Raw genomic sequence first — 104,404 nt, forward strand, 5'->3', positions numbered from 1 at the left:
GCAAGAAACCTGCTTCTCCCTCTGCCTGTGTCTCTGCCTCTCTCTCTCTGTGTCTCTCATGAATAAATCAGTAAAATATTTTTTTATGCTCTTTTGGAACTCAGTTCATCATTAGGTGAGCAAATGTGGTGCAAGTCAATGTGAGCACACATGCATACACAATGCCTCACGGCCACTCACCTTCACTGACACCTCCCCAGGCCTCAATGTCCTTCTGTATCGTGGGCTATAAGGGGTTGGCAGGAGGGCCAGCCAAATTTCCCGGTGATTTCGAATGGAGCACAAGGCCAAGGTAGGAGATATGTTTCCCCCAAAGCTGAAAGCCAACACCTGAGCCTGGGATCACAGAGACCTCCCCACCAGGCATACTTCCACTTGCAAGAAAATGCAGGCAGCTGAATCTGCATGGGATAAACTACTTAATGCAAACCTCTGGGACTTGAGAGTCCCAGGCCCTGCAGAAGTGAACTACCCCAGAGGCAGAAAAAGGCACGGGCAGGAACATGGAGAGACCGGCAGGAGAAAGAGAGACACGCACACAAAGAGACACAGAATGAGAGATAGAAAGAAGGAAACTCCATCTATTTATTTGCCCCCCTCAGGTATGTATTCTGGATCAAGTCAATATGGGTGTTGGGGATGCAGAGGGGTCAAGACATAGCACCATCCCCTCAGGAGCTGATGGTTGTGAAATAAATTCTAGACATCCAGAAGGAGTGGGGCCAGGGTTTAAGGCAGGTCTGCCTCCTCTTCCCAAAGGAGCTGGTGTTTCATCCCCCCCTCTCTCCCCACCTGCCTCAAGAATCCAGAGATGAGATTGTCCAGCCTGCGGAGAGCACGGACAGGGCAGGCACAGTGCCCCACAGTGCAAAGGGCCAGCTCCAGGAGATGTGTGCTGGCCCCCCTCTCAAACCCCACTCTTCCTCCTCACTCCCTCCCCAGGCCCTGTCCAAGGGCCTGGGGAATGAGGTTCAAACCCCATCTGCCATGACTAGTTGTGGGACCTTGTGCAGGTCGTTCAATCTTTCTGGGCCTCAGTTCGCTCTTTGAAAATGGAAAGAGGATGTTTCACAATACAGGTCAGGTATGGTGAGGCCAACAGATCAGGAGAGGACCACCATTCCAAAGATCCAGGTTACTCCTGGATCCCAGGAGAAAGGGGCACCCCACGCAGGGCCACACAGGGAAGCACCAGGGCTAGTCAGGAGGCAGCAGGGAAGGAGCCTCTACTGTGGTTGCCGTGGGCTGGAACAGGTGAGGCAGGAAAAGCAAGCTCAGCATTGGCCTCTTTGAATAACTTAAGTGGGCTTTTGGGTATAAAGAGCATCCCTAATTGTCTGATGCCTGGCCATGGGGTGATTAGGGCAGGCGGGTAGTGGCCTGGAACAGAAGAGCCCCAGAAAGCTGGTGGTTGAGGTGCGGGCTCTGGATTGGCTGGTTTATACATGAAAAGTGTGTCGCCAGATAAGTTGCTTGCTATTTGTAAAAATTAGCTAGCCCGGGGTGGGGGGTGTCTCTCCAGAGTCAACATTTTAATGCCTCCCCAAGATATCATGGCATCAAAATACAGAATACAAAGATATGATTAATACAAGGGAAAATAACACCTCCCCATCTGTCTGGACTATAAACCAGTTAGGGTCATGGAAGCTCCCAGTGAGGTGCCTGACAGGTGGCAGGAGCTCCATACAGCTAGAATCTGAAGCCATATGTCATCTCTTCTGGGAAGCCTTCCTGGATTGGCTCCACCCCGTGCCCCCAGCCAGGCTTCCTCTGAACACTCTCAGATGCCTTCTTTCCACATCAGTGAGCTCTCACAGACATATTTCTGGGGAGCCAGAGGTCTCCCCAGTCTGGGCTGATGGGAGAGGAGTGGGTAACCAGTCTGAATCAAAGATTTTTTTTTTCCATTTTATATATTTGAGAGAGAGAGAGACAGCACAAGTGGGGAGGGGGCAGAGGGAGAGATAGAGAGTCAAGCAGACTCCCCACTGAGCAGGGAGCCCGATGTGGGGGATCATGACCTGAGCCGAAGGCAGACACTTAGCCAACTGAGCCACACAGGCGCCCCCAAAGAAGATTTTTAAACAAATGAATGAAAAAGTCATATACCCCTCCTGGATCCTCAGCCCATCTGGTGGCACCACGTGACTGGGGGAGTGAGAACAGGTGAGGGGTGTTCTGTCCTTATAGGACATCTTAAATATTGTTTCAAGAAAGGCACACATCTCCTCAGACCCACCGCTTAAGCCCAGGCAAGAATCAGAACCAGAGGGTCTGCTTTCAGGAGAGGGTGCAATGAGCATGCTGGCAATCAGAGCGTCTGGAGGGGTTAGTTCCAGAATGTTCCCTCACTGCACTTGGGGCCTGGAAAGAAGGAGACTAGAGTCTTTACAGAGGCAATTAAGTCAAAATGAAGTCGTTGGGCAGCCTGGGTGGCCCAGCGGTTTAGCGCCACCTTCAGCCCAGGGCGTGATCCTGGAGACCCAGGATTGAGTCCGGAGTCGGGCTCCCCACATGGAGCCTGCTTCTCCCTCTGCCTCTCTCTCTCTCTCTCTCTCTGTTTCTCATGAACAAATAAATAAAATCTTTAAAAAAAAAGTGGAGATTAGGACCCAGACATACACAGAGGGATGAACATGTGGGGACGCAGGGAGAAAGCGGCTGTCCCACCTGCAGGCCAAGGAGAGGGGACTCTGGAGAAACCAACCATTTAAGACACAAAGATGGGGTCATGCGAGTATGACACTGAAGCTATTCACCTCAGACTGCCAGCCTCCAGAACAAGGAGACAATAAATTCCTATGGTCTGAGCCCCACCCCCACCCCCTGGTCTGTGGTCCTTTGCTGTGGCTGTCCCAGCTGACTAGTACATCCCCTGGAAACCTTTCCAGAAACAGAAGCTGTGGTTAGAAGACACAGGTGACCCTCACACAGAGGGACCTGATGGTCGGGGTGAGGTCAGTGGTTCCCCCGCTTGAAGACGCTTACATATCACCTGGCGGACTCATTATAGCCCAAATGGCTGGTCCCACCCCAGAGTCTGAGTCAGCCAATTTGGGGCAGGGCCTGGGAATCTGCATTGCTAGTGCATCTGTTCCCCTCCAGTGCTCATGCTGCTGATCCAGGGACCACACTTTGAGAACCAATGTTTTTCATGCTCGTTAAACCCAGAACCACTGGCCTGATAGCCAGAGTCCCCCGTGGGAGAGTCACTTGTGGAGATGGGCCATCTGGGTCAGTGTTTCTTAAGGTCTGCTGTACATCAGAAGCTCCTGGGAAGACCCCAACCCTTGGGCCCGACACCAGAGATTCTGGTCTGGGGTATAATCTGGGCAGATTGATTCAGAAACCCCCATAAGTTCTAATGCACAGCTAGAATTGAGAACAGCTGCTCCAGGCTGCAGCCCCTTGGTTCAGACGGGACTCCTGGCCCAGAGAGGGGAGATGTCACCCAGGGTCACCCAGCGATCAGGACAGGTCAGGGAAGGATCGCTCCATCTCCTGGGACCCTGCCTTCCCACCAGAGTGGCAATTGTCATGATTTTCAATCCCCAGAAGCCCTTTTTTCAAATGCAATGTTACTCAGAGCCCCAATATATAAACCACATAAAACCACATCTGCCTTCGTACCAACTACATGGGGCTGGGAGCCATGCCCATCTAGCAACCTCACCTCTGCCTTTGGGTTTCTGAAAAATGTGCCCTGAAAGTCATGCTCTCCCTCATGATGTCCTTCCAGGGGGCCCCCAGGGGGTCTGGATGGCTCTAGGTCCAGGAGCAAGCACAGCCCACATCCCAAAAACAAATAGTGACCCAAACTCATGCACCAAGATCCCATTTCTTGTCAGTCTGGCAAGAGCTCGACATGTGGCCAAGCCAAGGGGGTCCACATGGTGTCCCCCAAAGGGGGCAAAGGGGGATCTCCTCCCCCCCATTCATTCACTCGCACATTCACTCAGCCACACTGTGGGTGCCTCCCCACGCTAACACAGGATGAACAGCTTGTACACGGTGATTGCAACAGTGTCTTGCAGACTTTCTGACAGCAACATGCAGGATGAGAAATCACAATCCAGCACACATGTGCAAACACAGGTAACTCAGACAAAAGATTTAAGACACAAGACCGATCAGGTCGCAAATGTGACACTTTCATCTATTCTTTTCTATACTAGTCACTCAGTTTTCAAATGCTGCTCCTGCCCTATTAAATTGATTTCATGCCCATCGATGGGTCACAGCCTGTAATTTGAAAACTGCTGGGAGACCGTGCAAGGCTGAGCAGGAAGGGCCAGCATCCTCCCAGGGTCAGTTACTGGCGGGCTTCATACAGGGCTGGACAGCTGGGATTGTGTTTCCAGAAGCTCTCCGGCAGGCAGGCAGGCAGCCTGTGGGTGGGCTGAAGGGCAAAGGCCAGGGCCTTCAGCCTTCCTGCTTTTGCATACACCACCCGGAACACATCTCCCATTGAGAAAAGGGAACAGGTTCAACTCTGGCATTCTCCTCCAGGAAGCCTTCTTGATTACATCCCCTTTCCCAGGACTGTAGGTGCTGGTGTCTTACCCGTCCTCCCTCCCAAGGCCAGTGCCCAACCAAAGCTGGCAACTCAGGAATGTGGAGACCAGAAGGAACGAGGGAGTAGATAACCCAGGCCCAGCGGGAGCCCCTGGCCCGGCCTCACTTGCCTCCCACCCTGCATCCTGGCAGCTGCCCTGCCCGCCCCGTGGGACCCGCCTGGCGCCACAGGGATCAGGCCAGCTGAGGGTTCCGGGCATGGGTGGAGGGGTCTGCCCAAGGCAGGGAGTGGCCAAACGTGGTGTAGGGATGGAGACGGGCAAAACCCAGGAGGAAGACAGCTCCTCGCCCAGCAGTGTTCTCAGCTCAGGCTCTTGGAAGAGCTCCTGGGCACGATGGGCTGGAGGAGGTAGGCCGATAAGGTTGTGCGGGAGGAAGCACTGCCGTGAGCCAGGCACAGGGAGCATGGGCCGGGCAGGGGGAGCATGGATAGCTCTGCCTACCAGCTCCCAGAGCCAGCACTGAAACAACCGGGGTGCCCAGCCCTGTAAAGAGAGGGTCTTGCTCTCCAAATGTTGGGTGTACCCCACAGCTAGGTTTGTCACCCCATCAAAGAGTGGTGTGGCTGGCAGGGTGAAATGCCCCAGAGGCCTCAGCTCCAGGCCATAATGCGGTGGGTGACCTCGCACACCTCAAAAAGACTCAGTTTGCTCACCTGGGTAGCAGGATAGTTTATGGAGTCGTGAATACTCGTGTGAGTCCATCCTGTATCCTGCCTCTCCTGCAACTCACCAGGCTGCAAGCCTTCTCTTTGAGTGTGTATCAGAGGGGCAGGAGGTCTGGAGGGAAGATTTTCCTACTGGGGATGGGAGTTCCCCGTGGGTCCAGGAGCAGATTACCGCTGGCAGGCATCCCCAGAGAGCGCGGAGGTCCTGGACTCCCCAGCCTCATCACAGCCCTGGGGTACACGAAGGCACAGAGGCCCCAGTAAGGTCAGTGAGGCCAGGTGACACCTAGATTTTGGTTGGGGATGGAGGGTGGGGACAGAGAGAGCCAGTTACTAAGATGGGATTTACTGCTGCCTGCCCATGTGACAGGGGCTCAGCGTTACAATTACATAGATCTGGAGGAGATACAAAGAGTGCTCTCTGGCTATCCGAGTTTGTAGACAGGGCTCCTAACCCCTGTGTTTATATTTGGGATAATAATATCCCAAATTGCAAATGGAGATGTGCTTTATAAACTGTCAAGTGTCAAACAAATGAAAGGCGTGTTCTGGATTCATCCGTCCTGGGTCCCTGGGGCCAGGGGGGTGGGGGGTGGTTGTGTAGAGTCTGCCCAGCTAGCAATGTACCCCCCGCCCCAGACAGCAGCAGACAGTTCAGGAGGCGATGTGGGAACAGCACGGGGCAGAACAGCACGGCCTGTCCTGGACACCCACCCCCCTGCTCGCACCGGCCAAGGCCCCAGACTGACAAATGACTCAGACACACAAACACCCAGGCCCGGGCAGAGGCGAGGCGTTGCACAGAGGTTGCTGGATCAGAAATGAGGAGCTCAAGAACTGGGGCATGGGGGTGGGGGTGGGGGTGTGCTTGTGGGAAGGGGGCTTCCCCTGGCTCTCCCCTCTCTCCCTCCAGCCTCATCATCTGCTTTGGTCACCTAAATGGTGTCACAGACCCCATCCTGCATCTGAGCACGGGCTGTGTACCTGATGCTTACAGACATGAGTTTTCCATCTTAAAGGCTTGTGGAAACCCTTGTCTCCATAAGAGAAAATAGGACTTTCTGGGGGTTAATTACCTTTGATGTCACCATTATTGAGTATTACTAGGTGATCTGCCCAAGCTCATGATGACTACTGGCCCCCTCTGCACCCCCAACCTCCTCCTCGCACCTTAGCCTGGAAGATGCAGAAACACCCCATGCTGGAATCCCAGCCCCTTCCCCAACTCCCAAACTGCCTCAAAGGACCGCCCGTTCCTCCTTCAGGCCAGTCCCACATGATGAAGTGGCCCAGATCCACAGCTTCCCATCAATCAGCTTTTAACTGCAGACTCTCTACCTCCAGCAAAGCCTGACATCTCTGCCTTTGGCAGGTTCCTTTCCTTTCCTGGCCCATGGTCAGAGAGGTCCCCAGCTGCCTCTGGGCAGGAATGAGCCACAGAAGGCCTTTCTCATTTTCCAGCCAAACTGTTGGCTCTGGGTGCTGGCTGATACCCCTCCTCCTCCCCACCCCGGGGCAGCCACCTGCTCTGGTTGGGTCCCCAGCACAAAGTAGGGCCTCTCCCCTGGGGCGGCCTGTCCTGATGGGCCCTCCGGTCCTCAAGGACGTCCCTTCTTCCCTGCCCTGTATAGCTCTAATCTTTGTGTAGTGAGAGCCACCTTCGGGGCTCATCCTTACCAGTCCCCTCATGACCTTCACCTGCACTGTCCACTCTGGTGGCTATTGGCCACATGTAGCTACTGAGCACTTGAAATGCAACTTGTCTAGGGTTGTCTGGGTGGCTCAGTCAGTTAAACATCTGCCTTCAGCTCAGGTCATGATCCCAGGGTTCTGGGATTGAGCCCCACATTGGGCTTCCTGCTTGGGGAGTCTGCTTCTCTCTCTACCTCTGCCATTCCCTCTGCTTGTGCATTTGCACTCGCTCTCTCTCTGTGTCAAATGAATAAATAAAATCTTTTAAAAAGAAAAAATAAAGAAATGCAACTAGCCTAAATTGATATGTGCTCTAAATATAACTTCCACATCATTTTTTAAAATTGAGCATAATTGACATATAACATTGTATTCGTTTCAGGGGCACAACATGATAACTTGATATTTGTATATACTGCGATCACCACAATAAGTCTGGTTAACATCCGTCACCAGATAGTTACAACCTGTTGTGGTAAGAACTTTTAAGATCTGCTCTCTTAGCAACTTCTAAATATATAACATGGCATTGTTAAGTGTGGTCACCAAGCTGTATGTGACATCACCAGGGCTTATGTATCTTATAACTGGAAATTTGTACCTTTTGACTCCCTTCCCCCATTTCACCCCGCCTCTGGCAACTACCAATCCGTCCTCTGTTATCGGTGAACTTGGGTTTATTTATGTTTTAGATTTCACATATAAGTAGAGGTCATACGGTATTTGTCTTTGACTTATTTCACTCAGCATAACATCCTCAAGGTCCATCCATGTTTTTGCAAATAGCAGGAATTCCTTTCTTTTTTATGGCTGAGTAACATTCCATTGTGTATGTGTGTGTGTGTGTGTGTGTGTGTGTGTGTGTGTGTACATATATTTTTTTCTTTGCCTGTTCATCAAGAACTACCACTTAGGTTGCTTCCCTGTTGTAGCAATTGTAAATAATGCTGCAATGAACACTGAGTGCAGATATCTTTTCAAAATAGCATTTTTGTTTCCTTCAGATCAATACCAGAAGTGGCATTGCTGGACCCTATGGTATTTGTTGCCCACGCCAGTTTTAAGACTTAGTACACAAAAGGAATGTACAGGAGCACCTGGGTGGAGTGGTTGAGTGTCTGCCTTTGGCTCAGGTCATGATCCCGGGGTCCTGGTATCGAATCCTGCATCAGTTCCCCACAGAAAGCCTGCCTCCTCTCCCTCTGCCTATGTCTCTGCCTCTCTCTGTGTGTCTCTTATGAATAAATAAATAAAATATTTTTTAAAAAGGAATGTAGACCATCTCAATAATTTTATGTCAATTATACATTCAAATGATAATATTTTAGATATAGTGAGTTAAATACAGTGCATTATTAAAATTAATTTTACTTACATTTTCTTGATTTTATGGAACTATTGGAAAAGTTTAAATCAGAGAAGGGGCAGGTGCTGTCTTTAATGTCTGCAGCTGGGTCTCTCCGATGAGCAAAGATGGGTCAGGTTGGGGTTGGGGGAAGGGGTCCTTCATTTGGCTTTGCTGCTAATTCCCTCCAGAAGTGTCTACACTCGGACCCATGCTCCCAACCAGCATTCTGTTCCTTCTCAAATCTCACTTGGGTCGATATGAGAAATTCATGCTCTCCCTGACAGTAAAACCTTGACTTTATTGCCTAGGGGACTGGCTGAAAAGACTGCTACATGGAGGAGGAGATGACTGACAGCAGAGGACCCCTTGCTGAGAGGGAGCATAGCATGGGTCCCGGGTCCCATGGACACCAAGCTCTTCCCAGGCTAGTCCTAGAGCAAACGCTTATGTCTCTCTCTCTCTGGTTCCAGGTCCCACACAGACAGAGCATCCTGTTATCAACAGATAAAAGGACCATGTGTAGACAGGGAGAAAACAGAAACCACAGCCAGACTCTGGGGTCCGTTCTCATCAGCAATCTCTGCCCCCCATCTCCCGGAGGGCACTGTGCTATCATCCAGTCTTCTTGGATGACCCAGGAGACAGAAATGGGTCCATCTTCAGTGATGGCCAGGCCCGAGGGGCATGAGATGAAGCTTCAAGTCCAACCACGAAGGCTCCCACCAACGACCCTCGGAGGGGCTGGGGGCAGGAATACCGAGGGCACTGACCTGCAGGGACAGAAGCTGAGACTAGGGAGCCTTGCCAACATCCGGCCCTTCGGACAACATCCGGACAAGCCTGGGAGCTAGAGAGCAGCTCCACCAGCCGGAAGGGAGGCCGGCCTAGAGGAAGGAGAGCATCAGAGCAGTTGCACCAGGTCATACAGAGCCTTGAAGGTCGTACTCAGAAGTCTAGACTTTATCTGGAAGGCAATTGAAGGCTTCCGGGTCAAGCAATAAGATGCTCAGGGCAGGTGTGGCACACCCCTTTCTAAACAGGTGCACCTGGAGGATTTGGAAGACAGAGATGTCCTGTCAGTAACAAACCTGGATGTCTAGCAGTGAGTGGGCAGGTGAGGCTTGTCAGTGATAACTGGGAAGCCAGGCTCACCCAGCCCCGTGATGCACCATGCAGCCCTCCATGGGCGGTTCTACCTGAATGACCTGATTTAACCCACGCAGCTATGCAGGGAGGTGAACACAGAGTAGTTGAGGACTGTTGGGTTTCTAGGATGTATGAGCAAATGAATGAATGCATGTCAGCTAATAACTGTGACCTCCAGTCCTTACAGTATGTATTGAATACCCTGGGCTAAATTGTACTGAAGAATCACTTCAATTGATGGGTTCTGAATTGAAGCCCTTTCTGGTGTGTGAAGCCTCAGATGCAAGTTATTGGAGCTGTTCCAACGAGCACAGGGTGCTAAGAAAAAGGGGGTCCCAGATCAGGGTGGAACACAGGGCCCTGATTCTGTGGGGAGAGGTCTGGCCCAGCAGCCCCGAGTCTCTCCCTGCAAGCGCCCCTCCACACCTCTCCTGGATCCCCCAGCAGCAAGAACGCTCCTTCTGGCTCCAGCCTCTCTCCTGGTCCTGGAATTAATAAAGACTCTGAGCAGACTGCGGTTTGCAAGTCTGAAAGCCGGTTCCTGCCCACGTCACTGCCCCGAGAGGAGTGGGGCCCAGCTCCTCCCCAGCGCCCCCTCCCTTCCCCCTTCCCAGGAGGGGGCAGGCACACAGATGCACCTCCTGGCCTCGCTCTCCACATGTAGGCTCACCCTAGGTACTGAGCCTCCAGACCCCAACCCTAAGCAGCCCCTACCCCCAGCAACAAAGACAAGTTCGGGCTCATAACCTCTATCAGCTACCCCACAGTACCCCAAATAGAACACACTGGAAGCAGGAGCTGTACACTTACTGTGCAAAATAGCTTCAAGTTTGTTCTCCTTGTGTGTCCACCCTTTTCCAAACTCCTGAAGCAGACGCTGCCTAAGACCAGGGGGAGAGGATGGAATGGCCTGGGGTCCTAAGGTGGCCCCACAGAGAGCCAAACCTGATAGTTAATCCTAAACACAGGAGTGGTCCATGCAGGATGAGGGGTAGCAATAGTAGCCTAGTACTAGTACTAGCACCAAATGAGCCTGGAGCATTTTGGATCTGGCAGGCACGGTACAGAAATGTATGATCACATTTTATTTATCTTTGCAATAACCCTCCTAGGCAGGGATATTTATCACCATCTAACACGAGATGAAACCGAAGCTCTGTGAAGAGCTTACCCCAGTAGAAAGCCCTAGAGCTAGAATTTAGTGCTAGGTTCACCTGAGTTCAACACGTGGCCTTGTTAGTCCTCCAGAAGGCCACACAGCTCCAGGCTGGAGGGCGCGGGGGTCCTTTAGCTCCCTTGCTCAGAGCTGTGGTTGTGTCTCCCCCATCATTCTCCATCTGGGGGCAGGAAAAAGCTCACAGAACTTGTGACCTCGACTTTCCCCCTCCCCCACCCTAGAGGCTCTGATGATAGCAAGTATCTGTTCCCCTCCCGTATCCTCTGGCTCTTGAATTTCTTCCCCAATTTCGGGGGGCTGGGGAGGCATGACCCTCCGCTACTCTACCCAACCCCAGGAAAGTCCCCAAGGTCCTCATCCTGTGCAGGCAGGCTGGGACTACGGGAGTCTTGGAAATGCTGGTCTCAGCTGTTTCAGCACAGGGCCGCCCCCTCCTGGCCACCAGCGGAATGTCAGCGCCCCAGGCGTCCTCCTGTGGCTGGGAGGGAACTTGCCGTCTGGGGACTCTGGAGTCTGGTCTGGGTGCTAGTGAGGCTCAGCATTGAGATAGATGGGGGCTGGGTGATAAAGAGGGGCCAGGACACTCAATCCGGGTGAGGTCCCCAACCCCTCGGTCCCCCAAAGAGTACCTGGGGATCCTGTCTGAACATCCCCAGACACTGTGGTCTACACAGGCCTGTGTGTGGGACTGTGACCTTGATCCACGAGGAATGGAATCCCTGTGGTGTGTCAGGGTCTCCCACATGTCCCCCAGATGCCCCAGGGCACTATGCCAATGTGGTCTTAATTCCCAGGCTGTTCTAATGCAGCCTCTGTGCCTTTGCAGAGACAGATCCTAGACCTGCCCCCAAACCCTCCCCAGCATCAGCCGGGAGACAGTGACCTTAGTCCATAAAGGATGGACCTATAGTGTGTCAGAGTCCCCCCCCCTTCTTTTCCCCTGATGCCCCACAGGGCAGCGCCAGCATGATCTCACCTTCCAGGCCGTTCTGCTCACAGCCCCTCAGCCTCTGCAGACATTGGCCCCAGGCCTTGGACCCCAGACCTGCCCAACACCCCAACCCCCAGCTTCGGGCAGGGACAGTCTCTGGCCAGACCTGGGGGTGTCGGGGGAGTCTGGAGGGCCGGGGTGGGGGCAGAGGCACAGGACAGCTGGCCTGCGTCCCCACGCTGGGCCCCGGGCCCAGCCGGAGGGGCGGGGGCCTGGCCACTCGGGCCTTGGCTGGGGCTGGAGTTTTGGCCGGGCTGCGGGCCCTCCCCCCGCTTCCTCTCCCGAGGGCTGTCCTGGCAGAGGCCCCCCTCGCACTTTCTGGCGGGAACGCGGCCAGCGCGGAGGGAACAGCTACAGAGGGAAGCCGAGGGATGGGGAAACTGTGCGTGTGCGTGTGCGTGTGTGTGTGCGCGCGGGTGAGTGTGTTTTAAGGAAAAAAGCCCACATCCAGTCCAGTCAGACTCAGCCTGGGAGGCTTGGGAGCGGGGCCTTTCGTAATTGCCCCCTCCCCGCGGCCCCCTCCCCCAGCTCCCCCCTCCCCCGCCGCCCGCCGCCCGCCCTCCTTCCCTCTCAGCGACGAGGCCGCAATTACGCTTTGGGGATAAAACGAGGCGCAGAGAGCGGCCCGGGGCACTTCTCCCCGAGATGGCGGGTCTGAGAGCTGCAGCCCTGCGGCCCGGAGTCCTGCTGCTCCTGCTGTCCGTCGCCCGCCCCTCGCAGCCCGGAGGTAGGCCTCTCCCTGCCCCGGGATGCCGCGGCCCCCCCTGACAGACCAGAGGGCGCCCTCCACCCTGCCCTCCGGGGACCCTGGGCGGGAGCCTCCCGGCCGCGGGATCCCCGCAACCGCGCCTCCCGGGAGCCAGCCCTGCCGAGGAGGAACCTGTCACCAGACACCCCAAGGTGCAGGGTGGTCCCGACCGGCCCAGGTCCTGCCGCCCGGCTCGGCTCGGCTGAGGCCCCCCACCTCTGTCCCGGGCGCTGTCTGCGGAGGGGGGGGCGCGCAAGCATGCTGCGGGAGGGCCCTCGGGGTCCCCTGGCAGGGCACAGGCAGTTTGCACACGTGTGGATCCAGTAGGGACAGGGGACTGGGGCCGGAGGCCAGCTCAGCGACGACGGTGAGCTGTGTGACCTCGACAGGTTCCTTGTTCCTCCCCCCACCCCGGGGAAGTCAGGACCCCCCTCAGAGGAAGGTCAGATTCCGTTGATTCCGGGCTGCGGGTTGGAAAGCTGCTGCTGTGGTCTGTCCCTGGTGAGGGGGGCCGGGCCATCGGAGCGTGTGTATGTGTGTGCAGGGCATGCACACAGGAACAAGTGTGTTGTGTGCTACGGCGCAGGTGGGCATGTGTGTATATGTCCAAATGTGTCATCAAACCATAGAGGAGGAATGTGTGTTCACAGGTTCACCCCTGAGCAGGTGTGTGTGATGGGAGAGGGCGTAGGGTTTGTGAAAGTGCCTGTTAGCGTGTGCGAAAGTCTGCCACCCGACAGGAATGGACACAGGGGAAATATGCTATCCAGGTGTGGACTGTCACCGAGCATGTGACTCTGTGAGTGTGTGTGTGTGTGTGTGTGTGTGTGTGTGGTATAGGACACAAACAAGGATCAGAGAAGCTGGGGAAGGTATTCATCTCCTGGCAGAGGGAGGGCAGCCAGTGACAGAGGCTAAAGTGGACCTCGGGGCAGTTCTGGACCATCTGGCATGCTCTCTGCCATAGGCCACAAGGATGCCCCCCCCCCCCCCCGGGAGGAGGCTACACACCTCAAGGGCTCCTAGGAGTGGCCCCCTGGGGAGCCCTCCAGAAGGTGCTCTTGGCCATGGGAAGAGAGGAGTGCAGAGACTTGAGCCATTTGGTGGGGTAGCCTGGGTGGGGTCAGCTTCCCATGGGCGTCCCCCTTTGCCATTAGAACCAGATCTTCAGTGGGGGGCCAGTGTCGGGGGCGCGGGATGGAGCAGGGCCAGGCCGGAGGGCTGGAATGAGGGGCGGGGCAGCAGCAACCCTCTCCCCCGAGCCACTGACTAGCTGAACAGGACTGCTGAGAGCAGAGGCTTCTTGCGGAGGTCAGCTCCTGGACCTGGACCTGGATGGGGGTGCGGCGGGGGGCATACTAGGGGGGCAAGACAAACCCCAGACGACCGGCCACCCCAGCACCCCCAAGAGCAGCAGCTCTGGACCCTCTCAAACCTCCTCCCCACTCCCTCAGGTGTGGCCCCTGAGCACCTGCCTCCCCAGACAGTGCTTCCACATAGAGCGTGGCAATTAACCCCTCAAAACCCCCGAAGAGTTGAGAATATGATCTTCTTTTACCCATAGGTAAATGGAGGCTCAGACAAGCTAAGGCAGCCCCAGGGGGTTAGCACTGGCCAGGTTCTCTGCCAAAGGATGGGGGCAGGGGCCGGGTATCGGGCTACATCTGGGGGGGGGGGGTCCATCTTCAGGAGATGAAGCCTCCTGAGTGGGCACACCCTAGGGCAGAATACACCCTCTCCTTGTGGCTCCAGTCACACTGCCAATGCTCAACTACTCTTCATCTTATTTTACAAATATAAATCTCAGCTCTGACCCAGGTGGTAAAGCAACTGGGTCCCAGTCAGGGGTGTGTGAATCCATGGTATCTATTGCAGTTTTTGCCCAGAGCCTACTAAAGAGGTCGGGGGGAGTGAGAGAGCCATGCCCCTACATACACAGAGCTACCCGCCTGGCTTTCCTGGGGAGCCCAGCATTTGCCCCCCTCAACAAGAGGATATCACCCCCATGAGCTTCCTAGTTCCAAAGAACTGCATCGTAAGTGGAGGAAACCCCCCAGGAAAACTGTAATGGAAAGGGTTGTCTGGACCCCTTTAGGAAGTTCCAAGTGGGTCTGAAGACCAGCCGCTCCAAACCCCCATGCCATTTAAAAAGATAGAGAAAACAGTTAAATTCGGTAGAATTCCATCCCCATGCCCCAGAAATGTATCAGCCTTTTCTTTTCCTGATTCCGGGACTAAGGATGATTTGGAACATCCCTAGCTGCATATTGGAGTTAACTGGAGAACTTTAAACAACTCTGATACCAGGGTCCCACCCAAGGATTCCTGCTTTACTTGGCCAGAGGAAGGAACTGGATGTGGAGGAGGTTTTATAAAAAGCTGCCCAGGTAACTCTGATGAGCCTCCAGGGCAGAGGGTCTGTGGGTGAGGAGTTAATCCCACTCTCTGCATTTGCTGGAGCCACGGCGGGAGGGCAGACATGCCCAGGGGAGGGAGGGGACAGAGTCACCCACTAGAGGACAGATTGTTTTTGAAAAGCCCTTGGCAGCCTTTCTCCAGGCAAACAATAAACAGCTTCGTGAGGTCTTATCTGCTCCCTTGCCAGCCCCCTGGACTTGGGCTTGGCAAAGCCCCTTGCCAAGGCCTGCTGGCCCGATGCTCATTCCCCAACTGCCTTCTCCACATCTTTGAACCTAAAGCCCGGGGGCCCAGTCAGAAAGCCCTGCGTGTGACTGGGGTCAGCGGTGGGTCCCAGGCCAGGCGCCTCATCTCACTGGCTCTTGGTTTCCCTGGCCATAAAATGAGGAGAAACATCCCTGCCCTACTTATCTCCTTGGGCCAGTGGGAGGCTCCAGCCGTGTAACATCTGCAAAAATCACATCAAGTGAGGGGACTGTGGGAATGGGAATTTCTAAAACAATACATCTTCTTATTCAGAATTTGTTTATTTGGACCGATTGACTCTTATAATTAGGGCACATTTTTTAAGGTTTAACTTTCCCTCTTGCTGCTCACGCCATGTTTTGTCTACTGGGTGGAGTGTGCATGAGTGATGGAGGAAGCAGATAGGACCAGGAGACTGGGTGGCCCAGGAGAGTCCCAGGAAATCCAGGAAGGCTTCATAGCAGAAGTTACATTTGAGTCAGACCTAAAAGAACGGGCAATGCTTGAGAGGCTGTCTGTGGGTGAGAGATGAGCCTGGGGCTCTGGGGCTCTGGGGCTCTGGGAGACAGCAGTGGAGAGATGGAGGGCAGATTCTGTCTCAGCAGAAAGAAAGCCTTTCTGCAGGTAGGGCCAACAGCATCGGGAGGGGGTGATCTTCCTGTCACCAGAGGCGTGCAAGCAGGAGTACAAGGGGATGTTTGCAGGAGTTTCTGCCCAGGCCAGAAGACTGTTATGATCTCTGAGAGTCTAAGACCAGGATTCTAAGAGGCAAGAGACAAGTTCCACCCTGGGCTAGCCCGTGAAACAAGCCAAACCCACATAAAACAAGACAAGCATGCTCCAAGCCAACTGCTTTGGGCCAGCTGAGCGGTGAGAACCACAGGCTCAGAGAAGGCAGGAGGGGAAGAATTTGAGCTCAGTCTAGGAGGAAGTGCAGGACTTGGGTAGCGGAGAGCACTCTTGGCAGGAGGAACTGTTCCAGCCAAGGAGGTGAGGAGAAGGAGAACCGGCTAGAGCTCGAAAGCTGCCTTTTTGAAGGCCCTTGACTGACTACTGTCTTAATCTGTTCTCACCTCTCCTGAACGTGGTGAGAGGGGGCAGGGCAGGGATCCTTTGCGCACCCCTAATCCTTCTCCATTAGCTCAGTGCAAAGTGGGGGTTGAACTCTCTCGCTCCCCAGGCCATCATGGTTCAGGCACGGAGTTTGGCAATCAGTATTGGGATCTGAATCATGGGGGGCCGGGGTGTGGGGAGAGCTGGGGCAGGCCAGGAGGGCTACAGAGAGCCGGGCAGGCGCTGGGGAGAGGGCAGGCAGAGGAGGAAATGCAGATGGGGTGCAGGGGAGCAGAACCTCGGCAGAGGAAGGAAGGGTTCAGCCAGGCCCGAGGTGGGGAGCCCCCCAGGCTGGCTGGGGATGGAAGAGTTTGGACCCAGACCCATCCTTGCCTCCTCTCAACCTAATTCACTAGTGGTTTATTGAATGTCTGTTGTATACCTGGCCCCACACCATGCACTGTGCAGCAAAGTGGACACAAAAGGTCACCTTTTTTTTTTTTTTTTTTGAGCAATTATTGTATGCCAAGTCCAGAGCAGGATGGTCTCTTATTTGAACCCTTTGGCAATTTGCAAACAGCCTTGAAAGGCAGAGGTGATCAGTCCCACATTGCTTACAAGGAAACTGGGACTCAAAAGGGTTACATGACTTGCACAAGGTCACACAGATGGTAAGAAGTGGCACAGCCAGGATTAGAGACAGATGGGTCTGCTCCTGCAGCCTGCCCTGGAGCCAGAGAGCAGAGAGGTGGGGACAAGGCACTGTCAAGAGGAAGAGAAAGGGGAGCAGGGTGAGAATGGAGGCAGAGAAAGGCCTGGACTACCACAAGAAAAGACATTGTAGGAGACAGTGCTCAGATCTGGAGGCTGGAGACAAGGGAGGCATCCAAGGCCCAAGACAGGCTATGTGCGTGCTTGGCAGCCGATGACAGAGCAGAAACGCTCATTCCCAGCAGGCCCAGCCTCCTGGGGCCACCACTCCGTGTCCCTGAGCCTCTGACGAGATAGCTTGCACACCCCAGGTCTGGATCACAGGCCCTGGGGGAGCTGCAGGCCCTGGGAGGTGTGCACTGGGGCTCTGGCACGGGGTGACCATGACAGCCTGGCATTCCCCACCCTGCCGGGCTGTCGCTGAGGCTAACGGGGCCATGGGGCCATCAGACCCAGCTGTGCAGCATCGCCAGGCCACAGAGGCCAGACATCTGGTGTGAGGCCTCCGGACACACTGCAGAGCTGCCCGACTCTGTGCACCCTTCGGTGGGGTGGTGCCGGAGCCCTGGCTGGAGCATTGGCAAGGCAGCTCACTGAGGCCGGGGCCACTCTGTGGTGGCGGAGTCAGGGCCTGCTCTGCACCAGGATTGTCTGTTGCCATGACCACACTTGGGCCTGGTTTGGGGCCCAGCACCACGGCGTCCCCCAGCGAGAGCTTCGCGGGTCCGTGGGGAACGAACTCGTGATCTTGGCCGGGCAGACCGCCCCTGGCCTGGCCAGTGAATTAGCTTTTCCTTAGGAAACTATTCACTTTGCTCATTCATGGTGTCCCCCTCCAGGCCCCGGCACCTCCTAAGACAGCCCTGTGTCAGACAGCCAGAACCCCACCCAACCACTGCTGCCCAGTGGCTGAGGACGCTGACCTCACGCCATCCTATCAGTGTGGGAATGGCTGCATTTGTGCTGGCAGCAGCCGCATGTCCTTACCGCTTGCCGTCACAGCCCGGCCTGCCCTCCCACAGCTCTGGCCCCCGCTCACGCCGCCTGCCCGGCAGACGGCACCCGCTCCCAGCCCCGTGCCAGCCCCCTCCAGGGCGAGAGAAGCAGGTAACGCCGTGCAAGCCGTCATGTTCAGAGGAGGGGGGACGCGGCGGGGCTTAAATCCAGCTGTGTTTCCCTGGCCACTCCTAACCTCTCTGAGCCCGACTTCACATCTGTTAAAATGAAGAGAGTAATCTCTGCCCTTCCAACCTCGTGGGGCTATTTTGAGAAGGATGAATGAGAAAATGCTTTATAAACATCAGTCTCTTGGCCAACATGCATCACTCTAGACGTGCAATGTCGTCATTGCCATCTGCCTCGTTATTGTCACTGTGCCTTCATTAGTTCTGGCTGATGGAGGATTCTCCGTACTTACTTCCAGGGGTCCCGGGGGCTGTTCCTGGTGGAGTTCCTGGAGGCGTCTATTACCCAGGTAACGTACGCGAAATTCCACGTTTCAGGTAAGGCAGATTGTGATCAGTTGGTAGGAGAGGCGCCGCGTGCCAGCGCAGCCGGGAAGAGCACTGGCACGACTAGCACAGCAGACCCACGAGCCACTCCTTCTGACTTAAAAGACACTTTTACAAGCACTCAGAGCATACATTTTCTGAAAGATGAAAGACAATATTCACAAGGCCATACGAAAGTGGGCACCTTCGCGCGCTCCTGCCTTTCATTAACCTCCCTCTTGGGAATTCATTCAAAGAAAATAATTGAAAAGTAGAGGAAAAGAGAGATCCCAAGCAAGGTTTATCGGAAGGTTATTTGCAAAGACTTTAAACAAGAAGCCCACCTGACAGAGGGTGTGATTAGGTAAACTCTGACATAATACACATCTACTAAAAAATATGAGTGTGTTACCTGCCCAGCTGTGGGGCGAGGCGTTTTTCAGGTGCTAACGATATGAAAGCAGCAGCCACGTGCCGGTGGAGACTAGGAACACCCCCGAAAGACCACCAGCAGAATGTTGCTGCTCTGGTATGGGAGGCTGGGAGGGGGGCACGTTTTGTGTTGATTTGGAAAAAAGCACCATGCCTTAAAGCAGATTGAAAAATCAAAAGTAATACTTTCAATACTTAAAAAGTATTGGAGAGGCCCTGCCAGGGAGGTGGACCCCTGTACATGCAGGAAGAGAGGTGCCCAGACAGGGCGTGGAAGCCCTGCGCCCTTTCCCCAAACTTTGCCCCCTATGCCTCTTTCATCCGGCTGCTCCACGGTCACATCCTTTTATAATAAACTGGTGATCTAGTAAAAGAGAAAAGAAAGAAAAGAAAAAAGAAAAGAGAAGAGAAAAGAAAAGAAAAGAAAGAAAAGAAAAGAAAAGAAGAAAAGAAAAGAAAAGAAAAGAAAAGAAAAGAAAAGAAAAGAAAAGAAAAGAAAAGAAAAGAAAAACGAAGCATTTGAGTGTTCAGCACTGATATGAAATTGAGGTGAACTGCTGGCACACACCCAGATGCAAACAGGCATCGAGCTGTTGGCCCAATGGGGAAACTGAGGCTCACAGAGGTTAAGGCTTGCCCAAGGTCATGCAGCTACGCAGTGAAGGATTTGATCATGGGTCAGTGGGCAGCTTTCTGGCAGAGACACTGATGGTTCCCTCTCTCTCTCTCTCCCTCTCTCTCTCAACACAGGTGCTGGTATTGGAGGTCTGGGAGGAGGAGGTGAGCTAAGAAACCAAACTTGGGTCCTCACTGATGGGGTCTGGCTGTCACTCTGGTCCATCCAGGTGCCCCAGCCTCAGAACCCCAGAAAGCCTGGCATCAGGGACTCCCTCGGTTTACAGAGGGAACATCCATTGGGGAGAGCTGGAGCCCACTGGCCTTCCAAGCCCCTCCCCTGACCACTTCCTCTGGGGGCCCCTGCCTTCTTTTCCATTTCTTTTGATCCTCTATGACACCCCTGCAAGACCTGCTGAATGGGTATTGTCTTTCCCTTCTGGGGCTGAGAAACTGAGTCTGAGGCAGTAGAAGTCATAAATTAGGGCCAGAGCCGGGCTTCCCACCCACATGTCCAGACACTGCACTCCCAGCAGCTCCCTGTCAAAAGGGGAAGACCATCCCTGTCGGCCCTTCCAGGACCTGGGGGAGTGAGATCCCCCACACTGTCCCAGCAAGATATATAGGAGATAAATAGTGGCCTGGGCTAGCTCTCCATTCACCACCATCTCTTCCCTCTGCAGCTCTGGGGCCCGGAGGCAAACCTCCCAAGCCAGGTAAGACTTGAGGCAAGGGAGCCAACAGGCAGGAGGAGGGAGGGAGGTGGTGAGCAGCAGGTACAAGCAGGCTGGTACCAGACCCCAGGACCTCCAGAAACAGGAGACAGGAGTCAGCTTGATGTCTTCTCTGTGTGAGGGGTATCTGGGGTCTACCCTGCAAATGCCCATGTGCCCAGCTGCCTGGAGAGTCCCCTTGGCAAAAAAGCCCTGGTGCTGAGGCAAATGTAGGGACTCATGTCCCAGTCCCCAAGACTGTGAATGTCACTCTGGTGCTCAGACACAGGTGGTGGGCCTCATACTCCACCTGGATGGTCCCCTGATCCCAGACCAAGCTTCCTCTAACCTGTAGGCCAAGACCCTAGATATCTCTGACCTCAATGACAATTGACCTCAGGCTGAACCCTGACCCAAGACCAAAGCCTGGATTTAACCTTGACCCTGGCCCCAGATGAGCTCCCCTCCTGACCAGGCCCCTTCCAGCTCTGTCTAGACCTTGGAGGTTTCCAGTAAGAAGATCTGCCTAGATCTGTCTGAGCCTTGCCCATGGGGCCTGGATCTGCCACTGAAGTCCATCACCAATTCCAAAAAACATACCCCAGGAAAGGGGGAGGGTGGGTCCCTCCAGGAAGCACTGGTGGATAAGGAACAGGTGGAGGAAATGGTGTCTCCGTCCAGATTTATAGCCCCATCGACGTGAGATGCTCCACATGTGGCACCCGCCCCACCCCCACCCCCTGCTCCACGTCTCCCTGGCTCTGAAGCCAGAGGCTCCAGGACAGTTTGCATGTCCAACGGCTCTTACGAAATCCCAGTGTTCAATGATCCAAGTGCAAATGAATCTACAAGACCCAGATCCCCCTTCCCTGCAAGCCCATCTGGGTTGTGAAACTCCAGAGCTGGGTCAGGCAAGAGAGAGAAAGAACAGGAGTCCTGAGCAAGGGGTTTTCTGGGGTCTGTAGGGGGGGTCTGTGAGGCCAGGAGCCTTTGAACTTCATTGCTTATCCTGCCAGAACCTGCATCCTGTCTCCCTGGAGGGGCCAGCCGATCTCACATGGTAGAGAGAAGGTGAAGGCATGGAAGTAGGACTTTGCTCAGCTGGGAAAGCCCAAGTTAGTGGGGGTTGTGACTGCAAAGCTAGAGGGGGAATGAATGGGTCCCACTGGCAACAGGGAACCTGTGGCAAGTTGTGATAAAATACTAGAGGGAAGATTGGGACAGCTGCACACAGAGTCCCCTAAGGGATGGGTGCTAAAGTGAGGCGATCATGAGTGAAAGACTTAGAGTAGACATCTGGAAGAACTTTCAGCTCAAGGTAAAGGAGTAGACCAAAAGGGAAGTCAGGACATCTCCTTCCAATGGGAAGGGGCTGGGTTCCATGACTTCCCTGAGGTCATCCCCTTTCAGCATCAGCACCCAGGCCACGGGGACATCCGGGCCTGCCCAGGCAGGATGGAACAGGGCGCAGGCGGCGCGTGTCGTGCTTGGGAACAATTAATCCCTTGACAAGTAGAGGGTGGGTGGCCTGGCAGCTGCTCCACGTGGGCCTCAGCGGGCCGGCCCTGCCTAGACTCTCAGTGGGAGCCCAGGCAGCTGGGAGCCAATGCCACCCACACCCCCAGCACCAGCTGGAGGCCAGCTGCCTGCTGGGGAGGACAGGAAAGAGCAGAGACACCCACTGGGTGCCCTGGCAGGTTGTGCACACTAGGTGCTTTCTGTTCCCCAGTCCACTGGTCCCAAAAGGGCAGGGACACCGTGGTAGATGGGGGTACTGAGTCTCTGAGAGGTGAAGTAACTTGCTCCCCCACATGCATTGCAGGTAGCGGCAGCAGGGTTTGAATCCAGGGCTCTTTGACTCTGGGAAGACAGGGGGCTGGGTTGGCCAGGCTGCTGGGCTCCTGGCTACAGTCATCTCCTCACCCCTCTCCTCCTTTCCAGGGGCTGGACTCCTGGGGGCGTTTGGGCCAGGTGAGTCCCCAGGAAGGAGGGCAAGCAGGGGTGGGGTCAGTCTTGCTGGAGGTGACCCTGGGATCAGACAGCTGGAGGGGGAGCATGGGAAGAGGTTTGGCTGCTCACCCCACCGGCCCTAGCTTCTTCTCACTTCCTGCTGGGTCCCCATCTTCTCTTCCCAGCCTTTCTGTGGTCAGGAAAGGCCTGAGCGTGTTCCCTGCCCTCTTGGAGTTCAGGAAATGGGCTTGGCTTGAGAGAAAGCCCTGACACAACTGGGGAGGGGCAGGGCCTGCGGTGCTCAGGAAGTGAGCCCAGCACATCCCAGGCCTGGCCTGACGTGCACCACATCTGCCTGGACGGGAGAGGGACCGGAGTTAGAGACGCACCTTACAGAGAGGATGGCTGAGTTTCAGACATGGTCAACTCAGACAAATTAGGCGATGGGCGTGGGACAGGGGACCACATCCAGTGAAAGCCAGAGAGACCTCCCTGCCCCTAGGGTTCAGCAGTACCCCCACGTCTGGCATCTATCCCCAGAGAGGGCTGCCCCGGGGATTAGGACACTGGTAGCCAGGACTGGAGCTTGCAGGAAAGATTCTCACAGAATTGGAAACAAACCTGGCTCGGTTGTGAACTCCAACCTGATTGCCCATCAGTCCTGGCCCAAGCCCTGGAATGTCTCCTGGAGGGGGAGAAAGAGCAATTGGGCCCAGATGTGGGAAGGAGAGAGCCAAAGGGACCCATTTGGCTTCTCATAAACATTTTAGCATCCGTCTGCAAGCAAGAAGGCTTCTGGACTGCAGGGCAGGCTGGATGGACAGACAGACAAATGGTGGGAGGCAGAAGGGGTTCCAGATATAGGGGAAAAGAAGTGGGCTGAGCCAGGGGACCCCTGCAAGGAAGCAGTCCAGGGGGGTGGGTGCCGAGGGTAAGAACAGAGAAGCAGGGCTTTCTGGCACAGAAAGCCCTGATGGGACCCCCATTACCTGACAGGCCTAGGGGAAGCAAGGTCTAGCCTAGGAGTGTTATGGGGGAAGGGGGGTCAAGGCTATCACACCTGCACGGTACATAGTAGCTGCTCACTATTTTATCAGGATTGATCCCTAAGTACCAACTGCTTAAGTCCAGCTTAAGGGCTGAGCGCCACTCAATGACCACAGAACTGCCTGGTTCCTGGTCACCCTCCACAAGACCCCTCCCACTCTGGGCCCCAGAATGATGCCCACATGCCAGCCTCTCCTCTCCTCACCTGGCTCTGTCCCCTTCTCCCCACAGGTGCTGCTGGGCTGGCAGGCGGTGGCCCTGGAGCAGGTTAGTGCTGATACCCAGGCAACGTGCCCATCTGGGGGCCAGAGCCAAGCCCAGGGCATCTGTTCAGTGTGAAGGGCAGTTGGGGTATCAGGGATGGCACGCCAGGCTGGTCCTGGATGCTAGCATGGGAGGTGATGTGGAGACCACCTGCCCTGAGCAGCTGCCCAGGGCACACATAGGTCATAGCTGGGTCTTGGGGAGAGCTGGAGAGAAGTCCCAGGGGCCAATGGAGCCCAGAGCGGTTCAACTCAGCAGGGCCTTGGAAAAGCTTTCTGGAGGAGGGGAGTAGGATCCCAAAAGATCCCAGCAATTTTGTGAGGCTGAGCAGAGCAGCCTGGCATATTTTGCCCTCCAGCACTAAACCTAGTCCTGGGAGCAGGGGTCGTTGTTTGGCATGGAAGTCCTACAGAGAGCAGAGAAGCCACCTCAAATGCACCTCCCAGGAGGGAGAGGGCCCGGCGGGCTGGGGCTCAGAGCCTCACCCAGTCCTCCCCTCGGCAGGGCTCGGGGCCTTTCCTGCAGGAGCCTTCCCTGGGGGTCTGGTGCCCGGAGGAGTGGCGGGTGCTGCTGCAGCCTATAAAGCTGCCAAGGCTGGTGAGTGTTACCCCTGGGGACATGCCGTAAGCCCTCTGCCCTCTGTGAACTCCCAACTTTGCAAAAGCACCTTTCTGGGGAGGCACGGACCGCAGAATTCTTATCTCCAATCCGCCGGGGCTGGGGAGGCAACCAGCTGTGCCCAAGTGTCAAAGTGAGGCGGTGGCCCAGCCAGACTTAATGCAGGACCTTCAACTGGCAGCCCAGGGCCCTCCTGCCTCCCAGCACTCCCGGTGTGACCCCTTCCCTCTCCCGCTCCTGGCTCTGTAGGTGCTGGGCTTGGTGGCGTTGGCGGCATTGGTGGTGTTGGCGGCATTGGTGGTGTTGGCGGCTTAGGAGTGTCTACAGGTATGAGGGTTAGACCTGAGTTGCCCAGGTGAGGGCCGCAGGCATGGGAGGCACACACTCTGATGCGGCCCATCCCGTGCCAGGTGCGGTGGTGCCTCAGCCCGGAGCCGGAGTCGGAGTCGGAGTCGGAGCGGGAGGGAAGCCCGGGAAAGTGCCCGGTCAGTGTGCAGTCCCCGGGGCTGGAGGGTGGAGGGCGGGGAGGGTAGAGCACCCCCCACCCCGCACAGGAAGCGGGGGGGCCCCAGGCATAGCTGGCAGGGCAGCCAGCCAGGCCCCACGCATGGTGTAACACAGAAACACGGGAGAGGTGCCCCGGCCTACCTTCCGGGCCCTTCTTCCACATCTTGGGGTAGAAAGAGACCTCAGAGACACCATCTATGGCAGGCAGTCAAGTGACAGATGGGGCGCGGGGCGGGGGGTTGGGGGGAGTGCTCAGGATGGACACTGAAGGGCCCAAGGCAGTCACGGCAGAGCCAGAGCGGGGCTGAGCCCGGGGGCGCCCTGACTCCCCATCTGGTGCTTGTTCTCTGCACAAAGCCCTTGAGGAAGTGACTTCAGGTTGAACAAAAGGCTGCCTGAGTCCACACAGCAGGGAGGGAACATCTGGAAGCTGTTAGCCCAGAGGTGGGCTGAGCCAGCCATGTAAACAGGCTCCAGGAGACAAGATAAATCCACACACAGAAGGGTTTGCAGATGACTTCCGAAACTCGTGGGAGAGCTGCGGCCACCACGCATATGTCCCTGGCTACATCTCCAGGCCCTGGGCGGCAGGTGTGGGGGCCCCGGAGCCACTCCAGAGAGAGGGGCCCAGGAGGGGTACCTAGGGACTGGGCTGCGGCTCACGGCTCAAACCTCTTCTCTTGGCCACAGGTGTGGGGCTGCCAGGTGTATACCCAGGCGGAGTGCTCCCAGGCACAGGTGAGGACCAGAGGAAGAAGGGAACCCTATAGCAAAGAGAGTAGCCTCTGGCACCCTCCCAGGTGACCTGTCACCTCCCCAGGAGCCAGGGTGACCAGCCAACCCCATCTCCCTAAGCATCAAAGCTCAGGCCAACAGAAAGAAGGCCCCTGGGCATCTCTCCCCACAGAGGCCAGTCAGCTTTACCCCGGCCCCAAACCCAGACCATCATCATCATCACAGCCCAAGGAGGGCCCCCCGGGGACGCACCACATCCCACTGTGGCCAGCTGTTTCCCAAAAGCTCTGAGTCACCAGGAGGCCCGCCCAGCACATCCGCCCTGCAGGAGACCCCTCTGAGCTGCCCTCTTGCCCTCCTTTCCAGGGCCTGGCCACCCCGCCCAACACGTGACCTCCTGAATTCCCCCAAAAGCCCAGATTAGGCCTGCTCTGAGGGATCTGCTGACAGGGTGTCCCTCCTCACTGTCCCTCTGGCCGAGGTGGCCCAGCTCCAGTGGCCCCAGGAACAGTGGAAGCACCAGAAGCTGGCAAATGGAGTTCCCAGCCACAGCAGATGACTGCTTTATGTTTGGTGGGAGTGCACCTCCAGGAGGGGCCCAGAAGGACACGGGCCTCCCCCTTCAAGCAGGCTTTCACCGTCTCCCCTCTCTGGGGACACCGGGCAGTGTAGCTAGGAATTAACTCCAGTTTGGAGAGAAGGCCAACTGAGGCGAAGGCTCAAGTGCCTAGGAAATGGGATTAAAGCTCAGGTCTTCTGACCTTGGGGCAGACAGGGAAAGAGAGTCACCGCCACCCCATGAGCCATGCCTGTCACTGGTACCGCCGAAGGTCAGCTCTGTGAGCCAGGGGAGGTGTGGGTGCTTGCAAGGCCTGCCTTCCCGCCCTCACTACCAGCTTCCCTCTCTGTCCCCTCAGGAGCTCGCTTCCCAGGTGTGGGGGTGCTCCCTGGGGTCCCCACTGGAACAGGAGTCAAGGCCAAGGCCCCAGGTATGCGGCCAGGGGACTGGGAGCCCATGGCAGGAATTTCCAGCCACCCTCAGGCCCCTTTGGCCTGGGGTGGGGGTGGGGGTGGGGATGGGGACCCTGGGCCCAGGGCCTTCCAGGTGGGCACCTCTTGTGCTCCAGCCCCATTCCAGCTGGTCAAGGTGGGCAGCACCCCTCTCAGAAATCCCCAAATCTGAGCTGGGAGGTCTGGGCAGAATGGGCCATGCTCTGGTCGGCTCACCCCTCAAGGTTGCCTGGCACCTTGATGCCCGGCACCCAGGGTGGCAGGGCTGCAGTGTTGGCTCCTTGTCCTTGCAGGTGGAGGCGGAGCTTTTGCTGGAATCCCAGGTGAGGCAAAGCTGGGTGTCCCTTGGTGGGTGGGCAGGCCAACAGAGTAGCCAGCCAGGCAGGGGCTCTTGCCCTGGGAGGGGCGAGGCACCCCCGAATCCCATTAAGGCCTGTCCAGCTTCCCTCATGCCTACTGCCCTAGGCCTTGGACAGGCTTCAGCACAATGTGGCCTCAATCACAGGCCGCTTCCCCAATCCTAAGCCCTCTGTGTAGTAGCCAAATGAGCCCAGAAAACCCACCCGTCTGTGCCAAATGCCGTGAGAGGTACAGGCCTCAACTGTGGCCCAAGCCCCAGGAGGTAAAGAGTCCTGCACTTTCTTGGAGGAAGTGACCTGGCACTGAGGAATGTCAGGCTGACCAGTGACAAAGAGGCAGGAAGACAGGATGGTTTCTGGAACTCATTCTGAGCAGAAAGTGGAGTGTGAGGCCAAGGGCTCTGCAGGGCTGCTGGCCCACGTTGCTGGGACCTGAGTTTGCTCTCCTTGTTCCCGCAGGAGTTGGACCCTTTGGGGGCCAGCAGCCTGGAGTCCCGCTGGGGTACCCTATCAAGGCACCCAAGCTGCCGGGTAAATCAGGAGGAGGACTCAAGGGGGCACCACTCACAGGGCCTCACTGCTGAGAAGCCAGCTTGTGGGGGACATTTTTTGGCCACTGGTGTCTGGGGGGGGAGGGGTTAGGACACCTGAGCATTGAAGCCCACATCTGGTCGCCAGCAAGTGAAAGGAATCCTGTAGGCCCTGGCCTCACTTACATGCACACACATGTGTACACACATGTTCATGCATGCACAGGTACACAGAATCACAGCCCCGATGGGAAACAATATATGTTGATGATAAGAAACAGCCATCAATGGAAAGACCCCTCTGATGTCGACCCCTGTCCCCACAATCAGCTGAGACAATGAGATATTTCCTGTTGGGAGGATGATAAGGAAGATACTAAGATTCCAGGGCCACAGCAGGTCCTAGTTTTGTAGGGGAAGGGGTGTTCCATAAGCCCCTCAGGCAGGGGTGCACTTTCCCTCCTCCAGCCAGGGCCTCCTCCACCAAAGAGCCTCTCTGAGCAGCTCAGAACCTTTGGTGTGTGTAGGGAGGACTCAGGCCCCAGTATCAGTGGGTATAGATCTGTCTCCATGGACAGTGGGAGCCCAGCACAGGGGCTGCCATGGAGCAGCCTCTGAGCCCGCCCTGCCCTCTCTTCAGGTGGCTACGGACTGCCCTACAGCACTGGGAAACTGCCCTATGGTGAGTAAGACCCTCCTAAATGGATGGGCTTCTAGCTCTTTCCAGCTCCAGGGTCCTGGCAAGGAGAGCACCCAACTGGGGATGGGGTAGAGGCTTGGCAAGGGAATCCCCTAAGAAACATAGAACCTGGACTGAGGCAGCCTGCTTCTCAATCCTGGCCCTCACACTTAGCCCCAGGCCTTTGGGCAAACCAGCTTCTTCTCTGTAAACCAGTTTCTTCATCTGTAAATGGGAATAAGTGTCCCACACCCATTTATATCTGTTTTGTAACTCTGGCTGGGAGTGAAAGGGTGGAGACTCTGGGCAGCCTGACTCCTGAGGCTCAGGGCAGGGGTGGGCAGCCACAGCGAGATCTGTGCAGATGCCCACTGAGCCTCTCTGTTTCATAGGCTATGGGCCTGGAGGAGTGGCAGGTGCTGCAGGCAAGGCTGGGTACCCGACGGGGACAGGTAAGGAAAACCTCCCCCAACTGTCAGCCAAAGGGGCACCAATCAATTGCCTGGGCTCCAGAGCCCTGAGGCTGGCCAGGATCTCTCCAGGATACAGGCCAGCCCACCCTGCATCCAGACCCCAGTCTGAGCCTGCAGAAGGATCTTGGGTGGGGGCAGCTCCCTCAGCTCTGCTTGCTATGAGGCGCCTCATCCACACCCTTTTGTGAAAGGGTTGGTTCTCATGGGGCTGGAATAGGTGGGCTCTGGACTTGCAGGAGTACAGTTTTCAGAGTCTTTCTCCTTCCTCCCCCAGGAGTTGGCACCCAGGCTGCAGCAGCAGCAGCTAAAGCAGCAAAGTTTGGTGAGTGCACCTGCCAGCGCCCAGCTCCCAGCCTCTCCATCCCTATTTCCCTGAGAGTCTGCCTCACAGAAAGTATTCAATGGCAGTCACTCTCACCCATTTCTCCATGTTTCCATATCACTCTCTTTCTTCATGCCATCTCTCCATCCATCCCTCTCTCCTCTCCCTTCCCTCCCATCCATCCATCCACTTCCCTCCACTCCTCCATCCATCCATCCATCCATCCATCCATCAATCCCTCCTTCCTTCCATCCCTCTATCTATCCACTCTTCCCTCTATCCCTTCATTCATCCATCCATCTATTCATCTGCCCTCCATTCCTCCCTCTAAATCCCTCCATGCCTCCCTCTTCCCATCCCTCCATCCTTCATCTATCCCTCCCTCCCTCCCTCCCTCCCTCCCTCCCTCCCTCCCTCCCTCCATCTATCCATCAGTCCCTCCCTCTTCCCATCCTTCCATTCCATATCTATCCATCCCTCCATCCATCCATCCCTCCATCCATCAGTCCCTCCTTCCTTCCATCCATCCATCCATCCATCCATCCATCCATCCATTTCAGAGACCAGGGTCAAATAAGAAACCTGATGGAAAATACAGGCACTATGGTGAGAATCAAGAAGAGGGAGACATTATTCCTACCTGGGGGAAATCAGGAAGGCTTCTCAGAGAAAATGATGTTTGATTCTGGAGTTTGACATGTGGTTAAAATAGGTAGGAGAAGCCTGGGCAGAGAGGATGGGTACTATGGTGGTTAGAATGATAATTTTAGGTGGTCCTACATGAGCATTTAAACAATGCAGTTGTTCAGTATCAATTTAATGTGTCCTATAAAACCTTTAACCTGCCCCATGATCCCTTGGCTAGCAGGCATGGCATGGCCTTCCCCATGCACATAGGGAGGGCAGAATGAGCATCTGTGCCCTGCCCCAGCTCATCCCCCAGTTCAGAATCACATTACAGGGCTGAGGTCCTAACTTTCATCTCCAGTCCCAGGGGAGTCCCTCCTGGACCCCAATGGGACAGAAGACATCTCCCCACCAGCCCAAGGAGGCAAGAGTGGAGGGGAAGCCCCAAGCTGGAGGCCTGCTCCATGGAGGCCCCACTGGCCCTCCTTCTAGGCCCCCAAGGCTGGAGGGGATGGCTGGAATGTGGGAGCAGGAGAGTGGGGCGACGAGGGGCTGCCAGAGCCGGGCAGCCAGGCTCTTGGATTACAAACTTGGCCGAGTGTTCGGAACACAGGGAGGGGAAGCCTTGAACATTCCTACAGGGGCCCCTCTGGCCCGGGGAGCGGCCGTTTGTGGTTTCTCAGTATGTGGCAGTGATTAGAATGGGATTTGTCTGAAAACATCGAAGTCCCTTAATGAGCGTGTTGAAATGGACACTTTGGGGGTGAGTCAAGGAACAGTGAGGTGGGGGCCTCCTCCAGCAGGCCCAGCCGGAGATGCCTGGGCTGCATTCCCAGAGGAGACTGTGCTAGTTAAAATTCCAGCATCCAAGCAGCCTTCCTACCCAGCCTCAGGAGAGGCCCTGGGAGCCACATCTTCACTGTCCCCATCCCAGCAGGTGCCGGAGGAGCTGGGGTTCTCCCTGGTGTTGGAGGCGCCGGCATTCCTGGCGGGGCTGGTGCAATTCCTGGGATCGGAGGCATCGCAGGTAGCATCCATCGAGCAGGGGCTGGGGATGTTCTTGGGAGGGCCACCAGGAAAGGGCCTTACCCCCTGTGGCTATCTCTCCAGGGGCGGGGACTCCAGCTGCTGCAGCAAAGGCCGCCGCAAAGGCAGCTAAGTATGGTGAGTGCCCCAAAGGGTGGCCAACCCAGGCCCCGGTGCCCTCAGCCCCCCGTCCATGTGGGCCTTGGATAGCCTAGTACTATGAGGCTGGTGGACTTTGCCCTCATCCATCTATGGCAGTCTGTCTCCCCCTCCCCAAACATGCAATGTTCTTACCTCCTTGCCCTTGCCCATTCTGGCCACTCTTTCTGGAAGGCCACTGTTCTCCACTGATTGGCCCAGGTGGGAGCACGAGGTGGGGAGGTGTCCCATGGAGCATCTGGCTTCTCCCATCCTACCCTCAGGGCTGCCCCAATGCTGCTGCACCCACTGCCTGGGGGCCCAGCAGAGAGACCTGACTTTGCTTTAGACCTACATTGCAGTCTTCCCACCCACAGATCCAAACCCTCAGAGCTCTTTGCAGGTTCTAGCATCCCTTCCCATCTCTCAGTTGAGTAGGATCCAGGCAGGGGCAATGCCAGCCCACCTGGGATCCTGCCCTCAGGACCTGCCATTCCCAGAGCTCCCAGAGCTGTGCCCTTGGAAGCCCTCTGAGGTTCCTATGGGGTCCAGGCTAGGAGAACAATCCTTCCCTTTTACAGGAGCTGCTGGAGGCTTGGTGCCTGGTGGGCCAGGCTTTGGAGTTCCAGGTGTTGGAGTCCCAGGTGTCGGAGTCCCAGGTGTCGGAGTCCCAGGTGTCGGAGTCCCAGGTGTTGGGGGGCCTGGCATTGTGGGTGGACCAGGTGAGCTGAGCTTTGTGTGTGCGTGTGCATGAAGATGTAAGAAAGCAATATTATTTTTTTAAGATTTTACTTATTTATTCATAAAAGACACAGAGAGAAAGGCAGAGACATAGGCAGGCTCCATGCAGGAAGCCTGATGCGGGACTCGATCCCAGGACTCCGGGATCACTCCCTGAGCCAAAAGCAGACATTCAACTGCTGAGCCACCCAGGCAACCCAAGAAAGCAATATTAAAACCATTGCTAAGGCTTTTGGACTCCCCCAATACCTCACTCATCTATCATCTTTTCTTCATACCCTTGGCCATGCCTCATCTTCTCTTCCTTGGGCTGTAACTACCTCCTAATTAGTCACAGCCAGCATCAACTTCTCTAATTTGTCTTCTGGCTGTCAGTGTGTCCCTAGCCCTTAGCTAAATAGGTGCTCAGTAAATGGTGGGTGGGTGGATGGACGGATAGGCAGGTAGACAAATGGGCAAGTAGGTGAATGGCCAAGTAGATGAGTGGACAAGTTGATGAACGAAGGAATGGGTAGATGAAGGGACAAATACAAGGATGCATAGAGACATAGAGAGATGAATGCATAGATAGAAAGACAGGTGGAAAGGCAGGTAGGGCACTGGATAAGTGGTAAGAAGGATGGATTGAGGGCAGCCCAGGTGGCTCAGCGGTTTAGCACCACCTTCAGCCCAGGGCGGGATCCTGGAGACCCAGGATCGAGTCCCACGTCAGGCTCCCTGCATGGAGCCTGCTTCTCCCTCTGCCTGTGTCTCTGCCTCTCTCTCTCTCTCTCTCTCTCTCTCTCTCTCTGTGTGTGTGTCTCATGAATAAATAAATAAAATCTTTAAATAAATAAATAAAATCGAAAAAAGGATGGATGGATGGATGGATGGATAGGTGGATAGATGAATAGATGGATAAGCGCATGGTTGTATGAGCAAATGATGAGATGAGTGCATAGAAGGCAAATGCAAAATGAATAACTGGATAGTTAGATGAATGGATAGGTAGGCAGATGAGTGGATAAATGGGTGCATGGATGGACAGAGAGTTGATTAAGTTGGTTGAGGGGGTGGATGGAAGCCCAAGGATAGACAAACAAATGGACAGACATATGGGTAGATTAATGGGTGGATAAATGGGTGGTTAAGAAGACAGGGAGTAGAAGGGGAGATGTATGGGTAAATAGATAGGTAGACCGTTGTGTCATCTGTGTTCCCCTTGGTATCTCCAGGAGCTGTGTCACCAGCTGCAGCCGCTAAAGCAGCCGCCAAAGCAGCCAAATACGGTCAGTGCTGTGCTGATAGCTCTGCCCCACCTGGTTCTGGCCAGAGAAGGGGAGTAATTTGCCCAGGGTCACACAGCAAGTCATTGGCAGAGCTGGGACTTGGAATTGTTGGGCCCCAGGAAAATGTCTCCTACCATGAGGCCATGGGGCTGAGTGATGGGAGAGTCCCAGTATGGCATTCCCAATGGAGACAGTGTCCCTGGCCCTGGCCAGGGCCCTGTCAGAGGAGCCCAAGCCTGGCTGGGGATATGGTCCTGCCCATAGTCTCTCCATAGCCAACAACGAGGCCCTTCCCCAAGTGCTCAGAGAAGAAAGGGATTGGAGAACACGGAGGGATGGGGGGTGTCCATAAAGGCTCCCTGGAGGAGACTTGGGGGAGGCTTGTGTCCTCTTTCCAAGTTGACCAGCATCCCCCCAACCCCGAGCTCTTCTCAGCCTCTCTTACTGTGACGCTTTTCCACCTGATTCTCTTCCCTCTACAGGGGCCAGAGCTGGAGTGGGAGTTGGAGGCATTCCCACTTACGGAGTGGGAGTTGGTGCTGGGGGCTTTCCTGGTTACGGTATCGGAGCTGGAGGTGTTCCTGGAGCCCCCCTTTCCCGTGAGCCTGAGTTCCATGTGGGGAACCGAGGAAAAGGATTCTCTATTGTAGGGCTCTGGAGAGGGGAGGTGCAGGGGAGTATAGACTGGGCTTCAGAGTGCTCAGGGAGCTGGGGGTGGGGTGCAGAGAGAGGTTCCAGCACTTTCGGGTAAGTGTGCGGTAGGCACAGCGCCTCCCTCCAGATCCAGTGGGGTTCCTGAGGGGCTCTCTCCCTCCCCACAGCTGCAGCCCAGGCAGCAGCAGCCGCTCAGGCAGCAGCCGCAGCCAAGGCAGCCAAGTACGGTAAGTGCCCAGCCGTGCCTGTCCCCACGCCAAGGCTAGCACCCTCCCCTCCTCCCAAGCCCTGCTGTCCCGTGGCACCCAGGCTCCAAGCTCAGAGCGCTTCTCCAGCACAAGGGCAGAGCCACCTCATGCTCAGGCCTCTGGGGCTCAATGGCCCAGGTCAAGGTGGGGGCGGGGAGTCTCTAGCCCCATCTTCCAAAGCCATTCTGAACTCTTCCACCCTCTTCAATTACCCACCACTACAATTATTGGGACCCTGCTCACTACCTCGACCCCAAACCAGCAAGTCCGAGGTGCCCACGCAGCCATTCTGCTCCCTACGCCACCCTGACCCTTCGCTCTCCTAAGAACTGGGTGATTCGAGGGACAGAGCCTGACACTCTTCACTCCTCCAGGTGCTGGAGGAGTAGGAGCATTAGGGGGACTGGTGCCAGGAGTCGGAGATGGAGTAGCAGGTGTGCCGGGCACAGGAGGGGTGCCAGGTGAGCTGTGTCCCTAACCCAGAGATGGGTTTGGTTTGTCTCGCAGAGCCCTGGAGCTGACCAGGTCAAGGGCATCATTTTGCGGATTGGCAAGACTTTTATGGAGCCCAGAGATGGGGAGGAGGGAGAGCAAATTTCCCTGATTTGGAAGGAAGACCCCCATCCCCCCATGGGATCCTAGCTTGCAGGGGAGGCTCGGGAAGTCAGCCACCACCGGGATAGGCAGCGGAGCTCTGCTCTGCCAGGGCTGAGGGGCCTCTTTTACTCCAGTGGCCTCTCTGATTCCTGATCAGGGGGAGGGCCTATGCCCCCCTATGGCTCTCCTGGGTTCATCCTCCCCCAGCAGTCACAGGCCAAAGAGAAGAAATGAAATTACAAGGAGATTAAGTTAGAGACTTCCTTGGCTGTTCTTCCCCACCAGATTCCTTCTCTGCATGCCTACTTTATGGGAGAAAATTTTTCCTTTTGTGTTTCCTCCTCAAAAAACGAGCTGTTTCCTCCAGTTTGGGATACAAGCACTGTTAGATTTTTTTTTTTTTTTTAATTAACACCACCTTCAGCAGAAAGCTACAAGAGACTTCTAGAGGCTTGGGAGAGGGTCTGTGCTTCTGCGCATCGGCTCTGGGCTCCCCTCTGCCGTAGCCAGAGCTAGAACCTCACAGTCACAGAGCTCAAGAAGGGACGTGCCCAGCTGGGCTAGTGGGCCATCCTCCCAGCGGGCCTGGGAGCCACGCTGGCCCTGTGTACTCCTCTGTCTGCAGGTTGAGGAGGCAGCATGGGGAGGGTCAGGTGGTCTTCCCAGAATAGGGGACAGTGGGGGTGGAGGAGATGTGGAGAGGGGTGTTGGGGACTGCCCCCTGACCCTACCCTTTACCTCTCCAGGAGTAGGGACCCCAGCTGCTGCAGCTGCCAAAGCCGCTGCCAAAGCTGCCCAATTTGGTAAGCATCCCCCAGCCCCTCATCCTGCTCCCAGCCCCCATCCTGGAGAACTGTTCCCTCACATTCCTTGCTCTGGGGCCTCAGTGACCCTTGGAAGGCAAGCCCCCTGGAGCTGTCACATTCTGGGCTTTCTCACCACCTTCGGCCTATCCAACCACATTTAGAGGTGTAGGTAAAGTTCTGATCAGGACAGCAAAGTGAGAATGGCCCTTGGTGAGCCCTCCAGACCTGGCTCTTCAGCCTTCCCAAAGCCCTTGTTGCCTCCAAATCCAGCCCAGCCCAAGCCGGGGCCTGTCCCCCCTCTGGACTACAGCTGGGCTCACCGGACTCCTCTGCTCTGAGAGCTACAGTACTACTTCTTGCACCCTGATGAAGCTGTCTGTCTCTTGCTACATCTGAAGTCCCCCCTGGCAGGCCCAGGCATTCACACCTTCCTGAACATGGCAAACCACAGCAGCCCCATTTAGATTCCAACTGTACACCAGGCTCTGGGCCAGTGGTGGGAGGAGGGTCCCCTCTGCCTTGGCCTTAGGGACTCGCAGACATCAAGGTTCAGATCACAAAATTTACTGTCTAGGCCAGAGAACATCTTGACTTCAGGTCTGCTGACTCCCAAACTCGCATATGGCAAATGACCCCTTTTTGCCAAGCCACTATTTGTGGGGGTAATCCTTACACCAACTTTATGGAGTTGGTATTATTATTCCCATTTTACAGATGTGGAAACTGAGATTCTAAGAGCTTGAGTAACATGCCCACATTTGCTGAGCTCAACGGCCACTGAGCTGAGCTTTGAGCCCAGGTCTCCTTGTCTTGCCAAGCTCCCTTTACAGTACAGCTGCCTCTGTCACCCTCAGAAGCCTCAAAGGGGCTTCTTGTCTTCCAAAAGTTAAGAGCTCCTGATCCTGGGGCACCTGGGTGGCTCAGCAGTTGAGCATTTGCCTTCGGCTCAGGGCATGATCCCAGGGTTCTGGGATCGAGTTCCTCATTGGGTTCCCCGCAGGGAGCCTGCTTCTCCCTCTGCCTGTGTCTCTGCCTCTCTCTCTGTCTCTGTGTCTCTCATGAATAAATAAATAAAATCTTAAAAATATTTTTAAAAAAGGGCCCTACACATGCTTCATTGTAGGGATGAGGAAGCTGAGCCTCATCGAGGGAAAGTAACTTGTCCAACATCACACAGCAAGTCTGTGTCCAGGCTGGGACATGATCCCAAGGCTCTTGACTCCCAGCCCTCTGCTCTTCCCATCAGCTTCTGTCCTTGGTCAAGACTGGGCTAACAATGAGCTCTTCTCGCTCTTGCAGGGTTAGGTCCCGGTGTCGGCGTGGGTCCAGGTGTCGGTCCTGGTGTTGGTCCCGGCATCGGTCCCGGTGTCGGTCCCGGCATTGGTCCCGGCATTGGCATCGGCCCCGGTGGTGTTACAGGTGAGCTGCCCGTGTAAGTGGGCCTCAGGGGCCTCTGAGTCCTCCCTGGGTGCTGTCTCTGAACCCCCTCCCTCTCCCTGCAGGAGTGGGGACCCCAGCTGCTGCCAAAGCCGCTGCTAAAGCGGCCGCCAAAGCACAGTACCGTGAGTGCCCTGCCACCCATTTCTCCTCGGCCCGTGAGCCCAGAGCTGGCCCAGAGGGACCCTGAGCTGCACCCCCACCGCCATGCTATGCAGCCTCATTAGATCCCAGAGCGGCTGCCAGGGGGGTCGGCAGCACAGACTGGGCATGAAGGAGGATGGTGTCCATGGTCCCTGTGCAGCCCTGAGTGCCAGCCTGGGAGGGTCTGGACTTGACGGTCCGTGGGAGACTTAGGAAGATCATTCTTGATGGCTGTATAGAGAGGGCAGGTGTAACGGGAGAAGGCCCCTGCGTGGGTTTGGGCCCCCCGCCCTTGGGCCTGACTCAGCTCCCTGGGCAGGGCACCCTTGTGGGTGCATGCTCCCTGCCCGCCGCCTCCCCACCACTGCCCACCTTCCCCAGGGGCTGCAGCTGGGCTTCCTGCTGGCGTCCCTGGATTTGGAGTCGGTGCTGGCGTTCCTGGCTTTGGAGTTGGTGCTGGCGTTCCTGGCTTTGGAGTTGGTGCTGGCGTTCCTGGCTTTGGGGCAGGTGCAGGTGAGGCGACCTCTAGGGCCTGGGCAGAAACTGCCCCCTAGCTCAGAGGAGGGAGGCCTCTTTTCCTGCCGGCACATCCCCAGCAGCCTTACTCAGGAGCTCGCAGTGAGCCCCCAAGCAGTCAGAGATGACTGGGGTAACAGATGGGGGGGCAGGCCAGGCAAAGGGAGCCCCAGGCTGCTAGATTTCAGAGTACCTGCCTGCTCAGGAGAGGAGAAACAGAGTTCCAAACTGAGTAGCCCACTCCCAGGAAAGGAGGGTGGAGGCTGCTGAGGTCAGCAGACCTGAGTGGGCCAGTGCACTCCCCTTGTCAGTGCACGATGACAAAAGGGCCACTAGGACCCACAGGCCCCCAGGACCACACTGTGCACGAGGAGATGGGGGGGCAGTTGGAAGGAGGTGCAGCTCAGCCTTCATGCAGCCCCAGACCCAATTGGCAGCAGCACGGTTAGATCCTGGAACTCTGTGCCCAGAGCAGAGGCGCAGTGAGTGCCAGCTGGAAAGCCATGGTTTCAGAGCTTTGAGAGGACCAGTGAAGGCTGAGGAAGTCAGGGAGGGCTCCCTGGAGGAGGCAGAACTCCTGGGCACAGAGCTCAGCTGCTGACCAGCCCCCTTCTCCTTTTTCTCTCTTCCCCAGTACCTGGAACCCTGGCTGCAGCAAAAGCAGCCAAATATGGTGAGTGGACCCCACACACCGCCCGCTCCGGTCCCAAGCCCTGATAACACCTGGTCACCCATCTCCCATCCATGCGCCGGGGCCCAGTGCCGAGAGCCTGCAGCACGGGCTGGGAGGGTCAGGATGGAAAAAGGCAGTTTCTAGGGCACATTAATGATGGTTTAGCAGGCCTGGCTCCGGCCTGCTGAATGCCTATCGTGCCTCCAGCTCCAGGATGACTCAAAACGTCCCTCACATTTCCAGCCCCACTGGTGGCAGTTCCCTGATGAGGACTGTGGTCCCTAAGGCCCTTCTGGCCCTGACAGTTGCGTGGGACCCAAGGCCAGGGGCCAGGCCTGCCATCAGCAGGGCAGCTCCTTCCTCCTTGCCAGCAGTGCCGGAACACCTCGTCCAGGCCCCCAGCCTCCCGCCCGCCTTGCTGTCAGCATGACTGCGCCTGCCACGAGCCTGGAGGACGTGGCAGGCCTGTCTGTCCCTCCGCGTGGTGCCCTGGCAGCCCCACCTGGCAGCCCCACACTGTCTGTGGCCCCCACATTCCTGGCCTCCTAGGAGCCGGACCAGGGCCCCTGCCAGGGAGCCGCCAACCAGCCCTGGCCCGTCCACTTGGGGCCAGTTTCCACCGCGGAAAATCCCGGCTTCCTCCGTCCCCCACCCCCCGCGGGCCTGGTGACCCACAGGCCCCTCTTCTGTGTCTGGCTGGCTGCCGGCCGCCTGAGTCTAACAGATGTTGCCCGGGAAACAAAGCAGTTGAGGGCGCTGGCTCCCGAGCCAGGTCTTGCTGTGGAAACTTGAGGACATCGCTTAACCTCTGCTGTGCTTCAATATTCTCATCTGCAAAATGGGGGTGACAGTGGTCCCTCCCTTCCCTGCTGTGATGAATAATAAGGTTACAACATTCGAAGCACAGAGAAGGGTGACGTGTGAACCGTGGCCATACCCAGCAGCTCCGCACCGAGTAGTGGTTCAGAACTCAGAGTTCGTGCACAGGAGTGTGTCCCTTCACCCTCCCAAACACTGATAGTGGAAGCAGGGTACGGATCATCACCCCTGTTAGGGAGATGGAGCTCTGGGACTCCAAGAGGCGACAGCTATAATGAGTGGAGAAAGCAGAATTTGAACACGGGGCTGTCAGAACCTGACAGTGCTGGGATCCCTGGGTGGCGCAGCGGTTTGGCGCCTGCCTTTGGCCCAGGGCGCGATCCTGGAGACCCGGGATCGAGTCCCATGTCGGGCTCCCGGTGCATGGAGCCTGCTTCTCCCTCTGCCTGTGTCTCTGCCTCTCTCTCTCTCTGTGACTATCATAAATAAATAAAAATTTAAAAAAAAAAAAAAAAAAAAAAAGAACCTGACAGTGCTCTTCTACCCCCGGCAGCTCGTAGCCACCACTGAAGGCACTGGTGGCTCTCAGTGCTAGCTGCCTGGGAAGGAGAAGAAATGGGCAGGCCAAGACTCAAGACTTGCCCCATTGGTCAGGACAGAGCCAGGTCTCAGACCCAGGTGCCTGGCCGAGTGCTCCTTCCGCTGGGTCACATGGCTTTGTCCACATGTCTGCTTAGCTAGCATCCCTGAAAAAATTGGGGTACTGACTCTTACCTTCTCTCCACAGGAGCAGGAGGGGTCGGGGCTCTTGGTGGAGCAGGTGTCCCAGGTGGTGTGGCAGGTGAGTCGGAAGCCCAGGACAGGTTGGGCAGGGAGGAAGACTGGCCAGTGGAGAGTCCCTCCCCCTGATTCCTTCTGTGTCCCCAGGAGCCGGACCTGCGGCCTCAGCTGCTGCTGCCAAAGCTGCTGCCAAAGCTGCCCAATTTGGTGAGCACTGGCTGGCCCCTGGGGCTTGGTGTGGGGAGGCCTCTGACCATGCACGGGGCCCTGAGGAGCAGTCTCCCTGGAGCCCAGCCCACACCCTGGCACCACTACACCCTGCGAGGCCCTGGGAGCTCAGGCTCTACCAGGGTCCTGCGATGAGAACCCCACCATCTGCAGATAGACCTGCCATTCCCACCAGCAGGAGTTTAACACACAGCTTCTCCACAGGCCTCGGGGGAGCCGGAGCCCTGGGAGCCGGGGGGCTCGGAGCCGGGGGAGCCATCCCAGGGGTTGGGGGCTTCGGAGGTGAGGGTCTGCTCCAGAATCAGAGGGTAAAGGGGGCATGTGTGTATGAGAGAGAGAGAGAGAGAGAGAGAGACTGACTTTCCTTCCCACCCTGCCACACCAGCCCCAAGCTGGCCTGCAGCATTTGGAGGACCTTCTGCAAATGCAAGCTAGGGCCCCCTCCTCTCACTCTCCTCTGTCAGCCTCCCCGCCCACCTTAAGTGAGAATTCATCAGGATGAGGATGGTTGTGCCCATTGCCCAAAGAGGAAAAGGAAAGTTGGAAGGGAAATTTTTCCCCCCAAATTCTCAGCCACTGAGGGCGCAGGTTGGGGGGGCTCATGTTGACATGTCACTCCTTCGTGGGTCATCCCTGTGTCCCCCTACCTATACCGTCCTGAGTCTCATCCTGTGTGCTCCAGACTGGACAGGCAGGAAGAGCTTCCTAAAGACTTTTGGGAAGCTGGATGGATGAGGGAGGGTGGCCAGAGGATGGTGGCAGGTAATGAGCAGGTGGGCAGGCCAGGAGGGGACAGGCCTGTGGGGTGCTACGCCTGACTCTTGTGCCCTACATCTCCCCAGGTGTGTCCCCAGCTGCAGCTGCTAAAGCAGCCAAATATGGTGAGTCACTCCTTCCTGCCCTCCTGCTGCCCAGATGTCAGGCTGCTTCTGCCCCCACCACCTTGCCCCATCCCCGGCCCAGCTCAGACCTCCACCTGGCTCCCATTGCCCTTGAAGGCCTGCCCAAGGTACCCCTGGCCCCAGAACCCAGAGGGGCTGCTCAGGGCCCCTTCAGCTGTGCCTCGTCCTAACCCCTGCCCACCCTCTTCTCAGGTGCCACTGGCCTTGGTGGTGTCCTGGGAGCCACCAGGCCATTCCAAGTTGGAGGTAGGGACCATGTCTCTGTGAGATGCCCAGCTCCGCTTGGGTCTAGACGAGGCCTCTCTGGCCAGCCAGGGGAATTCCTGGAGCTGCATCTAGCACACAGACATGAGAGAGAGAGTGCAAGGGACAGTCCAAGAAAGGGAACATCCTGGGCAAAGTGGCAGGCCTCAGGGCCAGGGGGTACACCATGGGCAACAGACCAGGCCGACGGGCTGGGGGTATGAGGCCCCCTGCAGGGATGCCAGGTGGAGACGAGGTTTGTAAGGAAAGCTACTCTTGCCAGCGAGGGGTGCACAGCAGGGAGGAGGTGAGGTGGTCCCGGGGATAGAGGCAGTAGGTGATGAGGCTGCGGCAGGGCTTGCCCCACGCCAACCCTGAACCCCTCCCACAGGAGTTGCAGCAAGACCTGGCTTCGGACTGTCTCCTATTTACCCAGGTACACCCAGGCTCCCTGTCCCTCGGCCCCCCCACCTAGCCCTCTAGCCCCATCCTGCCATCTCTACTGCTTAATCTGCTTGGAAGGGCAGAGCCAGGACCCAGGGCAGACCTATGACCTCCCTACACGAAGCTGGGCCTCCCTCATTCTCCTCTCCCTCTCTTGCAAGGCCTGGGAGCATCAGCTTGTCCAAAGCACCATGTTCCACATGAGGCAGACTGAGGCTCAGGCAGTGCCAGGGACTTGCCCAAGGTCACACGATGAGTGAGGCAGAGTCCAGGGCTCCCAACACCCAGGCCCAGAACTTGGCTGCCCAGGGTGGGGTTTGGCGGGCTCCCCAGAAGTGGACTCACTCATGGCCCCTCTCCCTGTCCTGCAGGTGGTGGAGCCGGGGGCCTGGGAATTGGTGGTGAGTTGGGGCCCTGAGCTACTTTCATGGAGTGGGGGTAGGGTGCTACCGTGGCAGTGGTGACTGTGGCCACGGCCCTGGGCTGGCCCTCCAATGCCAAGAAAATTCAGCCATGGGGTGTAGGGATGAGGGCAAGGACCCCTTTCCTGGAGCTCCCAGCTTGGCATGGAACGGGACACCAGGAGATGGAGAGCCCTGGGCCAGCCCTGGTGTCTGGGGTAACTGGAGAGCCTGATGACCACATGTAAGGGGAGAATAAAATCCGTTCAAGCAAGTGGTCAGGGAGGTCAGAGCCCAGGGCATGTTAGGTTGGGGCGGTCTGCATGGCCAGGGGGCACCCTCCTAGCTGCTCAGCCTTCCACAGGCAGGAGACCCTCTGTAGGGAGTACAGCAGGGGTCAGGCTGGGGGGAGACCCGAAGCCCAGGCGGGAGGGGCAGGAAGGTCTTCAGAATCTTCTGCGACAGACCAGAGGCCTGGTTCATGGCAGGGGTTCTGGGCAAGGCGGCAAAGCCTGCCCCCATCCCCAACTCTCACTCTTCCCTCCACAGGTAAACCTCCCAAGCCCTATGGAGGGGCCCTGGGAGCCCTGGGATACCAAGGTGAGTAGAGATTCCACCCCTGGGAGAGGGTAGGGCGGGGGAGAGGCAGAGGACTGGGGTCCATCAGCCTGGGAGGGGGACAGCGGGTTTGGGCTAGACAAGGCAGGGAGGGAGTGGGGAGGTTGCAGGGAGCTGGACTCGTCACTCCCATCCCTGCATCTAGCTCGGACCCAGACACTCAGAGCTAAGAATGGGCCTGGGACCCTCCAGGCTCGCCCCAGGCCAGGCTGGGCAGTTCCTCCCTCGCTGCTGCCCACCCACACCCCCAGCCCCACCAGGAGGAGCCAAGAGAAAGAGAAGGGAGGAGCTCAGAGGAACAGAGGAGAGAGAGGATAAACAGGACAACAGACCCTAGAGTCAGGGAATCTGAGGGATGGATGGGGGACCCAAGGTGCACCACCTGCTCAAAGATGCAGACGTCCCTCTGGGAATGTGGGGGGCAGCTAATGGTCACCGCTTCCCAAGGCCCCTCCCAACAGTGCCCAAAGGAGACCCGAAGAACACAGGCCCGTTCCTGTGTCTACTCAGCCTGTCCCCACCTGCTTCCCACCACACAGAGGGGGCAGCTGGGGCCAGGACAGGGAGAGGCAGAGGCAAGACCAGCCTGACCCTGTCCGGGGTACCCAGATCTCAATCAGGCACCACCTGATGCCCCGGGCCTGATAGATGCCACTGCTTTCCAAACATCCAGGCCTGGATGAGTTTCACAGAAAAGCCTGTCCTCCTGCCCCACTCGGCTGCTCGCTGCCACCAGGTGGCGGTATGGAGCCACGTTGAGCTCCAGCAGAGGTAGAAACTACACCAGGCCCTCCTTCCAGACAGGGGTGCCTTGATGGCTTAAAACGAGGCCAGTTAGTGTGTTCAGAGCTGCTTGCTGAAGGCTTCCCAAACACAGTGTGCTCAGAATATACAGACATTGTCCAGGTCAGGCCCCTTCCCCTCTCTGAGCGTTGATTAGACCACCATCCTGCAGGCCCAGCTCCCTCCCACCTGCCAAGTAGGAGTTAAGGCAAGTGGCTCAGAGTTTGGCGGGAGGCTGTGGCCAGGCCTCTCATGGCTTTGGAGCCTCTGTTCTCCATTGTGGTGATGGGGGTATGAGACTATGTGGACAGGGGCTTGGTCAGTACCCCGGAGGGGTCCGACGGTCATGTGTGCCTCCTCCTGGCCAGGTGGGGCCTGCCTGGGGAAATCCTGTGGCCGGAAGAGAAAGTGAGCTTCCCAGGACCCCTGACTCACGACCTCATCAACGTTGGTGCTACTGCTTGGTGGAGAATGTAAACCCCTTGTGATCCCTACCCCTACGCGCCCCCCCCCCCCCAGTCCCCACCCCGGGAGGGACAGGCCAGGCTGGGTGGCCTTGGAAATCCACAAAGCAAGGAAACAAGAGTGGTGGCCAAGTGGGCCCCAGGAAACCCCCTACTTCAGAGGCCGGGGGTAGGTGGGCTTAGCCACCTGCCCCCACCCCCTTCCCACCCAGGAGCTCCCCCTCCACACACTCTCCATCTCCAGGGGAACTTGGTGCTACGTGCTGGTGCTCTCATCTTCCTGGGGGAGGGAGGAGGGAAGGGCAGCCCCGGGAACCCCCTCCCTGGGGCTCCTCTGAAGATGGTGCGGACACTCCCTGGGCAGTCCCATCTCCCCCTGCCCACCAGAACCCATCCCCCAACCCTGGCTGCGGTCCAGTTGGTACCTAAGCACCAAAAGCCTCAAGCTGGATTCGGTCATACCATCTCTGAGCCCCCTTGCCCGCCACCTCTTCCCCACTTCTGGGGACACCTTCGGATTGGAAGACCCCCATTGGGAACAGCCCTCTTGCTCTTGTGGAATTCATCCATCCATCTGTCCATCCGTCCATCCCTCCTTGTCCCCAGTTGACCACCCAGCACCACTAGCTGGCTGGGTGCCCCCTACCATCAACCTGGTTACCCTGTCCTGGTGGCCTGTACCCTGCCTCCAACCCCCCCCACACACCCCTACGATGGGGCCTGAGCACCCAGGGTGTGAGGAGCTATGCTAGCTGGGGTGGCAGGAATCTCCTCCCCAACCTGGGTCCCCCCCATGCAGTACTGTATCCCCCATCCCTCCCTGGAACCACTGAACTTCAGAGCATCTCCCACCCCTGCCCCGCCCATCTCTTTGTGTCTCGCTGTGATAGATCAATAAATATTTTATTTTTTGTCCTGGATATTTGGGGATTATTTTGGATTGTGGATGTTCTCTTGGTTTTGTTTTCGTGATTAATTGAAAAGAAAAAAAAATTTTTTTCTGATCTGGGGAGCTATATTCCCCAGTAGAAAACTCAGCTTCATCACTTTGGTGTAACTCTGGATGAAACACACACTTTTTTTTCTTTTGAACATGAACAGAGAATCAATGGCTTGAGAAAAGACTAATAAATGAAAACCTTTTGAAGGAAACTGTGTCGTGACCTCCTTTATACTCTCCCATCCGCCCCAGGGCAGAAACAGGAACTTGCACTCTTCAAGGTACATTTAGGGGCAGCTACTTACCAAAATCACCTGCCGCTCCTGATTCTGGTTCGGCTCGCTCCCGGGTATATCAACCTTCTTCAAGTTTTGTTCACTCCTCAACAATGAAAGCCCTTCTGCAGGGGAAGCTGGGGCCAACCAGCCCCCTACCCACAACCACCCATGGGGATCTCCCTGGAGGAGGGGGCTCACCCACCCAGCCACACCTTCCCCAGGCCTGGGGGTGGCCTCCAGATGCTGAGGGTAGAGCTGAAGCGGTGGAGGAAGCAAAATGACCCTTCTGTCCAGACCAAACCCTTGGCCTTGTTGAACAGCCATTCAGAGAGGGGAGAGACAGGCCCATCTAAGAAAAGCAGAAGGCGTGCTTCCCTCGGAAACATCCCCCACCCCCAAAGGAAGAACCATTCACCCACACAGCACAGCTTCACTTCTTGATAAAATATAACAAATGAGATTCTACAGGTGGCACTGGGAGCCCCAGAGACCTCCATCCCCAGGACCATTCCCCACTCTGTGGGGCCAGAAATCCACGGGGCCTGGGCACACGCCCACCTGGAGCCCACAACTCCCCTTTAGACCTCTCCCTGGGTGCCAGATTCTGGAATCCTCTCCCCAAACCACCAATTCCACTTCCAGGGCCCCACATGGTCTCATGCCTGCACCCGTCCTCCTGAGAGCCGACCCCACGGCTGGGGGCATACCCCCCAGGACAGAAGGGTGGTGAGGGAGCTGTTTGCCAGGAGTGTGGGTATCTGTGTGTTTGCCCACAAGAACCCTCTCAGTGCCAGGAGCAGCTGAGATGGAAAGAGAATCAGGTGGGGTGACACTCTGGGAGGCTATCCCAGATAGATGGCAAAAAGCAATGTACCAAAAAAAAAAGCAATGTACCAGGAAGAACGGGGAGGAGGGTCGGGACAGATGGAGCACCCAGAGGTAGGGGGTCAAGAGGAGAAAGGGGGGAGGGGCAGGTTCATGGAGACCCACAAGGGGACCCCGCTGTGACAGTCCATGAGGGGTGACACAGCTTGCCCAAGGGTAGTGACAAAGGAGACTCTCATTCATTCATTTAACCAAAGTATCCCTCACTGGACCCCTCTCCGCACTCCTGCCTCTGAAAGTTGCCAGTGCCAGCAGTCAGCCCTGGGGCCTCCCTGTTCTGGTTGCTCATAGTTCTTGGCTTTAGATGCCACCTCTGCCTCGGCGACTCCCAAATGGACACCTTCAGTGTAGAACTCTCTCTGGAGCTCTGGACCAACACACTCAACTTTTTTTTCTTAAGATTTTATTTATTTATTCATGAGAGACACGGAAAGAGAGGCAGAGACACAGGCAGAGGGAGAGGCAGGCTCCATGCAGGGAGCTCGATGTGGGACTCGATCCCAGGACCCCGGGATCACATCCTGAGCTGAAGGCAGATGCTCAACCACTGAGCGCAAACACATCCAACTTTACCACTTCCCCCTGAAAGTCTCATGGACATCCCCATGTAGCATGGTCCTCCCTCCTTCCAAAACCCACTCCCTTCCCGCCTTGCCTGTCTCGGTGGGCAGCAGCTCTGGTGGCTCTCTGGGAGTCAGGCCAGTAGCTTCAGAGCCATGTGAGGATTCCCCAGCAAAGCCCACAGCACTACCTCCAGGAGACACCCAGAGTCCAGCCGCTTCTCACAACCTCCAGGGCTGGGTACCTTGGTCCGCGAGGAGCTCTTGCCCAATTACCCAACATAGCTTCTTCACTGAGCTCCCCAATTAGCCCCCAGGTTCCCCTTTAGCCTCCTCACCACACAGTAGCCAAAACAATCCTTTTAAAAGCTAAGTCAAGGGGCAGCCTGGGTGGCTCAGCGGTTTAGCACCACCTTCAGCCCAGGGTATGATCCTGGAGTCTGGGGATCAAGTCCTGTGTCAGGCTTCCTGCCTGCATGAAGCCTGCTTCTCCCTATGTCTCTGCCTCTCCCTTTGTGTCTCTCATGAATAAATAAATAAAATCTTTAATAAAAAAAATAAAAAATAAAATCTAAGTCAAGCGGGACACCTGAGTGGCTCAGTGGTTGAGTGTCTGCCTTTGGTTCAGTTTGTGATCTCAGAGGACTGCCTGGGATCAAGTCCTGCATTGGGCTCCCGGCAAGGAGCCTGTTTCTGTCTCTGCCTACGTCTCTGCCTCAATCTGTCTCTCATAAATAAATAAATAAAATCTTTTAAAAAAATAAATAAAAATAAAACCTAAGTCAAGTCATGCACCTGCTCAAAACCCCACCACTGCTCCCATCTACCTCAGGGCCAAAGCCAGAGAGGCCCTTTTTAATTTTTAAAAACATTTTATTTATTTATTCATGAGAGACACACAGAGAGAGGCAGAGACACAGGCAGAGGGAGAAGCAGGTTCCTTTCGAGGAGCCTGATGCGGGACTTGATCCCAGAACCTGGGATCACGACCTGAGCCAAAGGCAGATGCTCAACCACTGAGCCACCCGGGTGCCCCAGAGAGGCCTTTTGATGGCCTGGAAGCCCCTACCTGAGTCGTACCAGCTGTTCTGACCACATCTCCTGCTACCTGCCCTCTGCCAGGCCCTGCACTGAATGCCTTTTCCTTGCAGGGAGCAGGCCACCCCACCGTGGGCCTCAAGGTTTGCTGATTTCCCTGCCCAGAGCATTCTTCCCTCTGCTATCAACGGGCTTGGCTCCCTTGCCTCCTTCAGTGACTCCAATGTCACCTTCTCAGTGTCCCTGTCTAAAATTACAAGCTGTCCCCTCCTCCCTCACCTGTCCCTGCCTGCTCTTTCTCCAGAGCACCCGTCACCCTGTGACATAGGATATTGCACTTCTTTGCTCATTATCTGACTCCCCACACCAGGACATACATTCCCTGAGGATAAACACAGCTTGAAGAACACAATACATAAACTCCCTGCTTTCATTCGTTAGCCACTCTGGTAGAAAGATGGTAAGTGAATGTGTTAGGCTGATAATGGCCCCAAAGATATCCAGGTCCCAAGCCCTGGAAACTTGTAAATATTGCTGCATTATAGTCTGCTCAGGCTGCCATAGCCAAGTACCACATTCTGGGGGGAGAGGGGGACTTAAACGACAGAATTTATTTTCTCACAGTTCTGGAGCCCAGAAGTCCAAGAGCAAGGTGTTGGCAGGGTTAGTTACTTCTGAGACCCCATTCCTTGGCTTCTTCTTTCCCCTCTGTCTTCACGCTGTCTTCACTTGGTGCCAATCTGTTCCTAATCTCTTCTTATAAGGACACCAGTCAGATTGGGTCGGAGCCCACTCTGATGACCTCATTTTAACCTAATTGCCTCTTTAAAGGCTCTATCTCCAAACACAGTCACATTCTGAGGTATTGGAGACTGAAGACTTCCACATATGAATTTTGCAGAGATACAATTCAGCCCCTAACGCTTACCTTATATGGGAAAAGAGTCTTTGCAGATATGATTCAGTTAAGGATCAGAAGATGGGGAGATTATCCTGGTGGGCACTAAATGCCATCACAAGTATCCTTATAACAATCTGGACAAACTATGCCAACAAACTGGGACAACACAGAAGAAATGGATAAATTCCTAGAAACACACAACTGAGCAAGACTGAATCACTCACGAAGAAAGAGAAAACCTGAGAAGATGAGTAACAAGGAGATTGAATCAATAATCAAAATTCTCCCAGCAGGGGTGCCAGTGGGGTGGCTCAGCAGTGGAGCCTCTGCCTTCGGCCCAGGGCATGATCCTGGGGTCCTGGGATTGAGGCCTAGATCAGGCTCCCTACAGGGAGCCTGCCTCTCCCTCTGCCTGTGTCTCTGCCTCTCTGTATGTCTCTCATGAATAAATAAATAAAATCTTTAAGAAAATAAAAATTTAAAAATCTAAAAAATTAAAAAAAAGTTCTCCCAACAAAGAAAAAGCCCAGGACCAGATGGCTTCACTGGTCAATTCTACCAAACATTTAAAGAATTAACACCTATCCTCCAGAAAGTCTCCCCCCACACACCCCTCACAAAAAAAAAAAAAAAAAAAAAATGGAGGAGGAGGGAATATTTCCAAGTTTATTCTAAGAGGCCACTGATACAAACACCAGACAAAAACACAAGAAGAGAAAACTACAAAGAAGGGACATCAGCAAGATGCAGAACATACACACACACACACACACACACACACACACACACACAAAGATGCAGAACACAGCCTCATCCACACCCCCACAGAGACGTGTATTTGGCAGCCATTCACATTCAGAGACCAAACTGCCCTTGTGGGAGCTGGTAGGAGGTGAAACCTTAGTGGAGCCCATGACCCAGAATGCCCATTTTTTAAAAAGACTTATTTACTTAAGACAGAGAGAGAGAAAGAGAGAGGGTGTGGGGGGAGGGAAACTTCAAGCAGACTCCCCGCTGAGGGCAGAGCCCAATGCAGGGCTCCATGTCATGACCCATGAGATCATCACCTGAGCCAAAACCAAGAGTTGGATGCTCAACCAACTGAACCACCCAAGTGCCCCACACAATGACCAGTTCTGTAAGGTAGATTCACAAGCTAGTGGCAGGCCTATCAGCTGTGGTCCCAGCTGCAGAGCAGTAGCTATGGGCTTGGCACCACCCTGCTTCTCCATGACCCTGGCACCAGCCCCTCCACCAAGGGATCCAGGAGGGGTAATGCCCATCCAGCCCCCAGTAACAGGCCTGCTGGCCTTGGACCTGACTATAGGGACAATTTCATGACTTGGCTGCAGCCCCACGGTACCATGGCCTGGAAGCAGTCTTGCCCACCCAAGGACCAGCCCAATATCACAACAGAAGCCACACCCATCCATGCCCTGACAACTGCAGACCCCACCATGGGCCCAACAAATGAGATCCAGCTGCTCCCCCACTATAACACAACCCCAGAGACAGACCCATAAATCCAGGGAACTGGAAGGGAAAGGTCTATTGTTATTAAAATGAGTCTGTAAAGACTGGAAGGGGCATCTGATCCTTCAGTGCTGAGACACCCATGTTAAGGCTACACAGATCATGAAGAATTAGGTAAACACAACACCACCAAAGGAAACTAATAAAGCTCCAGTAACCAACTCTAAAGAAATGTAGAGCCATGAATTACTTGACAGAGAATGCAAAATAATTGTCTTAAAGAAGCTCAGAAAAAGAAAGAAAGAAAGAAAGAAAGAAAGAAAGAAAGAAAGAAAGAAAGAAAAGAAAGAAGCTCAGTGAGCTGTAAGAGAACACCAATAAGCAACTAAACAAAATCAGGAAAATAATACATGAACAAAATTAGTTCAACAAACCGCCTAGGTGGCTCAGCCAGCTAAGCATCTGACTCTTTTTTTAGCCCAGGTCATGATCTTGGGGTCCTAGGCTTGAGCTCCAAGCTCAACAGGGAGTCTGCTTGTCCCTCTCCTCTGCTCCTTCCCCACCCTCCCCACTTTCTCTCTCTCAGATAATTTTTTAAAAAAAAGAAAGATCAACAAAACTAAAAGTTGGTTTTCTGAAAAGATAAACAATATTGACAAACCTTAACTAGATTAGCTAAGAAAACAAGAGAGAGGACTCAGATAAATAAAATTAGAAATCAAACAGGAGACATTACCACTACCATAGAAATACAAAGGATCATAATTAACTACTATGAATAATTATGTGCCAACAAGGAAATCCTATCATTTGCGACAACGTGGAAGAATCTGGAGGACATTATGCTAAATAAAATAAGCCAGACACACAGAGACAAATATTCCATGATATCACTTATATGTGGAATCTAAAAAAGTCAACTTCATAGAAGCAAAGAGTAGAGTGGTGGTTGCCAGGGGCTGGGGTTTGGGGAAAACAAAGAAATGTTGGCCAAAGGGTACAAAGTTTCAGTTACCCAGATAAACAAGTTCTGAAGATGTAATGTACGGCATGGCACATATAATAAATAATACTGTATTGTATACTCAAAATTTGCTAAGAGTAGACCTTTTTTTTTTTAAGATTTTATCTATTTATCCATGAGAGACACAGAGAAAGAGGCAGAGATACAGGAAGAGGGAGAAACAGGCTCCCTGGAGGGAGCCCGACGTGGGACTCAATCCTGGATCCCAAGATCACGCCCTGAGCCGAAGGCAGACACTCACCCACTGAGCCACCCAGGCACCCCACTGAGAGTAGACCTTAAAGTGTTCTTACCACACACATACACACAAAGTAAGCCTATCAGTGAGGCAAATGTTAACTAGCTCGATTGCAGTGATCATTTCATTATATATGTATATGAAAACATCACATTGTATGATTCAAATATATATAATTTTTATTTGTCAATTATGTCTCAAAATAGCTGGTAATTTTAACTGATTTACTGATTGACTTTTCAGGGGAAACACTAATATCTCTAATGAATAATGATACAATAATCCTCAACAAAATACTACCAAACTGAATATAATAATACATTAAAAGGATCATTCACCAAGACCAAGCAGAATTTATTCCTGGAATGCAAGGATGGTTTGACATAGGAACTCAATCAATATAATATACTAAATTAACAAAATAAAGGACAAAAGTCACATAATCACTTCAACAGATGCAAGAAAAGCATCATCAAAATTCAATTCCCTTTCATGATAAAAAAACCACTCAAAAAAAAAAAAAAACTAGGAATAGAAGAAAGCTAATTCTACACACCAAAGGCCCCAACCCTCATCATACTCAATGGTGAAAGACTGGAAGGTTTCCCTCTAAAATCAGGAATATGAATGTCCACTCACCACGTTTACTTAACATAATATTGGAAGTCCTAGTCAGAACAAGTAAGCAAGGAAAAGAAATAAAAGGCATCTAAATTTTAAAAGGCAGGGACACCTGGGCAGTTCAGCGGCTGAGTGCCTGACTTTGGCCCAGGGCGTGATCCTGGAGTCCCGGGATGGAGTCCCTCATCGGGCTCCCTGCATGGAGCCTGCTTCTCTCTCTGCCTATGTCTCTGCCTCTCTCTTTCTCTCTCTCTCTCTCTCTCGAATAAATAAAATCTTTTTTAAAAAAATAAAAAGTAAAACGGGCTCATGGTGGCACAGTTGGTTAAGCGTCTGACTCTTGATTTCAGTTCAGGTCATGATCTCAGGGTCGTGGGATCAAACCCCAATTGGGTTCCACACTCTAGCAGCGTCTCCTTGAAATTTTCTCTCCCTCCCCTCTGCCCCTCCTGCTTGTGCTCTCTCTATATATATAATATAGATAAATCTTAAAAAAAAAAAAGGTAAAATTATCTGTTCACAGATTACATGATCTTATATGTAGAAAACCCTAAAGATTAAACATACACACACACAACTTTTTAGAAGTAATAAATGGGGACACCTGGGTGGCTCAATGGTTGAGCATCTGCCTTTGGCTCAGGGTGTGATCTCGGGATTTGGGATCGAGTCCCACATCCAGCTCCCTGCAATGAGCCTGCTTCTCTCTCTGCCTATGTCTCTGCCTCTCTCTCTCTGTATCTCTCATGAATAAATAACTAAAATCTTTTTTAAAAAGTGATAAATGAATTCAGCAAAGTTGCAGCATACAAACTTAACACAAAGAAATTAGTTGCATGGGGAGCCTGGGTGCCTCACTCAATTAAGTATCTTACTTGAGCTCAGGTCTTGATTTCAGGGTCATGAGTTTAAGCCCTGCGTTGGCATGAAGCCTACTTTAAAAAAAAAGAGAATGAAAGAGAAAGAGCAATCAGTTGCTAATAAAATCAGAAAAACAAAAAATAATTTTAAAAATTAAAAGTAAGGCATGCCTAGGTGGCTCAGTGGTTAAGCATCCACCTTTTGGCTCAGGTCGTGATCCTGGAGTCCTGGGATCAAGTACCACATTGGGCTCCCTGTGAGGAGCCTGCTTCTCCCTCTGCCTATGTCTCTGTCTCTCTGTGTGTGTCTCTCATGAATACATAAATAAAACTCTTTAAAAAAAAAAAAGAACAAAGTTGAAAGACTAATATGTCCTGATCTCAAATATGTTACAAAGCTAAAGTAATCAAAACAATGTGGTACTGGCATAAAAAGAAACATATAGATCAGTAGAACAGAATAGAGAGCCCTGAAATAAACCTTCACATATTTTGTCAAATGATCATGGACAAGGGTGCGGAGACCATTCAATGGAGAAAGGACAATCTCTTCAAAGAATGGTACTGGGATATCCACATGAAAAAGAAATCGTGGGATCCCTGGGTGGTGCAGCGGTTTAGCGCTCTTGACCCCTCATCTAGAAAATTTTTATCGTGAACCCCCATCATTAAAATATTTTTGAGCAACCATCATATATATATATATATCCCTCTCCCTCTCCCTCTGCCTGCCACTCCCCTTACTTGTGCTCTCTCTGTCAAATAAATAAATAAAATCTTATTAAAAATTAATAAAACTAAAAAATTCCTCTTTTGTTAAAAAAATTTAATACCTTATATGAGCAATGCGACTGAATGCATTGGATCTGAAGAGCCACTCATTGGTTCTATCAGGATAGAAGTGCCAGCTCCATCTTTTTTGTTAGTCTTGTATTAGCATTGTCTTCAACCTCTGCTTTCTTTTCAGGAATCTTTGGCAGCCTCGAGTCCATTCTACCAGCTTTTGTTTTGTTAAAACTTGACAACATCACCACGGCCCTTCCAGGTTCATTCTGTGGTGCCGTCCTCCACCCTGCACTATGGCCCTCTCCCAAAGCCATCTGACCAACAGATAGAGGAAGGGCACCAACACCGATCTAAATATTACGCATTTTAAAAGCCCAGCTTCGGGATCCCTGGGTGGCGCAGCGGCTTAGCGCCTGCCTTTGGCCCAGGGCGCGATCCTGGAGACCCGGGATCGAATCCCACGTCGGGCTCCAGGTGCATGGAGCCTCCTTCTCCTTCTCCCTCTGCCTGTGTCTCTGCCTCTCTCTCTCTGTGACTATCATAAATAAATAAAAATTTAAAAATAAAATAAAAGCCCAGCTTCTTCCTTATTAAAATTCTAATATTTTCTCGCATCCCCAGGTAACTGTTTTTGCACCCAGGAGTGAGTGCCCTTGCCTTGCAGGCCATGGGCTGTGGGCCCTGGCTAGACGAGTCTACACAAACATGTTATGTAGAGCCCAAGTCCGGGCAGCTGTGCCCAGACACCCTTGTTTACTGGGTGTACCAAGGCACGTGGTTCAAGCTCTCCACTCACCACCTTTCTGCCTTGGGATCAAGTGGGAGTGTCTAAAGGGAGGAAGGGTCACCCCCTCCCCAGGTCCAGCATACTGGGATTCTCCCCCTGTAGGCAGGGTCGTCCTCTTCTTCAGTGCTAGGCTGGGGACCTGTGCTTTGGGGACAGCCCGCTTGCTCCGGCCATTTCGCCCAGCCCAAACCCTGTTCAGGGCAGCGCCAGCTCCAGATCTCGGGCACGCGAAAGGGCAGACCCGTGGGCAGATTCGCCCCTCTCCAGATCCTCCTCTTGCAGCTCCCTGCCTAGCCGTGAGGGCCCGAGACGAGACGTCACTGCAGGCCTCAGAGAGGGCGAGGACCTGACAGGCGCCCTCTCCGAGGCGCCCACCTCGGCCCCTCGGGTCCACAGCGCCTCCTCCAGCTCGGGGCTGGGTCACGGGGGCTCCCCGCGGGGAAGTCGAGGCCCCCTCTCCGGGCCTGTGCATCTCCCTCGGTGCCGCCTCGGAGCACGCTTCCCCTGCCAGGCCGCGGACCTCGGCTTACGAGGCCCCGCGTCGCGGCGCCCTGCAGGGACCGGCGCTCGGGCGAGGATGAATGGAAGGGCGGGGCGGGCGCCGCCGAGGGCGCGGGGCGGGGCCGCGCAGGGCAGCTGGGCCGCTCGCCCGCGCCCCGCCCCGCCCTCGTGCCGCAGCTCCAGGCCCCGCCCCGGCCCGCCCCTCCGCTCGCTCCCTGGGCGGCCGCGGCTCGGAGCCGGTGCCGGACCCGGTGTCCGAGAGGCGGCGGCCGCGCCGCGAGCCCCGAGCGCACCCGGCCCGGCCCGCGCCCTCCGCCTCCCGGGCCAGCGGCGGCGGCGGCGGGCGAGCTCGCGGGGCCCGGGCCGCCCCCAGCCCCAGCCCCAGCCCCAGCCCGCCGGCCCCGCCCCCCGCCGAGTGCATGAGGTTGACGCTACTTTGTTGCACCTGGAGGGAAGAACGTATGGGAGAAGAAGGTGCGCGGGGCGCGGGCCGGGCGGGCGGGGGCGTCGCGCCGGGGCCGCCGGGGAGCGGGTGCACGCGAGGGGGCCGGGTCTGCCGCGAGGCCGCGCCCCTGCCTCCCTGGGGATGAGCTCGCCCTTCCCGAGCCCGCGGGCCCCTCCCTGACGCGCTCCCCCTCGGTTTCCCCCTCCCGGGCCGTGGCCCCTCCTCCCTTTCGTCCCCGCCCGCCCCGGCCGGCCCCGGCCCCCCTCCGCGTGCTCGGCCCACCCGGGGCTCGCACTGGGGCCCCCTTATCCTGTCTCTAAGCCGGCCGGGAAGAAAGAGATGCTGGGGAAGCCGCAGCCCTGGTTCCGAGCTCTCTGCCCAGCTCCGTGACCTTGAGTCAGGTGCTACGTGCCAGGCCTCAGTTTACCCACTTTACGATCGGGACTGGGTGGTTGCCCCTCGGTACTGATGGTTGGAGGCCCTGATGGGCAGAGCAGAGAGAAGCCTCCTCCAGGGAACCGTCGGCAGTATGCTGGGGCCCCTACCCCCTCTCCCTGCACCAAACCTAGTGCCTGCCATCAGTCTTGGCTGGGAGGCTGACTCTCAGCTTAGTCTCCTCTTCCCCTCCTTTCCCCTTCCTGGGGCCTAAGGATTGGGTTGCAGGACAGTTAAGGGTATGAAGACCCCCAGGACTCCCTCCATGGGGTTGCCTTCCCTAGGTTCCCTGGCAGCCGTCACAGAGGCTCACCTGGTCCAGTGCAGGTCCGGTTTCCGCCAGCCCCTCCAGGCCTGCTCTTCCCTAGGGCTCCTGCCAGCCCTCCCCCAGGCCCCTGAAGGCCTGCTTGGGGCAAGTGCCCATCTCACTGTCACCCCTACCTTAGGTCCTTGCATCGTCGTGGAGGGCCAGGCTGTGACCTGGGAGCCTAACTGTGTGACCAGGCAAGCCTTACCCTCTCCAGGACTCAGTCTCCCCATCTATACAACGGGAAGGAGCAGGTTTGGGGGATCCTCCAGGGCCCACCCAGCTCTGAGGATACCAGGCCCCTAGAATGACTAAGCATGCCTAGTGGCTGGCTTGAGGAGGTGCCAGGCATCCCCAGAGCAGGTGTCTGGAAGTGCCCAGCTCTGCATTCCCCAGGCCCTCCTAGGCCAAGGCAGAGCCGAGATTGAGATGAGGCCAGCACCTCTGGGCTTCCTGCCTTTCTGCTCCTTTGGGGTCTTCAGCCCTAGATACACCAGCCCAGCCCTGTCCAGTCCTTGCCCTTTCAAAGCTCCTCTTCCTGGACAGGCAGGGGAAGAAAGGGGCTGTTACAAGAGTGTCACCTGCTGCCTTATCTCTAAGTTCTGCCACTTTCTTTCTCCCTATTGACCTTGCCAGACAGGAGTTGAAGCAGAAGAATGCTGTTGTTGGAGAGTGGACATCTTCTGATCCTACTCTTCTGTTTACAGACAGGGAAACCAAGGCCCACAGAGGCTTAGTGCCTTAGGCAAGATCTCAGCAAGGCTCTCAGACCTGTGTGCTTTCTTCTTTTGCTAGGCGCAGTGCCTGGGTGCTGCCTGTATATGCACGAGGATGTACAGGTCTACATGGGGTGGGCAGGGCAGGCTGGGCCTGCAACAGACGGCGCCTCCGAAGAATGATTCCTGACTCCCTGTCTTCCTTGCAGGAAGTGAGTTGCCCATGTGTGCGAGCTGCGGCCAGAGGATCTATGATGGCCAGTACCTCCAGGCCCTGAATGCTGACTGGCACGCAGACTGCTTCAGGTAGGGCAGGCTGGCCGGGGTCGGGGTGCCCCCAAGCAAGGCCTGCCAGAGACAAGAGGCTGGGTCAGCAGTCTGGGAGACCTGGCTCTTCCTTCTGCCATCTCTGCTTGTGACTTCCAGCAAGTCCTTGGCCCCCGTTTCCCCATCTCTAAAATGATGCATTTGGATAAGAAGGTCCCTAAAGGCCTTTGGTTTTGTCATTCTAGAGCTCTAAGGAGAGGAAGGGAGAGACCTGCATTTGCACCAGTATCACTGAGTTTACCGGCTCCTAGGCAGGGGGAGGCACTGGAAGGCCATGTGCCTCTGCCTTCTGGGTCCTCATGCTCCAGAGAAGGAAGGGGGATACAGCCCAGGCCCCAGGCTGGTTGTGAACATGCACAGCCCAGTCAGACCAGCCCCTTCTTCCAGAAACCAACTCCAAGCATAAGAGAGTGGGGTCAGGGGTGTGGTCATGCACATCGGACCCAAAGGTGGCCCAGCAACCCAGCAGGACCATCCTGAGAGGCAGGTGCAGGGCACAGCCTTCAAGTTAGCAATAACCAGAACCGGGGTCTCAGAGACGTGAGATTTTTCCACATGGAAAAGTGTGGCGGGAAGAAATTGCAGGCAGTGGGCCTGGCAGGTGCTAAGGGGTGGTGACCAGGCCGGGGCCAGTCAGCAAACAGCAGAGTTGAGGTGGGAAGGCATTGATTACCAGCTAAAGGGGTTTACTTTAGGCAGTGGGAACCTCTGACAGGTTGGTTTTTTTGTCTTTTGGAACAACGTCCAACATTTTCTGCGATTTAGTAAGAGCCAGGCACCCTCCTAGGACTCTGTCTGGTTTGATATCACGTTGTCGTCATTCATGGGGACGAGGTTAATGCTCTTGAGCAGAGTCACATAGCCAGCGAGTGAAGTGAGCACACAGCGTCCACCCTGGTTGGTGAGGCCAGAAGAGAGGCAGGTGCCAGGCCCCGGGGCTCCCAATCAGGAGTTTCCAAGGCCTTCAGGGAGGAAGAGTGCTCTGGGTAGGCAGAGAAAACCATCCGCACAGAGACAGAAATGGGAGTAGCTCATTTGGTTGGAAAAGAGCAAACAGAGGAGGCAAGGTTGGGATTAATTTGTGAAAAGGCGCTAAGGCCAAGATAAGGACCTTCCAAGGGCAGCAGGGAGTCAGCTGAGGGTTCGCAGCAAGCAGGGGAGGAACGTGGGTGGAAGTGCTATTGAAAAACACCAACCCAGTGGGCAGATGGTGGTGACTTGGCAGGGAAGGGATTGTCACAGTAGTCAGGGATCTGAGCTCATAAGGCCTGACCTAGGACAGTGACTACAAATGGAGAAGAGGGGACAATACTGGCTAGTAGTCACATTAGCCACTGTTTACTGGGCGCTCTGAACATTACCCTTGACCCTGAATAACACAGGTTTGAACTGCACCAGTCTACTGCAGGTTTTCTACAGCACGATACTGTAAACGTCTTTTCTCTTCTTTACGATTTTCTTAATAACGTTTTCTGTAGCTCAGTTTACCATAAGAATACAGTGGGTACGAAGTATCATGTACACCGTGTGTTAGTTGACTGTTCATGTTACGGGGAAGGTTTCCAGTCAACAGGAGGCCGTGAGAAGTTAAGTTTGGGGAACTGAAAGTTACACGTGGATTTGGGATTGTGCGGAGGTCGGTGCCCCAACTCCTGCGTTGTTCAAGGGCCAACTGTATTTCATTAAGTCCTCTCCATAACCCTGTGAGGTACCACTAGTTGTGCCATTTGCACAGGCTAGAGCTAGGGCTGGAGCCTGTGTTGGCCTCGCTCCAAGTCCTCGCAGAGGTGAAGAGGTGAGGGGTGCAGGATAGCTCGAGCAGCATCTGCAGCCGAGCAGCATCTTGCAGCCGTCTGGGCTTTTGCCCTGGGTGCTGGGGAGGATGGTCGTCCTTCGGCTCTCTTGGAGTTGGGGATCGGGTTGATGATGAGCTGTGCCCAACCACATTGACTTGCAGTGCAGCGAGCCATCCCGGGTGGCTGTGCCCGGCCCAGAGCTGGTGAGGTGGTCTGAGACCCCTCAGACATGGGGAGGCGGGAGAGGCAGCTCACTTGGGGACACTGGGGCAGTGTGCTGAGATGGTGGGCGGGATTCAGGATGGGGCCCGAGAGGAATTGGGAAGAACTTTGGGGACCCCTGTGCTGAGGATGCAGAGGGAGGTAAAATCTGGGGAGACATGGGGGAGGGCCAGGAATGCAGCCACAGAAGCCACAGCAGGGAAGCAGGGGGTAGGCAGGATGTACTAACCTAGCTTTGAAGGGGTCCCTGCCCCACAGCCCACAGCCCAGAGAGGAGGAGGGCCCCAGGTCAAGGCAGTAGGGAGGAGGATGTGCTGCCATCCTGAGTGTGATGGGGGTTCAGGGAAGGCTCCTTCAATGAGAGAGGGCTTCCAGGCATCCACATTCTAGCTTCCACAAGTGCTCCTGACCCAGTGGTGTGTGGTTCTCCCAGGAGCCCCTAAATGTGAGCAAGGCCAACAGTGCCCTTACCCCCAAGTCAGAGGAATCCCTGCCTGCCCAACCCCCATGGCCACCAGGCTCTGGACTCTTTACTTTCTTTGTCCCTAGGAGCCTCTCAAGTGCCGTGACGTGACACGGGGCTGGCACCAGCCCCCAGGCCCCAAAGTCCTTGCAGTAAGAGCCTTGTAAAAGCACAAGGGCGTGCCTCTGGCACCAGCACTGGGGGTCACCATCACTGCAGGGATCCTTCCCCGGTTCTAGCTATCCTTCCCGGTCATGGCCAGGCCCAGTGGTCCAAGCTTTGCTCTGTTCCAGCAAAGCTGTGTGTGGGAGGTTCCTTCCTTTAAGCCAGCCGCGCACAAACCCGAGGGCCACTGTAGCTCTGGTGACATCTCCCCAGAGGCCAGGTGGGCTGGCCCCGGGCGAGGAGGGGTGAGCGTGGAGCTGGCACAGGGCTCAGAGCCTGGGCCCTGGGAAGCAGCCCCCCCTTCCCCCATCTGGGGGACCTCTCAGGCGAGGACGACAGACTGTCCTGGAAGTCAACCTCTGTTCCTGTGGGAGCGGCACCGGAAGAAGCAGCTGCTTCGGAGCTTGTTCTGTCCCCAGAGAGTCCCCAGCCTCTGATGCCTTTGTCCAATCAGAGGCCCAGGGGCCTGGAGGGCGCTTTCTCAGGTGTGCAGGGCTGACGGCTGGGGGAGAGTGCAGGCCACCACCTTCCTGCTTCCCTGCCCGCCCCAGAGTGCGCCCAGGGAGGAGGCCCCCCAACTGCTTCCTGTTGTGGCCCTACACTAAGTCCTCCTCACCCATGGCTGCAGCCTCCTCCCCTGCTCTGTGGCCACGCTAGCCCCACCCTCTGCAGCCTCCAATCCTGAGGGCCTGGAGTAGGATGGGGAAGCCACTGGCTGGTCTGGCTGATTGCACTCCTGCGCTGCCCCATGCTGCAAAAGATGCTGGCCCTGAGGAGAAGCCGCTTCCTCAGAGGAGCCAAGTGAGTGCAGAGCCCCTCCCTCCCCACCTGTCCCAGATCTCAGGCAGGACCCCTGGTGTGAGGGCTCCCCAGGGGGCTGGAGGGGACTGGATGGGAGGCAGACCTACCTGGGACTAGACTGCTGGGCAGGAGAACTGAAACTCCTTGGTCACCATTGGGGGAAGCAGCAGGCTGACTGCTGCTGAGACTTTTGACCCTCTGGTCTTCTAGTTGCTCTTTCTTCACTCCTGGTATCCAGGGATGTGGCCCTGGGTGAGGGCATCCCTGGGAGCACACAGGGCATCCCTGGGAGCATGGACCGGTCACTGCAGAGCTTGTCACTGCCCTCCAGTGCAGCATCTCCCTGCCCTCCCCAGGATCCTCCTCTGCTGCCGGAGCCTGGCTCTGTGGTTGCCTGCTCTCCAGGACAGGACGGGTGCCCAGATTGGGGCAGACAAAGACCGTCCTCCAGCGGTTCCTTGGTCTGGCCCTGGGCCATCTCCCAGCACCCTCAGTGCCTGGTGCTCCTGCTGGGGGGCAGCAGCATGCGTGGGGCACCCCTAAGAGTCAGGCCTGCCTGCCTCACCTTCCTCCCCTGGCCTGAGACTGGATATGAGCTTGGGGTGAAGGGATGGACAGCGCCAGGGCTCCTGAGTGCCTTCCACACACACAGGTACACCGAAGCCCTGAGTGCCAGAACCAAGCTGCTCTGTGGGCCTGGGCTAGATCCCCAGTGTGAGAGGCAGGCCCAGCGGGAGTGCCCTGGGGCCATCCTGGGATGCTAGGGGTGGGACCTGTTCCAGGTTTAGCGGGAACACTTTCATTCTCCCTGGGGTCTAGCATTTGCGGATGCCTGGCATGGGACCTCAGAGAGCCTGAGGGTTGGTGGCAGAGACTGGTGCAGCCAACAAAAGGCTGGCGGTGCCGACCGCGCGGGGGTGTTGCAGACGGTGTGTGGGAGCACCCCCGCCAGGTGACTGAGTAGGCTTCAAGGAAGTGGTGACCAGGGAGCCGACTACGCTTACCCAGCCCTGGGGTGAGTCAGCGCGGGTTCTCCGGGGCTGCTGCGGTGAGGAATGTTTGTGCGGGAGTGAAGGGATAGGAGTTTGCAGGCTGGAGTCGAGCATTCTCTCCCGAGAGGAAGGCAGCTGCTCTGGAGCCCCCAGCAGCCCACCCACCCAGAGCCAGGCGGGGCCGCTTCCTGCAGCCCTGCAGCCCTGCAGCCAGGAGCCGGGGGGAGACTTCTGCGGGGACATTGCTGTGACCCGATGAGCGATGAGCGATGAGCGTCTGTCTAGTCGTGGAAGGGCAGAGTGAATCACTCACTGGTGCCCGGGGGCGCAGGCGGAGGAGCCTCCGCAAGGTCAGGGCACCGCGGCCGCCTCTGTGCGGAGCCGGCTCCTCTGCTGAGCACCTTCCCGAAAGGTTAGAGCCCCCGCCCCCGCCCCCGCCCGGGGCGTCCGTTTCGGGATCCCCCCACGTCCTGGCCCGCCGCACACACGGAGCAGTGAGGTGCACGCCCCCTAAGGGCGCCCCGGGCGGGGCAGGGGGGGGCGGGCGAGGAAGGGCTGCGCATGACGTCATGGCTCCAGGCCAGTGTTGCTTCCGCTGCCTGCCCCTGCGTCCCACCGCGGTCTCCCGAGGCCCTCCCTCCCCCACTCCCACCTCTCCTCAGGGGAGCTTATCAGACCCCCCTTCCACGATGCACCCCACCTCGTGCTTCGGAGCCCTAGCATTCGGTGCCTCCTCCCCCCAGCCCCCAGCGGCCCCTCCCCTCAGGCTCCCAGACAATGGGGAACTGTCTGGATCCTCTTAAAGGGACAGTGTCCCACCAACACTCCTGGCTGCCATCCTCTCCTTCCCCTTCATCCCCAGTTCCTTTTTTTTCTTTTTCTTTTTTTTTTTTTTTTAAGATTTCATTTATTCATGAGAGACACAAAGGCAGAGACGCAGGCAGAGGGAGAAGCAGGCTCCATGCAGGGAGCCTGATGTGGGACTCTGTCCTGGGACTCCAGGATCATGCCTTAGGCCAAAGGCAGATGCTCAACTGCTGAGCCACCCAGGCGTCCCTATCCCCAGTTCCTAAAGAGCATCAGTGAGTACAGTTAGTGTGAGACCATGTGCTGGCTGCAGAGGTTGAGGGTTCCCTGGCTGCCTGGGCCCCAGGCAGTCTTACTCAGGCCTCAGTCTTTCCTACCCTCCTCTCTGTTGGATCATTTCCCTACTGGGCGTGAGCTCTGAGCCTGGTACCCTGGTCTGTCCCCACATGACCTTGTGCTCAAACAACAGCAGAGCTGAGCACATCCTCTGCTCACTACTCTAGCTCAGATGAACCTATGCACCCAGGACCCTCAGTCAGGCTCTTCAAAGCCCTGCCGGCTCTCTGGCCATCATGCATTTCTGCATTTGCTCATCTGACTTAGCTGAGCTCCTGGTCCCCATCCAACTCACTCGTGGGTGGAAGGGAGCCAAGCATGTAGGTCTAGCTCCTGGCCTGTGGGAGCGGGTGCATCATTTCCCCCCAGCCAGGCCTCTACTGTAGCCCCTCCTGATGGGGCGGGGGCCCTGGCCTTGATCACTGCACATCTGAGTGTTCTGTGTATGGTGTGACTGACGGCTCTTCTGAGGGAAGGTGCAGGCACTGGGGCCCTGATTGAGCTGGAGTTAGCAAGGCTGGCCAAGCCCCCTTCTTGGGGCTGTGGCCCCCAAGGGCTGGATGAGGTCTAGGAAACAAGGAGATCTGTCTTCATTGATCCTGGTTGATGTCTGCTGAGCCAGATTCCTGCCTTATATCATAGTGGAACAGGGAGTAGTTTTGCTGTACTCTGTGATGCCCATCACATGACCTTGGGCACATCGGAGCCTCCAGAGTTCATCTGCCTCAGGGAGGCCTGTGTGAGTTAAGTAGGGACCAGCATTTGGTAGGTCTCTTCATAGCTCTGCAGGATCACTGCCATCGGCACCAGCCCCACCTGAGTCCTGGGTGCCCAGGTTCCCATCTCCACCCTACACCAGACTTGTGAGCAAGAATAGGTCATTTCCCTTCTCTGGCCCATCTTCCTTGTATGACAAGATATGAAGAGCATCTCTCACCCTGGGACTGATGGAATTGGCCAGATGATCTGGTGCTCTGGGTGCAGAACTGTGGTGGGTGGTTGTACAGGCTGTGCACTGCACAAAGGCTTCCAGCTGAGGGGCTGAGGGAGGTGGAAGCCAGCCCTGACTCCACCTGCTAAACCCTGGGCCCCAGCAAAGGCTTCTTCTGACCAAGGGGTGTGGGGGGGGGGGGGGCAAACATTTTCTGATTCTTCCAGAGGCCCCTGTAGACTGCAGCGAGGCCCCTGTAGAGGCCCCTGTAGACTGCAGCTAAATCCTGAGCCCCAGCAAAGGCTTCTTCTGCCCAAGGGGGGGGGGGGAGGCAAACCTTTTTCTGATTCTTCCAGAGCCCCCCCCCAGCTGTGGGGGGCTGGGCCAGATTGAGTCCCTGGGCCTTTCCCACCCAGGTGTTGTGAATGCAGTGCCTCCCTCTCACACCAATACTACGAGAAGGATGGACAGCTCTTCTGCAAGAGGGACTACTGGGCCCGCTATGGAGAGGCCTGCCACGGGTGCTCGGAGCACATCACCAAGGGGCTGGTCATGGTGAGCGCCCCACCCCACTCACACCCCACAGCCGCTGCTGGCACTCGTGCATCCTCATGGGTTTCCCTCCTCTGGTTCTCTTCTGTTCCTTTTTTCTGTCTCTGAGTCCCCCTGCCTTCTGAGCCCGTTGGTCTGTCTATGCATAGAACCAGCCTTCTAGAGCTGGCCAGCCAGGCCCCCAGAGTTGGTTTGGGGCTGCCCTTCTGAGAGAAGGCCATGGGGAGGAGCTGTGGGGGCTGAAGGATCATCCCTGCCACCCTCCTGCCAGGTGGCTGGGGAGCTGAAATACCACCCCGAGTGCTTCATCTGCCTCACGTGCGGAACCTTCATCGGTGACGGAGACACCTACACGCTGGTGGAGCACTCCAAGCTGTACTGGTGAGCGCCCCTGGTCCCCTCCAAGCCTGGGGTCCCACCTTCCACACCAGGGTTCTTCCCCTTCCTGGGTGGGGCAGTTGTTAATAGAAGGACAGTGAAGTGGTCACTGAGAAGAGACCCAGGAATCACAGTGAGAATGCGTCAGATGCCTGCTCTTCCATGTCACTGAGGTGCGGTTCTGGCACAGACCCTGCAAACTTAGGCCGAGTCCCCAACAGGGCTGCCCTCACGTCGGACAGCAACCCCAAGTTCGGGGGTTCCCACAACACCTCAAGCTTGATAATTCACTAAATGACTCCAAGAACTCAGGAAAGCCCTATACTTAGGATTACGGGGGTTTTATAAAGCCTACATATCCCTTCGTACGAGGGCCAGCCAACTGTAGTGACACTGAGAGTGGTCAAGTCTGGGAGGATCCCCAGTGTAGAGCTTCCACACATTTTCCCCCACACAATCGGAGCATGTGACACCCCCAGCCATCCTGGCATCACCAGAGTTTTTATTGGGGTTTCATCATATAGGCATCATTGATTGATTCATTGGGTGCACGATTGAACTTATTTTCTAGCCACTCCTGGCCCCACCCCCACCGCCTCCAAGGTCGGACTGGGTCACAGGCACCCCCCCAGTCACATAGTTGGCCTTGCCCGCAGCCAGCCCCCATCCTGAGTCCTCGGTTCACACAAGCTCAGGTATGGTCTGAGGGACACTCGGATTCCAAGGATTTAGAGCTACTTTCCCAGAACAAAGACCAGGCAAATTCTTTATTATACAGTGCTGATAAAGCTGGAGTCCCAGGCGGCATGGCACAGTCCCAAATGGGCTTTTAATGACTTCCTCCTGAACTGGATTTAGTCACTGGCCTTGTCCTGGCCAGTTTATAGCATAATGGGAGTGGACAAGCCCAGAATGACTGAGCTTTGGCGAGGGGCAAGGCCTGGGCCGGGCACACTCAGTTGCTGCTCCAGGACCATCAGGCAGCTGCGATCCTCCTGCCATGGAAGGGGTGGGTTTTGCAGGGGGTGGGGTGGGATTTGGGTGGAGGGGTGGGAGTGCTGTAAGGGGAAGTGGGGGGGAGAGAGGAGCCTGGGGCCGGGAGATGGGGGTAGTAGTGATGCTGGCAACTGCCCTGACACTCTTTTCTTCCCCCTCTTTGGGTCTCTGCCACCCGCGGCCCTTGCAGCGGGCACTGCTACTACCAGACTGTGGTGACCCCCGCCATCGAGCAGGTCCTGCCCGACTCCCCCGGCTCCCGCCTGCCCCACACAGTTACCCTAGTATCCATCCCCGCCTCACCTCATGGCAAACGTGGCCTGTCGGTCTCCATTGACCCCGCCCACGGCCCGCCAGGCTGCAGCACAGAGCACTCCCACACCGTCCGCGTCCAGGGGTGAGTGGCTGGCCAAGGCGGCAGCCTGTCTGGCTGTGGCCGTGGGTGCTCTGGGTGGGCGGCTGACACTAGGGCTGGGTGAGCCTTTGGGCGCAGATAGAGAACCCAGCTCTGGGACACCTGGATGGCCCAACTGGTTGAGCATCTGCCTTCAGCTCAGGTCATGATCCCGGGGTCCTGGGATCGAGCCCCACGTCAGGCTGCCTGCTCAGCGGGGAGCTTGCTTCTCCCTCTCCCTCTGCCACTTTCCACTTTCCCACTTGTCTGCCTGGAGCATGCTTACGTGCTCTCTTGCTCTCTTTCTCTTTTTTCCTCTCTCTCTCTCAAAAAAAAAAGAAAAAAGTGGCCATAGAAAAGAGATCAGTTACTTTCAGGGGGGCATGCAGCTGGTTTCTCAACAGAAACCATGGAAGCTAGAAAGCAGCAGAATAATATATTTGATGCACTGAGCAAAACACCATCAACCTAGGATTCTATCCTTGATGAAAATACCCTTCAAGAAATGCAGAGAAATAAAAACATGTTAAGGCATACAAAACCAACATTTAGTATGAGTAGGTCATGCCTAATGAAGATTCTAAAGGATGTAGAAAAGGTTTTAAATATGAGAAGAAATGCAGATTAAGGAGCCAGCTCCTGTCGCCAGCATGCTATGTGATGCTGAGCAGCCCCTTGTCCTTTCTGGGCTTTAGGGTCTTTGTCTCTACATTGAGGGAGTTGGGCACCTTGGAGCCTTCTAAGAGTTCTCTTAGGCCTTGATCTATTCCTTGAGTAAAGTAGTTTTAAATGTCCTCCTGAGCGGGCCTGGGAGTCAAGTGCCAGCTTCCATTGGATCCAGTGAACACTTCTCACATGGCTGTCAGGTCCCGGCACTGTGGTGGGGCCCTCTGGTCGGGAGGGGAGTGATGCTGGGGAAGGATGCGTCTGGCCTTGACCCTGCCTCTGCTCCCCCAACTTGAGCATCAGCCAGGGCAGCAGGTGCCTCATATACACAAGCAGGCACACAGACTGGTGAGAGAGATGGGGAACTCCCAGACCAGCTGGTCTCAAAACCAGGCAGACTTTTAGAAACGGAAAAGCCGATGGCACCTCCTCTCCCTGCGTCCCTCACCGGATGAGGGTTCTCACCAGCCAGCATCTACTTTCCCAGCAATTTCGGCATAGACTGTGCCCCTTAGAGAAGCAGCCCAGCCTGCCCAAAGACTGCTGACCAGATTTACTGGTTTGTTTGTTGTTGTTGTTGTTTTAATATTTATTTATTTGACACAGAGAGAAAGCACGAGCCAGGGATGGGGGCAGAGGGAGAGGGAAAAGCAGGTTTCCTGCTGAGCAGGGAGCCCAATGTGGGACTCGACCCCAGGACCTGGGATCATGACCTGAGCCTCCCCAGGCAGCCCCTCATGAACCTTTTTCTTAAAGGCCCCAGTCTCTTTTCTCTTCCACCTCTCACCCCTTCCCCATCTCAGGGCAAAGGCAAAGTAATGTTTATTCCTTAAAAAGCTTTCATGAAGACAAAATGAAAACACAGTAACCAAAGAGTTAAAAGAAGCAAGTAAATTTGACAAATTGGCCACTCCATGAGTTAGATTGTGGGTGTCATCATGTGGCTCGGAGTGGGCAGCCAGCCCCATCCTGCTCACTCTGGAGGAGTGGAAGCCTTGGCCTTATCAGGGCAAGTTTGGGAACCAGGAATTCAGTGGATTCAGACCCTCTTAGGACCCATCTCGTGACGCTTGTCTGCCTGGAACATAGACAGTTGGAAAGCTGTCTGTCTGTCCTCATGGCAGACACAGCACTCTGTTGAAGGGGAGCCCCTGAGCATCCTGTATAGAGTAGCAAGTACTTCTTTCCCTCTGGTTTGCCACCCACAGCATACATCAGTAATCGATTACAGAATTCCTCCTCACCAATCCAGAACTCCAGACTCTATACAGTTGTTGTCTGTCAATCATGCAAAATAGAATTAATTTGCTGCCTCACCCCGATTTGATTCCCGTGGCCTTGGTTCCTGTCAGGGCTCCAGTGGACAGGCAGGCAGGGGTTTGATCACTACTCTGTCCCCACAGAGTGGACCCAGGCTGCATGAGCCCAGATGTGAAGAATTCCATCCACGTGGGAGACCGGATCCTCGAAATCAATGGCACACCCATCCGGAACGTGCCCCTGGATGAGGTACGGGTCCCAGCCTGGCAAGCGGGGATTAGAGGTGGTGCTTTCATGCCTGACTCCTCCCCCACCTCCCTCTCCGCCACCTTGGACTCACCTGTCCACACTCCTGCTCTCCCCAGATTGATCTGCTGATCCAGGAAACCAGCCGCCTGCTCCAGCTAACTCTTGAGCATGACCCCCATGACACCCCGGGTCATGGGCCAGGGCCTGAGCTCAGCCCCCTGGGCTCCCCAACCCCCACTCCCAGTGGGGAGGTGGGCACCTCTTCCCGGCAGAAGCCTGTCCTGTAAGTCAGCCCCTTGTCGTATTTACTTTCATTGGCATTGGGCTTCAGGGCTTTGGGACCTGCTCGCTGCCCTCAAGGAGGTCTCAGTCTGGTGGGGGAGTCAGCCCTGCAAAGAAGCAGGCAGCAAAGGTTGCAGAGGGCTAAGAAAGGGGAAGGGTCACGAGACGGGGGAAAGTAGGGGACTGAGCTCCCCTCGCTGGGGTTTATATGGCACTTCTAGAATGGACCAGCGCCCTGGCTCCAAGGAGCAGCCAGCAGGTAGCTCAGGACATGGGAGCATGGAATGTCTTTGGGGAGTGGCGGGTCCCCTAAAGGCTGTTGTGGCAAAGAGATGTGTTTCAGAGAGCACTCTGGTCCCCTGTGCACAAGGGTGCTCAAGGCCAGAGATGGCTCACAGGCCATGGCAGGGGTCCAGAAGGAGGTGCCAGGGGCCCCAGACCCTCTGAAGTGGGGGGAGCACATGGAAGAGACCCAGAGCCAGCCTGGTCCTCACTCCACTTAACCACAGGCCTGCTCAGGACTCCTGGTGAAGAATTTTGCGGGGATACTCTCTGGAGAAACCACTTTTAGTCTAAGAAACAGTGGTGCCAAAGGCCTATATTTCCCCCTCCTGTGCATTTGTCTGGAGCTCGAGCTGTCCTGTGGAGCCACCTACATAGCAGGGTTACAGGCATCCTGGACAGGACCACACCCTGGGGCCAAGGCACCCAAGTCCTGGGAGATAAAGCTTCTGACCTAGGGTCACCAGGCAGAGAAGACCGAGGATAGACGGTCCTACAGAGGGCACCCGCAGGATAGCAGGCCTAGGACGGGGCTACGGTCATTGGCATCAGGATGGGGCTTATGGCTTCCCAGGAGAGCTGCCCTGTGCCACCCTCTCCTGGACTGGGGTAGGGGTGCTGCTTGTACATGAACTGTGGATGGGAGCATGGCAGGCAGGAGGAAGGGGTCAGAGCTGAAGCCTGGTGCCCACCTGCCACCTATGACACTGAGCACCGTGTGTGTCTCCCCAGGAGGAGCTACAGCATTGACAGGTCTCCGGGTGCTGGCTCACTAAGCTCCCCAGCCTCCCAGCGCAAGGACCTGGGTCGCTCTGAATCCCTCCGTGTGGTCTGCCGGCCGCACCGCATCTTCCGGCCATCGGATCTCATCCATGGGGAGGTGTTGGGCAAAGGCTGCTTCGGCCAGGCCATCAAGGTACAGGATGGGCCTGGGCAGGGGTGGGGGGAGAAGTGGGAGCGGGGTGGGAGTACGGGGGAGGGGACAGTCTAGGGGAGACCCATCAGTCCTGCCTGCTTCCAGGAACCCGAACCCACAGTGGAAGGAGCACTGGGCTTCCAGACTCCCTGGCCCCTACTCTCCTCCACCTGGGCTTCCCTAAGCTGGTTAGGGGGAGGGAACCTACTACAGAGAGACCCAGAACTTTATGTGGAGGATGTAGTTGGAAGGTGGGTGGGAAGGCAGCCCAGGATGGCCCAGAAGGCTCCTTCCCCGGGGCCGTGCCCTGAGCCTGAAGCCAACCCTCCATGGCCCTTACACTGCGCACCCCCTTCACAGACTCCCTACACTAACATTGAGCCCTTCCTTGGCTCTAATGTTACCTGGCTGTGTCCAGGCTGGAAGGCTCAGGATTATACAGAAGGCACCCATCAGGCCCTGTTCCTGGTCCCCTTCCCAGGGCAGGGGAGTCCCTGGTGGAACCGCCTTTGGGTTTCCAGGAGACCACTCAGCGGAGCAGAGGAAAGAGCTGGCCTCTGGGTCAGGTGGTCACCTGAGCCCCAGCCATCCCTCCTCCTGCTGGGTGACCTTGGGTGCTGTCAGGAAGCCTCCCGAGGCCCCATTTCCTCACGTATGAGGGAGCTGATAAGTCCTGCCCCATGGGGGCTGGGGACATCACCTGAAAGGCCTGTGGAGACCTACAAGCCATGTGCCTCCTTGTCCCCCGGCAGTTCTGGGGTAGGGCTGGGGCCGCCTGCCAGGCGGGCAAAGAGCAACTCTGTCAGTACCGAGTCTCCGTGCCTCGGTGTCCCCACACAGGTGACACACCGGGAGACAGGCGAAGTGATGGTGATGAAGGAACTGATCCGGTTTGATGAAGAGACCCAGAGGACGTTCCTCAAGGAGGTCAGTGAGCAGAACTGCCACGCCGCCACCTCACCAGACCTCTCCGCTGAGGGGGTGGCCAGGCTTCCGGGAGGATGGATCGCTCCAGCCACATGCTGGAGGGAGAGAAAGTAACTCGCTGGAGGGTGTCCCCCGGCTGGGGGAGGGGAAGCTGGAGTGGGGGGCACAACCCAAGCAGACAGGCACCGTGGTCTGACGGGCAGGGACTCCCACCTGTGAGGTGGCTGGGCCCCTGGTGCCCCGGGAGGAGGGCACAGGGCGGCACAGGGAGGAGGAGGCTCGGGCACAGCCCCAGGCCTGGCCTGTGTGCACCCCCACCAGGTAAAGGTCATGAGATGCCTGGAGCACCCTAACGTGCTCAAGTTCATCGGAGTGCTCTACAAGGACAAGAGGCTCAACTTCATCACAGAGTACATCAAGGGGGGTACCCTCCGGGACATCATCAAGAGTATGGTGAGTGCCAACCCAGTCCCCCACCTCTCCCCTCCCCTCCCATGCCCGCCTCTAGCACCAGGGGCCCAGGACAGGCAGCTGCCCTCCAGGCTTCCTCAGCCCCTCAGTGGGGTTTGCCTCTGGTCTCCAAGGCTCTCCAAACCCTGATTCTGAGCCCAACAGGGAGCCATCAACTCCCAGCTAAAGCTCAGGTCCAGAGAGGGTCCCCACTTCGCCGAGGTTGGAGACACACAGGCTATTTCAGGGTGGCCGTCCTGGGAACCTACTGCCTGGCCCTGCCCTGGCCCAGAGCTGCCAGACTCAGACTTGCCTGCCACAGGGCACAAGAGCTCAGGAAAGGCACCTTTATTACCTCTTTTTACTAGTAAGTGGGCCTTCTTACTATTTACTGTGTTCTGTACAATTCCGAACTCTCTTTAAGGGTTCAGATAAAAATTGAAAATCCAAACCGAGGAAGTATTTGAGGAGGAGCTTATAGCACTCTGGTGCTCTCGGATGGTGCCGCATCTCAGCGTTCCCCTTGTGCACCCCAGATTCCTCACCACCACCCCCAGGCTGCAGCCCCAGCAGGCTCCTAACAGGTGCAATTTCTCAGAAAGGATTCTGTGGTTGAGTGCAGTTTGGGAATGGCGGGCTACACCCACCTGGGCTTCCTCACCACGCTCTGGATCTGTAGCAGCACTCTGCTGTCCCCACCTGCCCAGTGGAGGTCTCTGCGTGGGTGGGGTGAGAGAACCAGGTGTCTCCCCAGATGAGTTGAGGCCAGAGCCCTACTCGCTGGTGCCCTCCCTACAGGTGATCTCATTGGGCCCATCTATCTCTGCCTACAGAGATACACAAAAGTAGGTTCAGATTTTCTAAAAATCTGAAAGATTGGGATTGTGTTGAAGATAGAGGTTTTTTTCCTCCAAAGAGCTGGATCGGGAGTTGCACAGCAGTATCCCCCACTTTGTGTCTGAAATCACATAGTGGAAAATGATACCTTTTTAAAAAGATTTAATTTATTTATTCATGAAAGAGAGAGAGAGAGAGGTAGAGACACAGGTAGAGAGGTAGAGAGAGGTAGAGGGCTCCCTGGGGGGAGCCCGATCCGGGACTCTGAGCCAAAGGCAGACGCTCAACGACTGAGCCACCCAGGCATCCCGGAAAATGATATCTTTGAGCTCTTCACCCCCACCCCTTAGTTGCGGACAGGTGGAGGTACAAAAGAGAATGGGGGGGTCATTGGATTCTCTGGGACACTTGCTCCCTTGGCGTCTCTCTCCCCCCAACCATTCTGCCATCACGGCCTCCGTTGGCCCTTCTCTCCCCACTCCCCCAGGACAGCCAGTACCCGTGGACTCAGAGGGTGAGCTTTGCCAAGGATATCGCTTCAGGGATGGTAAGTGGGCTTCGGGACCGTGGGCTGGGCGATCTGACCCCACTTATAAAAAGATTCTGTCCCACTAACCTAAAACTTTACAAGGAAGTTAGAGACAGAAGCCATGGGGAAGCTCTGGTAAAGAGCAGAGGGGATCAGGTGGGGGTGGGAAGAGTACGCCTCACTCACCAGCTTGGGGCAGGAGGGGAGGTGGAAGCCCTGGGGTGGGGTGGGGGGGTGCCTCAGCACAGCTGCCCCCTGACCTCATGCTCCCTGCCCCCAGGCTTACCTCCACTCCATGAACATTATCCACCGGGACCTGAACTCACACAACTGCCTGGTCCGAGAGGTGAGCAGCCTGGGACCAAGAGGGAGAGAGCGCGGGAGCCCCCCCCTGCACCCCTGGCCTTTCTGGGACAGGGATCTGGCTGGCCGCTTCCAGGCCTCTTCTGGCCCGAGCGGAAGCAGCTCCGGGAGGCAGGCTTGGATCGTGGCTCCAGCCCTCTGAGCCGTCAGCACCCCAGGTTGTTAGGAGACTCTGATAAACGGATGAAGGAGAAAGTGATGGGTCATCTGTAATGGCTCAGGCTCATGTGCCCTGCCTTGCCAGACCCGGGGGCAGAGTGGCCAGGCCTACGCCACACGACAACAGGCAACAACAACCGCAGGCCTGGAGGAGGGCCTGAGCACATGGGCTGGCATGGACAAGGCCGGCTTCTGAAAGAGGCCCTGGAGGGGGGGCATACTGAAGTGGAGAACTAAGGGGGGGCAGGGAGCCCAGGGTTTGAAGGGTGGGGATGGAGGGGACCATAGGCTGTCTGCAGGAGGCAGCGAAGGGAGGGGGTGGCTGACGGTGCCCAGCTGGAGAGGGGGTGCACTAGTTTCTTGGGGGCTGCCATCACAAAGAACCATGGGCTGGATGGCTTGGAACAACTGAAATGTATTCGGAGGGTTTAGGAAACAGAAAGTCCCAAACCAAGGTGTTGATAAGGTTGGCTCTTAGAGGCTCAGAGGGAGAATCTGTCCCGTGCTTCTCTCTCAGCTTCTGGAGGCGCCAGCGCTCCTTGGCGTTCCTTGGCCAGCAGCCACATGATTCCAGCCTCTGCCTGAGTCTTCACTCCGTGTGTCTGTGCATCCTCTTCTTATAAAGACATCAGGCACTGGATTTAGGACCCACCCTGATCTCGTATAACCTCATCTTAACTGGTAGCATCTGCAAAATCCTGTCTCCAAATACAGTCACTTCGAGATTCTCGGACGTGAATTTGGAGGAGGAGACTATTCATCACACTACAGGCAGGTTGAGATCCAGTCCTGGATGAAGAAGTTCTCCAGGCAGGCGTTTGCCAAATGAAATCAGTACAAGAAGTGTTTGAGGTGATAGGAAAAGCACGTGCAAAGGCCAATCAGTATGACATTCAGGAAGCAATGAGTTGGTCACTGTAGAGTTGGCAGGGTTGATGGGAACTTCCAGGAGGCTGTGGGGGCACGTAGGCTTCAGAGAGCAGTGGGCTGTGAGCACAGAGAGGTGGGCGAGGCTGGATCCCCTGTCTCCCTCCTCCGAGGAGCCTGTCAGGCTGCTCCTGCTGGCGATGGGTGTCACTGCAGGGCTGAGCCAGGGTGGTGTGCCAGGGGTGAGGAGAGGGTGGCCTATCCCAGTTTCCACCCCACAACAGAGGGCATCCGTTGAGCATCTGATGAGGAGTGGAGTGGGCAGGTGGCACCAGGAGCCTGTCTCAATGTGGCCCCTGCTTTCTTGTCTCCACAGAACAAGAACGTGGTGGTGGCTGACTTTGGGCTGGCACGGCTCATGGTGGAAGAGAAGACACAGCCCGGAGGCCTTCGAAGCATCAAGAAGTCAGATCGCAAGAAGCGATACACGGTAGTGGGCAACCCATACTGGATGGCGCCTGAGATGATCAATGGTGAGTGGGCCGGCAGGGCTGCAGGGGCCCCCATCCCTGGCCTCCACCTCCTCCGCTCCGCACCCTCCTTGGGTCCTGTGACTCGTCCGTCTCCCATCAGCTGTAACATATCACCACCCACTTGGCTTAAAAAAACAAATTACCATCTAGTTCTAGTAGGAGTGGGGAGTACAGCGTCCGTCTCACCGGCCTGAAGTCAGGTGTTGGCTGGGCCAAGTTCCTTCTGGAAGCTCAAAGGGAGAACCCATTTCGTTTGTAGCCTACAGTCCTTGGCCCAAGGCCCCTTCCTTCAACAAAGGCGAGGACCCTGGCACCCTCTCTGACATCTGTGTCTATCATCAGGTCTCCTTCCATGCCTGCCCCCCTCTCATTAGGACCTCTGTGGTTGTATCATCCTCTGCCCATGTTCAGATCCTGAACGTAATCACACCATCACGTCCCATGCCAGGCAGTGCCTTCACGGGGCCCAGGGAGCAGGTGGTGGACAGCCTGGCCCACCCAGGGTCCTCTCTCCCACTCCATTTCTTTTTCATTAGGCCCATCACACGGTGACCCCCAGATGCCCACACCGTGGACTGTAGGGCCCCTGCCTGCGTAGGGGCTGAGCACACACAGGGTCAGGGCAGGTGGAGCCAGGGGCATCTTGGCGCCAGCCCCAACCGGAGTTTTAACATAGCCACCTGCCTCTCACCCCAATGACTTAACCTGCAAAATGGCGCTAACTCCCTACCTCTCAGGGGGGCCGTGAGGATCAGCTACAGTGTGTAAACCAGTTGGAATCTGCTACGTGAGACTAGATGTCCTGGTCGTGTTTAACGTCCTGCAGTCTCCCCATTTCACAGCTGAAGAGCATGAGGCTCAGGGAGTCTGTGTCAGTCCATGGCGCTGCTGTCAACAGATTGCCACAAACCAGGTGCTTTAAAACCATAGAAACGTATTCTCTCATAGTTCTGGAATCCAGAAGTCTGAAGTCCAGGAGAGCCATGCTTCTTCCAGGAATTGTAGGGGAGAACCCTTGCTGCTTCTAGCTCCTAGTGGCTGTCCTGGCATTCCCAGGCATGGGGCCACTGCCAATCCTGTGTCTCTTCCTCCTCACTCTCTCTTAGGACACTTGCAGTGGTGCTTAGAGCCCGTCTAGATAATCCAGGATTATCTCATCTCGAGATCCTTAATGATATCTGCAAAGACCTTTTTTCCAATAAAGTAATTTTCACACATCCCAGGGGTTTGACACGGATGCTTTCCAGGGCCACCATGTGGCAAGTCCATGACTTGCCTAGAGTCACACAGCTGGTCAGTGGCTGGTCAGTGGCCAAGCTGGGCCTGGAACCGCCCCCTGCCCAGAGCTCTCATCCTTACCTCTCAAAGGTTTGCTCAGACCTGGTGGGGGTGGTGGGCAGAGCCTAAGCCTCGGTCCCACGGAGGTCGGTGGCCTCTGCCTCCTGATCCAGCCTCACCTGCTGACAGCTGATCTCTTCATCCAGGCCGCAGCTACGATGAGAAGGTGGATGTGTTTTCCTTTGGAATCGTCCTGTGCGAGGTAGGTCCAGGGATAGGTGGCAGTTGGCTGCAGGCTGGAAGTCTGCAGGGGCCCCAGCCCCGAGGGGTGGAGAGGGGAGCTCCTTGGAATGGGGCTGCCCACAGCAACCTGTACCCCCAGGGGGTGTGGTGCTCAGGCGGTACCAGACCAAGTGTGACTTGCTCTTAAACCTGCCTGGGTAGCGCCCAGCCCCTGAGACCCACCCCCAGCCCCCGCCACCCTGGGTCACTTCTGGGCCTTGTGCTGGACAGATCATTGGGCGGGTGAATGCGGACCCCGACTACCTGCCCCGCACCATGGACTTTGGCCTCAATGTGCGGGGCTTCCTGGACCGTTACTGCCCTCCAAACTGCCCTCCGAGCTTTTTCCCCATAACTGTGCGCTGCTGTGATCTGGACCCCGAGAAGAGGTAAGTGCAGTCGGCGCTCCGCCTGCAGCAGCCCTAGGGGTGGGGCCAGTCTCCAGCGGAGCAGAACCCACCATCCCATCCGCCTGTCACCCCAGGCCCTCCTTTATGAAGCTGGAGCAGTGGCTGGAGACCCTCCGCATGCACTTGGCCAGCCACCTGCCACTGGGCCTGCAGCTGGAAGAACTGGACAGGAGCTTCTGGGAGACCTACCGGCGAGGCGAGAGCGGACTGCCCGCTCACCCCGAGGTCCCCGACTGAGCCCAGCCCACTCGGCTGCCCCCGTGCCCACCTCTGGAGGACCCACCCTGTACCACACTCCTACAGGTCGTGGCCCAGGCGTGGAGCCCCCAGCTGGGCAGCAGGCACCCAGACTCCTCCCTAGCACCGGGCCCTGACTTGCCTTCTCTTAGCCTGTGGGCCGTGGCCCCTGCCCCATCTCTGCCCCTGGCCCCAGAGCTGGCCTGGCTGCACACACACCGTCACCTCACCCTGCCTTACCTGTCTTGGTGGGGCCACCCCCTCTCGCTTCTCCTTGCATGAGCTGGAGGGCCCGTGTGAGTCCTGCCCCATCCTCCACCCCGCTGCCCCCAGCTGTCCTGCGCACACTCCCCGTCTGTGGCTTCTCTGAGGCCAGGCCAGTAGACAGCCTCAGAGTGGACCGGTCAGGGCTGAGTTCGTAGGAGGGCACCAAATGAGGGAGAGGCTGCATTCTGGGGTGCGTCACCCCCCCCCCGGGGGGTGGTGTCTCTGTAGTAGCAGGTATTGATAGTTACCCAAACCCCCAAACAGAGAGGTCTGCCTCTGGAGGGTGGGAGTTCCAGTAGCTAAGCCGCAGGCCTCTCTTGCTTTGGGTCTCTTCATTTCTTTCTCGAAGCCACTTTAGTGAGAAGCAGGTACCAGGCCTCAGGGTGAAGGGAGGGTCTGCTGGGGGAGAGGGGATCCGGATCCCTGGATCAGAGCTGCCGGGAGGAGCCACAGAGGGACGCTGGGCAGAGCGGACGAGGCAGGTGTCCACCAGCATCCCAATCCCCAAAGTCCATCTCAGTGCCCCTCCCGGGCTTCTCCCCAGGCCGCCCCTCCCCGTGGCCCTCTGTCCTCTGGGTTCTTTCTGTGTAATCTATTTTTTGAGAAGAATTTGTATTATTTTTTCATACGGCTGCAGCAGCTGCTGTCAGAGGGCTTGGGGCTTTATTTTTCTGGCGGGTGGGGGTGGGGGGGCCATTTTGTCACTTTGCCTCAGTTGAGCATCTAGGAAGTATTAAAACTGTGAAGCCTCCTCAGTGCACTTTGAGCCTGGAAAACAATCCAAACAGGCCCGTGGGACTGCGGGTCAGGGAGTGTGGGACATGTCCGCCTCCATCCAGGAATCATGATGTCTAAGGAAGAAAACCTAGACACAGAACAATAAAATAAATTTCATACTCCCCAACCAGGATCCCGGTTGCCATATATGTCTGGGGCGCAAGGAGCCCGGAACGAGAGTGGCCCTTTGTGACTAGAAGCCTGGTGGGAAGACGAGAGTGGAGGGCAGGTGGGGACCATACCGGTGGGAGCAGCTTTGGGAGCGGGGAGGAGGAGATGCTAGGGTAGGCACTGCTCTCATGTGATAATAATGTCCTCTCCCGTAAGGTCCAGTCAGGAAAACAAATCGCACTGGTTATTTCAAATAGAGGGCATTAAATGCAAGGGAGTTGTTGACATAGTAGCTGAAGGACAGCAGAGGGGTAAAAAGTGATGCTGGGACAACCCAAAGATGGGGAATTTCAGGAAGGAGTTACTGCCCCCCAGCAGGGGCATTTAGGGAAAGTGAGGGTGACTTTAGCTATCTGGTGTTGGCATATCAAATCACCCCTTAAGTTTGGTGGCTTAAAAAAATAGTGGTTGCTTATGGCTTAAGTCTGTCAATTTGGGAGCAGCTTGGGTGAGTGGTTTTGGTCAAGGGCTCTCCTGAGGTAGGGTGGGTGACCTTGGTTCAGGGTCTCTCCTGAGGTAGGGTGCATGACTTTGGTCCAGGTCTCTCCTGAGGTAGGGTGGGGGACTTTGGTCCGGTGCTCTCCTGAGGTACGGTGGGTGACTTTGGTCCAGCGTCTCTCCTGAGGTAGGGTGGGTGACTTTGGTCCGGGGTCCCTCCTGAGGTTTTGGTCACATACTGTCTGGGCTGCAGTCCTTTGAGGATATGACCAGCTGGAGAGTCCATTTCCAAGGACTTTTGTATGTGTCTCCCTCACATGGCTGGCTGCTGACCAGAGGCCTCAGTCCCTGTCAGGGCCTCTCCACCAGGCTCTTTGAGCATCCCTGCTGCATCCTCTAGAGTGAGCATCCCAAAAGAGCCAAGCAGAAGCTCCCGAGCCTTTTATGACCTGGTCTCAGAAGTCACAGCATTACTTCCACCATATTCCAGTGGTCACACAGGCCAACCTAGATTCAGTGTAAGAGCAGGCTACCCAAGGCCAAGCATACCTGTACCAGAAGGGATCACGAGGTCATCTTGGAAGCTGGCTAGGGCCTTGGAGGGAGGAGCCCTATGAGACCAAAGCTTGGATTTTTAAAGTGGGGTTGTTTGTTTTTGAGGGGCACCTGGGTGGCTCAGTCAGTTAAGCATCTGCCTTTGGCTCGGGTCACGATCCCAGAGTCTGGGATCGAGCCCACGTGTCAATCTCCCTACTTAGCAGAGAGTCTGCTTCTCTCTCTCGCCCACCCCACTCATGCTTTCTCTCAAATAAATAATCTTTAAAAAAAATAAAGTTTTAGGGTGAGTGAGTGGCTCAGTCGGTTGGGCATCTGCCTTCAGCTCAGGTCATGATTCCTGGGATCGAGTCCCATGTTGGGCTCCCTGCTCAGTGGGGAGTCTGCTTCTCCCTCTGCCACTCCCCTGCTTGTTCTCTCTCTCTCTTTCTCTCTCAAAAATAAATATAAATATTTAAAAATAAATGAACTTTTAAGAAATAAAGGTGTTTTTGGGGGGAGGGATTGGAGAGCACACAAGCAGAGGAGGGGCAGAAGGAGAGAGAATCTTAAGCATGTTCACACCCAGTGCAGAGCATGACTCAGGGCTCGATTTCACCATCCTGCGATCATGACCTAAGCCAAAATCAAGCCTAACGCTTAACCGACTGAGCCACCCAGATGCCTCTGCAGTGCTTGGATCTTTGATGTGTGTTGGCAGGAGGGTTGGATCCTAAGCAGTTGATGCTGGAATTTCTAAGAAGGTGGGTGCAGAAATGGTAGTGCTGGAGCCAAAAATCTGCCCCTGCTGACTGTGCAGGAGGGCACAAGAAAGTCCCTTCCCTTTTTGCACTTCCAGGTCTCCCCCAGGTGGCCCCTATTAGCAGGCCAACCTTAACAGGAAACCGGCTGCCAGGGAAGCCTGGGAAATGTAGTTTTCAGCGGTCCAACAACAGCATCACAGAAAGTGGGAGGGGAGTGGGTTTAGGGCTGAGACAGGGTAACTAGCACAGTCCACCCCATTAGCTACCTGTCACCCGTACACATCTTTCTACCATAATAATTATGGTACTCTTAACAACTTCAGGCTACCCCCAACTAGGAGCAAGGATCCTTGTGCCTAGACACACCCTTCTCTTCCTAAAAGGGAGGGATAGCAGCATGCTAGAGTCATATCCATCACTCAGATTCCACTTGCTTGTTCCATAACTAAAATAGTGAAGTTCACCACCAATATCATCAAAACGTTTACATCAAATAAGGGAAGGGAGGGTAGGTAGCTGATGGACACACAAGCAAAGAAGAAAATATCCAGAGTTGCTGCAGCCCGTACTTCCAGAACTGGTTCTGATGTCTTAATTGGTTTTTAACACTTAAAATGAGACACAATTCACATGCAAGTCACCTACTTCTAAAGTAGTTTCTATGTCTTCAGAGCTGTGTGACCATCACCAGTTTAATTTTAGAACATTTTCATTGCCCGGAAGGAGAGCCTATGCCTATTAAGTCATTCTCTAATACCCCACACACATAGTTCATCCGTCCCCCAGCCCTAGGCAACCCCTAATCCGCTTTCTGTCTCGGGAGATAGATATGCTTTGGTCATTCAATATCTAGTCTTCTGATCTTTCAGTATATTTTCAGGGTTCATCCATGTCCTAGCATGTATCAGTGCTTAATCCCTTCTTGTACAGAATAATGTTCCATTGTATGGATATACCACTACTTATCTGTTCATCAGTTGGGCATGTGATCTGTTTCCATTTATTGGTTCTTATGAACAATGCCACTAAGAAACTTGGTGCATGAGTTTTTGTGCAAATACGTTTCCATTTTACTTGGCTATATGTTCCAGAATTTTGAGGGAACTTCCAAGTTGTTCTCGACATCAGCTGTGCCATTTTACATTCCTACCAGCAATGTGTGAGGGTTTCAACTTCTTCTGTCCTTGCTAACACTTATTATTGTCTGTCATTTTTATTACAGCCTTCCTTGGAAGTGTGAGGTGGTACCTTGTGGTTCTGAACCGCATTCCCTTAATGACCAATGATGTTGATCACCTTTTCATGTGCTTACTGGCCATTAGTGTATCTTCTCTAGAGGAATGTCTGTTCAAGTCCTTTGCCCATTTTTATTTTTTTAAGATTTTATTTATTTGACAAAGAGCACAAGCAGGGGGAGCAGCAGGCAGAGGGAGAGGGAGAAGCAGGCTCCCCACAGAGCAGGGAGCTCAACGCAGGGCTCAATCCCAGGACCCCAGGTTCATGAGCTGAGCCAAAGGTAGATGCTTAACCGAACCACCCTGGCAACCCTCCTTTGCCTATTTTTAATTGGATTATCTCTCTTTTTATTATTGAGTTGTAAGTGTTCTTTAAATATTTCGGGTACAAATCCCTTATCAGACACATGATTTGCAAATATTTTCTCCCAGTCTGTGGTTGTCTTCTCACTGTCTTGATAGTGTCCTATGACGTATGGAAGTTTTAAATGTTGATGAAATGGATGGATGGCTTAAAAGACACAAACAGCTAAAACTCACCAAAGAAGAAATAGAAAATGTGACTGATCATTTGCCAAATGAACTAAATTTATAGTTTAAAACCCTCAGAAAAAAAAAAATTCAAACCCAGACGAAAAAACTGGCAAATTTAAAGGAGGAAAGGCACCAATTCTACACAAGTTCTTCCCAGAAAATAGAAGAGAACACTCCTTAATTAATCTTATGAGCTCGGAATTACCCTGACACCAAAATCAGAGAGAGTATAAGAAGAGAACAGTTTCACACCAATGTCATTCAAGAATATAAAAGCAAAAATATTTGGCAAAGTATTAGCAAATAGAATGTAAGAATGTCTAAAAACAATATACTATGACCACATAGACTTTATGCCAGGAATATCATAGCAGTCCAGTATTTTAATTAATCCATGGAGAAACCAATGCCAGACACCACTTCACACCCACCAGGATGACCGTAATCCTTTAAAAGAAAGAAAAATGAGTGTTGGAGAGGATGTGGAGAAATTGGAAACCATGCTGATAGGAATATAAAATAATGCAGCTACCATGCAAAACAGCTTGGCAGTTCCTCAAAGTGTTAAACACAGAGTTAACATTTGATTCTGCAATTCTTCTCTCAGGTATATGAACAGGAGAAATGAAAACATACATACAAAAAAAAGAAAACATACATACACATGGAAACTCGCACATGGATGTTCCTAGGAGTCAAAAAGTGGCAGTAACCCAAATGTCCATCAGTGGATGAATGCTTAAACAAATCTGGAATGTCCATACAGTGGAATATTACTCTGCCTTAAGGAATGAAGTACTAATGCACACTACAAGGATGAAATCACTATGCAGGGCAGCCCGGGTGGCTCAGTGGTTTAGCACCGCCTTCAGTCCAGGGCATGATCCCGGGGACCTGGGATCAAGTCCCACATCGGGCTCCCTGCATGGAGCCTGCTTCTCCCTCTGCCTGTGTCTCTGCTTCTCTCTTTCTCTCTGGGACTCTATGAATAAATAAAATCCTAAAAAAAAAAAAAGAAAAACATTTCAGCAAATCAAAAACATAAGGTAACATCCTTAAATTGATTAAAGGCAGCTACAAAAAAAAAAAAAACAGCTAAAATTACACTTAATGGCAAAAGAATGCATGCTTTCTTCCTGAGATCGGGAAAAAAGCAAGGAGGTCCATCCAGCCTCACTACTCCTATTCACTATTATTCTGGAAGTCCTCGTCACTGTAGGAAGACAAGGGAATGGACAAGAAGTAAATGCATACAGATTGGAAAGGGAGAAATAAAACTATTTCAGATTGTCTATGTGGACAATTCTAGTAAATCTTAAAGAGAAAAAGCACATTTCTGGGGCACTTGGGTGGGTCAATCGGTTGGGCATCTGCCTTTTGCTTGAGTCTTAGTCCCATGGTCCTGGGATCAAGCCCCATATCCGGGTCCCTACTCGGGGGGGGGGGGGGGGGAGTCTGCTTCTCCCTCTCCCTCTGCACCTCCCCTACTTATGTGCTCTCTCGCTCTTGCTCTCGCTCTTGCTCTCAAATAAAAATCTTTTTTAAAAATTGTATTTCTACATGCTACCAATGAACAAGTGGAAACCAAAATATTTTAAAAGTATGATTCACAATAGTTCCCCAAATAAAGTAAATCCAACAAAGTCTAATCTAAAAGTTATAAACCTAACAAAATATGGATAAGATTTGTATTCTAAAAGCTATAAAATACTGAAGAAATAAATTGAAGTTCTAAATAAATGGAGACATCATGTTCATGAATTGGATGACTCAACACAGTTATTAATTCTCCCCAAATTGATCTCTTGATTTCACACAATTCTATAAAAATCCTGAGCTTTTTTTTTTAAAGATTTTATTTATTTATGCATGAGAGACACAGAGAGAAAGGTAGAGGGAGAATCAGGCTCCCCGTGGGGAGGCTGCTCAGGATTCAATCCCAGGACCCCAGAATCACAACCTGAGCCGAAGGCAGAGCCAAAGGCAGAACCTCAAACACTGAGTCACTCAGGCATCCCCCTAAAATCATTCTTTTGTAGAAATAGACAAGCTGATCCTGAAATTTATATGGAAAGGCAAAGGGACTAGAAAAGCTAAAATAATTTTGAAAAAAGAAACTGTTGAGTGGCACATGGGTGGCTCAGTCAGCTAAGTCTGCCTTCAGCTCAAGTCATGATCTCAGGGTCCTAGGCTGGAGCCCCACATCAGCTTCCCCATTCAGCGAGGACTCCGCTTCTCCCTTTGCCCCTCCGCCTGCTTGTTCACGCTCTCTCTCTCTCTCTCTCTCTCTCTGTCTCTGTCTCTGTCTCACAGATAAATAAATAAAATATTTTATTTTTTTTAATTTTTATTTATTTATGATAGTCACAGAGAGAGAGAGAGAGGCAGAGACACAGGCAGAGGGAGAAGCAGGCTCCATGCACCGGGAGCCCGACGTGGGATTCGATCCTGGGTCTCCAGGATCACGCCCTGGGCCAAAGGCAGGCGCTAAACCGCTGCGCCACCCAAGGATCCCTAAAATCTTTTTAAAAAACAGAAACAGTTGGAAGATCCACATGATTCAATTTCAAGACTTACTATGGAACTTGAGTAATCATGACAGTAAGGTAGTGGTGAAAGAGACACATACACCAATGGAAGAGAATGGAGTTCCAAAAAATACCCTCATTTATTTGACCAATTGCTTTTTCAGAAGTTTAGAGGCAATTCACTAAAAAAAGGATTGTCTTTAGAACAAAAGTGTTGTAACAGTTGGACATGCATAGATTATGAATAAGTAAATCAATAAAATTCCAACCTAAATTGCAAACCTTATAGAAAAACTAACTTAGGGATCCCTGGGTGGCGCAGCGGTTTGGCGCCTGCCTTTGGCCCAGGGCGCGATCCTGGAGACCCAGGATCGAATCCCACGTCGGGCTCCCGGTGCATGGAGCCTGCTTCTCCCTCTGCCTGTGTCTCTGCCTCTCTCTCTCTCTCTGTGTGTGACTATCATAAATAAATAAAGAAAAAAATATTTAAAAAAAAAAGAAAAAGAAAAAAAGAAAAACTAACTTAAATGGATCATAGATGGGGTGCCTGGGTGGCTCAATCTGGTGAAGCGTCGGACTCTTAATTTTGGCTCAGGTCGTGATCTCAGGGTTGTGAGATCAAGCCCCACATTGGCGGGTTCCACATTGTGCATGGAGCATGCTTCGGAATTTTTCCCTCTCCTGCCCCTCCTTTGCCCCCTCCAAAAATAAAAGAAAGAAAATTATATATTCAACACATGGCTTTTATATAGAAAACATATAAATAACTCAAAACTCAAAAATAAGAAACAACCCAATTTTTAAATAGGCAAAAGATTTTAATTTTAATAACCACTTTATGTAGAAAGATATACAGATACCAAATAAGCACATGAAAAGATGCTTCACAGGGTGCCTGGCTGGCTCAGTTGGAAGAGCCTGTGACTCTTAATCTCCAGGTGACTCTTGATCTTGAGGGTGTGAGTTTGAGCCCCACGTTGGGTGTAGAGATGGGTTAAATAAACAAAACCAGGGATGCCTGGGTGGCTCACCAGTTGAGCATCTGCATTCAGTTCAGGACGTGATCCTGGACCAGGGATCAGGTCCTGCATCTGGCTTCCTGCGAGGAACCTGCTTCTCCCTCTATGTCTCTGCCTCTCTGTGTCTTTCATGAATAAATAAATAAAATCTTTTTTAAGGGCAGCCCGGGTGGCTCAGCAGTTTGGCACCTGCCTTGGCCCAGGGTGTGATCCTGGAAACCCAGGATCGAGTCCCACATTGGGCTCCCTGCATGGAGCCTGCTTCTCCCTCTGCCTGTGTCTGTGCCTCTCTCTCTTCTCTGTGTGTCTCTCTCGTGAATAAATAAAGAAAAAAAAATTTTTTTAAATCTTTTAAAAAAATAAATAGGTAAATAAGACTTTAGGGGTGCCTGGCTGGCTCATTTGGTAGAGCATGTGACTTTGATCTCAGGGATTTGTAAGTTCGAGCCCCATGTCAGTGGTAGAGATTACTTAAAATCGTTAAAAAAAAAAAAATAAGTAAAACTTAAAAAGAAAAGATGCTTCACATCACTAGTCACAGGGATATGCAAATTAAGGCCATAATGAGATGCAACTCATACCTGTTAGAATGGTTAGCATTTTTAGAACTGACGATACCAAGTGTCAGTGACTAGGTAGAGCAACTGGAACTCGGGCATATTGGTAGCAAGAATGCCAAATAATGTAGTCATTCTATATTCTCACAAAGTTAAACATACACTTACCATATACTTCCCATGTAATGCTGCAATCCCACTCCTAGGTGTTTACCCTAGAGAAATGAAAAGTTATGTTCACACACACACACCTTGTAAGTAACATGGATGTATCTAAAAGCTCTATTCATAATTGCTGAAATCTGGTTCCCTTTAACAAGAAAACGGAATAGGGCAGCCTGGGTGGCTCAGCGGTTTAGCGCCGCCTTCAGCCCAGGGCCTGATCCTGGAGACACAGAATTGAGTCCCATGTGGGCTCCCTGCATGGAGCCTGCTTCTCCCTCTGCCTGTGTCTCTCCTCTCTCTCTCTCTCTCTCTCTCGAATAAATAAAATCTTAAAAAAAAAAAAAAAAACCTAATAAACTGCCATTGGTACATGCAGTAACATGGATAAATCTCAAAAGCACTATGCTAAGTGAAAGAAGCCAATCTTGGGGCACCTGAGTCAAAGCATCTGTCTTTGGCTCAGGTCATGATCCCAGGGTCCTGGGATCAAGCCCCGCATGGGGCTCTCTGCTCAGTGGGGAGTCTGCTTCTCTCTCTCCCTCTGCCATTCTCTCTGCTTTTGCTCTCTCTACCAAATAAATAGAATTTAGAAAGAAACAGAGAAAGAAGAAAGAAAAAGGAAGGAAGGAGAAAGGAAGGAAGGAAGGAAGGAAGGAAGGAAGGAAGGAAGGAAGGAAGGAAGAAAGAAAAGAAAAGAAAGAAAAAAGAAGGAAAGAAAGAAACCAGTCTCAAAAGATCACATAACAGTATGATTTCCCTTTATACAACTTTCTAGAAAGGACCATAGAGATAGAGATCAATAGGGGAAGCAAGGATTTGACTACAGGGGCAGCATGAGGAAGTTTTTTGAGGATGATTGAACTGTTTTGTATACTGATTGTGATAGTGGTTATATGAATGTGTTAAAAATACATATAGCTGGGGGTGCCTGCCTGACTCAGTCGGTAAAGCAAGTGATACTCAGGGTCATAAATTCGAGTCCCACATTGGGGGTAGAGTTTACTTAAAAAAAAAAAAAAAAAAAAAAACCTGAGCTATTAGCAGAAAAAGGAGTCAATTTTAGTCTAAGTAATGTTTTTAAATAATATTTTTTAAAAAACTAACCAAAGCAGATGGCAAGCCAGGAGAAAATATTTGCACATATAGAAAATATTTGCAAACAGAGTGACAAAGAATTCTATAATATATTAAGTGTTCCTACTAAGAGAGACTGTCAGTTTGGATTTTTTTTAAAGAATTTATATGCTGTTTACAAGAAACAAACTTGAAATATAATGATAGAGTAGTTCAAAGTAAAAGGATTGAAAAGATATACCACAGGGGTACCTGAGTGGCTCAGTGGTTAAGTGTCTGCCTTTGGCTCAGGTCGTGATCCCTGGGTTCCTGGAATCGGGTCCCACATTGGCCTTCCTGCAGGGACCTGTTTCTCCCTCTGCCTGTGTCTCTGCCTCTCTCTGTGTGTCTCTCATGAATAAATACATAAAATATTTTAAAAAGATAAAAGGGAAAACATATACCACATAAACACTAATTTTTTAAGCTGGCTTGGCTATATTTAGGTTTGATTCACTTCGACTAATATCAAAGTAGTCTTCAGAACTGTGAAAATGAAAAAAAAAAGTAAAAATGACTAAGGATAAAGATTAATTTGTGTAATAATATAAAAGCCAACTAACCAAGAAGGCATAACGATCTAAAATGTGTATGCACCTAAGGGCACCTGGGTGGCATAAGTTAAGCAATCAACTCTTGGTTTTGGCTCAAGTTGTGATCTTAGGGTTATGAGACTGAGCTCTGCAACTGGCTCTGTGCCCCAAGACAGGCATCGGGCTCTGCACTCCCACATCAGGCTCTGTGCTGAGCTCTCGCTGTCCCTCTGCCCCTCCCCTTAAATAAATCTTTTTAAAAATGTATACACCCAAAAACACTGTTTTGAAATACATAAAGCAAAAACTAGAACTGAAAGGAAAATTCGAAATCACACCCACTTCCAGCCAGATGAAGGAGTACCTTTGGATGGATCCTCCAGCAGCCTAGTCAAGGCTTCAGCTGACTGTGGCCCTGGCCAGGCTGGTAACTGCAAGCTTAGGAGAGACCCAGATCCAGAACAGTCTAGATAAGCCACTCCTGAATTCCAGGCCCTCAGAAACTGTGAGCGATAAATGTTTATTATTATTTTAAGCCACTAAATTCTAGAATAATTTGTTACACAGTAATGTAACAGCTGACATAGCCACCATAAAACCTATCTGGTTCTTTGACCATGACTTGAGCTGAGAATTTAAAGCCCCAAGCTAATCCTTTTCTTTCCTTACAGTTTTCCTTAGCCATTTGTTTCCACACCACATTGGGTTATCTAATTGAATTATCGATTTCATTGGGTAATTAGATTATCTGGTATCCTTATGGTCTTGTTAAGCCATCAGATACCAGAATCCCATTTAAATTGGCAAGATGCTCTGAGCTCCAGGTCAAAAATCTAACCAAATCAATTTTACAGTCCTACCTTTGAAAGTGTATTTTTCTTGCCAGCTGATTTCCTTCTAATTTTTGACAATGGGAAGAACTCAGGGACCTCAGAAAATGGACAAAGAGGAGAAAGGACTTCCTTCCAGTTTTCCAGGGGTTGTATTTCTCAAATAGCAGCAAACACTTGGCTTCTGCCCTCAACCACTTGTAAGATGCGTAGCTCAAGCTACCTGTAGTCCTCTCTTTAATGGTCCAAGCACCAGTGACAGGACACCACCTCCTCAGGAGTCTGGGCACCACCCAAGGGCACCCTTTTTTTTGAGGTTCTGAACACCACTTAAGAGCTCTTAGCCCTGGTAAATCGTAAGTTTTGGTTTCTCTTATCCTGACTGGTCCTTGATTGCTATAGTACTTGGTACCAAGAGTGGAGATGAATTATTTGCTGGATAAATGAATGAATTAAAAAATGTGTAATTGAGCTTACAAAATCTAGGACTTTCAGCTGCCATCTTACCTTCAGAATGAACAGCTATATTATTCATTCAATAATTACATCATTCAACATTTACTCTCTGTCTATGTTAACCTCTTGACCACTCCATCAAACAAGTCCATCACCCCCTTCTACTTCCACTTCTTCTCACTAAAAGTTTAAGTAAGACTCAGACTTCACAACTCTCTGTTTGAATAAGAAATCCATTAGATTTGGAGTTTTATTAAAATTTTTCAGGTAGAGAAAGGAAAAAAAATACCAATGATCCTGTTCTGACTTAACAAAAGGAACCTTATTTATATTTTTATATACATCAAAAGTATATACATCAAATTAAACATTACAAGGGCAACAAGTAATTAAATAACTAGAGTGCAGACTTGGGGATTACTGATTAGAGTTCACAGAATATAGCAAAAAAAACCCTGAAGTATGCATGTCTTAAAAGATTCATTTGAACAAATTGCACTTCTAGAAGAGGATTATACATTTGTGTGCTCTCATGTCAGGCAGGAATGTAGAAATGATACTTTTGTGAATGTTCTCAATTTACTACTTTATCAGAAACAGCTTTATAACACTCAAAGTCAACATTTGTGCAGTTGAAGGACAACAGCATATATTTTATACCTAAGATTTTTTTTTTTAGATTTATTTATTTTTTTGAGAGAAAGAGAGTGCAGGGAGGGGTAGAGGGAGAGTGAGAGAAATCCTCAAGCCGACTCCCTGCTGACCACAGACCCCAAGGTAGGGCTTGATCCCAGGACCCCGAGATCATGACCTGAGCCGAAATTGAGAGTCAGACATTTAACCGACTAAGCCACCCAAGTGCCCCAGATTTTCTTGATTAGCTGCATTTTCAAGCCTACTGCCTAGAATTCCATTAATAAGCATTGGGGGAAAAAAGAAAGTGAGACCTAATAACCCTAAAATATAAAGTATGGAAAACAAATTGCCAAAATAAATCTTAGGTAAAATTTACACACAGTGAAATGCACAAATCTTAAGTGCACAATTTGAAGAATACATGTATAACAAATGTACACACTCATGTAGCCACCATGCCAATCAAGATAGAGAACATTGGGCAGCCCGGGTGGCTTAGCGGTTTGGCGCTGCCTTCAGCCCAGGGCGTGATCCTGGAGTCCCAGGATCCCAGTCCCACATTGGGCTCCCTGCATGGAGCCTGCTTCTCCCTCTGCCTGTGTCTCTGCCTCTCTCTGTGTGTGCCTCTCATGAATAAATAAATACAATCATTAAAAAAAAAGAATTTCTTAAAAAACAAAAAAAAAGATAGAGAACATTTCCATATCTCCAGAAAGTTCCCTTGGGGCTTTTCCTATCAATCCCCACCATTACCATCCCAGAGGCAACCATTGTTATGATTTTTATCACCCTAGAACACATTTGCCAGTTCTTGAACTTCAAATGAATGAAATCAGCATGTACTCTTTTATGTCTGGCCTCTTTTATTCAACCTAATTCTTTCCAGGTGTATCCATGCTATTGAGTACAGTTGTAGTTTATTCTTTTGTATTCCTTATTTGTTTCTCATTTTATGAATATATTACTATTTGTTTCTGCATTCTTTTTTGTGGACATACATGTTGGTTGTTCCTGGGCTTTGGCTACTATATTCATATTTGAATCATTATAAAAACATTTATTTTTGTTTCTAGTGAATAAATACCTAGGAGTGGAATGGCTGGGTCCTGTGGTTAAGTGTATGCTTCACTTTATAAGAAACTGCCAAAGTGGCTGCACCCTTGTTCATTTCCACCAGCAATGTCTGAGAGTTCTCATTTCTCTGCAACTTCAATGGCAGTAGGTATCGTCAGTCTTTCTAATTTTAGCCATTGGCATCTCATTGTGAATTTAATATGCATTACTCCAGTGACCAATTATTTTGAGCATCTTCTTATTTGCCTATTTGCTACCCATGTATTTCAGTTGGTCAAGTACCTGTTCAAAATGTTTGCCATTTCCTTTTGGTTTTGTTCTTCATATTGAGTTGTAAGAGTTCTTTAGATATTCTGGGTTCAAGTCCTTAATCCAGTTGTTGAAAATTACTCTTTCCCTCCTTCTTACATTTTGGAGCTCTGTTATTAGGTGCCTACAGATTTAGGATAGCTGTGTCAAGAATTCTTAATGAATCAGCCCTTTAATCATCATGAAATATCCTTTATCTCTGATATTAATGTAGCCATCTCCACCTTTCTTAGGGTTAGTGGTTACATGGTGTATCTTTTTGTGTGCTTTACTTTCAACCTGTGTCTTTACATTTATTTTTTTTTTAGATTTTATTTATTTATTCATGATAGTCACACAGAGAGAGACAGAGAGGCAGAGACACAGGCAGAGGGAGAAGCAGGCTCCATACAGGGAGCCCGACATGGGATTCGATCCCGGGTCTCCAGGATCGCTCCCCGGGCCAAAGGCAGGCGCCAAACCGCTGCGCCACCCAAGGATCCCTGTCTTTACATTCAAACTGCATCTCTTGCAAACAGAATATGATTTGGTTTTCTGTTACCCAACTTTTCAAACTCTGCCTTTAGTAACATTTTATCCATTTTCATTTAAAATCATTATTAATGTGATAGTTATAGCTTTTAATTTCTAATTGTCTATCTAATCTTTGTTCCTGTGTTCTTTTTCTGCCTTTTGGATTAGTTCTTTTTTATTTATTATTATTTTTTTAGAATTCCATTTTATATAAAAAAAAAATTCCATTTTATCTCCTTCTTTGGCTTTTTAGTTATCCCTTTCTGTATGTTATTGTTGTTTTTAAAATATTTTATTCATTTATTTTGAGAGAGAGAGAGCACGTGTGCGTGAACAGGGAGAGGGACAGAGAGAGAGGGAGAGAGTGAATCCCAAGCAGGCTCCACACTCAGAACAGAGTCGATGCAGGGCTCAATTCCACGACCCCAAGATTATGATCTGAGTCAAAATCAAGAGTCAGACACTCAACCAACTGGACACCACCCAGGCATCCCCAGTCTCTGTATGTTTTAGTGATTGCTCTAGAAATTATAAAACTAACCCTTAACTCACTTTAGCTTGAAATACTGTTTATCTCTTCACACATGATATAAGGACCTCCCACACATGTAACTCCCCTACATTTTCCCATCCTTTATGCAGTTAATACACTATGTTTTACTTCTACTTCTATGCTATAAACCTCACCATATATTGTTAGTTTTTTTTCTTTAACCACTAATTTCCTTAAATAAATCAAGAAAAGAAAAAAAAACACACAATCTTTTCATTTAGCTACATAGTTACACTTTGTGGTTCTCTTCATTTCTTCCTTTAGCTCTGAGTTTCTATCTGGTATCATTTCCCCTCCCATAAACAGTCTGTTACAATTGCATAGTGCATGTCTGCTAGAGACAAATTTTCTCTACTTTTATCAAAAGAGTCTTTATTTTACCTTCATTTTTTTCTTTTTTAGAGAGAGAAAGCATGCACATGAGTGAGCGGCAAGGGAGAGGGACAGAATTTTAAGCAGGCTTAACACACCCAGCATAGACCCCAACGCGAGGCTTGATCTCATGACCCTGAAGTCATGATCTGAGCCAAACCACGACCCTGAGGTCATGACCTGAGCCAAAACCTAGAGTCAGATGCTTAACCAATTGAACCATCCAAGGGCCCCTTACCTTCATTTTTGAAAGCGATTACACTGGGCATAGAATTCTAGGCTGACAGGTTGCATTTTCAGCCTTTCTTTACAGACACCTTTCTTTCTTTTTTCTTTTTTTTTTTAACAGACACCTTTCTATTGTCTTCTGGCTTCTACCTTTTCTAATCAAATATTGGCCTTTATTATTGTTCTCTTGCATGTTCTATCTTGTCTCTTTTTAACTTCTCTCTTTACCTTTGGTTTTCAGCAGCTTGACTCTGGTTTGCTTAGGTGTGATTTTCTTTGTATGTATCCAGCTTGTGCTTCATGAAGTTTTTTAATTGATGGATTAATGTTTTTCATTGAAGTTGGCAAATTTGGTTCACTTCCAGGGTATAGCCAAGTAAGCACTTAATGAACCTGACATTCCCACAGATAACAAGAACTCTAGACAAATATTTGTAAAGAGCACGAAGGTGAACAAAGGCAGATTCTGAAGAGGAGTTAAAAAAATTTTTTTTCATTAAAAGATTTTGTTTATTTATGCATGAGAGACACAGAGAGAGAGAGGCAGAGACACAGGCAGAGGGAGAAGCAGGCTCCATGCAGGGAGCCCGATGCAGGACTCGATCCTGGGACTCCAGGATCACACGCTAGGCTGAAGGCAGACACTCAACCGCTGAGCCAACCAGACGTCCCAAGGAGTTAAGAATTGTAAGAAGAGACTGGTACAATATGTCTTTCATTTTCACAGTCTGAGGTCAAGATATTTCAGTGTCATATGGTAAGTGCTCTGTCCAATCTAAAATTAATCTTTCTGGCTTGAAGAATCTGAAGACAGTATTTGGGACAAACACAGCTGGCAGAAAGTAAAGGAGAATTGTGAAAAGAAGAGATCCAGAGGAGTCCCAGATTCTGGTATAAATCTGCCTAAATCTCTGGCTGATCACTACATCATGCATGCAAGGACAGATTCAAAGCAGATAAAATAACTGAACTGATTATTTCAGTTGCTGTTCAAACGACAGAGTTTCAACCTGAGTGTACCAAACTAATTGCCTGGTTAAAAAATAACACAGAAAATCTCTCCAATATAATATTATTCACAAGGTCCAGATAAAATCTAAAATCCTCAACAGACAACAAACAGGAACACATGACCAATTTCAAGAGAAAAGAAAATCATCCAAGGTCAATCACCAGATGACCCAAATGTGGACATTAGCCCTTATAGTATTTTATTTCAAAGTAGCTATTTATGCCAACATAGTAAAGGATTTTCACATAAATTAAAAGATAAGAAATCTTAGCAGAGAAGTAGATACTTTGAAAAAGGAGCAAATGGGGACACCTCGGTGGCTTAGTGGTTGAGCAGACGCCTGCCTTTGGCTCACATCATGATCCCAGGGTCCTGGGATGGAGTCTCACATCAGGCTCCCCGCACGGAGCCAGCTTCTCCCCCTGCCTATGTCTTTGCCTCTCTCTGTGTGTCTCCCACGAATAAATAAATAATTAATCTTTAAAAAAGAAAAAGAAGCAAATGGAAAGTCTAGAAAGCAAAAATAAAATGTCTGAAACAAAAGATTCACCAGATGGGCTTACTAGCAGAATGGAATTGATAGAAGAAAATCAGTGAACTTGAAGGTACAGCAATAGAAATTATCCAATTTGAAAAATATGAAGACAACACATTTTAAAAACATGAGCAGAAAAAAATAAAATGAAATAAATAAAAACATGAGCAGAGCCTCAGAAATTTATGGGACAATATCAAAAAATCTTACATATATGTGAGACTTCAGCATTGTCCCACAAGTCTCTAACATTGTCAGTGCTTTTCAAAAAATAATTTCTATTCAATTTCAATGAATCTCCTCTCTGTTGAGTGATTCTGTTCAATGCTCTGTCCAATTTGCTTTTAAATTCATCCAATAGGGGCAGCCCGGGTGGCTCAGCGGTTTAGCGCCACCTTCAGTCCAGGGCCTGATCCTGGAGACCCAGGATCAAGTCCCATGTAGGGCTCCCTGTGTGGAGCCTGCTTCTCCCTCTGCCTGTGTCTCTGCCTCTCTCTCTCTCTCTCTCTATCTCTCATGAATAAATAAATAAAATCTTAAAAAAAAAAAATCATCCAATGGGGACGCCTGGGTGGCCCAGTGGTTGAGCCTTTGGCTCAGAGTGTGATCCCAGGGTCCTGGGATCAAGTCCCAAAAAAAAGAAACCCCTTACACACTAGCAGACACTCCCCATTCTCCTTCTCCACAACTTCTGAGAACCACTAATCTACTTTGTGTGTGTGAGTTTGCTTATTCTGGACATCCCCATGTAAATGGAAACAGAAATATATGGCCTTTTGTGTCTGGCTTCTTGCGCTTAGCATGTTTTCAAGGTTCATCCACCTGTAGCATGTAGTACTTTATTCCTTTTTATGGTTGAATAATGTTTCATTGTATGTACCTACTGCATTTTGTTTATCCATTCATGAATTGATGGACACTTGGGTTGTTTCTACTTTTTGCTTATTATGAATAAAACTCCTATGAACACGTGTTTCCATTTCTCTTAGCTATATGCCTAAGAGTGCAATTGCTGAGTCATGTGGTAAGTCTATGTTAGACTTTTTGAGAAACTACCAAACTGTTTTCCAAAGTGGCTAAGCCATTTTACATTCCCAGCAGCAATGTAGAAGGGATTCAATTCCTCCATGTCTTCATGAACACTTGTTATTGTTCATCTTTTTTCCCCATCTTGTTATTATAGGCATCCTAGTAGGTGTGACATGGAATCTTATTATGGTTTTAATTTGCATTTCCTTAGTGGCTAATGATATCAAGCACCTTTTCACGTGTGTATTGGTCAGTTGTGTATCTTCTCTAGAGAAACACTTATTCAAACAGCTTACTCATTTTTTAATTGGGCTATTTGTATTTTTAGTGTTGAGTTGTAAGTTATTATTTATATTCTGTTCATTAAATCTTTGTCAGATATATGATTTCCAAACATTTTCTTCCATGCTGTGGGTTGTCTTTTTACCTTCTTGATGGTATCCTTTGAAATAGTTTTTAATTTTTTAATGTAAATAGGATTTCTTTCTTTTTAAGTTAGTTTTTTTGCTATCAGACTTAAGACCCTAGAGCAAGAGTCACATGCTCTCCCGACCGAGCCAGCCAGGTACCCCAAAGCAGTTTCTAATTTTTTTTTAAAGATTTTATTTATTTATTCATGGAAGACACAGAGAGAGAGAGAGAGAGAGAGAGAGGCAGAGACACAGGCAGAGGGAGAAGCAGGCTCCCTGCAAGGAGCCTGATGTGGGACTCAATCCTGGGTCTCCAGGATCACACCTTGGGCTGAAGGCAATGCTAAACCCCTGAGCCACCCAGGCTGCCCAGCAGTTTCTAATTTTGACAGAATTAAATTTGTCTATTTTTTTCTTTGCTGTTTATGCTTTAAGGTGTCATCTAAAAAGCCATTGTCACATTCAAAGTCAAACAAATTTGCACCTAAGTTTTCTTCTCTAAGAGTTTTATAATTTCAGAGCTTATGTACTCTATGATTCATTTTGAGTTAATCTTGTGTATGGTGTGAGATAGGGGTCTAATTTTATTCTTTTGCAGGTGGATATCTAGTTGTCCCAGCACTATTTGTTGAAAAGACTATTCTTTCCCTACTGAATGATCTTGGCACCCTTGTCAAAAATCAATTGACTATAAATGTACTGGTTTATTTCTCAACTTCCCATTCTATTGGTTAATATGTTTATCTTTTTGTTAGTACAAACTGTCTTCATTACTACAGCTTTGTATTAACCTTTGAAGTTGGGAGGTATGAACCCTCCAACTTTGTTCTCCTTTTTTTAAAAAAGATTTTATTTACTGGGCAGCCCCGGAGGCTCAGCGGCTTAGCGCCGCCTTCAGCCCAGGGTTTGATCCTGGAGACCGGGAATCGGGTCCCGCGTCGGGCTCCCTGCGTGGAGCCTGCTTCTCCCTCTGCCTGAGTCTCTGCCTCTCTCTCTCTCTCTCTCTCTGTGTATGTCTCTCATGAATAAGTAAATAAATTCTTTTTTTAAAAAGATTTTATTTATTTATTCATGAGAGACACACAGAGAGAGGCAGAGACACAGGCAGAGAGAGAAGCAGGCTCCCTGCAGGGAACCCGATGTGGGACTCGATCCCAGGACCCCGGGATCATGATCCAAGCTGAAGGCAGACGCTCAACTGCTGAGCCACCCAGGTGCCCTGCCCTGTTTTCCTTTTTCAGGATTGTTTTGGCTATTTGGTATCCCTTAATTTCCATGTGAATTTTAGAAAGTTTGTCCATTGGAGGGGCGGGGAGCAAAGTCCAACTGGACTTTTTATAGGGTCTGATTTGAATCTGAAGTTCAACTGAGTAGTGTTGGAGTATTGACATCTTCACAATATTAATTTCCAATCCATGAATGTCTTTCCATTTATTTAGGTCTTCTTAAATTTCTTGCAGTGACATTTAATAGTTCTCAGTTTAATGAATCTTTCATTTCTTTTGTTAAATTTATTACTAAGTATTTTGTTCTTTTAATGCAATTGTTAATTTCTTTTTAGATTATTCCTGGCTAGTGAAAACAAATACAATTGACTTTTGTATATTAACATTGTATCCTTGTGGAATTCTTATTAGCTTTACTAATTTTTTATGGATTTCTTGGGGTTTTCAATATACAAGATCATGTCATCCTCAAATATAGTTTTAATGATTCCATTCCAGTCTGGGTGACTTTATTTGTGTTTCTTCCCTAATTGCCCTGTGTAGAACTTCCAATAGAGGATTGAATGGAATGGTGAAGGCAGACATCCTTTTCTTGTCCCTGGTCTTAGGAACCTCTCAGTCTTTTATCATCATGTATATTGTTAAGCCATGGGTTTTTGTAGATGCCCTTTATCAGGCTGAGAAAGTTTTGCTCCATTCCAAGTTTGTTGAGCATTTATCATATAAAGGGGTACTGAGTTTTGCCAAATGCTTCTTCTGCATCTCTTGAGTTGATCACATGGGTTTTATAGACAATCTTCTTTTTTTAAGATTTTATTTATTTGAGAGAAAGAGAGCATGCCCACAAGTCGGGGTAGGGGCTGAAGGGGAGGGAGAAGCAGACCCTCACTGAACACAGAACCCAACATGGGGCCTGAGCTCAGGACCCCGAGATCATGACCTGAGCAGAAGTCAGACACTTAACTGGGCTGAGCCACCCAGGCACCCCTGTAGACAATATTTTAAACCGAAAAAACTCACTAATTTTCAAATAGTTTAGTATACTATTTTTGTGATACACATACATATATTAACATTTTCTTTCTTAGGAAACCTGACAAGTTGGTCACTTACATGAAGCATTATAAAATAAAGGCAAAGCTAATTGCCTTTCAGCAAAATACAGTGTATGCACCAACTGCCAATATCAGAAATACTACTTAGTGGTTGTCAATTACATGCACTGAACTATGAAACAAAATTCACATACTGTGTTGGTTTGCAGATGACACCTGGCCTTTGGTAATCAGAAGTAAGGATTTCCCATAAATAAAAACCACATCAGGGTATTTAGTGGTTAATTATTCTTCTCCAGCTGTGACATGGTATTATTAAAAGCATTAAGGACCTGGGATTATGCTAGAATTGATTTGGATGTCAAAGAATGCACAAGTTTCCTTTTAAGAAGATTGCTTTGTGGCCACAATTACTTCAAAATACAACTACATTCAAATAATCTGACATATCATGCTATAGCAATTACAAAAGTGTAATTTTTGACACATGGCAATTTTATGTTAGTCGAATTTAAAACGCTAAAAGATGGGAACAACATTCTTTTGTTAAGCTTAGAGCACTGCAAAATGTAAGTAATGGTTTTTGATGAACATAATCAGCCTATTACACAGCATTCTAAATCAGAAAGACTTTTGGAAATACAAATCTAAAGAAGGCAATTCCTTCTCCAAATTACAAAATTCTGGTAAATCAATACAATACTTTTTTTTTCAGTACACTGTAATACAATAAAACTATGTTGCAATTGTTGGAATCATATATCACCTCAATAATCATTTTGACTACAAAAATATCATTTAAGGGGCACCTGAGTGGCTCAGTGGTTGAGCATCTGCCTTCAGTTCAGGTCGTGATTCCAGAGCCCTGGGATCGAGTCCTGCATCGAGTTCCCCACCGGGAGCCTGCTTCTCCCTCTGCCTATGTCCCTGCCTCTCTCTGTGTGTCTCTCATGAATAAATAAATAAAACTTTTCAAAAAAATACCATTGAAGCACGAAATCAAATTACTATCTTTTCATCAGTTGTTTTCTACAAATTAGTATGGTTTTTTTAAATTATATAACGCCTTCTTTTAGAATGCATTCCACCTTGTAAGCTGCTGAGTTAACACAGCAGAGCAATTACGTATATATAAAATGTGCTCCATCTCCTGCTGCAGTTGGCCCCAAACCACTCGTGAAAAGCTTTAAAATTCTACTTTGAGAAGCTCAAACGTGCCAAATAACAAATTAATTTTTTCAAATATTGGTAAGTCTTCCATAAATAGGGGAACCCTGAATGTAGATGATCACATATGTAGGGTTTTTTTTTTTTTTTGAGCCAACATAACCTATTCCAATTCAAGTATCATTGACTTATTTTTCTTGCTTTTCTCTACTGACTAGTACTGCTTATGGAAGGTTGAATTGAAGTGGCAATAGTGAGCATACTTTTCTTGTCCCTAAATTTAAAGAGGTGCTTTCAATATTTCTCTTTTGAAAATTATATTACAGTTTTTCCATAGATACTCTATCAGGTGAAAGAAGTTCCCTTCTATTTATTATTTGCTAGGGATTCATAGCATGAATAGATTTGAAAAGTATGGAACATTTCTTTTTTCATCTATTGAGATGCTCAGGTGGTATTTCTTTGTTAAAGGTTTATTTTTTAATTGTATTTTTAAGCAATCTCTACACCCAGTGTGGGGCTTGAGCTCACAACCCCAAGATCAAGAGTCACCTGCCCCACCCACTGAGCTAGCCAGGCACCCCTGGTGTTTCTTCTTTAAAATGATGATGTGATGAATTAGATTAATATTTTTTCAATGTTAAAAACCTAGTAGTCTTTTTTTTTAAGATTCTATTTATTTACTTGACAGAGAGCACAAGCAGGGGGAGCAGCAGAGTGAGAAGGAGAAGCAGGCTCCCCACTGAGCAGGGAACCCAATGCAGAGCTCAATCCCAGGACCCTGGGATCTTGACATGAACTGAAGGCAGGTGCATAATGGACTGAGCCACACAGGCAGTCCCAAAACCTTGCATTCTAAATAAATAAATAAATAAATAAATAAATAAATAAATAAATAAATAAATAAAAAACTTGTAGTTTTGAAACAAGCCATGTCTTGCTCTAACATATTCATTTTTATGCATATCATTGGATTCTTTTGACAGAGATGTTTTTTATACCTACACCCATAATTTGGAAGAAGATGGCCCTCTGCCTTTATCCTATGGCCCTTGCTTTGTTTTGCATTGACCTTATACTAACCTTATAGAGTCTGTGCATACTGTTCCTTTTTCTCTTTCTCTATTTCTCGGAAGAGCATGTATTACGCTTTTGTGTAATTCCTTGAATGTCTAACAGAATTTATCTATAAAGCTGTTGTGAATGTTGTCATTTTATTATTCTTTAAAAGATTTTATTTATTTATTCATGAGAGACACACAGAGAGAGGCAGAGACACAGGCAGAGGGAGAAGCAGGCTCCATGCAGAGAGCCTGATGCAGGACTCGATCCTGGGAACCCGGGATCACTCACTCCCTGAGCCAAAGGCAGACGCTTAACCGTGGAGCCACCCAGGCATCCCATGAGTGTTGTCATTTTAGAAAGATTTAAAATGCTGTTCAAGAACAAGGCAGTGAACTAGAAACAAACCCTCTCTTTAAACTGTATTTCCATCTCCCATTGAAAAGGACAGATGGGGGGCGGCACCTGAGTGGCTCAGTCGATTAACCATATGATTCTTGGTTTAGGCTCAGGTCATGATCTCTGGGTCCTGAGATCAAGCCTCATGTGGGCTTCACGCTCAGCAGAGCCTGCTTCAGATTCTCTCTCCCTCTCTCTCTTTCCCTCTCTGCCCCTCTCCCTGTTCACTTTCTCTCTCTCAAACTAAATAAATAAAATATTTTTGAAAAGGACCAATGGGTAAATAGGCAATCGCTCTGGTGGGATAAGCCCAGAGGACCATGAATGATAGAGGAACCCCTAACCCAGATTCAGCAGAGGAAATACCTAAAAGATGCATAGGAGTCAGGTGGATGAAACGAAAGAGGAAGGTTGTTCTTTAGGGAGAGGGGCAAAGACCTAGATACAAGAGAGAAGAGGACTTGTCCTTCGAAGATGGGTCATTTCGTCTGGCAGCAGAAAAAGTGTAAGAGAGGAGACAAGAGAGAAGTCTGCATCCTAAAACACTGGGTGGGCCTTGATAAGGAACTGAGTGTGCCTGAGAGGAATGAGGAGCCCTTGTGAACTGCTGAAGGGTTTTAAGCAGGACGATGACATAAGCAAATGTGTCAGTTAGAAAAACCACTCTTAAAAAAAAAAAAAAAGAAAAAGAAAAACCACTCTTGACTGTTAAGTGGAAAACGTGTTGGAAACTGGCAGAGTGAAACTTCAGGCAGGGAAATCAATTAGGAGATTTATGATGATCCACGAGAAACACAATGGTGGCATAAGCCACGATGGCGGCAGTAGGCAGTGGGATAAAGAGAAATGTATTATATCTTTTATTGATTTGTTGTTGCTGTGTTAACCTAGTCACATATTAAACATAATAACAGATCTTTTGGCATTTATCGTTTAAGGTAGACATTGAATTAAAAAAAAAAAAACAGGGGCGCCTGGGTGGCTTAGATGGTTGGGTGTCTGCCTTCCAGTCGGATCATGATCTCCAGGTCCTGGGATTGAACCCTGTGTTGGGCTCTCTGCTTAAAGGGAAGTCTGCTTCTCCCTCTCCCTCTGCCCCTCCCCCCTGTTTATGCTTTGTCTCTCTCTCTCTCTTTTTTTAAGATTTATTTACTCATGAGAGACATAGAGAGAGGCACAGATACAGGCAGAGGGAGAAGCAGGCACCCCACAGGGAGCCTGTTGTGGCACTCGATCCCAGGATCCCAAGATCATAACTTGAGCCACAGACAGCCAACCTCTGAGCCACCCAGGTGCCCCAAGAATTAGTATTTTATTAAAAACATTTTTAAGGGATCCCTGGGTGGCGCAGCGGTTTGGCGCCTGCCTTTGGCCCAGGGCGCGATCCTGGAGACCCGGGATCGAATCCCACATCGGGCTCCTGGTGCGTGGAGCCTGCTTCTCCCTCTGCCTGTGTCTCTGCCTCTCTCTCTTTCTCTCTGTGTGACTATCATAAATAAATAAAAATTTAAAAAAAAAAAAAAAAACATTTTTAAGGGGACACCTGGGTGGCTTAGCAGTTGAGTGCCTGCCTTTGGCTCAGGGTGTAATACTGGAGTCTGGGGATCGAGTCCCACATCGGGCTCCCTGCACTGAGCCTGTTTCTCCCTCTGCCGGTGTCTCTGCCCCTCTCTCTATGTCTCGAATGAATGAATGAATGAATGAATGGATTAAAAAAACATTTTTTAGGGACGCCATATACCACCTGTTTATCCCTTCACTGGTTGATGGCTGGGTTATTTCCATTTTTTGGCTATTACGAATAATATTGCCATGAACATTTGTGTACAAGAGTTTACATAGACATGTTTACAATTCATTCTGAGGAACTACCAAACTTTTTCCAAGGCAGATGCACCATTTCACATTCCAAGCAGCAGTGTATGAGGAGTCTATTTTTTCTCACCAATGCTTGTTATTGTCTGTCTTTTAAATTATAGCCATCCTTGTGTGGATATGAAGTGGCATTTCATTGCTTTTTTTTTTTTAACTTTGTTTTTTCTTTAGTAATCTACATTCAACGTGGGGCTTGAACTCAGGATCCTAAGATCAAGAGTCACATGCTTTTCCGACTGAGCCAGTCAGGTGCCTCATGTGTTTTTTGTGTGTTTTTTCTTTTTAATTTTATTTATTCATTTGAGAGGGAGAAAGACAGGGGCACCTGGGTGGCAGGTGGGTCTCTGTCCTCTTTATCATTTCTAGAAGTGTTCATTTGTGCCTCTTATTTTCCTTATTTTTTGCCACAGGTTTATTTTGATAGATAATAAGGCAGGAACAAGGCCACTTGCCCTTCTTGTTCCCTTGTTCCTCCCTTATTGTTTATGTTTGGAGGTTCTTTAATTTCTGCTCTGATTTTGGTTATTCCTATCTATTTTCTCTGCATTCACTCTGATTCTCTTTTACTAAGTCTCTAAGATTATTAGTTCCCAGTTTCTTATTTTAAATAAATCCTATTTTCAAATACATTTATGGCTGTATATTTTTAAAGCATTCCTAACAGCCACAACCTACAGTTGTTTTTTGTGTTGTGTTGTTTTGATAGAAAGTGGGGAGGGGTAGAGGGAGAGGAAGAGAGAGAATCTTAAGCAGGCCCTATGCCTCACAACCCTGAGATCATGACCTGAGCCAAAATTAAGAGCTGGACACTTAACCGACTGAGCCATCCAGATGCTACCAGGCTTCAGTTTTTATATTTAGTATCTGTATTAGCTTCCAGTGGCTGCTATAACAAGTGATTGCACACTTGGTGGCTTAAAACAACAGAGTTGGGCAGCCCCGGTGGCTCAGCGGTTTAGTGCCACCTGTAGCCCAGGGCGTGATCTGGAGACCCTGGATCGAGTCCCGCCTCGGGCTCTCTGCATGGAGCCTGCTTCTCCCTCTGCCTGTGTCTCTGCCTCTCTCTCTCTGCATCTCTATGAATAAATAAATAAAATCTTTTAAAAAAATTAAAACAACAGAGTTTTTTTTCTCCCACAGTTCTGAAAAACCAAAATTCATCTCTTTTTTGATATTCTCTACTTGATGAGTGACTGTCATACTTCTTTTAATTATTTACTCCATTTAATTATTTAAATATGTGTTCCTCTAGTTCTTTGAACATTTGATAGCTGATTTAAAATCTTTATCTACTAAGTCCAGCACCTGGGCCCCTTCCAGCAGTTTCTAGTTACTGCTTTTCTCCTGTGTTTGGGCTACTCTCCTGTTTCTCTGCATGTCACACACACCAGAGTTGGCATGTCAGCTCCACCATGTATTAGCTATGTGATGAAGAGCAAGCTACTTGACCTCTCTGAGCCTCATTTTACCCAAATGTGAGCTAGAAACTCCCCTGTGGGAAGGATTACATGAGATCTGTCTTGAGGTACCTGGGCTGAAGTCGGTCGGTTGAGCGTCCAACTCTTGATTTTATGCTGGAGCTTCTCAAGTTCCCCTGTGGCCATCTTGTGTCCTAGATCTCCTTCTCAAAACTGCAGCTGGTCACTTTCTTGCCCCAAACGGCATTGAAGCCTTAGGCGGCCATGACATTGGCCTTCCCCCAATTGTTTGCCACTAATTGATATTATTTTCAACACTGCCTCTCACCATGAGTTTTGTTTGGTTTCATTTTGTTTTTGCAGAGCTCCAAATCAGGTCAGCCCCTCCAGCGGCAGTGAGGCTGCCAGTTTTCATGGCCACCGTGTCCTGGCCTCCGGGGGTGGGGGGAGGGAAACGGGAGTCACCTGAAGATTAAATGTCACCAATACCACCATTATTACTGAGATTCTCAAGTTTTTGTCAAGTAAATGCTTTTCAATTTGCTGTCTGCCTCTGGTTAACGTTCAGGATACTGAAATGATTATTTTTTTATAATTCTGCCAGTTTTTACCATTGCTCTTTTGAGCCAAGACCTTTGCCAAGAAGTGACCCTTGCTTGGGCCACTAGCCCTTCTTGTTCCTCAATCCTTACAATACTCTAAATACAAGTTTCATCTTCCTCGAGTACATCATTAAGAATTCTTTTTTTTGAAGATTTTATTTATTTATTCATGAGAAACACAGAGAGAGAGAGAGAGAAGCAGAGACACAGGCAGAGGGAGAAGCAGGCTCCACGCAGGGAGCCCGACATGGGACTCGATCCGGGGACCCCAGGATCACGCCCTGGGCTGAAGGTGGCGCTAAACCGCTGAGCCACCTGGGCTGCCCTTTTTTTTTTTTTTAAGATTTTATTTATTGGGGATCCCTGGGTGCCTCAGCAGTTTAGCGCCTGCCTTTGGCCCAGGCCGTGATCCTGGAGTCCTGGGATCAAGTCCTACATCGGGCTCCCAGCATGGAGCCTGCTTCTCCCTCTGCCTGTGTCTCTGCCTCTCTCTGTCTCTCTATGTCTATCATAAATAAATAAATAAATAAATAAATAAATAAATAAATAAATCTTTTAAAACAAGATTTTATTTATTTATTCATGAGAGAGAGAGAGGCAGAGACACAGGCAGAGGGAGATATCATTAACAATTCTTGCAGAAAGGATCCGTGAGAGGGAAAATCTTTTTTTATACTTTTTTCTGCATATTGCTACCGCAGAAATCGACACAGACCTATCGTTCATTATGTTTAGGAGTCACAGTGTTTCCTCATTTCTTGAGAAATCAGGCCTCGACAATTCCAGAAAACGTTAGTCGTTCTATCAGATATACTACCTCCACCTTCGTTCTCTGAACTACACTCTCTGGAAACTGTATTAGATAGATGCTGAATATTCTGTGTCTCCTAACTTCTTTTTAATATTTCTTTCATCATTTCAGCTCTCTGCACTCACTGAAATCTCATATTGCACCTCACTAATCCTCTCTTCCACAGTGTTCAGTCTGCTGGTCAATCCATGTGTCAAGGGTTTCACTGGGGTATTTGTTTTGATGACCACATTTGTCGTTTGTAGATACCCTGTTTGGTTCTTTATCAAATCCATGGAGTTTTATGGTGTTTGTTTTCTTAGGGTTTGGGTTTCTTATTTTATGTCATTTTTTTAAATGACTTATTAGAGAGAGCATGTGCATGAGCAAGGGGAGCAGCAGAGGGAGAAGGAAAGAAAAGGAGAGAGAATCCTCAACCAGACTCCCCACTCATCTCAGAGCCCGACATGGGGCTCTATCTCAGAATCCTCAGATCATGACCTAAGCTGAAACCAAGAGTTAGACATTCAAACAACTGAACCACCCACATACCCCTAATTTTATGTCTTTAATCATTATAAACATACTGAATTTTAGTCTCCCTTTCATGCTGTTGTGTAATCTTGAGTTTAGGGGGTGAGGGGGGTTTCAGATTGTCC

The 104,404-nt window shown here is 52.0% G+C and overlaps 2 protein-coding genes and 2 long non-coding RNA genes across 11 annotated transcripts; 2 read left to right on the forward strand and 2 right to left on the reverse strand.

Moving 5' to 3' along the window:
* Window positions 1–7,596: 7,596 nt before the first annotated feature.
* On the reverse strand, window positions 7,597–12,054 carry LOC144319723 (uncharacterized). Of its 2 annotated transcripts, XR_013385451.1 has the most exons (5): window positions 11,585–12,054; window positions 10,646–10,768; window positions 10,242–10,312; window positions 9,858–9,916; window positions 7,597–9,055 (listed from the first exon to the last, which is right to left on the reverse strand). It is a non-coding gene; the product is annotated as an uncharacterized LOC144319723 (long non-coding RNA). The 2 variants fall into 2 exon arrangements; XR_013385452.1 differs by lacking the exon at window positions 9,858–9,916 and having other exon boundaries at window positions 11,585–12,045.
* Window positions 11,950–44,229, forward strand: ELN (elastin). Of its 5 annotated transcripts, none has more exons than XM_077908233.1 (36): window positions 11,951–12,326; window positions 18,199–18,249; window positions 19,448–19,477; window positions 19,996–20,028; window positions 21,967–21,996; window positions 23,254–23,289; window positions 23,791–23,883; window positions 24,154–24,231; window positions 24,315–24,389; window positions 25,102–25,149; window positions 26,064–26,135; window positions 26,451–26,480; window positions 26,976–27,047; window positions 27,687–27,728; window positions 28,118–28,177; window positions 28,473–28,520; window positions 30,082–30,174; window positions 30,258–30,311; window positions 30,893–31,033; window positions 32,267–32,320; window positions 32,803–32,919; window positions 33,142–33,201; window positions 33,597–33,683; window positions 34,566–34,622; window positions 35,925–36,044; window positions 36,128–36,187; window positions 36,588–36,719; window positions 37,357–37,395; window positions 39,002–39,055; window positions 39,142–39,201; window positions 39,427–39,504; window positions 40,065–40,103; window positions 40,759–40,803; window positions 41,183–41,212; window positions 41,762–41,812; window positions 42,982–44,229. In XM_077908233.1, the coding sequence occupies exons 1-36, from the start codon at window positions 12,245–12,247 to the stop codon at window positions 43,023–43,025; spliced, it is 2,295 nt and encodes a 764-aa protein (XP_077764359.1). In that variant the 5' UTR covers window positions 11,951–12,244; the 3' UTR covers window positions 43,026–44,229. The 5 variants fall into 5 exon arrangements, with proteins under 5 accessions (XP_077764363.1, XP_077764362.1, XP_077764359.1 ...); XM_077908235.1 differs by having other exon boundaries at window positions 11,953–12,326; window positions 30,085–30,174; XM_077908237.1 differs by lacking the exon at window positions 40,759–40,803 and having other exon boundaries at window positions 11,950–12,326.
* Window positions 44,230–54,324: 10,095 nt separating this feature from the next.
* On the forward strand, window positions 54,325–76,730 carry LIMK1 (LIM domain kinase 1). Of its 2 annotated transcripts, XM_077908239.1 has the most exons (16): window positions 54,325–54,443; window positions 56,082–56,178; window positions 63,129–63,267; window positions 63,536–63,645; window positions 64,829–65,035; window positions 67,102–67,207; window positions 67,324–67,490; window positions 68,504–68,687; window positions 69,528–69,614; window positions 69,936–70,067; window positions 71,389–71,448; window positions 71,711–71,776; window positions 73,196–73,352; window positions 74,837–74,892; window positions 75,144–75,301; window positions 75,397–76,730. In XM_077908239.1, the coding sequence occupies exons 1-16, from the start codon at window positions 54,389–54,391 to the stop codon at window positions 75,557–75,559; spliced, it is 1,944 nt and encodes a 647-aa protein (XP_077764365.1). In that variant the 5' UTR covers window positions 54,325–54,388; the 3' UTR covers window positions 75,560–76,730. The 2 variants fall into 2 exon arrangements, with proteins under 2 accessions (XP_077764365.1, XP_077764366.1); XM_077908240.1 differs by lacking the exons at window positions 54,325–54,443; window positions 56,082–56,178 and adding an exon at window positions 59,498–59,646.
* On the reverse strand, window positions 72,352–75,085 carry LOC144319725 (uncharacterized). 2 transcript variants are annotated; one of them, XR_013385453.1, is made up of 2 exons: window positions 74,083–75,085; window positions 72,352–73,575 (listed from the first exon to the last, which is right to left on the reverse strand). It is a non-coding gene; the product is annotated as an uncharacterized LOC144319725 (long non-coding RNA). The 2 variants fall into 2 exon arrangements; XR_013385454.1 differs by having other exon boundaries at window positions 72,352–73,582.
* Window positions 76,731–104,404: the final 27,674 nt, after the last annotated feature.

Source organism: Canis aureus, chromosome 8 (genome assembly GCF_053574225.1).
Source record: "Canis aureus isolate CA01 chromosome 8, VMU_Caureus_v.1.0, whole genome shotgun sequence".
Lineage (NCBI taxonomy): Eukaryota > Metazoa > Chordata > Mammalia > Carnivora > Canidae > Canis > Canis aureus.

What these genes read in the sequence shown, in the direction of transcription:
- LIMK1 (XM_077908239.1), top strand. Translation starts at nt 54,389, where the DNA reads ATGAGGTTGACGCTACTTTGTTGCACCTGGAGGGAAGAACGTATGGGA. An exon ending in GAGCACTCCAAGCTGTACTG is followed by an intron (nt 63,646 to 64,828) that starts GTGAGCGCCCCT and finishes CGGCCCTTGCAG; the next exon opens with CGGGCACTGCTACTACCAGA. An exon ending in GGAACGTGCCCCTGGATGAG is followed by an intron (nt 67,208 to 67,323) that starts GTACGGGTCCCA and finishes TGCTCTCCCCAG; the next exon opens with ATTGATCTGCTGATCCAGGA.
- ELN (XM_077908233.1), top strand. Translation starts at nt 12,245, where the DNA reads ATGGCGGGTCTGAGAGCTGCAGCCCTGCGGCCCGGAGTCCTGCTGCTC. An exon ending in CTATAAAGCTGCCAAGGCTG is followed by an intron (nt 23,884 to 24,153) that starts GTGAGTGTTACC and finishes CTGGCTCTGTAG; the next exon opens with GTGCTGGGCTTGGTGGCGTT. An exon ending in GGGAGCCCTGGGATACCAAG is followed by an intron (nt 41,813 to 42,981) that starts GTGAGTAGAGAT and finishes CCTCCTGGCCAG; the next exon opens with GTGGGGCCTGCCTGGGGAAA.